Source organism: Salvelinus alpinus, chromosome 5 (genome assembly GCF_045679555.1).
Source record: "Salvelinus alpinus chromosome 5, SLU_Salpinus.1, whole genome shotgun sequence".
Taxonomy (NCBI): domain Eukaryota; kingdom Metazoa; phylum Chordata; class Actinopteri; order Salmoniformes; family Salmonidae; genus Salvelinus; species Salvelinus alpinus.
In genome coordinates, this window is record NC_092090.1 from 77,174,028 (window position 1) to 77,318,206 (window position 144,179).

Here is a 144,179-nt window from a genome sequence, read left to right on the forward strand (position 1 = left end):
GTGAATGTGATGTGATTGCATCCACTAATGTGTAAATATCCCTGGGTTTAGAAATGTAATGTCATTGCAATGCATTCATTAGCATGTTTATGTGTTTACACATCTATTGAGGTGACATTCTCAAGTAATTTTACCAACCAGTGTTTTAGTACAAGCTTTATAACATAATGCAAGTCATGTACATAGGGGGTCTAAAGGGTTAACTCTATATGCTAGGCATTGACATAAGACTTTTGAGTACATTTTTAGTGACTTTGCAGCATCATATTCAAAATTAAAGAATGAAACTCTAAATGCTAAGTTGTACTTGCCACAAGTGATCAACTTGACAAGACATGGGCTTAATGGCGTACATGTCAAGTTTAGTACTGTTTGAATTATCTGATGCGGAATTGTAAAACCTTCTACTCCACGTAATTGCCACGTCGGAGGTGTTGTCAGATCAATCGTTCCTCTGCTACATTTTCTCGAATTAAGCTCAAAATATTATCTTAGAGATCAACAAAACATTACTTCTGTGGTAATTATCAAGTTTCTGCTGTCAGAGAAGTTGATTATCTCTCCCTCTTTCAGAAAACATGACCCAAAGCTCAAAAGGCCAGTCATACTTATGATGTTCCCACAGACTCACCCTAAAACTGCTACAGAGCTAAATATTTCCATGTGTTTCTAATTTAAATGTTTTAATCTGGGTTTTTAAAATGTTCAATATTAGCAGCTTGTGTCTGAACTTGCTAATTGATTTAAATGTCCCATATATTGTAACCTTTAGGTAATACTAATGCCCACAAATAATTTGTTATTCAGTACTGATAACCCCAAGTGGGTCTTTATCTGTGATAACTTTAAGTGAACATTTCTTATCCGTACCCAATGTTCTGACCCATCTGGAGAAAAAAATGGACACAATCCAAGCATACAAATTGTAGCTCGGAGTAAGCAGTTGCTGTCTGTGCTAACTCTGACAGGTAAGATGTTGTTTCCCTAATGAAGGAGAGTTGTTAATTAAGAGCACCATACAGGGTTGTGGCATTGATGGCTGGCAGACACACACCTGTGTCAGGACAGACTTGGCAGGAAGCAGCTGTACACAGGCAGCCCAAATAACAAACCAAATAAACAAACCAATAAGGCTCTCAGATTGAAGTCAAAAGTGTGTATTTCATTTTACTGAAGACATCACATGTCCTGTTGGTACCCATAGGTTAATCTGCTTTATATGCTGAGATTGAGTGCACTGTGTGTGCCAGCTATGTGCCCTTTGACCCCTGGCACATTAAAACAGGAGTGACAAATGTACTATAGTTTGTTTTTCAATCACCCATGAAGTACAGGCATCAAGAGACCATTGAGTTCATAAATAATTCACTCTGCAAGGTGATCTATATTGTTAATGCCAAATTCTATACTAATGATGCAACATAAATGCCACTTGATTTCAGTTGAGCATTTTTATTGTTCAGATGCACTTTTAAGGACCTGTCTCCTTAAATCATATTTGTATTATAAAATAAATGCAGTTAAAATGTTCCGGAAGGATTTCAACACCGTAAGGATAAATTACACATACGGAAACTCTATTAATTTCAGCGGTACATGGCGTCATATTTAGATTTAATACAACGTTTTTAATGAAGCAGATTGGAAAAGGGATCCTCTCCTCCATTATCAGATGATGGATAACTGGGAAAGGTTAGCAGCCACTCATTAACACTCTTAAATTACAAAAGTACTTGCAGCCTTAAATAAGATAAAATAATATTGCGGGGAGGGGCGTTGAATCTAGTCCAGGCATAATTAAATACACTGATGTGGTGAAAGTGTTCTCTAGCAAAGCTGGTTGGAAATGTTGCCATGAATCAAACTCAGGTGGCACACTTATCTATCAAACCATGTCAAAATCATGGAAGTTCAAAACTATCGGAGAATCTGTTGTAGTTAGTACAGGTGACTAGCTGTTCAAGAGATTCAAATTCCAGTGTAATTTTTGTTGTTATGAACAGCATTAAAGCTTACCCTGTTTTTTCCTTTTTCATACTTATTTAATATTTAATTAGAACAAAGCAATCCGAACATTACAAAATGGTTGGAATTTGACCATGTCTCTCAAAATGTGTGTGTGTCTAGGAAGATAGAAAATGTCACAATGCCCTTTCCAAGTCAGCCATGCTAATCATCATACTAGGATGAAGTAATGCACACGGTATGTATACAAAAATATAGTCAATTTGTGTCCGGCCTTGTGTGCATATTTTTTCATTAATTATAGCCTGACAGCTACATACTGTACTTGCAAAGGGGTTAAGAACTCGAAAAAGAAAAGGGAGACAGGTAACAGAGTATCTGATAAAAATAGAGGTCATGGTAAGGTATTCTTCATTTTGCTGAGTCCTACAGAAATGGGCCCACTTGGGATGTTGCTATATAGGACATACGCTGCTAAAACACTGGCGTACAACCCAATGATTACTACTTGATCCGTCCTCAGTTGAAGGATCATGCTTGTGGCAATCAACTTCCCTGAAGCTTACAGTGCTCAACCCTAGGCTTAAAAGGTAATGGCCTAAAATATAGATAGAGAGGAGTCAGATGTTTACGTAGTGAGCCGGCATTAAGACAACATGGTGCCCCCCTCCACTGCAGAGGAGCCCGATTAGTAACGTTGGGAGGAACGAGGGTGAAATAAGAGGGCCTCTGGTTGTGTCTGCGAATAGAGCATTAGGACACCTCTTTAGCTTCCCCGTGTGACGCTTTATTGCTCTCCTCTCCTGTCAGAGAATCATTAGGCCTGATCATTAGTGACATCGGCACATGCCCATCACTCAAAGCAGTGCAATATTGGCAGATGAACTGCCCCTGGACCACAAATCTGAAGGAATGTTCACGTGGCATCACAATGACAGAGGAGTGACGCTGCCTGCCTCAGACCAGATGGACAGACTGCAGCTCTTATTTGACATGGTCGGGGTGTGCTGCTCCCCTCACTCAGCCAAAGGACATGTGGATTTATATCTTCTCAGAGTTTAGGTTTAATTAAATGTAAGGTAGGGAGATACATCTATGGAGAAACCGTTCATCACATTAGTAGTTAACACCTAGGCAAATTGTTTGTTCTATGACCAGGAAGTGTAAGACAATATTGCTGCCCTACTGTACAGTCAGATCAAGCAGGTGAACTGTAGAACTTTGACATCAATTGTGAGGCCAATGACTCGTGGTTATTTACATATGTACCTCAAAACGGAATACAGAATTGAATCACTATGCGTGCCATATTAAGTAAAATCAAGTACAAATAAATTATAATTGAAAATTATTAATCAAAATACATAAATTCCTTTAGCTGTCTTGCATTACAGATATTGTTGGAGCTTTGAGTATTATCTGTAAATATATTTTCATTCTTTAGTGACCAAGAACAATTGTTTCCCCTTTTCTGTGACCCATAAACAATGATAATTCAATTGTCTCATGTGACTGGAACACCAAATAATGCAATTTTATCAATTACATTTTGTCTTAATTGTTGACTTCACTTAGCAGAAGTACCAACACAGCAGAGCACCATGCCATTTTTCAATTAAAAGGTCCAGATGTTTTTGGAGGCTTCAGTAGACACAAGCAGTTATGAGAAATGCGTTATCTGCATTGTAATAATCACTACAACATCAGCTCCAGGCTGCATTTACATACTCATGTTTTATTCCAGGCCTTTTTCTAATGTACCGTTTAATTATACTGAGCGCAACACAATGCCAGACCCCCATAGCCCAAAATGTATTATTTTACAGTTGTGTGGAGAGGCTACAATCAAGTCTGCAACTGAATACACATGACAACATACAGTAACATCTCCCCTACCACATACATTCGATACTGTATGCATATACATGTATCCTATACAGTACATCATATATACTATGCATGACATATACTTGTCTCCTATACAGTACATCATATATACTATGCATGACATATGCATGTATCCTATACAGTACTTCACATATACTATGCATGACTATTGTAATAGTGGCAGACAACTATGTGTTTTGCAACTAGCTATACTATCTGATATTAGAGTGGCAACACATGTTAAGTTAAAAGGAGACTGCCATTCTGAGTGCACAATGAATACATGGAAAAAACATTTGTCATACAAATAAGCAGACATCTATCATGTAAAGGTCACAAGTTCCGTTACGATGAGAAGGTAAGGAGTGAATACCCCTGTGCAAAGCAAACAACCGGAACCAATTCAGTGTGCATTCTATTTCCCCCTCTGAAACAGCCAAGCATGAAAGAACCATTCCAATTCAGATGGAGGGTCTGTGAGAGGTATATAGAGATACAGTGAGTAGTGTGGCACGCATTGAGGTCTAATCCAAACACACTTCTCTACAGAAGGCAATCAAATCTGGCGTTCATGTGTAAAGACACTTATCTGCTTGGGGAGTATTTCAACATCATATTTTCCAAGGGAAGTAAGTATCAGTACTGACAGCAGTTTGCCACTGTGAATCATTCAGAGCATCTCAATAGGAATGCCACCTAGGAAAGAAGAAATAACAGTGATATTTTCTCAGTGAGAGGTCAATCCTGCAATCACAAAAACAACTAACATATTTGCTTCTTAGTATTTCATTTATCCATTTATTGAAGTCATGGTGGATGAGATCATAGGGAGATAATGATACCGATTTTAATCAGAAAATCTCATTTCGCTAACATGCTTTACCCTACTTTCCATGTTTGCTGCAGGCATGTTTTTGTCATTTGTTTGAAAACAATTTTGCTCTATCATCGCCACGCAGGTAATATATGGCACATTATACTGCTCGAAGGAAGGGAGACTTAATGCGTTTCTAAATTCAAAAACAAATAGCTCACTTTTGATATTGTTGTTCAGATGGTGTATATTTCTGTTAGCTCATGCCATGCACCCCACACTTACCTGTTTAGTCAACTTCCATAAACAGCACATCATTCATTCTCTACTGTCATTGGTCGCTTTCAGTGTAGCATGACAAAACTCCTGCTGAAGAGAGAGACTGATGTTGACAAAAGAGCTGTAATATGTTCCTGCAAGTGTGGACTTACTTTCCCAACCTCCAGTGAAATGAGTTACTGTTTTAGAGAGGGGTGATAATCACATTTTCCCACTCTTACTTTATATCTTTAGTTCATTGTCATGGCTAATGGAAACTCCCCCACAGACTGTCACTCCTTCTGTAAATTAGTGAACAAGTCCTCTTCCAAAACAATGACTAATACTGCACTTAATCTTGGAAACGCTCAACTTCCATGAAAAATCTTAGAGAAGCGGCTGGAATGACACTGATGCATCGGAGTATTGTCTGCCATTGCATTCATCATGTTCCTGACTTAATTAATCTTGATAGACTAGAAACTAAATTACTTTAGCTCACACATTGTTAATCAAAAGTGCTGAACAAATGTTTATTGTACATTTCTGGTACTTATGGTATTTATGGATGTGTGATAAGACATGTTACATAAAAATGACAGTTGAGAGTCACTAGTAGTTTTAAATGTTACACAGACACAGCAGAGACGAGTGCTATGCATTGTAGCTGGAAGTCTACAACTCGTCGTTTCACTGACCAGTACCTCGGTAGACACATCACAGTAATGATAACATTAATAACATGAATTACCTTTCTCTTCACATACTCCCTGATTGTAGACATCCCCCATGTGTCGTCTCCATATTCACATGCTTTATTTCAACTCTTAATTGTCAGATGGTAGATGATTGTTCACTAAAAGGCAACCAATCAGTTTATCATGTTAATACACTTTTTCATTGAAACAATGAACAAACACTTAATCAGAATACAGATTGTGGTAACACTTTACTTTACAGTCCTGTTTCAGCTAATATTTTCCCGCTATTTATTAAGGAAGTTTGTGGTAACCATGGGTAACTTACCTGGTACCAAATGGTAGGTAATGGTGTTTGTTAGAATGAACAGAGAAATAAGGGAGTAAGTATAGGTCATTACTAAATTATTACATTTCTGAATACCAGGTAAATAACAGACTGTAAAATAGAGCCTAACGGAAACTTCATGAGGTATATGCAAATTAAGTCTCTCAATTATTTTCCTGAAAAGGCCCATGCAGAGAAAAACACCCCTGAGATGTACACATCTTTAGCTCTGCCATAAAAAAACAGACATGCATAGCTCATGTTATTTATCTCCCAAATGAACTCATTTTTCATGACTAATTAATATATGTCGAGGGGACTCCTGGGCACACACTGGTTGAAATTACGTTGAACCAACGTGGAATAGATGTTGAATTGACGTCTTTTCCCAGTGGGGAAGAGGAACATTGAAGGAGGAAAGCATTGTTTGCAAATTGCATAGTCATTCATTTAGATGTATGATCGTCTTCTGTAACTTCTAGAGAAATAAAAGTGATGTTCTTAACACAGAGCACGCAGTCGTCACTAATAGGTAGACCGAAGCATTTGTATTGTTTCGCTAATGCTGACACACCAAACGGATTGACAGTGCCTAAAAATATTGGGAAGTTTGCCAACCTTTTCAGGAGCCACATTTTAAAATACATCATCATGTCACATCTTTAATGTACCATCATCTATTAGGCACATGGCAACCTAAGAAGAATATTTTTAAATGATGAGTTTTATGGCTTTGTGTTGGTGATTAATTCAATAAAAAAGGTGTTTCACAAATCATCCCTTTAATTAGTCTGTGAACGTCACATAGGGGAGCTGGAGGGGGGGGGGGGGGGGGGGGTCCTTCACCAGCTCCAAGCAGCCTGAGCTGCACACCCAGGTGCTGGTGTCAGGAATCCAGCTGCTCACACAGATTCATTTAATTATTTCCGTTATTTCTGTCCTCTCCTTATTTTCCTTAATTCTTTGTCTACTTTCTGTCAGTCTTTCTTTTGCTCTCTCTTTCTGTCTATTGTTTGTCTACTTCGATACTTTCCCTGGGTCTTCAAAACACCTGTATCGAAATCACTGTAATGTATGCATAGTTACGGAATATTGTGCATGTTGTAGAACTGTAGTAATTACGGTGATATAACACAGGTATAGATCAACTGAATGTAAAGTGTAACCAAACAGTCAGCATGTCAATGCATGCAGTATGTATTTTCTTTATCATAATGTATTTAAAGTGTGTATCCCTATACCTTTATACACGTTACATTCGCTAAGTACGCTGTCACGCCCTGGTTAGGGCAGGGTGTGACTAGGGTGGGTACTCTAGTTTTAGTATATCTATGTTTTCTTTTTTCTTTGTTGGCCTAGAATGGTTCCCAATCAGAGGCAGTTGTATATCGTTGTCTCTGATTGGGGATCATACTTAGGCAGCCCTTTTTCCCACCTTCAGTTGTGGGATCTTGTCTTTGTTTGGTTGCATGTATTTTGCACGACAAAGCTTTTCGTTCGTTATGTTGTTTATTGATTTTTTTCGCTGGTTCACATTTAAATAAAGTATGATGAACCCAAATTACGCTGCGCCTTGGTCTACCCTTAACGACGGACGTTACAGAAGTTCCCACCACCAACGGACCAAGCAGCGTGGTCAGGAGGACTGGACCTGGGAGAAAATCCTGGAGGGAGAAGGACCCTGGACAAGGGCCGGGGAGTATCGCCGTCCGAAGGAGCAGATGGAGGCAGCGAGAGCGGAATGGCGACTATACGAAGAGTTAGCTCAACGACGGAAGCACGAGAGGCAGTCCCCCAATTTTTGGGGGGGGGGTGGGGGGGGGCTCAGGTGGAGATTGGCGGAGTCAGGGTTTAGACCTGAGCCAACTCCCCGTCGTTACCGTGGGGAGCGAGTGACTGGTCAAGCACCGTGTTATCCGGTTCTGTGCACCATGCCTTCAGTGCGCATCCACAGCCCGGTGCGCTCTGTGCAAGCTCCCCGCAGTTGCCGTGCTAGAGTGGGCATTCAGCCAGGACAGATTGTGCCGGCTCAGCGCTCCTGGCCTCCGGTGCGTCTCTTCGGTCCAGGATATCCTGCGCCAGCTCTACACACGGTATCCCCAGTTCGCCAGCACAACCCAGTGCGGCCTGTTCCAGCTCCCCGCACTTGCCGTGCTACAGGGGGATTCAGCCAGGATGCGTTGTGCCAGCTCTATGCTCCAGACCTCCAGTGCGCCTCCACGGCCCAGCATATCCTGTGCCGGCTCTACGCACTATGCCTCCAGTGCGCCTTCATAGCCCAGTGCATCCTGTGCCAGCTCTCCACACTCACCAAGCTAAAGTGGGTATCCAACCAGGACATGTTGTGGCAGCTCCCCGCACCAGGATTCCAGTACGTCTCCTCAGTCCGGTGAGACCTGTTCCGGCTCCACGTACGAAGCCTCCAGTGATGATCCATGGTCCGAAGCCTCCAGTGATGATCCATAGCACGAAGCCTCCAGTGATAATCCATGGCCCGGAGCCTCTAGTGATAATCCATGGCACGAAGCCTCCAGTGATGATCCATGGCCCGGAGCCTGTAGTGGTAATCCATGGCACGAGGGTCCCAAGTCCGGAGCCTCCAGCGACGGTCCCCAGTCCGGAGCCTCCAGCGACGGTCCCCAGTCCGGCGCCTCCAGCGACGGTCCGCAGTCCGGATCCTTCAGCGACGATCTGCAGTCCAGAGTCTTCAGCAACGAGCTGCAGTCCAGAGCCTCCAGCGGGGGTTCCCAGTCCAGAGCCTCCGGTGACGATCTGCAGTCCGGAGCCTCCAGCGGTGGTTCCCAGTTCAGAGCCTCTGGCGATGATCCACGGTCCGGTTCTTCCGGCAACGATTCACGGTCCGGAGTCTCCGGCGACGATCCACGGTCCGGTTCCACAGAAGCGGAGGGATATCAGCGTAGGGAGCGGGGGCTACGTCCTGAACCGGAGCCGCCACCGAGAGTAGATGCCCACCCGGACCTTCCCCTATAGGTTCAGGTTTGCGGCCGGAGTCCACACCTTTTGGGGGGGGGGGGGTACTGTCACGCCCTGACCTTAGAGATCCCTGTTTATTCTCTATATTTTGGTTAGGTCAGGGTGTGACTAGGGTGGGTACTCTAGTTTTTGTATCTATGCTTCCTTTTTTTTTGTTGGCCTAGAATGGTTCCCAATCAGAGGCAGCTGTCTATCGTTGTCTCTGATTGGGGATTATACTTAGCCAGCCCTTTTTCCCACCTTCAGTTGTGGGATCTTGTCTTTGTTTGGTTACATGTATTTTGTACGACGAATCTTTTCTTTCGTAGTTTTTTTTTCTTCCGCTGGTTCACATTTAAATAAAGTATGATGAACCCAAATCTACCCTTAACGACGTCTACCCTTAACGACGGACGTTACATACGCAGTATTACAACAATATTGTATAATGCTATACAAAATGTAAATGATTTCATTGTTCAATCCAGATTTGAATAAATAGTTTATAGAATTAACCATGCACATTGACTGTATAGATTTCCTGTAGAATAAATCATAGCAGCAAATGACATATGTGTGAGATCCAAGATCTAATTCAACTTCCTTAAACCTTAATAGGAAACCCTTTGATGCACTTGCTTAATCCACTTCTCTTTACCTGGAAAATATTCGAAATAATGAAAAATATTCATTTTATAATGATACCATTTACATAAGTAGTGTATTGTGACAGTCCATGTAACTTCTGAAAGAGATTTTTGTTAAACTACTAGTTCTAGGTCATGTGAGTTGTGTTATCAGTCCTCGGCCATTTTCACGTAGATTCATCCTCAATCACGGTTAATGTTAACTTCATGTACACATAAGAGGGCTGATAAAGAATCATTAGTCTCCTTAATGAAATCATGGGTTCTATCCCTCCATCCTTTTCTATTGAAAACTGCTCTTCATTTCAAAGTTGTTCTGCTTTATTAAAGCTCATTACCATTTCACTTTTAATATACGCTCTTTAGAGTCATTACCTGCAGTAGAGTTAAAGGCTCAGCTATTAAAAGGTTACTTTAGTGTGAATAATGGCCTCCTGATATACTCAAGTTAATTACTATTGGAAACTGGTACTATTCTAATTTAATGCTGAACGCCTAGTGAAGGATATGCCAGAGTAACAAAATTGTCAAAAAAATCCTTTTGACAAGGATAATGTCCTCCTCTAACACTAAAGAAACTCATCTTGAAGGAATTCAGTTACATCCCCCCCCAATATCAAAAATGGGAAACGATGAACATTATTTTTTTAAGAATGGAATTGAGTCTCAGATGTTCTGTCTGAATCAGTCAAAGCCTACTTCATAAACGACACTCCCCATAAATGAGAAAGAGAAAAAATCATTATTTTACTTCCTAACTTTAAAAACCTCAATGTCAATTACGTAGACATAATTTAAATTCAATAGCATTCATCATTATATCCTATCTGAAGAAGATTATTTAAAGCTATGAATGAGTGCCGTCAGCCTGTTCAACAAAGTCGTGGGCAACTTTAAATAGTAATGGTCAAATTGGGCAGCAGGTAGCCTAGCGGTTAGAGCGTTGGGCTAGTAACCAAAACATTTCTGGTTTGAATACCGGAGGTAAAAAATATGTTAATGTGCCATTGAGCAAGGCACTTGAACCTAATTTGCTTCAGGGGCGCCATACTACTATGGCTGACCCTGTAAAACAACACATTTCACTACACCTATCCGGTGCATGTGACAATAAAATATATTTTTATTGATTTTCTACAGAGCTTCAATAATTCCTACAGTACAGTTACGACCTGTGCCCCAGGTCTCTATACCACATATGCAGCACATGTATGCGGAGCACTGGAATTACAGGGGGCACCCATCAAACTGTTATCAGCCTGCTTGATTCAACTCTCCAAAGTATTTATCTGGTCAATATGTCAGTGTATTATGTCTGTTTGTAACAGTGTGTTGTTATATGTGAAAATTTGATCGTATTATAAATTGTATTTTTATTTTCAAGGACTCTTGGAAGAATAGTCCAAATGAGGACTAAAATATATAATAATAATAATAATAATAAATAATTATTATAATTATAATTATTTTCCTAATAAAATAAATCCAATGACCATTACTGTAATCACCATACTACTGTATTATCTATCTGTTGAACTCTATGTTATCTTCTTCTCACATACTTTAAGAGCACTTAAAGCTGGCATCTTCATCTCCGGCACTATTTCAAGAGGTAAAAGCCTAATTCCAAGAATGGCTGTATAAAAGGCCAGCACAAGGGCTTTTACATCACATTGGTATTCAAGGTTTGCTTGGCAACAAATCAAATGTTTGTGTTTTTTAACAAGAAGCTGCAGAACACTTTACATATTCTTATGGAATGTGTTATGGATTTCTTCGACTTTAGGGACAGAGAGGCTAAAAACACCCACTAGAACCGATAGTGAAACCAGGAAGTGATATACAGTAGTGGTGGCTAAGAGTCACTTCCTGGTTTGACTGAAATAGGGAGTGGGTTTGACAGGAAGGGGAGAAGCCATTTAGGGAATTTGATTAAGCTGTCCCGGGGTGCCTGGGTTGGGCGGAACCGGGCTGCGTTCCGGGTGTGAGCCATGCGCCCCGTTCTGGCTGACGTCGAAGTCGGCTTAAAACAAAAGTGACGTTAAGTACTGTATGTGGAGTAATGCGTAGGATTCTATGTTTTTATATGCAAAAATGATTGCTTTGATAAAACCTAGTTTGAAAATGTGAACATATATTTTATGGAAAGAGATGTATGCATCATGCTGCCTTGTTGACCAAATGACAGAGCGGTTCAGATTACTGTTCGATTTGAGCAGGGCGTGCCTCCCTCACCAGCTTCGCCCTGCCCAGTTTATTCAAATCCCCTCATTTTAACTGCCATATTGTGGTCAGACATGTTTGGCAACTAGGAAACTGTACATAGTTTAAAAGGCTAGTTTTCTCACTCTAAGTGAGAACTTTCTCAAAGTCTTGTAAGAGATATTAAAACCAGGTCTGCCCAGAGTCGCCACCCCCTATCCCATCCCTAGCCCCACTTTACTCCCTCCACCCCTCCGTTTCCTCCAGAGACTGTCAGCTGGGCTTAGTTACGGCATTTAAAGATGCTCTCACTGGCAGACCACAAAGCTTTCAAATAATCAATTTTCTCTCAATCACATAATACAGGAAGAAAACTAATAATAGCATGATGATATCACCACCTAACAAATTACACATATTCCACAAGCTAAAGGAAAATTACCTTAATGTTCAAGATATAGTGAAAAGAATCAATCTAAACTTCCATTTTTATTTGTCTACTTAAAAAATGTACTGTAATTGCCTTATTAATTAATCTAGGCAGAATGCACTGTGTGAACTTTTTTTTCGAGCAATCTGTTTCGCTCGCTCTCAAGGTTGTGTGACTTTAACTCGACGCCTAAGTAAGACTTATGGGTGTCATTATGAACCCTTTCATAAATCCCCTGGCCCTTTTTGCTGGACACTAATAAGTACAGGTCAGGAGATCATCTGATCACTTTTTCACACAGATTGCATTAAAACAAAGTCAAAGATTAACCAGGTTATAGAGCATGCAGGAGGAATAGGGAGAGGCAAGTTGAAAATGTAGTCATGATGAAAATCTGAATTAATTTTGCCAACAGTAGACAGGTCATTGGGATGTTTTGGATAAATCGTGTGATCATTGCCAGTCTCCATGATAGACAGATTATTTGCTGAACAATGTGTCTTTGAAGCCCACAGGTCAGCCACTGTCAGCCGAGCAGATACTGCACATTATATATGAGAGAATGGACAGCCGACTTCCATCAAAGACATGATGAAGAGACGTTATGCAGACATTTTTCTTCATCAAAAAAATGCAACCGCTATTGAGCAATGGCATTGTTTTACGATAAATTATTTCATTTTTTCAAACAAACTATTGCATGGGCTGAATGGCTTTAGAGTAGCACTAGTATTGTTCACGTTTCACATGAACGAGTAGCCAACAGAGAAACCAGTCACAATGATGATACTGACAGACATGCTCAACAAAGGAGTTTGAAGTATAGAAACAATAGAAAGCATTTTCAATTGTTTGATTCTGTTGATGGGAACAAAAAAATAAGGGGATTGCTTTTAACATGTATGATACTGTAAGTGTACCTGAATGCACAGACACCTCATTTGGACAAGCTGTTTCTTTTTCAGTCACTGTTACCTTTCTATTGCCTGCCTTTTTGCTTTTTATGTCTTTGAGCCTTTAGACGAGGACACAAAAGAAAGACTAGTAACCAAAGTGATGGAAATTATCACACAGTGCTGTCCAACATTAATCAACTATTTTTCATCAATTGTGAAATATAAAGTGTGCTTTTGTGGCATCTGTGGCATTTCTCATGAAAGATGACTGGTGATATGGGTAAAATGAAGTGAATCTGTCTACTGCTTAACAGTGCCAGTCCAGCGAGAGAAACAGTCTTACAATAACAACCAAATCCAAGTCCTAGACCTAGACCTAGAGTATACAGTATAGTAAAAGTCCTGAAGAATACATTAGAAGTGATGATTCGCCACATAGCATAATAAAAACAACAACAGGGAAAAATATGTCATCAAATTTGTCTTTATACGCTGAAGTACTAAAAAAAGACAAATCATAATTAACAAAAAAACAGGTTTCTTGTATTCCTCTGTTCTACTGTTCTACCCCCAAAAACTAAAATGCTAATTAACTGCTAATGTGGCTATCATAAAGAACTACAAATGCCATGATGATCTGGACGAGACTGCCGAATCGAAGCAAAGGTAAGAATCTATACTATCTAATGTAAGCAAAATGTTGTAATTAATAAATTGCATACATTTCTTTAAATTGACAATTCTGTGAACTGTCTTGTGCAAGTTTTAAATTGACACAATACCTGTTAGCAAAGGTGTCAGCTAGAGATGACGTGCAGGAGTTGCAGGGAGTTGTAGTCTTGCATGATATCTACTTTGAGGCTAATTAGCATTTTCGAATCTGAGAGTAAATAGAGCGAAATATATTGATAAAAGTCACCTTGTCCGAGGTAGATTAACATGCTTATCGAAATGTCACGCTAGGGTAAGCCTACACGAGACACAGACCTTATTTTAAGTGTTTCTAATATTCCCTATGGGGAAAATTAATGGTGGGAAAATTATTGTAACCATTTCCCTGTTTGACCGCTAGGTTTATGGGTATTATGACAATTTCACTGTAGGGCTTTATGTCCACTGGACAGGAAAGTTGTCTCTATCCCACCCAAACAAGTGCTTGCATTACACTGATGAATGGAGCACCCTGCCAGATTACTTGATTTGATAAGCAGTACAAATCATCAGTAACATAATACATCACAAATTGTTTTGTCAGAAATTTATGGTACAATTTATCAAATGACCATCGCAGTGGGCTGAGTTATGGTGTCATATCTGGCATGATGTCAATACTCAAGTAGAGTTGAGGGCAGCCTGGCTACAGTGATTTAGACACACTGTGCTATGACCTTTGCACAATGTTTAATTCATGTAGCAGGAAAAAAATTGCTGTAGCATTTTAAATCAAATCAAATCGTATTTGTCACATGTGCCGAATACAACAGGTGTAGACCTTACAGTGAAATGCTTACTTACAAGCCCTAACCAGCAATGCAGTTACTTTTTTATACTAAAATAAATACCTACAAAGAATAAGAAATAAAAGTAACAAATAATTAAAGAGCAGCAGTAAAATAACAATAGCAAGGCTATATACAGGGGGTACCGGTAACAGAGTAAATGTGCGGGGGCACCGGTTAGTTGAGGTAATATGTACATATAGGCAGAGTTATTAAAGTGACTATGCATAGATAATAACAAAGAGTAGCAGCAGCGTAAAAGAGGCAGTGATCCCACCAGTCAGGATGCTCTCAATGGTGCAGCTGTAGATCCCATGCCAAATCTTTTCAGTCTCCTGAGGTGGAATAGATTTTGTCGTGCCCTCTTCATGACTGTCTTGGTGTGCTTGGACCAGTTTGTTGGTGATGTGGACACCAAGGAACTTGAAGCTCTCAACCTGTTCCAGTACAGCCCAGTTGATGAGAATGGGGGCATGCTCGGTCCTCCTTTTTCTGTAGTCCACAATCATCTCCTTTGTCTTGATCACGTTGAGGGAGAGGTTGTTGTCCTTGCATCACATCACATGTTGTTACCTACCCTTACCACCTGGGGGCGGCCCGTCAGGAAGTCCAGGATCCAGTTGCAGAGGGAGGTGTTTAGTCCCAGGGTCCCTAGCTTAGTGATGAGCTTTGAGGGCACTATGGTGTTGAACGCTGAGCTGTAGTCAATGAACAGCATTCTCACATAGGTGTTCCTTTTGTCCGGGTGTGAAAGGGCAGTGTGGAGTGCAATAGAGATTGCATCATCTGTGGATCTGTTAGGGTGGTATGCAAATTGGAGTGGGTCTAGGGTTTCTGGGATAATAGTGTTGATGTGAGCCATGACCAGCCTTTCAAAGCACTTCATGGCTATAGACGTGAGTGCTACTGGTCGGTAGTCATTTAGGCAGGTTACCTTAGTGTTCTTGGGAACAGGGACTATGGTGGTCTGCTTGAAACATGTTGGTAATACAGACTCAGACAGGGAGGGGTAGAAAATGTCAGTGAAGACACTTGCCAGTTGGTCAGCACATGCACGGAGTACACGTCCTGGTAATCCGTCTGGCGCTGCATCCTTGTGAATGCAAGACCTGTTTAAAGGTCTTACTCACATCGGCTGCGGAGAGCGTGATCACACTTTTTATATGAATTGTGGGTGTATCATTCAGGTAACACAATTTATCATAGTCATCCAAATGTTCTAATCTTTTAGATATCTGTCTGATGATATTTGAATAAGATGATTGATATTCAAAGTTTACATTCCAAGCTGTTAACAGAGTATATTGAATAATACACTGTTATCAGAATGTTTCACATAATTATAGGCTACAGCACATCACTGACTAGGCATATTCTTGACGGGAAGATACTTTAGGCCTAATCAAAATCTATCATATCACCCGAACACACATACCAAACAATTAAAACAACTGACTAACTAGAACTCACACCCTTCTCGCGATTATCATTATTGCTAGTTAGCATCCTCACAGCTTCTTCTATGATAAATACACAACAATGATCTCACAAAACTTGCTTGTGAATCATATCTGGCATATTGATTACTCATTGATTTATAATGCATTGTTTGATGGAAAATACTGTCATGTTAGGCTAATTCTATGCATAATTACTTCATCAACAATGCAATCCAATTTCCTCCAATATTTCATGATCGGTTTTACAATGCCAGACATTTTTTATTTGCTCTCCAGTGCAGCCTTGAAATAAAGGCCTGAGTCCAATGTAGTCATAAGATAATCAATGAAACTGCAGTAAACAGTCAGCGCATGGCAATTAAAGGGAAAGACCTTAGAAGTCAAACCTTGATCCTGTATTGGACGGGAAATATTGCCTGTGTCCATCCCACCACTGGCCAATCTTAAAGCTTACTGCGACGACTACATGGACTCCTCACTCTCAGGGTTTATGGTCTGTGTAATAATTTTAAGCAAAGAAACCAGTGCATTCAGTGGAGACAGTGTAACAGCTGGAGTCTAGGGAGGACAAGTAGAGTATGATTGATCATTGGGAGCAGTATAGCTGTGTACCTCTCACCTTCCCCTCGTGCTTATTGCCTGCTTCTGATCTCTCACATCTGTCTTGACTTCCAAAAGAAACAGTCCCCCAGGATACCTCTCACAGTTACATTCCTAACTCTGTTTTTATGGGTGAGAGGAACTTTGGGGTTAGGGACAAGACATTCAAACCATAGTTTTGTGATTTCCAGTATTTTAAATTGTACATGTTGTTGTATTGTTTAGCGTTAGTTTTAGGGTTACAGTAGGTTAAGGTAAGGGTAAGGATTAGGGTCAGGTTCACGGTTAGGGTTAGGGTTAGCGTTATGGTAACCAGTTTGCAAGAGTTTGCCCAAAAACATAAAACATCAAATTGTCATGCACCTCAAGCTGAATGTTCAAATTCTCAAGCTTCATTTTGTATTGAGTACAATTCTCTTTTTTGCTTCAATTGTAAAACCTGTCATAAAACCCAGCAACCATGTCAAATCACAAAAACCATAGCGCCCTCATCTTATTATTTTAAAATTACAGTGGTTGCCAATATACAGTATCATAGAGGAGTCTACGGAGGAGCGGTGTAAACAGCCATGGTCTACAAAGCAGGAATGACCAAAGATAAAGAAATGAGGGGTGAAATGCACATGCTCGAACCCAAATCTATTGGGTAGTTACTCATTTCTAATGACCCATTAAATCAGGGCACATCTTGAGACCTCTTTTTCAAACAGACTGCAAACTAGATGGTGTTAGAAAAGGGTTTGGAAATTCCCTATCAAAAATTACTGCTGTCTTATGAATATGTCGTATAAATGTCGGTATGCTAATTGTGCATTTATAACATTCTTCATGGTTTGTTAATTTACCTCCTACACTAAGATTGCACTTGAAATGAGTTAATGACTACAGTGGGAGTTAACAACAGACAATGGCAGATGCAGTATTTTAAACATATTTATCTACCTTTGCAAAGAGCATACATTAAAGTAGGCACCATGGAATATTTTCTTTGCAGGTTACCCCTTTACATGAATAAGACCATTTCATAGATTCATTTTGGATTTCAATACACAATCCCATATTGAATGTTTAATTTCATAAAAATGTACAGGTAACTGCCAAAATAAAGGAAACATCAACATAAAGTGCCCAGAACTGCATGGCCAGCCACGACACCATCATTAAGTTTGCAGACAACACAACAGTGGTAGGCCTGATCACCGACAACGACGAGACAGCCTATAGGGAGGTCAGAGACCTGGACGGGTGGTGCCAGAATAACCTATCCCTCAACGTAACCAAGACTAAGGAGATGATTGTGGACTACAGGAAAAGGTGGACCGAGCACGCCCCCATTCTCATCGACAGGGCTGTAGTGGAGCAGGTTGAGAGCTTCAAGTTCCAAGTTCTACATTAAGAACAAATTAGAATGCTCCAAGCACACCAAGACAGTCGTGAAGAGGGCACGACAAAGCCTATTCCCCCTCAGGAAACTAAAAAGATTTGGCATGGGTCCTGAGATCCTCAAAAGGTTCTACAGCTGCAACATCAAGAGAATCCTGACTGGTTGCATCACTGCCTGGTACGGCAATTGCTTGGCCTCTGACCGCAAGGCACTACAAAGGGTAATGCGTACGGCCCAGTACATAAGTGGGGCTAAGCTGCCTGCCATCCAGGACCTCTACACCAGGCGGTGTCAGAGGAAGGCCCTAAAAATTGTCAAAGACCCCAGCCACCCCAGTCATAGACTGTTCTCTTTACTACCACATGGCAAGCGGTACCGGAGTGCCAAGTCTAGGACAAAAAGGCTTCTCAACAGTTTTTACCCCCAAGCCATAAGACTCCCGAACAGGTATAATCAAATGGCTACCTGGACTATTTGCATTGTGTGCCCCCCACCCCAACCCCCCCACCAACCCCTCTTTTCACGCTGCTGCTACTCTCTGTTTATCATATATGCATAGTCACTTTAACTATACATTCATGGACATACTACCTCAATAGTACTCAATTGTACTCAATTGTACATACTATCTCAATAGGAACCAATATACACACATCCTGTAGCACAAACTCAAAAACAGTTCTGGGACACTGTAAAGTCCATGGAGAATAAGAGCACCTCCTCCCAGCTGCCCACTGCACTGAGGCTAGGAAACACTGTCACCACCGATAAATCCACTATAATTGAGAATTTCAATAAGCATTTTTCTACGGCTGGCCATGCTTTCCACCTGGCTACCCTTACCCCGATCAACAGCCCTGCACCACCCACAGCAACTCGCCCAAGCCTCCCCCATTTCTCCTTCACCCAAATCCAGATAGCTGATGTTCTGAAAGAGATGCAAAATCTGGACCCCTACAAATCAGCCGGGCTAAACAATCTGGACCCTCTCTTTCTAAAATGATCTGCCGAAATTGTTGCAACCCCTATTACTAACCTGTTCAACCTCTCCTTCGTATCGTCTGAGATTCCCAAAGATTGGAAAGCTGCTGCGGTCATCCCCCTCTTCAAAGGGGGAGACACTCTAGATCCAAACTGCTATAGACCTATATCTATCCTACCCTGCCTTTCTAAGGTCTTCGATAGCCAAGTTAACAAACAGATTACCGACCATTTCGAATCCCACCGTACCTTCTCCGCTATGCAATCTGGTTTAAGAGCTGGTCATGGGTGCATCTCAGCCACGCTCAAAGTCCTAAACGATATCATAACCGCCATCGATAAGAGACATTACTGTGCAGCCGTATTCATCGACCTGGCCAAGGCTTTTGACTCTGTCAATTACCGCATTCTTATCGGCAGCCTCAACAGTCTTGGTTTCTTAAATGATTGCCTCGCCTGGTTCACCAACTACTTCTCTGATAGAGTTCAGTGTGTCAAATTGGAGGGCCTGTTGTCCGGGCCTCTGGCAGTCTCTATGGGGGTGCCACAGGGTTCAATTCTCGGGCCGACTCGCTTCTCTGTATACATCAATGATGTCGCTCTTGCTGCTGGTGATTCTCTGATCCACCTCTACGCAGACGACACCATTCTGTATACTTCTGGCCCTTCTTTGGACACTGTGTTAACTAACCTACAGACGAGCTTCAATGCCATTCAACTCTCCTTCCGTGGCCTCCAACTGCTCTTAAATGCAAGTAAAACTAAATGCATGCTATTCAACCGATCGCTGCCCGCACCTGCCCGCCCGTCCAGCATCACTACTCTGGACGGTTCTGACTTAGAATATGTGGACAACTACAAATACCTAGGTGTCTGATTAGACTGTAAACTCTCCTTCCAGACACACATTAAGCATCTCCAATCCAAAATTAAATCTAGAATCGGCTTCCTATTTCGCAACAAAGCATCCTTCACTCATGCTGCCAAACATACCCTCGTAAAACTGACCATCCTATCGATCCTCGACTTTGGCGATGTCATTTTCGAAATAGCCTCCAACACTCTACTCAACAAATTGGATAGAGTCTATCACAGTGCCATCCGTTTTGTCACCAAAGCCCCATATACTACCCACCACTGCGACCTGTACGCTCTCGTTGGCTGGCCCTCGCTTCATACTCGCCGCCAAACCCACTGGCTCCAGGTCATCTACAAGTCTCTGGAAAAGCCCCGCCTTTTCTCAGCTCACTGGTCACCATAGCAGCACCCACCCGTAGCACTCGCTCCAGCAGGTATATCTCTCTGGTCACCCCCAAAGCCAATTCTTCCTTTGGCCGCCTTTCCTTCCAGTTCTCTGCTGCCAATGACTGGAACGAACTGCAAAAATCACTGAAGCTGGAGACTCATATCTCCCTCACTAGCTTTAAGCACCAGCTGTCAGAGCAGCTCACAGATCACTGCACCTGTACATAGCCCATCTGTAAATATCCCATCCAACTACCTCATCCCTATACTCTATTTATTTATTTATCTTGCTCCTTTGCACCCCAGAATCTCTACTTGCACATTCATCTTCTGCACATCTACCATTTTTTCAAACAAGAAATAAGACAAATAAACGGAAAACTTAAGCGTGCATAACTGTTCACCCCCCCCAAGTCAATACTTTGTAGAGCCACCTTTTGCAGCAACTACAGCTGCAAGTCTCTTGGGGTATGTCTCTATAAGCTTGGCACATCTAGCCAGTGGGAGTTTTCGCCCATTCTTCAATGCAAAACTGCTCCAGCTCCTTCAAGTTCTTTAAGTCATACCACAGATTCTCAATTGGATTGAGGTCTGGGCTTTGACTAGGCCACTCCAAGACGTTTAAATGTTTCCCCTTAAACCACTCGAGTGTTGCTTTAGCAGTGTGCTTAGGGTCATTTTCCTGCTGGAAGGTGAACCTCCGTCCCAGTCTCAAATCTCTGGAAGACTGAAACAGGTTTCCCTCAAGAATTTCCCTGTATTTAGCGCCATCCATCATTTCTTCAAATCTGACCAGTTTCCCAGTCCCTGCCGATGAAAAACATCCCCACAGCATGATGCTGCCACCACCATGCTTCACTGTGGGGATGATGTTCTTTGGGTGATGGGAAGTGTTGGGTTTGCGCAAGAGCTTTTTCCTTGATGGCCAGAAACCTAAATTTTTGTCTCATCTGACCAGAGTACCTTCTTCCATATGTTTGGGGGGTCTCCCTCGTGCCTTTTGGTGAACACCAAACGTGTTTGTTTATTAATTTTTACTTTTTTTCTGACCACTCTTCTGTAAAGCCCAGCTCTGTGGCGTGTACAGCTTAAAGTGGGTCTATGGACAGATACTCCAATCTCCGCTGTGGAGCTTTGCAGCTCCTTCAGGGTTATCTTTGGTCTCTTTGTTGCCTCTCTGATTAATACCCTCCTTGCCTGGCCCATGAGTTTTGGTGGGCGGCCCTCTCTTGGCAGGTTTGTTGTGGTGCCATATTCTTTCCATTTTTTAATAATGGATTTAATGGTGCTCTGTGGAATGTTCAAAGTTTCGCATATTTTTTTATAACCCAACCCTGATCTGTACTTCTCAACAACTTTGTCCCTGACCTGTTTGGAGAGCTCCTTGGTCTTCATAGTGCCGCTTGCTTGGTGGTGCCCCTTGCTTAGTGGTGTTGCAGACTCTGGGGCCTTTCAGAACAGGTGTATATACTGAGATCATGAGACAGATCATGTGACACTTAGATTGCACACAGGTGGACTTTATTTAACTAATTGTGTGACTTCTGAAAGTAATTGGTTGCACCAGATCTGATTTAGGGGCTTCATAGCAAAGGGGGTGAATACATATGCACACACCACTTTTCCGTTTTTTTGTGATTTTTTTGCAACAAGTTATTTTTTAAATTTCACTTCACCAATTTTGACATTTTTGTGTATGTCCATTACATGAAATCCAAATAAAAATCAATTTAAATTACAGGTTGTAATGCAACAAAATAGGAAAAGCGTCAAGGGGGATGAATACTTTTGCAAGCCACTGTAGTGTGTTTACACAGACAGTGGTGCAACAGCACCTCTTCAGCCACCCGAGCCACGGCCTCTAGAAAGCGAAGACAGTACAGGTGCATCAAAGCTGGGACCAAGAGACTGATAAACAGCTTCTATCTCCAGGCCATCAGACTGTTAAACAGTCACCACTAGCCAGGCTCCACCCAGTACACTGCCCTGAACTTTAGCTAATGTTACTAGCAGGCTACAACCTGGTACTTAGAGACTGCTGACCTATGTACATAGAATCATTGAACACTGGTCACTTTAATAATGTTTACATACTGCTTTGCCCACTTTATTTGTATACTGAACAAAAGTATCAACACAACATGTAAAGTGTTGGTCCCATGGTTCATGAGCAGGTTCAAAGATCCCAGAAATGTTCTTCTACAATTTGTGCACAAATTAGTTTACATCCCTGTTAATGAGCATTTCTCCTTTGCCGAGCAGTATTTCTGTTTGTAATAAAGCCCCTTTGTGGGAAAAACGTTTTCTGATTGGCTGGGCCTAGCTCTCCAGTGGGATAAATAACATGAAATGAATGAACAATGTACACAAACCAAAGAAAATGCTGTTCATAATTTGGTTAGTAATTTCTCTGGTCATTTGGTCATTTACTCAAATCTCCCTCAGCAAGGGGATCACAGAGCCACCACTCAGACCAGGATCCACCTCACAGTCTCCTTACGACCGTCGGTCAGAGGTGGACACATAACCAGTACTTCTAGTTCCTTTTGAATCTACAAAGATTGAGTCATAATAACAAATTATACATTGTTAATTCCTATCATTTTGACATATTAAAGCAAAAACATTTGGATGTTCAATTAATTTGGAAATGTTGAATTCATTCGTTTTGTGTTCAACAAGATTTACAGAATTGTCATGTTTCTTTTTTTAACTCTTTAGTATTCCCTGACCCCTTGCAGACACCAGGCTTCTAAAATCATACACCCATAACATCCTCACTTAAACGTTATCCTCCCATCACAACAGAGCAAGCCATTATATCAGTGCATGCTAATCTCCTAATTAACAAGCTAATTAGGCAATTACAGCTTTGCAGAAGGATGCCTAAATGAAATATGTCAACACAGTCACTGCTTTCTATGGCACCTGTGGGTCTTTTCAGATGTCACATTGAAAAGCATAATATACATTTGAACAGATGAAGCATAATATAAATTTGAACAGATGACGAAGTGTTGTATATGCACACTCATGTGTAGTTCAAACAGACTAGCATTCTCTGTGTTAAAAGTCCTCATTTCATTAGTAGTGATGAGTTAATTTGGCTCAGTAATTTAAAGTCCTTAAACATTTTATACCACACATCCTTTCCAACTATACCATGCCCATTCCCAACAAAGTCCACAGAAGGTAAATCATAGATCATCAGAATATTTCATTATGCAATGTGATGCGTAGATTTCTTGCCCTGGACTCAAGTGGTGTAGCTGTAACAGGAATAATTTATTTCAAATGTTAATCTTTTCTTTATAGAAGTGGGGCTTGTTTCAATGAATCCAGATCAACCAAAAGCAGGTATACAGTATAATAAACTTTCAGTTATGACTAACTCCTCTTTAAACCAACTGAAGTGGAATTACAAATGCATTAAAAGGTGCTTTTTTGTATCCCTCAGAAGCAGTGGTTTCCTGCTGCAGATGATTAGGGAAATGAATAGAAGAAGAATAAATTATTCGTTTTAGATTAATAATATGGTTTCAGAATTGAAATCATAGTTTTATGACAATAATGCGCTCCTGGTTATATAAACTGTGCGGTGAACTTACTGTGTCTTTTTGCAGGGGGCTGTCATAGTACGGAAATGAATTATGTTGACATATGGCTGAGAACAATGGTGAAAAGTCATGCTATGCAATGCAATGAAGAATCATGCACTGCAACAGAGGAGAGGAGCTCGAGCTGTACCTTTGAGCCCTCCTTGACAGGTATGCAGTCTGACTTGACAGCTCAGTATTTCAATGATAAATGCAGTAGTCCTGGGACTCCCTATTCACTAAACTCAAGAGTGTGTTGAGCTGATACTTCAAGGTCAAGTGAATAAGAAAGAGCGGAACCACACAGTTCGCTAAAGAAGAGAATCTCATTTGCTTTTTGACTTGGTAGAAGCTGCTTGCCGCGATCTCAACCCTCAGACCTTTTAGGTTCTTGACTGAGTCTAGAACCAAATCTCTCTTAAATGTATTTCATGATTTCTTTCAAAAGAAATGTACCTGCACGGTGTTCAATGAAGTGATGCAAAAATAATTGGTGTTCCATTCTGATAACACTAAACCACTTTTGTCCATGTCCAATGATGGTCGTTTGATCCAAGAACAGTTTACAACATTTTGTAACTTATCTCAAGAGTTTTGAATGCCTCTGGGAATGCGCTTGAGTCAAAAGTTGTGCCCTTCAGTTTTCATTAAAGAGGCTGTAAGTTTAGTTACTGTTTTACCTCAAAACTAATGAAACCATACAATCTTGTCTTTTAGGATAACAGGGCTTTTGCTCATTGGCATGGATGAGCCCCTTCCTGTCTAATGAGGTAATTTCTGGCGAATATCTGTCTATTTATGGGACCCCTTTTACCTCAAGAGCACCTCCAGAGGCAAAATTTCTGTATGGCCTCTTTAATTCAGTCTTACAATGAATTAAGATAATATAACATGTTATGTGATGGGTCGTATGGTACCACCAGGACAGAGTTTGTGTGAACTTCACTATCACCAACATGTTGAGCTCTCTGTCTAGTTTACACCAAAGTAGGGTGTGGTCCTTTGTAGTTCAGAATGGGGCTTGTAACACCAGAGTAGTGGCTTGGATTCCTGGGACCACCCATACGTAAAATCTATGCATGCATGACTGTAAGTAGCTTTGGATATAAGTGTCTGCTAATGGCATACTCTGCGTCGCTGCAGAGCTATTTTCAGGTCTCTCCAGAGATGTTCGATCGGGTTCAAGTTCGGGCTCTGGCTGGGCCACTCAAGGACATTCAACGACTTGTCCCAAAGCCACTCCTGCGTTGTCTTGGCTTTGTGCTTAGGGTCGGTGTCCTGTTGGAAGGTGAACCTTCGTTCCAGCGCTCTGGAACAGGTTTTCATCAAAGATCACTCTGTACTTTGCGCTGTTCATCTTTCCCTCGATCCTGACTAGTCTCCCAGTCCCTACTGCTGAAAAACATCCCCACACCATGATTCTGCCACCACCATGCTTCACCGTAGGGATGGTGACACGTTTCCTCCAGACCTGACGCTTGGCATTCAGGCCAAAGAGTTCAATCTTGGTTTCATCAGACCAGAGAATCTTGAACATAGGCCACTGTGTTATTGGGGACCTTCAATGCTGCAGACATTTTTTGGTACCCTTCCTCAGATCTGTGCCTCGACACAATCTTTTCTAGGAGCTCTACGGACAATTCCTTTGACCTCATGGCTTGGTTTTTTGCTTTGACCTGCACTGTCAACTGTGGGACCTTATATAGACAGGTGTGTGCCTTTCCAAATGATGTCCAATCAATTGCATTTACCACAGGTGGACTCCAATAAAGTTGATCAATGGAAATAGTACGCACCTGAGCTCAATTTGGAGTCTCATAGCAAAGTGTCTGAATACTTATTTTTTTTTATACATTTGCAAAAATGTCTAAAAACCTGTTTTCGCTTTGTCATTATGGGGTATTGTGTGTAGATTGATGAGGGGAAAAAATGATGTATTCCATTTTAGAATTAGGCTGTAACTTAACAAACTGTGGAAAAGGTCAAGGGGTCTGAATATTTTCCATATGCACTGTATATTATATACTCATCCCACACTTGCTATTCTGGGGTGTTTGCGTGATTTCAATGAAACAGTCTTATTTGAATGGTGTGTAGGTATATGAAGCTTAAATGTTGTAGCCTTGCATCCAGCTCAACAACTTGTCTGCTGCCATAGCAACTGCAGGGGAGCGCTGAGCAGCGCTGCCTGCCTGTGCAATGCATGTCACCCATAGCAACGACCAATCAGAAGTTTCTATCCTTTTGTTCAAGCACAGTGACGATAGAGGATATGGTGGGTGGGCTTTCAGGACCATTTATCTGCCAGCAATAGGACACTCTGGTCGTCAGTCGCATTCAAACACAGCATTGATTGGTCGAAGTGGTTTATTTCCAATATTATAAACAAGTTTACTGCTTGCCTACCCTATGAGCCTCGGCTTGGTAGAGATGACTATACCATAGCCCTGAAAAGCAAAAAGTCTGTGCAATTCATTATCAGTTCTGTATTAAACTATATAAACATCTGATTAGGCCTATGCATTTTATTTTGTTTGTAACATGCACATTTTTATAATGTGTGGACTGACAGTATTTTGGTGCACGTGCACTCGTGAGGCATACGACAAGTGGAACTACACCGTTATTTCGTCATTATAATCACCATCTCAAGCAATGCACTAGAATTTTAGCTTTCGGGGTTCCAGAGAAGTGACAAGAATATAGACCCCTCCTCTGATGGGCGGAGCATGCATTTGTATTTCGATGTTGTCTTTTTTTTCTCCAGCTCTTGTTCTGACACGTTTGCACTGAGTGAGTGGCATTGGCACACTTTCAATCGCTCACTACCTCTGCCATCAAACAACATAAAGCACACAGAGGCAGAGGCTCGCGCTCATAAATTTCAGCAGGCAGATATTTTTGCGCATCGCTTTACAGCGTGTAGCCTAATTAATTTCTCGCTGTTCTTTTTTTCTATAATTTTTCCACTAATGCAAAACATTTTTTTAAATAATTGCAATACATTTACAGGTAGCAGGTAGGCCTACTAATTTCCTGTCTAAGTGTTATATTTTTTATATTTTCATTCACATGTTTATTGTTAATTTTCACTGGATATTTTGTTTCCTGCTGACAATAATGGGGATTTGAACATTTTCAAGAGGATTTGTACGAGGAAACATAATCAAAAGAAGACGACTAATAAATGACAGATCAGCAAGGAGCAATCATACACAACTCGTCAACTCAAAAGAGAAAGACGAATTGACAAGAGGACTCCTGCAGGATACGAGGGACAGCGGCTGTCATTTTGACAAATAAGTTTGAACAATTATAGCTTATGCATTTTCGGACAAAAACATTTATAGATACTCACACTTCGGACCGTGCATAAAGAAGGAAGATTGCAAGAAAGTGATTACTTGGACACGCGATATTGATACCATTACTGGTACTCAGCTAACGTTATCCTATTTATTTTTTCTTATAGGCTACGCGTAAACGCAATATCACCAATATACAGCTCTAACGCAACACATGTTGTAGTTGTTTTTTTGTATGTGAGTTTTTCAAGCCAAGTTTCCATTTGTGTGGCTTCGTGATTCTGTTTCGGCTGACTATGGACGAACAAGCCCGGATCATGCAGGCTCTCGGCGGTGTCAGCTTGGCTGGCCACTCGATACAAGGAGGCATGGCACTGCCGCCTCCACATGGACACGATGGGATAGATGATGGGAGAAAACAAGATATCGGTGACATTCTGCATCAAATAATGACCATTACTGACCAAAGTCTGGACGAGGCGCAAGCAAAGTTGGTTCATTTATATGTTTTCTTTACAAAACACTTTACGCACCATTACTCACTATAGCTAATTAACATTCATGTAATAAAAGGCTGGCTATAAAATGCTGATCCATATGGCAATCCCATGGTCAAAATTATTTGCAGCGGCCAATGTAGATTAAAAAGTTAACAGCTGTCATCCAGTAATTCTAATAGTTTTGAAACTTGCTTCTGTCTGTGTGGAGGCAAAAAAAATAATTATGTGCAAAGTGCAGGCTTTACATTGCATTTACATATAATGTTGCGAATTGGTAGGTTGGGGCTCCTGTAAACATTGATGCGTATTTGTAAAGTACTGTTTCACAGTAACTCCTGATATTTAAAAATAACGTTGGCTAATGTCCAAATGTAATTCCATGGTAAGTTATTTACCAATAGCAACAATTTTGAATGTAGGCCTACACTCGTAGTTTCAATTGTGAATGTTCTACAAATAAACTTTTTTTAAACAAACTTTGAAGTCTTACAAAATAGTTAGCATTTCAACAAACAATGCATCCATCGTCATTCGTGTTGACAAATCACTGTTTATGCTACAACTTTGCGATGCATGTCAACATGTGCAAAATTAGCAAGACCTCGAAGTTATTGTAAAGAACAAAGACACATTATTATCTTAAAAGTTTTAACAACTGAGGTGTTATAGTGACTATATTTCAATGTTGGTTCTTGTCTCAAACTGAAACAGGAAACATGGACTGAACTGCCACAGAATGAAACCTGCACTCTTCAGCGTCCTCTGCGAGATCAAAGAGAAAACAGGTAAGACTTCACATGAATTAAAGTGGAAGATTTAACATCAGGAGGACTGTATCAATAGGCAACATTGCTGAGCCCCAACGCATTTGCACACCGCCATCTTTACTCTCCCGGTTGGCAGCCTTATCCGAAGTTATCAAGCGGGAGACAGAATCAGCTCCCGTCGGTCATGACATTTTAAATGGGAAAATTCAGGTTATGGTTAACGTTACAGCCTTTGAGAAGCATCTGCAGATCTCCGCAAAAAGGTATCGGTGCTCTCATGTAGAAATTGATATAGGGTTGTTATCCGATGGTTACATAGGGATGGAATGGACAATGAGGTGCGTAACAATCCTCCATATTTGATCATAAATAAAGGAAATTCACTTGCTTTGGTTTTATTAGGCTACACCACACCATGCGCATTATATGAGCCGTTTCAGCGCCATGCATCTCGTTTTTTATTAAAATGGAAAGTATAGCCAACAGTGATGGTAATTATTAATCCTATATTTAGTCAGTTAGATTATAATCTCGTGCTTAATGAGGTTTGCTGTCCACAGGATGGATCACTATTGGCATTATTGGCACGAGTCTAACCATTGTTGCCTTCTGTAACGCACATAAAGCATTCAGACGATCAATAGAGCCAGCCGTTTCTAACGTGACAAGCTAAGTGCAATGAAACTGTGGAAAGTATATATAAGAGCATTGTAGAGCCTAATAGAAAACATAATATTCAAATATCTGCCCAGCATGTGGGGACACAAATTTTAGAACAAGTCTCTTGCCCACATTAATATTAATTTCCTAATACAAATGGGTAGCCTACGAAGGAGTAACTGTATGAGGGTTAATATATTGTTAGAAAATAGGACATGATTTAAGATTGGTATATTTTTTTAAACAGGAAATTGGTTTGGTCTTCCTACTACTAGCCTTCTACAAGATGATGAGTTAAACTCAAAAAGTTAAATAGGCTTCCCCAAAACAACACTATTGTGTGTGTGTATAGGCTGTGTGAGTGAGTTTGTGCATGCCAGTCTGTGCGAGCGCATGAGTGAACAATTGTGGAACCATGCTACTTTAAGATAACCTTTTTCAAATTCTAACCATGATAAATCCACAAGCTACTAAGGTTAGCATACTAATTGTGCAACCTGTCTTATGCATCGTTCTTGTGCGTCGCAATGCCATGCAATCCTGACATCACAGCAAATCAAACACCATATATCGATAGAACACTATTTTATTATAATGCACATTTTCATTTCTGTTTTTTGCCCAAAGTCTTTCTAGTGGGCCTGAGGGTTTTGCCGAAAGGAGATTGCTCATAAGAAGACAGGAACCACATGCTACAGTCAGTGATGTGATGGTGTGCATCTTGAATACGCTTTTGTTAGGGTAGGTAGCTTAGACCAGTCGTTGCAAGGCCAGATGCATATCATATGGTCTTAATAAATATAATATCACTTTTGGATATGACAACAAATACTATGATTTTACGCCCACGCTATTGGAGAAGGTATTTTTTGTGGAAGGATACTTCTGAAAATGTTGATGAGCCAAAAGGAGGTTAGTGCTAGTCAACTTCTCACATATAAACCTATTACAAAGATGTGTTTGGACTGCAATCCAATATACAAAATTAACATTTTCAGTATTGTAAGTGTATATATTTGTAATATTTAATTTAACCTTTATTTAACTATGCAAGTCAGTTAAGAACAAATTCTTATTTACAATGACGGCCTATATGAAAGCATATAAAAAATATTGCTGTTGATTCATTACTAAAGGGTGTGTGGCTGATTTTCTGGGGGATACTTTATACAGTGTAATAGGCAGAGGCTCTTTCTTTTTATCCACAATATTTAACTATTTCTTTAAGACTTTATTTTATGGATTTAACATTTAAATCATTTAAGTTATTGAAATGTTTTATTCTATATCAAGCTGTTGCAGAAGCATTATAAGCTGTCTACTTTACTCTCGCTAGTGAATAGTGATCTTCGATACCAATGGTAAATCATATTATGTCAAGTTCCAGTCGTTTATGACTACAAAAGACAGTATCACAACAGTGGTGCAAGCGTATGGCATTTTTCCCTACATGTTGGTCAAGGCCACGTTTGGCATTTTTCCCTACATGTTGGTCAAGGCCACGTTTGGCATTTTTCCCTACATGTTGGTCAAGGCCACGTTTGGCATTTTGGTATCCTTTAAAAGAGTGAGAGAGAGAGAGGGATGACAGTTGTCAAATACCGGTAAACTCTTAAACCCAGTTGAAAGTTGCCTATCATACAGAAACCCCTTAAATGACATTCATTTGCTACTGCTTTAAAATAGTGACGAGGTGTCAGATTCATGGCCTTTGTGTGGCTTATAAGCAGAAGTGACTTGGGTGAGATCATAAAACTTAATGAACTTCTCGGCCACAGGAGGTGTCCGCAGGGGCATGAGAAGGGCCCTCTTGGCTGCCTAGCCTACTTGAGGTATTCTTTATGCCTGTCGAGAAGAAAGTGGGAAAGTGAGAGAGTGATTGTGTAAGAAAAAGGGGGAACATGATCACTGGATGTTTTAGCTCTATATAACGATGTGGGAGCGACTGTGAGTATACTGTATGTTTGATACTGTATGAGTGTGCATCATAGATTAATCCATGCATTAGTATCAACACACACGATATGCATGTACCCCTACACGCTTTCAGATCTTAACCCCACCTGTAGAACTTATCTCCGTGGGCACATATTGGATTACTTTTGACATTTTTATATTTTATATTACATTAAATATCTATTTAATTATGCATGAGAAATAGAGTCTCTAAGTATGCTAATTATTTAAATGAGCTTGTTTACTATTCCAGTTGTTGTAATCTTCTTTAATCCCTTTGATGGTCTTTGTTTCAATGTCATTTTCCACAAGAACTAAACCAGTAAATAATATACTGTACTTCTGTGCTACTTTGTTTGAGCACTCAATTTGGAAAAGCCTGTGTGTAGCAATGCTTCTGGTTGTACATTTTCTCTATCCCAGTCCCTCTGATCAGTATGTGTTTTGTGTGCTGTGTGAAGTATGGGAGTAGCTGTAAAGTCTTTGTTTTTACTATTGAGAATTTAAATCCAGTTTTAGTTCGGAATTGAGATGTGTGTGTGTGTGTGTGTGTTTTGACATATGGACATTATTGATCTCATTTTAATCAGATCATCCAGTGCTTTATTTGATTATACTGTATCAATAGATACATAATACAACTGTATCAGTAGTTTCATAATACAATTAAATGCAATTAGTACAATGTACATGTAAGGAGAGAGAAATCTTTGAAAATTTAAAATGCTTATTATTATTCTTGGATCACATTGTACCAGGTGTAAATAGAAACAGGCTAAATCAAACCTGAAGTGTTTGTATTGTAGCCATGTAAACAATGACAGCAAACATACTTGGATTTACATCTGTTTGAAGAGGTAATGGATGATGTGTGTCTGTCTATGTGTGTGTATGTGTATATATCTCTGTGTGTGTGAGAGAGTGTGTCTGTGTGCGTGTGTCTGTATCTGTGTGAGTGTGTGTGTGGTTAATCTGCGGTTTGGAGTCACAGTCTTCCCCCTCTTAGCCATTGACAGATCTCAGCTGGTCTGGTGGCCTTCTTAACCAAACAGTTTTTCTCTCCCACTGTGGGTCATTCACATGCTCCCGTGGCATCATACAGAGGGATTGTTTGCTCCTTTCATGTCTGTTCACTGGCACATAATCTCAATGTCATTTAGCCACCCAATGATCCCATCCGGGGAAAACCAGATCCAAACATGAATTTGACAGCAGTGCAGCAAACAAATATGGCTGTAAGTACTTTATGTTTACAGGATATGCTTCAATACTGTGCAGAACGTTCCGTTTTTTTACATTCATATGTATGTTAGAAGTAAGAAGGACATTTTAACCCACCTAGAATCTCAGAAACGCACTAGGGAACTTGGTGCATGGCGGTGGGTGTTGTGTGGTTGGGAAAGAAAGTGGGATGCACTTGACTGGTAAACAGACTATTTGTAGTGTTCAGAGGATTTTTGGCACTCTTCTTACTCTTATTGTAGACCCAGAGCAGATTTCCTCATCGCTAATGCCCTAGAAATATTAATGCACTTTGATATGCTAATTAGGGGGCATTATGCAAGAAATTAGATTAAGTGGCAGCATGAAGTCATTTGCCTGTCAGTAAATTGAGTGTTTTTAGCAGGAGGGGTTTGTTTTTTCACTTTCTCTTGTTTTTGCATTTCAATGAGCTGAATGTGAGATATTGCTGAAACTGCTACAATTTTTTACCTTTTTTATTGTCCATTGTTTATTTTCTCTCTCACTCATCATGTTTGATACCAGCAATCTGCAAATGATGACACGTGTTTGTTCTTTGATACATTCCTTTTGTCCACACCTCTTCTGAATTGTGCCCAGCATGTCAGGGGTAGATAAAGAAAAGTAAACTCTAAAAAGATACGTTTGCTGATTTTTTTTTTTTTTACTGTAGCTTGAGGAAGACATACAGTGCATTGGGCATGAGATCTCAGTGCTAATCAGATGGGTTTTGCAGTAGTTTCTCTGTGCTGGGTTTGTTTTCTCTCCTCTCGTCTCTCTCTTGCCCTGGAAGCGAGGCTCGCATCAGCAGCGGGAGCAGCAAGAATAACAAAGGTGAAAGATTACCTCCATATGGTATTTCTGACCAGGAAAAGGAAAGGTTCTGCAAAAGCACTCCTCTTTGATGTGAGGTTTAATCAATAGAAAGAGATTACAGAAAACTATTACAGGCTAAATCACAGCGCGCCACAGAGGCTTAGTCCTCTCCACAGCTCTCTCAGCTGCACTGCACTCCTCCTGGCTGTGTATTGACTTGTTGTTTTCCTGACCTTTGACTCATCAAGTTCAGAAATGGGAGGTCTGGTCTGGAGAGGTAGGAGATTGCAGGAGGCTCAGGCTGATAAATGCCCAGATCCAGTGTGTAGAGCAGTGGATTAGAGAGACTAGTTACAGTATCTGACTAGGGGGGTAGGGTTAGCCTACATGTTAGCCTCCTCATACTGCTGATACCACTGCTGAACATGCCACAGTATTTGTCTGTTAGTTCATCTATGTGCACGCTGTGGTTATGAACAGTGGACTGACTGGCTGAGTAACTTTCAGATTGAGGTTGTAATTAACCACGTGCAAGGCTGACTAAATGCATTACCCTGAGTAAATATAGTTAGGATTGAGGGTGTAAACATTTGTCAAACCTTTAGGGAACATTCATTTTAAGGCTCCCTGACAAAGAGTTAATGAGACCCCTAAATCTAGTTTGTTGTTAATTTGACATGCCATTATGATTATTATGAATATTATGATTATAGTTATATTAAATTGAGAAAACAATGAAGTTAACAGTGTTACAATCCTTACCATGGCCCAAGATCAAAAGCCAATATTTTTGAAGACTGCCTTGTTCTTTACCCTTTGCTTTTTATAGTGTTGATTTGTGCAAAATACCACAGTCAATGTATGCCGTCGAACAGAAATCCATTCAACAGACAGACAATTGACTTTGGATGCTTTTTGTTCGAGAGTGCCTCAGTGATGCGGCTGCTGCGACTAGATAGCGCTCGGCAGAATGGCTCGCTCACAGCTGGGTTCCTGGCCGTCTCAATGGCAGGGCTACTTGTGCTTCCTCTGCAGCGGGTAGGGGATTGGGAAGATGGGGAGGTTATCTAAGCAGCTCCCAAATCCCCTGCTTTCTCCTAACAGCAGAGAAAAAAAGCATATGATAAAGAGAGAAAATAGAAAAAGTGGGGTGCGTATCAGTATCGATGGGGAGGGAAATCTGGAATGTCATATGTTCACATTCTCCCAGTATTTGTCGTATTTTGTTTTCCCGACTGCTACAGTATAGCAGCACCTGAATCTGATTCTGATCTGAATGAGGTGCTTTGGTAGGATAACCTGCTGGTGCTGATGACCCTCCATCTGTACTCACACACACCCCATCTTATGCTTGCCTCTCTCGCTACCTCTTCTATAGCTGTAAGCGTTTTCTGTGGACTCCTGTGCGAACAGCAGCCCATAATTGTATTTTTGCCAATACATTATACAAATTAGTCTTTATGGCAACTGGCATAAAAATGTGCATCCTCCAACAATATTTTAGTAGGTTAATTGCAACATTTCTCAATTGTACATCTGAGTTGTTGTTAATTAGGCATGACAAAGTTGGTGAAATAGTTATCTTCAGGCGGTGGCAGCCAGGAGAGGCTGCTTGGGATGCAAAAGGGAAAGCTTGATTGAAACGTTTGACATCGGTAAAGCTTGGAGCAGCATTGCTTGCTTTCTGTGCACTCCATTATCCTCAGTGTTCTGGTCCCTCTCTCAGCTAACCAAACAGAGTATCCCACCTGAACCAACATGCTGCTGAAGCGTGATGAATAATAGAAAAGAAAATTAGAATAAATCTCTCAGATCCTCCTCAGCATTGTTCAGCCTCATCCATCAGGAAGAAAGGCTCCTCCCACATTGACCCAGTCTGGGTATCAATGACATTGTCTTATATTTGCTAATCTCATTTAATAAATGTGGTCCCTGCACCCCCACCCCCAACTCTGGAGATGAGCTCATGTTTCATTTAATTACCTTCTACCTCAGATCGTTCGGTTTGCTCCATTCTTTGTTATTCAAGAAAATACAGTGAATATGAACATGTAGAATATTACCTCATAGACAGAATTCTGTTATTGGAATTTCATTGGAGTTTATTAATTCAGTTGGCTTCAAAACTTTTTTTTGTCAATGGGAATAAGTTTGTCTGTCGTGTTAGTTAATTCAAGATGTTCAACCCCTGTATAACTGATCATAATAAATGTTTTAACACATTTATTTCACTGTGATCGTTGCATATAGCTAGGCCCTCCTCTCCAGCGGTCAGATGTCATAATGTTTCCCCCGTGGGCCACCTGGTGCTTTATGTTCATGTTGGAGACATTTTTGCAACATGGAGGTAGCTTGTTCTCCATCAGGGCCCTGGCATCTGTTAGCGAGGCGTCTCCTCTAATATATTACTGGAGTTGTGCGCCCTTCAGACCAGAAAGAGACCAGCTGATGAATTCGATATCACCTTTGACTTGTCAGCTATTCTTTGCAGGTTAACCAAATTGCGCTCAGTATGAAACATTACATTTTCATTCAAAGAAGTGAATGTTAAGCCAGCCACAGCTGTTTTCAATATTTTATGCTTTTCTCCTGACATGTATATGACATAAGTACAATTTGTGATGTGTTGTCATCAATAATTTTGTCAGAAAGCATAAAAGCTTGAAAAGCCATCCAACCACCAATGGTGTTTATGTCCCGTATGTACTACAGCAAAATATAAAATTACCATTTACCCATGCTCACCTCGCTGGACGGTTCCTGTCAGATATAGATTTGACAGCGAGTAATTCTGTTAAATCAATGCGTTTTATGTTTATTTATTGATGTTTTCATAAGTATACATTAGTATGCTAGATTTGTGTAGGTACTATTCAGTTCAAGCCCATTGAGGAATAGTCTGAATGTATCTTATGGAGCGATAAGTGATATTGATTGAGTAAGAGCTAATCACAGATCAGGTCAGGTAACAGAGACACTGCACCAATGCAATGGGCAGACTGTTACACAGTAATAAGAATGATACAACTAGAAACAGAGCAAAGGTTTGGTTACCGGATGTTTCCTATAGAGTTTCTTTATCTGAGTCCAATCCTGATCTTAATGTTTTAACGCAGTATCATTAGATGGTGAAACAATATTTCTATAGAGCGTTATTAGTGTAAAGAGTGTCAGATGGAGAGACGGGTACAAAGCAAGTCCTCTCTCGGTAATGATACTGCTATTTATAGGTCCCCATTTCATTAGCTCCAGTGTTTCAGAGAAGATATTTTCTCATGGGGCAATAGATGCCTGATGATCATTTACTCCCCATACACATTAAATGTGGACAACCAACATACCAGAATGTTTTTAGTAAAGAGGGGCCCCCCCCTCTGTTTACAGGAAATATATTTTGATGTTATTTGTTTTTGTGTTGATCCATTCTATAATTGACTGAGTCATCTTTCGAGGTTTGATGATACATATCATATTATCCATGTAATACAGTAACAGGGTATAGTGAAGGGAACTCTTACAGGCGATCATTTGTCCTTCAGAGAGGTGTTGGCATTTTCAATTTCATCTAGATGATTAGATTTACAGATTTTATTTGAACAGTTCTAACATTTGAACATTGCAAGGCTTCAAATCGTTATCCATGTTACCACACACATACTATACAATGTTGCATAACGTTATGTAGCTATTATAGAAAACAGAACAATGTGTTATTGTTGTCTATTTCTGCCCTTATCACATGTATTGTTTTCACAAAAGGTGTTTTCTAAAGTTCTCTCCTTATTTGTTCATCTGAAATTAAGTCCCTTTTTCTATTGTTCCGCAAGCCATTGTTCCACACGGTTCATACATTAGAATGATATATTGAAGGCAGAAATGGGAAAAAGACTGCAATGCAATGAAAATTTAATCAGCGTCTTCTGCTGCTTTAATAAGGCAAATAATTCTTATTGGCTGCTGTGTTAAGATTTCTAATATTTAATTCATACCAAACCTTGCACTATTCTGCCCCTGCCCTGACAAGCCCCACTCTGCTGCCTGCCAAAAGGCAACATTAAAAACTTAAAAGCAGAGATAAATGTCTGAAAGCATCTGGATGGCCAGTTTTGAAGTCATCACTAAATGGTACTACCTTGCATTATTAACTATTATTAGGGACGGAGATTGTTTATCAATTGATAGTCTTTTTTACTTAACATTAAAATGAGAATAGAACATTTTGAATATTTGCCAGGTCAGATGGAACATAGTATCAATCATTTCACTGAAACTCCTTGATAGCCTCGTATTTGTGTTTTTAAAGGCAACTTATTGGCTCCTGGTGTTGAACACAGAGAAACCTTATATTATTAAGTGATTCAGATTTACTATCTTTACTCCTAAAACAATATACAAGGGACTGAAAACCCCTTCCCCTTCTATCGTCATATTTTCTTATGGGTTGGTGAATGTTTCAGACTACTCGAAATGTACCTTTCCTTTTCTTCCTTGAAGTTCATTTTTGTGGGCTGAAGCAACGGAAAGATGGCAAGTGGCCAAAGGCTAGGTGATGGCTCATGTTAAAGTGAAACGGCAGGTCCTGTTTTCCTCTCTTGGTGAAATGGCTTAATTGGTGTCAGAGCCCCAGGGATAAAGGCCTCTTGCTCTGAACATAGCCACACCGTCATAGTCTCCCCTCAGCCAGGACAAGCGGGTAACGTCTGGTGGTGAATGAGGACTAAGCCGTGCCATAACAATATGCAGTGATGTTTGGGATGACAGAAATTAATACGCGCTTGCTCCCAGAAAGTCATGATTAATGACGGCGAGTAGGGGAACGCTGTCCCTCCTCTTACTCCACTTTGATGGGGATTGAAAAGCGAAAGAGGCTGGTTTCTCTTCTCTTTAGAAAGTGGATGTCACCCAGAGTACATTACTGCTGTTTTTCTTTCCTGTTTTTCCTCAAGAGGAAGGCGGTGGGGGATTGGATGGTCCCTCCTAATGAATTTAGGATGGGTCCGCTCCCCTGATTTGGAAGTGGACCCATCCTGTCCAGTAGCAAGCTGGTGGGAGTACTCAGTCTTCCTTGGAGTTATCGCTGTTAGGAAGTACATGGGAAAGTAAAAGCACCTACTGATATAGATAATTACTAATATTACAACCTAACAGTTATTCACAAATGTATGTTTCATTTGATTATCAGATTCGCTTAACATCTTTACTATATGTCGATAGATATTATAAACCAGTTAATGACATGCTGGCAACCTATATCCATATATCAAAATTATTTATGATGTCTGTGAAAACTAAAATAAGATATATTCAATGTTGTAAAAAAAGAATGATGACAATGTGCTTTTTCATAGTATCTGTGTTTTTGAAATTACCAACATAAATCTTATTTAAAGGTCCGATGCAGCCATTTTTATCTCAAATAATTTCTGGGAAACAATTATGTATCTTACTGTGATTGTTTTCAATTAAAATGGTTTTTAAAAATTGCTTCTTAGCAAAGAACATTTTCTCAAACAAGAATGTAGCTAGTACTGTTGCGGATAGGTCTGAGTGGGTAGGAAAAAACAGAAAACTGGCTGTTATTGGCAAAGAGTATGAACTGTCTTTCTTGTTGGTCTATTCACTTTTTTACTGCCAAAACTCCATCCCACCAAAACAGGCTGAAATTTCAAGCGGTCTTTTCAAACAGCTCTTACACTAAAATGACATTATCAACACTTTCACAATTGGACAGTATCATTCCAACCTGTGGAAATATATATAAAACACAGGAAATCACGTTTTTGACTGCACTGGGTTTTAACATCTTCAACATTGAGGCTTTTCTGAAAGTGAACAATTCAGGGCCCAATGTGTGAACACAATGAACTGATGCGCAGTAGCCATGATATGAGTATCTGTTGTGTCCTAGCAGGAGACACATTAATATTTAATCCTGTCTGCCATAGAGATCCCCAGACCCTTCTTTTCAGGCCTTACTTTCACTAATGTATTTTCCACCTTCCCAGGTGTTTCATTTCTACGTAATGTGGAATTAAAGCATGCATTAGGATGATACCAGGCACCTTGTAACCGATTTCTAAGGACATGTGTCTCTGCACATTGCAGTGAAAATTCAAAAAGCAAGTTTTGACAACAGACATTTTGCTGACACAGAGTATTTCTCACACTTCTTCTCAAATAAACACTAGCTCTTTCAGAATGATTGATACATATTTAGATAGCCTTTTCCCCCCTCATACTACTGTGGAAGGTAGGACTTTATGCAAGCAGCAGAAATATCAACGTTTTAAACAGTCAATCACTAAGCCTCATAAGGGTCTGTCTCTGCTCTCAGATGGGTGTGTAGGAAGTCAATGTCAGCTTTTATTTTGGTTCTCAGTGATCTGAACAGTTACTGTCTCACCATTCATCATTTCAGTTGTTTCCTGTTGATGATTTGTACTGCAGTGTACTAAGACTCAAAGCCCACATCAACAAGATCTCATAAAGTCAATGAATCAGCATAGTTGCAGGGGTTTGTTGACTATTTCAACCTTGGCACAGTAACTACAAGGTTGTTGGATCGAATCCCCGAGCAGACAAGGAAAAAATCTGTCGTTCTGCCCCTGAGCAAGGCAGTTAACCCACTGTTCCCCGGGCGCCGAAGACGTGGATGTCGATTAAGGCAGCCCCCCGCACCTCTCTGATTCAGAGGGGTTGGGTTAAATGCGGAAGACACATTTCAGTTGAATGCATTCAGTTGTACAACTGACAGGTATCCCCCTTTACCTTTCTATATAGTAAGTTGCTGCACATGTCAGTCTGTATTTTGTACTGTTATGTCCTCAATTTGCTTTTGGACTTTGAAGATAATTATGTAAATTGAGAGGCCTCCCATGCAAGGGTAAACATAGCTGTGTTAGGACAGAAGGCGTGGTTCCCCTCTTTCTCTAAATAATGAAAAATAAACCCTAACATCATGTGTGCATGTGCGCAAGTCAGCCAGCCTGTCAGGTCCCGGTGTGAAGGCTTGGTTCGAGGGTGCTTGGTGCCTCTGTCTGTAAGTATGCCGAGCATTGCCTGGCCTCCCGGGTGCTGAAGGAGAGCATGGAGTGGCAGAGTTAATTTATTTAATGACTGAGCGTCTTATATCTCCCGAGCGCTGATTAGAATCCTTGCTTGATGAGAGAAGCGATAGAGTGCTGTGCACCAGCCTCATGCACGTAGACCCACAGGCTCCGATTACTCCATCCTCTCTCCTCCCCACCCCCACTCTGTCTCCGCCGCTTTCCCCAAACCTTCAGTAAAGATCAGAAACAAGGCTTAGGGAAAACCATGCCATAGAGTGAGGTGTTTTACAATTATTGGCTGTACACCTGTGATCATTTTGTAGTGTACCTCATCTATAATTTAGTATGGTGAGCTAAAGCGAGCGATGCTGGGAAATCCGAGTGAGGAGTAATTGTGATTAGTTGTGTGATCAAGATGAAGATCTGTATGAACGTGGGAAAGCCAAACAGTGTGTGTCACTTTGGCAGCAGTGGCTGTCAGCAGTGGGGGAGCTGCGGTTGTAAAAACCATGCCCTCGCTCTCTGCCAGCATGTCTCTTGTGGAGCCAAAGCACTGCCCTGTAGATCTGGACTGGCTGTGGGAGGGAATGCAAAAACACTGAGGACTGTGGAAATAAGTGCTAAGAGCCCTAATTGTGAACGGGTTGAAGTAATGACATACTTCTCCGAGCTATCATGACTAAAGAGGTGAGAGAGAGGGGGAGAGGTGGCGTAGAGGGAGAAAATACTCCCTGCTTCTAACATTTTCATAAGCCATCATCAGTAATGCAGCAGCAGCCTCACAAACCAGAAATGATTTCTTCAGACATTGCTGTCAAGTCTTATTCAAATAGCAACCTCACATTTGAATAACAGCCGACATTTTGAATGAATTAATCAGACAAGATAGTCTAGGCCTTTTCTCATTACTCTACGGGTCAGGCTGGGGAAGATATATGCGGTGGTGATGATATACTTGTCTTTAATAGTGATTTATGGAGATTTTGGATTGTACTCGATTTGTCAAAGGGCCTGGTAGCAGACAAAAATAGGGCAGTACATATTTCATTACCTAATCTTTGATTGATTCCATGATGCTAAAATATATAATCTTGTTGTTTAGGTGCATGGAAATCGCTTGTTAAGGCTGCAGCCTGGCGTCAAGAACAGAAATACACACGCTTGCACACACACACACCATTTTAATCTCCTCATAGACCTTTCCCATTTTACTTTTCCTATGCAATTAAGCGAGGGCTGTAAATTACAACTGTGCAGTACTTTAATTATCACAGTGTTAAAATAGAGATCCTGTCTTTGAGAGGATTTCATTAACTTACTGACTATCCTGTGTGTGCTCATTTTTTATTCCATAATCATAAGATTCATTTGATTTACATGATGTAGTTGTAGGTACATGTATGTAATGACACAGCCAGCCCATGACACAGGGCTATTCTGGCAAGTGAAAGATAAGTACCTATCCTAAAATAGAGACAACATATTCATGTCAGTTTCCAAAGTCAACAACGATCTTGACATTTGCTGACAGTCTTGTGTTAAACTATTTTGGCTTCCAAGTTGTAATGTAAAGTAAGTTAAATATTTCATTTAGGTGTGAATCCAATACATAATAGTTTTATGACATGCATCCTTTCTTGTTTTTTACTAGCCACAACAACTTCATCTCCACATATATTTTTTCTAATTCCTGAAATTATAATTATTTTCTATTTACATAAAGCCACCGTGTTTGACCAGGCTATAAGCCAAGAACAGTTCACATAGTGGAACGAAATGCCAATTACATTCAACCTACTCTGTTTATTGCTCTTAGAGACTTGAGTTTGTGGTTTCAGATTGATGTACAGCAATGTTCAAGCTGGCTGTGTGTGTGTGTGTGTGTGTGTGTGTGTGTGTGTGTGTGTGTGTGTGTGTGTGTGTGTGTGTGTGTGTGTGTGTGTGTGTGTGTGTGTGTGTGTGTGTGTGTGTGTGTGTGTGTGTGTGTGTGTGTGTGTGTGTGCATGCATACATGTGTGTGCCAGCTACCTTGCTTTGGGCATGTGTTGTTAAGAGTGTGTGAGGGTGAGACTGCAGTATGTTCTGTTTATAATTCTCTACATGGGTATGACTTTACAGACATGTAATTGAGCATGGGCCTATACTTATGAGGGTAAAGGTGTTTGTACAACCCAGAGGTGCAGAGAGACTGATGATCTTCACCTACTAGAGCTGCTCAATACTACTATTCAACAATGACTGAGGCTATATAACACACAAACATTCTTGTGTTGATTATTGTTTCATAGCCAATGTTTCATATACATTGGTGGAACATGTCAATGTGTCTTTGACTCAATTTATTTTGCACAAATCTGTCATTTTTGTGGTTTTGATGGTTGGATATAAGACATACCGGGGTGTGGGTTGTGGATAAGTCATTAAAAACTGTGTCACCTCCTCACTGGCCATTTGGCTCATTTGACAGGACGTGTGAGAGCACTACAGTGTACATGTGTGTGTGTGGTGCACACGGGCATGTGTGTGTCAGAATGGTATGAGCTGTTGCCATTCTAGTGTGCAGGCAGCCCATCACAAAATGCACCACCGACCATTGTGACAAAACATTCAAATAAATTGCTGTCAGGCTGCCGAAACACCAAGTGCAGCGATTTTTATCTGACGTGTAGAAGACCCAGACATGTAGTCGTGACAAGTAATGCTGGTGCACCTGTGAGAGACTGACGATAAAAATCAGGATATGCCTGATCCTCGGCATAACAATACCTATCATTACTTGATATTATTACTCTTCCTGAAGAGAGAGCTCAAGATGGAGAGATATGTGAAATGTGGCAGCGTTTTTAAAGCCTGGCTAATGAATGCACTGCAGGTTTTTTTACTGCACAATTCATTATACAGTAAAATGCCGGACTACTGATATTGAGCTGTCAATTCTTTTTGCATTATAAATATATGTAATTAGTTTCAACTCCCCTTTCTTTGAATTGCAAAATTGGGAACATTGGGTTTACTTTTTGGACAATTCTGATAGTGATTTATAAACATGATGTTTTACTCATAGGTCTCCAGTGCTTTAAATCTACGCTATAACATTTGAGTTAACTTTAGAATGAGAAAAAGCTCTCCAGAAAACCAGAGATGGAGGACACATTGTTGAATCTGACATCCATCCTACACAGCATTGTTATGTTCTACCTTATATGTTGTTAATGAGGAATAGGCCCTCATTATGATTTTAAGGATGAGAGAGGAAAGCTTTTAATTAATGATATGTAAATGGTTCTGAATTGATTATGTTAGAATATCAAGAGAGATGAGTAGAAGCTGTGGTGTAATATATTTTAATTAAGAATTAATTAAAAATGATGGCAATTTTAAAGAGCCTCACAGAAAATAGTGGAATTTACTCTCTGTCAGAAGTAAATTAGCCTTTGATTAAATAAACGAGCACATACTGTATTTATAGAAGAGTTATTTTTAAACTTTGCCAGGAAGAATTACACCGATTTCAAAAATAATTAGCATTATGTCAGTGGTGGACCAGTAACTGAGTTTGCCGTGGGTTAATTGTGATTTATCCCAATTATAATTTATTAGATTTCCTTGATTTGTGTCAGTTTATAGATCAATAGAACTGTATTTCATTTCATGTATTCAGTGCCTGAAATTACATTGTGCATAATACAAGAAATTACAGTGCATACAATGGCATCACACAAAAACATTGTATATGTATTACATACTGTATATACACATTATTATCATATATGACAAGTCAAAATATCACTCTTTTTGGGGGGGGGGGGTCATACAATTTCTGTAAAAAATTAGTTGTGACTAGTGTGAAAACATAGGTAACCTCTTTAATAGTCATCTGCTTTCTTTTATTCTTTGGAGAAGAGATAAACATTTGAGAACTTAGATGCACTTATCGTGTGCAGTAGTTTAACAAGGCAGCACAGGCCTTTGTTCTCTGCTAATACTAGCATGCATGCTCTTTGCGATACTCTGCGATCAATGGCAGAGAGGCTGGTATCACAGCAGTTGGAGCAGGCATAGCTCGGGGGGGAGGGGAGGGGGGTCCCTGGTGGTTCATTTTGATTGGAGCACAGAGTTTTGTGTTGAAAGGCCAGGGAGAGACAGGCTGTTGGAACCAAATCCCCCTGGATCAGTTAGAGCTTTGCAACAAAAACACCTTGATATTCCGAGGGAACATTTTGCTAAGGAAAAGAATGAAATTAAATGAGCTATTTGAAAACAGAAACAATGAAATGGATATAAATGACTTGTGAATGTTTGTGTGTTTACACTGTATGAATGTGTGTGCTGTGTAGTGTATTGGGTGGATTGGTTGAGTATACTTATGTAGAACTTCACCACAATATGTTATAGTGTATACGCAGGGGTGTCAAACTCATTCCACGGAGGGCCTAGTGTCTGCAGGTTTTTGGTTTTTCCTTTCAATAAAGCCCTAGACAACCAGGTGTGGGGAGTTCCTAACTAATAAGTGATGTTAATTCATCAATCAAGTACAAGGGAGGAGCGAAAACCCGCAGACACTCGGCCCCCCGTGGAATGAGTTTGACACCTGTGGTATAGCCTCTACAGTGAGGCTATATTGCTTTTTGCAACAGTCCTGAAGTATTTATTTGTCATTCTCAGTTTTCAGTATTCAAAAGGCAAATATATGGATATTGAGGTGAAATAGGCTGTTAGCTTAGTAGTGCTGTTAACAAGCATAGTGAGACAGCAGGTAACAGTACAGTATCTTTCCACAGAGAGAGAGAGAGCATAGGAGAGAGGGGTTTGTGATGGGAGGAGAGGAGGGCTGTGATGGGGTAATGAACCAGTTATGGGAGGCAGTATGGACATGGTGGCTAAGAGGGAAGGGGATGGTAAATAGGGTATCAGTCCTACTCCACCATAACCCCCTACACACACACACACACACACACACACACACACACACACACACACACACACACACACACACACACACACACACACACACACACACACACACACACACACACACACACACACACACACACACACACACACAGCCAATGGCTGGCAAAGCCTCTCTCTTTTTTTGACACCTGCAACCAGTTGCAATACATCACTGTCAGGATCGCTTTCACCACCCATCTGCATTTGCACGTTAGTTACCCATGGAGGCCCTCGTCAAAAAAGTTGAACAGTCCTGACACAAGCTCCCTGGTGGGAACATGAAAGGTGATGCGATGTTGGGAGGTGCCATGGCGGGTGTCACTGCTGGCTGCACTCTCTCCCAACACAAACCTGATTAATACTGAAGGCAAAAATGGATTGTTAGCTCATTGGCTGTTAATGCACAAATAGCACACCATTCACCTTCTATGTTTAATACTGAACGCATCGCATGAATATCTGGGCTTTGTTTCTTGATTTCCATCTTCCATATAGCTGATATAGGCACAGATGTAACGTTGTACCCCTGCAAATCGACTCGGTACTGGTACACCGTGTATATTGCCAAGTTATCGTTACTCATTGTGTATTTATTATTACTTTTGTTATACTTTTCTATTATTTCTCCATGTTCTTTGTCTCTGCATTGTTGGGAGAGGCCATCAGTAAGCATTTCGCTGTCTATACCTGTTGTTTACGAAGCATGTGACAAATACAATTTGATTTGATTTGGAAAGAGATTACATCACACTTCCATAGCATATTTCCATTGCCAGGTATCATAAATGGAGTATAATACTGAAATAGTTAATGAGTATGAGGTAGTCTAAGTTGAAGTTCAGATTCATTGGCCCTGTATTAGTGGCTCCTGTATTGTCTGCAAGGTTGTGAAATTGGCTGTGAGTCTGGTCATTGAGGAGGAAGTGACTGCATGGCGCCTCCAGTGTGAGTGAGCTCACTGTGGCGTGGTGGGGGTAGTAGTAGTCGTCTGACAGTGCCACTGTTAGCTAGCGGTCGGTGAGTGGAGCGGCGGCTCCGGCCCCGATGGAGGGGGGTCAGGGGCTGAACTCGCTGATGGGAGCCAGAACATGAAACAATGCCTGGGCAACGTCTGGTGGGTGAGCTGCACAGAATTACAAGCGAGGGAGCAGGCCTGCTGAGGCAATTACAGCCTAATGGGGTCATTTGGAAGGCAATTGCCAGGGGTTAATGTAGTATGGAGAGATGAGGTGAGATTGAAGTGAAATTTGGGGCTAGATAATGTGTTCAAATGAAAAGGGAGCGATCAGACAAGTTGTGCATTGATGAGGTGGGAGGTTGAATTGGGGAACGAGAGCATGGGCACTCGCAGCGACACAGATGGACACAGGGCTCTATCTTTCACACTAATGCACACACACACACACACACACACATTGTATGCCCTGGAAGCACTACCTCTCTCCCTACTGGAGGTCTTCTTCTCTTTCTCCTCTGTCTCTTCTGTCTGCCCCTCTGCTCTCTCCATGGCCTCTCCTTGTTGGCTGCTCTCTGAACAAGGGCTGCTGTATTTCACCCCTGCTGATGAACACAGTCTACAAGGAAGTGTTATTTTACAGATGCTCACGCTGGACAATGTTTGTGTTTCAGCACTTGTGATATAATTCTGTGTATCATAAGTGAGAATACCAGTTAAGATGATCATAGTTTGATGAATACTGTGTAATACAGGATAGGGAAGTCCTTAGAGACATGTCAAGCCCTCCTAGTATCAGTTGTGATAGAGTGGTAAACGTGTTGGAAGAAGTAGGAGAGGCACCGCAATGGATTGGGATAAAGAGGATCATTATGCGCTCTTACGTTATCCAGTTCATTACCTTAATTGCCAAACATAATCCTATTTTGGAAGGGCGCACTGGAGCTTTGGGAACAGATCTTAGCCCAGGCTTCATCCCCTGATCCCCTGGCCGGATCTGCAGGAGGCAGCCCAATCATGCTAACGCTAAACTTTGATCAAAGCCAAACTTCCTTAAAGGTCAGCCATGTGAATTCCCCTGGAGCTACTGTGTGCGCTGAAGCGAACTGCAGTATAGGAGGTTGTAGAGCACTGGGTGCCTTGCTGCTGCTGCCTGTGACCGTGCTGGATCACCGGCCAGCAATAGCATTATCATCACCTTTCAAGTCTTCAGCGTTTTTACACGATTATGCTCAACACTGGAACTTAACATCATCCATGGGTGAAGATTCTTTAGAACAGTCTCTCTCTCTCTCTCTCTCTCTCTCTCTCTCTCTCTCTCTCTCTCTCTCTCTCTCTCTCTCTCTCTCTCTCTCTCTCCTCTCTCTCTCTCTCTCGATCTCTCTCTCTCTCTCTCCATCCCCAGTCCCCCTTTTTTCTCTCACACTCTCCTGCCATCTCTGTGAAATCTGCTCCTCCCCTTCCACTCTACACAGAGTTTTGGCCTGGAGCCGGCCACTTCACTGAGGCATATTTTCCCAGACACCTTGAAGGCTATTTTACCAGGATTCCCATTAGGTCTTAACCCATTACCAATGTTCCAAATAATTTACGGAATCATCTATTTACTTTATATGGTAATTCATTCATTTGACATGGCTTGCTCAATGCTCATGAAAGTCAGCATTTCATACCTATATCACCCATTTCTTCTCTATGTACTTCATGCTTTTCTGTTGAATTTTATAACATTTTATATACAGTACCAGTCAAAAGTTTGGACACACCTAATCATTCCAGGGTTTTTATTTATTACATTTTTTACAATGTAGAATAATAGTGAAGACATGGAAACTATGAAATAACACATACAGTTGAAGTCGGAAGTTTAACATACACCTTAGCCAAATATATTCAAACTCAGTTTTTCCCAATTCCTGACATTTATTCAGAGTAAAAGTTCCCTGTCTTAGGTCAGTTAGGATCACCACTATATTTTAAGAACGTGAAATGTCAGAATAATAGTAGAGAGAGTGATTTATTTCAGCTTTTATTTCTTTCATCACATTCCTAGTGGGTCAGAAGTTTACATACACTCAATTAGTATTCGGTAGCATTGCTTTTAAATTGTTTAACTTGGGTCAAACTTTTTGGGTAGCCTTCCACAAGCTTCCCACAACAAGTTGGGTGAATTTTGGCCCATTCCTCCTGACAGAGCTGGTGTAATTGAGTCAGGTTTGTAGGCCTCCTTGCTCGCACACGCTTTTTCAGTTCTACCCACAAATTTTCTATGGGATTGAGGTCAGGGCTTTGTGATGGCCACTCCAATACCTTGACTTTGTTGTCCTTAAGCCATTTTACCACAACTTTGGAAGTATGCTTGGGGTCATTGTCCATTTGGAAGACCCATTTGCGACCAAGCTTTAACTTCCTGACTGATGCTTTGAGATGTTGCTTCAATATATCCACATCATTTTCCTTTCTCAAGATGCCACCTATTTTGTGAAGTGCACCAGTCCCTACTGCAGCAAAGCACCCCACACAACATGATGCTGCCACACATGTGCTTCACGGTTGGGATGGTGTTCAGCGGCTTGCAAGCCTCCCCCTTTTTCCTCCAAACATAACGATGGTCATTATGGCCAAACAGTTCTATTTTTGTTTCATCAGACCAGAGGACAGGTCTCCAAAAAGTACGATCTTTGTCCCCATGTGCAGTTGCAAACCGTAGTCTGGCTTTTTTATGGCGGTTTTGGAGCAGTGGATTCCTCCTTGCTGTCGATATAGGAGTCGTTTCACTGTGGAAATAGATTCTTTTGTACCTGTTTCCTCCAGCATCTTCACAGGGTCCTTTGCTGTTGTTCTGGGATTTATTTGCACTTTTTGCACCAAAATATATTCAACTCTAGGAGACAGAACGTGTCTCCTTCCTGAGCGGTTAACGGCTGCGTGGTCCCATGGTGTTTATACTTGCGTACTACTGTTTGTACAGATGAACGTGGTACCTTCAGGTGTTTGGAAATTGCTCCCAAGGATGAACCAGACTTGTGGAGGTCTACAGTTTTTTGTGTCAAGCACAAAGTAGATGTCCTAACTGACTTCCAAAAACTATAGTTTGTTCACCTCTCTGGGATATGTGGGACGCTAGCTTCCCAACTGGCCAACATCCAGTGAAAATGCAGAGCGACAAATTCAAATAAATTACTATAAAAATTTAACTTTCATGAAATCACACATGCAATACACCAAATTAAAGCTACACTTGTTGTGAATCCAGCCAATGTGTCAGATTTCAAAAAGGCTTTACGGCGAAAGCAAACGATGCTATTATCTGAGGACAGCACCCCAGCAAACAAACACAGACCATCATATTTCAACCCTCCAGGCGCGACACAAAACGCAGAAATAAAGATATAAATCATGCCTTACCTTTGACAAGCTTCCTCTGTTGGCACTCCAATATGTCCCATAAACATCACAAATGGTCCTTTTGTTCGATTAATTCCGTCAATATATATCCAAAATGTCAATTTATTTGGCGCGTTTGATCCAGAAAAACACCGGTTCCAACTCGCGCAACATGACTACAAAAGTTACCTGTAAGCTTTGTCCAAACATTTCAAACTACTTCCTAATACAACTTTAGGTATTTTTTTATGTAAATAATCGATCAAATTTAAGACGGGATATACTGTGTTCAATACCGGAGGAAAACAATGTGTAGCGAGCCTCTGTGTAACGCGCCTCTAACAAAGATTACACTTCCCTCTAGCCTTGTTCTGAACAGTGCTACTTCTTCATTTCTCAAAGGAAAAACCTCAACCAATTTCTAAAGACTGTTGACATCCAGTGGAAGCGATAGGAACTGCAAGAAAGTCGATTCGAAATCTGGATTCCCAATGAAAACCCATTGAAAAGAGAGTGACCTCTAAACAAAAAGAATTCGGAATGGTTTGTCCTCGGGGTTTTGCCTGCCAAATAAGTTATGTTATACTCACAGACATCATTCAAACAGTTTTAGAAACTTCAGAGTGTTTCTATCCAAATCTACTAATAATATGCATATCTTAGCTTCTGGGCCTGAGTAGCAGGCAGTTTAATTTGAGTACGCTTTTCATCCAAAATTCCAAATGCTGCCCCCTATCCTTGAGAATGGTAGCATGGCTACCACAGCATTCTGCAATGATACGCCATCCCATCTGGTTTGCGCTTAGTGGGACTATCATTTGTTTTTCAACAGGACAATGACTCAAAACACACCTCCAGGCTGTGTAAGGGCTATTGGACCAAGAAGAAGAGTGATGGCATGCTGCATCAGATGAGCTGGCCTCTACAATCACCCGACTTCAACCCACCGGACCGCAGAGTGAAACAAAAGCAGCCAATAAGTGCTCAGCATATGTGGGAACTCCTTCAAGACTGTTGGAAAAGCATTCCTCATGAAGCTGGTTGAGAGAATGACAAAAGTGTGCAATGCTGTCATCAAGGAAAAGGTGGCTACTTTGAAGAATATAAAATATATTTTGATATGTTTAACACTTTTTTGGTTACTACATGATTCCATATGTGTTATTTCATTGTTTTGATCGCTTCACTATTATTCTACAATGTAGAAAATAGTAAATATAAAGAAAAACCCTTTAATGAGTAAGTGTGTCCAAACCTTTGTCTGGTACTGTACATTTACATTATGTATGACAGAAGATTCAGTCATTCATAATTTGCACTCAAATGCCTGCAGCAGCCTGCAGCCTTTATTTGTTTAGTTTTTATTGGAATACATTAGGCTCTCTTGTCTGGTCTGTTCACAGTGTAGCCTCTCAACCATAGCACAGCCCCATGTTGAGGAGGGATTGTGTCAGTGCCATGGGGAAAACTAGTATGATGCAGCTATGTTGTCATTTCATAGTGACAAATAATCACTGGCAGACAATCAGGATGGGGGAGAGGATGGAATGGTGCCACTGACAAAGTGCCCTGACCTCTAGGGCCCCTGGCATCCAGAGAACCAGGCACAGATTCACCTCAGGTCAGCAGTGGTGTGAACATGGTGCTCCCTCATGGAGAGTAGCTCATCTCATCGCAGGCAGACTCGGCTGGTGGAGAAGGTAGCCATCAAACCCTTTGCCTATAGAGTAGGACAGAAATCAGGTATATATTTTGTTTGAGATTTTCAAATGGTAAACGTGTAACCGTTCTGTACCTTTATGATTGCCACCCTGTTGCATTTTAAAAGACCATCACTGGTCCCTATGAAACCTTTGTACCTAGTTTGTGAACAGGCCATGAAGTAAAGCCTTTACAACTGCAACAGAAAAGAAGATGTAGAAAGCCCATGTCAACAAAGCATCCCATCAATGCCAGGCTCTTTCCTGTTGTAAGGTAGGGGAAAAAATCAATGCTGCAATCTTTTTCTTTTTGCCTTCTCCAATCCGTAATTGAAATGGAAAATCAAATGATAATTGTTTTATCAATATTCCCTTCCTGCCCTACAAGGGTCAGCGCAGAATGATCATGAGTCGGGGATATGACGAGGACAAAATGTGAAATTGAATAGCTAGGAGGCAATAAATCAGCTTTGACAACTAAGAGTGACCAGCATGTATCTGGAGCAGGCAGCTCTCCCCTCGGAATTTGTCCTAATGCTGTCCACGCTAAATAGGGAATATTCATCTCATTATGGCTGCAGTTAATATTGTTATCAAATAGTACTCTTAGAATTCATGCTGAAAGTCAAGGTCAGTTTTGTTATTATTGTTGTCATTTTGACTCTGGTATCAATACTAGAATAGAGGACAAAGCAATATGGCATACGCTGAGATGAGGGAGAAAAACTGAAGATGAAAATCAATTCCTACAATGTAAAGCATACAACATAAGTGCATTCTCGTCATAATACAAGTATTTATTACCTGCAGCTAGTTTGTTAATTAGCATTTTGGTTCAAATCGAGGACTATTTGTTTTTTAAATGATTAAATAAATAAAAATTTCGTGCTCCACATACATTATTTGTGTATCTCTTGTCTCATAGAATTGACATGTTTTTATCACCTTTTTCCATTAACCATTTCTTTAGAGAGGTGGTTTAGAGGACTATGGGTAGCTTGTGGCAAACGACAGTACATTTTTCCTCCTCTCTATTATATGTCCTTAAATGAACACGTCGTGCCAGCTTTATAAGTCTTGTAAAAACTGCAGATAAAACTGTTGTAGAAAATCGAAATGCTAAATCATGTGAAGTCCCTTTCCATTGGGCTCATCCTCTTGCAAGGCATTGACAAAAATATGAAATTGATTTGGTTGAAGGGTGTTAAAGAGGCGACAGGAGAATGTCACAAACAATGAATGGTCGCAGCTTGGAGGAAAATCAATGGAGGAGGTTGACGCCGGTCTTGAGAGCAACTTGGCAGGCGCACACTGTTCCAAGAACAGATCTGTCTTCTGGCCTTGGTTGCATGATCAAAGGGAACACTTGATAGGTTTAATGAAGGGAGATACTTTTCAATTAACAACAGAAATATAGATATTGCAGCACAGTGCATTTCTACTTCTGTGCAAGCCCCACCAATGCAGTAGGCCTGATTGATAATACTTCTTAATTGGCTGCTTAGGGGAAGTTAAGAGACAGCTTTTGCTCTGCGTAAACATACAGTACTGTAGCTTGTCAGTGCAGGGACTCACAAGGCAACAGCCATCACTGCAATATTGAGGTATTATACTTTTCTATATCATTTTTATCTATCAAACGATTTATTTTACTGATACATTGTGACAAGTTGTATTACATGGTAGGATGGGTAACATGGATACTTCCCCACTTGTGCCAGTTGTAATCTATTAACCATATGGTGCCATGGTGCATTATAGTGCTTATGTTGCAGTATTACACTCTTGTGATGTATATTGACGTGATCTTTATGGGTTTTATTATCCCAGATTCAAATCAGAACAAAAAAAAGATCCTCAGTACCTGTACATTCCCATTAGTCAGGTTAATCTCTTGACAGTGTTGATGATAACCTGTGCAATTAAAAAAATAGTATTGGCTGCATATCGTTCAAGTGGACGTTGTGATACCCCCCCCCCCCACACACACACTTAGATGGAATTGCAGTTGTAAGCCCGATGCCATATGCTACTTTCCTCTTTAGCTGGGATTATGCCATCATTATTGCTGATAAAAGCTGTTTACTGCCTTGGCTCTAAATCGATGCTCGGGGCGCTCTGAAACTGGCATTCCCTCTCCAGAATAGTTCATTTCATGCCAGCTGCTCAGGATTCAAACCTTTTGTTCAAGATTTCACAGGTTTTTACAATGTTTATTTTCTGATTAGATTTTTTTTCTTCTAACAATAGACGTGCTTTCTCTTCCAATAGGACAGATGTTTTGACAATATTCCCTTTCCATTTCTGTTTAAGCTATATTTAAGGAGGCAATACTGTATGTTTAGTTCTGGCAGTTTGCCATCCAGCAGACTGAATAAACATTTGTTTTCAGTATTAAAAAAATGACTTTTTAGTTTTTAGACCAAAATGTCTGGCATTTACATTTCAGAGATCACCAAAGATTATCCAGAAGCGCTGCACAGCCCTGTGTTATCAATCAGTGTCATATCAGTCAATGCAGGTTGACAACTGTGTTAAGATAACAACCAGTTCCCAGGACTATCAGGCCCCAATGACCTTGTGTGTCTCAAATGAATAATGAAAAACCAACATGAAATCACAACCCACTGGTTCCCAGGCAGTGATGCATGCCCTATACCTGACCAGCTAAAGCCCCTCCACTCTCTTTCAGACAAGAAAAACAGGCAACTCAAACAGAATTGCAATGATTGATTTCTAAAACAGGATCACATGCTTTGATCTAGTGCAAATAATGGCAGATTCCTCTCCACAGGTTAGAAGGAAGAAGTAAATAGCTTTATCTATTGCATCCATTAGATGTTGAGCTAGAGACAGTGTAGCCAACAGTCCCTGTTGCCTGTTGCAAATTCACAACACATACAGCACATATAGTATGAGGCAATTATGCTTGTCACTGTCGTCTTGTTGACAGGAGTGTTGGGATGTATAAATCGTCTGCACAAACATCCCCTCTACTACTCTACGTTTTGGCTCCATGTCCCTTAAATAATGTATCTCACTCGCTCTGCCTGGCTCTGGCTCCTGGGGTACCCAGGGAAATCACGTTGATCAATATTGACTATTTGAGAGGAATTGCGGCAAACATTAAAGGAGAGTAGGATTTACAGTAGCCTTCTACTAGGCTCTAATCTAACCATAATTTAAATCCATTGAGCGAATGGTTAGAATTCTAATTCAAATGTAATGTAACACAAGTCCTTATGAAGGTTGATTTTAACATTTCAGTCCTTTGTTTTCCTTCTTATGAACTTCTAACCATTTTAGTGTGTTATAACGAGGCTTTTGGAGCAAAGTGTTTGTTTGTGTTTGTATACATGCATAGGCATGTGTTCACAGGGCATAAATCAGGACATGCAATCCAGTATTTCTTTATTGGTCAAGGGCCATTGAGCAAAATGGCTTAATGCTCTCTTAACCATTTCAGCGCTGGCAGCAACTAGAGGAACTGCTGCTTATTGTTGGCCAACTGGCACTTGAACCAAGGAACAGTACACACACACTGTGATTCTCAGTGTGTTCATCTACAGTATGCAATCTCAACAGCATTGCAACTCTCCTTTGGGCTAGTCGTACTTCTTCCTCCCTTGCATAGGCCTCTGTGTTAGCTAGCTAACTCGGGTTAATAGATTTGTCAGGAATGCGTGAAACCCATATTGCTGTGAAGTAATGCCATTAAGTATCTGCACATTTGACAATGCTTTCTTATTTAACATCAGATAATGGCTTCTGGCTGTTATTATGTATGTGTTTTTGAATCATAGGGTTAAATGTCTTGCTATGGTGTCCTGGCTCACTGAAGATCCCCTAATGTCAAGGTTTTGGTCGAGGATATTATTTTCATAGCTCTTGGGTATTGTGTAGCACTTTCTCACTCATGCATGAATGTCTGCACACCAAGTCACGCTTTAACCTCATCCAGGAAACCCCATCCCAAGGGTCCTGCAAGCTCCAGCAAGATCTGTGTGAGTGAGTCATTGCCAGGATTAAGGTATGCTACACTCATAGAAAAAAGGGTTCCAAAAGGGTTGTTCGGCTGTCCCCATAGGATCATCCTTTTTGGTTTCAGGTAGAACCATTTTTGGTTCCAGGTAGGACCCTTTTGAGTTCCATGTAGAAATCTCTGTGGAAACCAAAAAGTGTTCTTCAAAGTGCTCTCCTATGGGGTCAGCCGAAGAACCCTTTTAGGTTCTGGATAGCACCTTTTTTTCTAAGAGTGTAGTCATAACCATGCTCACTATGACATAGGACATAACTTTGCCCTATTGTATTCTTGCTCAACATTGAAGGCCAGGGCACTAGTTTTCATACTGGCATACTGGCATACTGGCACAGGAGAGCTGCAGTTGGGAAAGTCAGAATCAGGGGACACAGGACTGATGTTGAGAGTTTTGGAGTGGGCCTGTAGGTTGGGTATGGAGTAAGAGGGACATACATCTGCTTTCATAGGACTCCATTATAGACGTTGAGAATTGGAGCTGGGGTTGGGGCTGGGTGGCAGGACTTTGATAGTGAGGGGATTACAGCGTGCACTCAGCCTGCTCCCTATGGCAGGTGGTGACAGGGCATGTGTGGTCCCCGACACAGGTGTGTGCAATTAGCCTGACAGCTAATCCTGGACAGCCATGAAATGGGACCTCTTCTAGAATGCCTGTGTGTGCATGCATGTGCACATGCAATAAACATCTGGCTTTTGATAAACTATACAAATTATAGTTAATATTACACAATATGAGCTACTTGTTCTTAAGAACTAATGTACTTACTATAGCATTTCAGGAGGGTATTCATACCCTGTTTCCTTCCACTATGTTGGAAAATGCGTATTCCATTTATTCAGCTCGTAGTAATGGGGAATGGACTTGGAAGGGAAGAGAAGGTAATGTATTGGAAAATATTGCATTACTTGTCATAGGTCAGGTTTAAAATGCAGCTTGATACAGTTATTACCTGTAATCCGGGCATAAACACAAATCCTCAAGCACCAGCCCAATTAATAATTTGCATAATTAACATGCATTTTTAACAGAGGCTGGCCCTGTGGTTGCCAAGGCAGGACTGTGGGTAATTAGGGCTAACGAAGCAGTGCCTTGGGCCCTTACCCGCGGACGTACTGCACTCATTCTCAGTACAGGGATTGACAAGTGCAAGAAAAGCTCTTCCAGTTTAGAGCGAAACCCCATTTGACAGAATTAATAGTTGACAAACTGCTCCTAAAGCCCTGGCATTGTTTCTGTCAGTTGTTTGGTTTGATGTCACTGTTAGACATTATAAATCAATAGTGTCAGGATTTGGTAATGTTTATAGCAAGACAAGGTTTATTATTTCATGTGACTGTCATGGACAAATAGTATTTATCATAGCTGTCTATAAATTACTGGAGACAGACTGTTGGTTTACCCAAACCCACTACGCTCTTGCAGGGGTAATTCCAATGTCCACTTACATATTTAAAGTAATTTATTTTCTCAGCCGTGGGTCCACGTTAACTGTGTGCTTTCTCATTCTCCTGTGGGACTCTGTCTCTGTGTTAATTACCAGGGTGCTGCTGCCACATTAACACATACCAAAAGATGATCAAAGCTAATTCAAAAGAGACCCTGTCAAATATATTTCAGACACTCACTATCTCGATTTTTTTGAGACGGTCTGTTGTGAAGATGGAGAAATACTGGTGTAATCCTCCTCCTTTAACAGTATAAATAGTCTTTTATGTTTTTCTTGATAACAATGTCTGTCTGAGTGATCTGAGAAAGGGAGTGCAAACTTATCAAGGAAATGCCAAACTGACTAAGGTCAGGGAGTGGTCATGGTCATGTCAGAACAAAGCATAGCCTACCAGGTCAGACGCTGAGGAACATCTACTCCCCCTCCATCAGTAAAGCACAAATGTACGTGTCAAATTCCGACATACTGTAGCACATCAGCCACTCTGGGCTGAGCACAAAGAAAGGGCCTTAACCTTTGTTTCCGGGCTGCGCTAATCAAAGCAATTAGAGCCATCACTTTTAATAAGATGATAAATTACTCATCTCAGACTACAACTTTGTCAATGCAGTACATAAATTGTTGCTGTATTCGGTGATTGATGTCTTGTACTCTATTAGCCATGCTATCTAATTTGTATTCATTATTACAGGAAAATAAACTCACAACACGATCATTATTTACAAGTTAATGGCGAGCTAATTACAGAAAAATAGCTTACGGTTGTGAATATGACGAAATAAAAGCAGGGCATTCTACTGGAGAATTGTAAAACTTGGACACTGTCTTGTTGGCCTAGCGTTATATCCTAATTTGACTTTGGTGCAGGTCATGTTGTTCTTTGTGTTACCATCTCTGGTAAACACACACTATATCAAATAAAATCGAAGTTTATTTGTCACATGCACAGGATACAGAAGGTGTACAGTGAAATCCTTACAGTAGAGTGAATTGGTTACTTGCATAAGGGAGTCTTTTGTTTAGACATGTAGCTAGCTAAACAATGAATCATAATCCCTACTCATAACGTTACTACCCTGCATGAATCTACATGTAGCTAAAGCTAACCAAGTAGGTTCAATGTTAGCTACCTAGATAATATTAGGTTATAACTAGCAATGCAAATGGCTCCAAGATACGAATAATATTACTACACAGATCATACATGTAACATTATCTAGCGAGCCAGCCAGCTAATGTTAGCTAGTTAGCTAACAGTATGCTTTAACTTGCAATGAAAACAACATTCTGACAAAATTAGAAACATATAATATCTGAAAATGTAGCTAGCTAGACTCTCTTACCCGTTTACATGGATGAAAACTTCTCCCTCTCTGTCACGGATGCCATGGTTGCCCTTAGTTTGAAGATATAATCCGGAGACAGGTGTTTTATACAACAGCCTGTGTTCTCTTTCCAGTCAAACACTTGAATTTTCTCCATCTCCTTAGCTATCATACTCTGCTTCCACTGGGCATTCCACTGATTTCAAAACTCGGTCCTCCAGAAAGTAGAGAGCCTTAGCAACACTTTTGCAGTTCTTCATGATATCTTTCAAAAATGGCGTGGTAGAAAGCACTATTAACACATACTGAGCAGCTCACATTACAGACAGAAGCATGGCTACATGGCAGACCAATTCAAACTCATCTCCTGGCATGTCCAACCCATCCATTATCTCAGCCAATCATGGCTAGCTGGAAGGTTCCTGACTTTTTCCGTGGCTAAACCAACTAGGCTCGTAATTTAACAATTTTATTCGTATTTACGGATGGAATAAAAGTTTGATATTAAAGCACATGAAAATTCACATTCCAGAAGGCATTTCTTCCAAAACACGCATTTTGATAAAAATAATTCAAATGCCTCTCCTGTAAAACGCAGGATATACGCTAGTTTCCTGAAACAAGTCACAAATAGTTTCTATAGTTTTCTTGATTACACAGCCCTGATCATCTTCAATTTCTCTCCCTCTTGTTTCATGCTTATGACTCCCATGATAACAAAGGATTTTATCTTTGTATTGAAGATGCATCTACTGTGTCTTATGAGGCTGGGAATTCAACAAAAAGATTAACAAGAAAGGGAGAGCTGAGGATTGGGTATTGATCAGCAGTGCCATTGACTATCAGTTCCACTTTCAGCAGGGAGGTCATTAGTTAGCCCAGTGCGCTAATTCATCCCTGGATTGCAGTGCATCCGTTAGAATGCTAATTCTCTACTATGATCTGACAGCTGGGCCAGAGAAAGGAGCAGAAAGGGGGTGGCTCAGAGAGGGGGAACGATGGGAGGTGTAGGATTTTGGTGTGGTTCTGGTGTAAGATGAGGACTGTGGTATATGGGATGTGTCTGGGTAGGGGTGCACAACTGTCCCCTTCTGTCTTTGCCCCCTAGCACTAATGATTTAAATGAAATATGACATTTGGTGTCTACATTTAACTTGCATTTGCAGTCCACTTGAGAGGGCCAGTATGCATGACCTACCTTGATTAAGCCCAGGGCTGCCTAGGACTGTACCCTTTAAACTGCAAGAAAAAGTGAGAGCGCAGAGGAGAAAGCTGAGCCTGTATAATTGGGCCAAGTAGAGCGGCGGGAGGCAGCCAGTCTCCGCTTTGCCTTTTGTATATTCATGACCCCCCCGACTTGATTGATGGAAGGATAGCATTTGGTGACACTGTCATTTGCAAGTTGAAAGGTAGTGCAGTGGCTGGAGTGGTGCTGTGGCTGTGCCTTAGAGGGGGCAGTAAGAGGAGCCTGAATATATCCAGCCCCTTCTCATTTGCTTTGTCTCCGTTAGAAGAACATCTGCTGACAACACAGAGTTTAAAATGAACCAAGTTGAGAATGAAAAGGGGGTGAAAAGAAACATCCATTTGTGTGTTTGCATGTGAAAAGCACAGGCATGGGCCACATTACCTGGGCCACCTTTGTAGCAGGTTAGTGTTTTTTGTCATTAATCTTTTTCTGGAGGGAGCTCTGCAGTGGTCACTAGCTGGCACTGCCACAAAGTCATAAAATCTGATTTTAAACCTAACCCTAACCTTAACCCTAACCTTAACCACACTGCTAACCCTAATGCCTAACCCTAACCTTAAATTAAGACCAAAAAACAAATGTTTTGTTTTCATTCTTTTTTTTACAACATAGCCCATTTTTAAGGGATAATCGCTCAGTTCTGCCTCCAGGACAAGACTCAAGACAATTAAGGTCAACCTGCATGTTTGTAATCAGCTCCAAGTTGTGTGATAGATCTGTATATTATGTTTGATCGTGTTATTATTATTATTTTTCTTATTTAATTGATAGTTTTCAAACATTTTATGGTGTTTGCATTTCCCCCGTTGTTATTTGTTTTATTTGCTTCTCTGCTAATCATTATCCATTTTCTTGTACAGAAATACAAAAAATCATATATTACATTTACAATATATGATGCTTTTATTAAGAAGGTAATGTAGATATTAATCACCACTCACCATGTGTTCATACGTATGGATTGTTAGAAACACTTTGTGACAATCACATCATCATGTTTGTTGCTGCAGTTGGAAGGAGAAGATCTAAAACCTGCGACAGAAATCTCACTCTGTTCCTTTGTAAACACTTCTGCTGTCCCTCCAAAAAGACAGCCCACACTTATCAGAGCCACAATTTATAGCTGGCAATGTGAAATGTTCGCCTGCTGCAACTCCCATCTTTGTATTTACACCAATTAACACATAAACTCTAATTACCCAGATCACGGCAGTTGGGAGTCCATAAATGCAAAGCGACATGGAGAACCTAGCCAGCTGACAAAGAAGGAAGGTGACATAAATAGGGAACTATCAATTAAGTAGAGGCAGTGACGGTGATGCATGTGCGTGCTGGGAGGTGTCATGCATGGGGTGGAGGTAGGAGTGAGGAGTGTTCCGTGCGGGGGCAGAGGGGTCTACAGATAGCTAGCTATAGACAGAGGCTGTGGGGTTCCCCCAGCTCACACATTGACATACTGTGTAGTGGTGATGACACACTGGCTGCACATCCCTTTGCTGCTTTAACAGCACGTTACCCCAGACACTTTTTTAAAGGTGTTGTTTTAGGTGATTGTGTCTATGTGTGTAAGGATTAGCACCCGATTAACTTTTTATTACGATTATCTTGGATTTATTTTATTTGTTCAAAATGTACAGTAATAGCCTTATGGGGAGGTTTTCATAGTGGCTTGACAGACAACCTGACAGTTTATGTTTCTATATAATAACTGTGCTTTGCAGACTCAATCATAGAGAGGAAAAAATAGTGGCTTCTTATAATGATTTTGAATGGATCACAGAACAAGCTTGAACTGCATGTTAATCCCAATAAATTGAACTTGATCAAAGACCACAGCAGTAAAAAAGTATGGCTCTGTACATTAATCTAGTAAACGCATGAAACAGGCCCGGGTCCGCTCTAAAAATGAAACACTGGCTGCAATAATGCTGATCTTATGAAATTCTGCAAGTGTTGGCTCCAGTCAGCTCTGTTAGGACGTCTTGTTATCCACGTTTCTCAATCTCAAATGCTGTTCTATCTGCCCTCTTTTCTCTACAATACCCGGGTTTAGCAGGATAGCATGGAAAGGATGGCTAAATGATGGATCTGCTAAGGAGTTGTTTACAAGAGTGTGTAAAGCATTAAAGAGCTGCCAGAAGGCCATTAACATAAATGTTTAAATCAGACAAACAAACTTATATACCCAAATGAAAATGTTCCCTGCATTAATCTGGCACAGACGGCACCAGCCTAACAATTAGTGCCCCCTCTGCCACCCCTCCCACACTCACCCCACCCAGTGCTCATTCAGTAGTACCAGTAGTGTTTATGTAAAACAGGAATGGGCTACTTTGATGGGGGTGGGGGCCATAGAAAATATGTACTCATCATGAGGGGCTGCAGTGGCTCGCGGTACTGCGTACCTACGTCCATACCCACATAGCCCTAACCTTTTGGGGGCCCTAAGTGAAATGTGGTCCCCCCCACCTTGTGATCAAAACATTTTAGAGTTAATTTCCTGCAATTCTACAAATTTTGCCATGGGGAGAGAGAAAAATGTGCAGTTTTACAGCTAATTTCCTACAATTCTACATATTTTGTGATAGGTTGAGGAGAAATGTTTGCAGTTTTAATACGATATCTGAGTGAGACTGACTAACAAAATCAATGGGGGCCCCCCGGTCGATAAATTGACCATGATTAGATAGCTGGCTAGACTAATGTACCTATCTGAAACATTTCAGCTGACATGGGCTAATTGAGTGACGGTCAGTGACTGACAAAACAAGCGAAAAACTGCTGATGCACTACCAAATTTCAAAATTGCACCTCGTGTGTTCTACTATTCTAACTCACAACAGGAAGTTGATACCCTGAGTGAGTCCCCCCAGAAAAAACAACAACAAAAGGAGGTGGTCTCCTGATGTAGAAACTACCTGGGGCAGCAGATCTGGAGTGCCATGTCACTGCTGAAGCAGCATCTTTGCCAGACACCACTCCAGGAATCTGAAAATAATTGTCAGACTTGTATATTATGACTGAGTTTGTCGTGTTGCTGTGAGGTTGTGCAGAGCTGCTGTAAAGGACTAGAGAGTTTTTCTTTATTTCTCTCTCTCAACACACAGAAGGCTTGCCACATAGCTAGTTGGGCCAAACTGGAACGACTGATTTAAGTGCTAGTAAAAGTGTCTTATTTTAAATACTGTTTGCATGCCACCCCCTGGAAGACATTTCATATTCAGCAGATTTACATTATGGCCATTATTATGATTTTATGAACCATGAGCGTTTAAAACTATTGCTTTAAAAGTGCATGGGGATATCTCAGGCTCCGCACAGACCGGTGTAAATCTTTGTCTATGTCTGTGTAGCTCTGACCAAAGCCAAACAGACACCCCACTGAAGAGGAGCTCATGACTAAAAGCCATCTCAGTAAAAGAGTGAGAGAGGTTGTTGCTGCATGACCCCCATCTCTTTCTCCTAGCGGACTCCCTGAAACCTCCGGGAAAAAATGAAACTGATTTAATTCTCCCCATGTGCCACACAAAGATAAATTCTGCCAGTTTTCAGGGAATAACCTTGAACATGACAGAATGGTGTAAATTCTCCCAGTGTTTCATGCATCTCTCTTTTTTTGATAGCCGTGAATAAACCATCCTCATGCTGTTGACCTGGAGGGAGAGGATGAGAAGCAGAGTTTGAAGCTAAATTAGCCCTTTCATATGCTCATGTTTATTCTCACACATTGACTTTATTTCTCTCCTCTTGGTTTCTCTAATCTGTGCTTTCTGCAGACGTGGCTTTCCTGTGTTTAGTACCATCATGCATCATCTCTGACCACGACTCACTAGTTAACCAAAGCGTTGTTACACCAACGTTTACCGTTGTGTTTAAGTAACACTTTCTGGAATATATATCTGTTGGATGTTTTAGGTGTTTGGATGCACCATTGGAAATAAATGAATTGAAACAGAGACAAATAAAGCATTTGGATTGATTCCTCCATTACCTGGATAGGCTGTTGACTTTGGGGAGAGTTATCGCTGTTTTCTTAAGTGTGGCGTGGATATTTGCTGGAGGGCTGAGTGATCGAGTCAGAAGCCTGGAGCATCCTAGTGTGTTTATACATTGCTTGTATGGCAGCTTTCATAAGACATTTACCCCATGATTTGCGATGAGCTTATGTGTGAATAATTAATGGCAATTAATCCTTAATTACAGTAATTAGGCAAGTCACAGGAAATTAAGCTGCAGCTGGAGAAGCCTGTGCCTTGGAAAAGGGAGGACTGGGGCTGAGCGAACGTGCCATTTAGTGACAGTGGAGCCGTGGCACATTGAGCTTGCACCAGTGTGCCTGTTTGGCAGCAGGAGCAGGGCGTGTGGAGACACAGATGCTCCTAGGCAGTGGGCCTCTGTCACCGGGCAGCCAGTCCTACTCTGCAAGCACAAGTAAAGGGCTCATTGGCTGTGTGTGTCTATGTGTGTGTGTATGTCCACCACCGCACTCACCCCATAAAACCCACCTACCTACAAAACACCCTGGAACATCACATAGCATTTTCAGTTTTTACAAAATGATTTTGCCCTATTTGGAGGGAGAGATGCTGAGAGCTGCTCCAATCAGGATCAGACAGTCATTAGATTAATTTACTCCCTTTTATCTTATATTTTTTAATAAAAACTGAATTTACAACTTGGTGGAGCACCTGAGCTATAAAACTTGAATGCCAAGTTTGCTATTAAGACCCAGTTTAATCTCAGTTGATGTGGCTTGAAGGACCAAGGGTTCTGAAATAATTCACCAATATTTGCTGCAAAACCATTAACTCTCCAGGGAAGGAAACAGCTAAACAAGACCGGTTTCTGGTTGCTGATTTAATTGTTTGGTAAGCATTGGAGATAGTAGGGGATTTTATTATTGGCAAAGACTGAGTAGGGGAGTGGAGTAGCGGCTCTCTACGTTTTGTTCAGAACCCATTTGTGCTTTTCCATGCTTGCCTTGATGAATTTCCGCTTCTTTCTGCTCCTGTTGCTTGCAATTACACTCTTATTCAGAATCCTAATTGATATGCCAGTCCCACTAGATGAACCATGGCTTTTTTACACTCCATTTTTCCATTGGCTACTTTGTTTAACTTCCTCCTATGACCAAAATTGGGTTTATGAATATCTCAGTTAGTAAAGAATAAAGCTAGAACTTTAGTGTATATGTAAATGGATTCTTTTTTACAAACTGTTTTACCAACCTCAGTATTATTACATTCATTGTACATTTGTTTTTTCATATAATGTTTGTTACAATCGAAACTGAGTGTGCATTGTTTCTCCCTTATCTACTCCCTATATGTCTACTCCCTGAAGTAGCCTAGACAATGTTACTGCTCTCGTTTTTTGTGCATAGAAGGACTGTTTTACTAATAGGGAGTTTAAGTGGCATGGGGAGGTATCCAACTGTGATATTACATTAACCCATAGTACTTGGCTGTGTCTGTCAGTGACTGCCTTCAAAAATGCTATTTGAAATAATAAGGATGTATGGGGCGCTAAGAGATGCTCTCCTTGCTCCTGACTTACAGCCACACATCCTCCTCTCTCCTTAAGGCTCATTGGCATCATTTTAAAGCACCTTTAAGACTAATGTAATGTATGCTTAGGTTCTCTTATACTCAGCATATGTATAAGGAAATATTTATCTTCTTTCAAAACCAGATATACCCCATTATGTCCTAGTCATCCGATATAATGATAATACCAACATGTTATCTTACTATACAACAATAGTTAGATAGTTATGCCTAACCCTACAACAGTCATCTTTTCTGCTGTTACACAAAAACCCTGTCTCCTTTTTGTTGTGTTGTGATGGACCAGAGGGGAGATGGGTAGCAGTACCTTAGCACCAACAGCCTCCTGCAGCCTAGGGAGATAGCCAGCCTACCCCCAGAACGACAAGGTCAGCATGTTCTACAGAACATGCCCAGGGTCCTCTCTATAAATCAAATAAATTAGGCTGTGTTAGCTGTAAACTCACAGCGTGTCGCCCGTAAGCTACAGGGTAACTGCACAGGAGCAATGCTTCCAAGTCTCCTCCTGAGCAGGTCAGGCTATGCAGGGGTCCTGAGAACAGCTTTGTGAATCAGAGATGGCCCTCGCGGCCTGAACTGCATTTCTCCATGCTGGCATGTTTTCACCCATAAGCTTTGCCACAGAGCCAATCACGAGCAATGTAAATGCCCCAAAACAAGCAAGCTAAATAGCGTACCTAAATTGCTTACCACAATATATGAAAAATTTGCTTGGTACAATTAGTCTAGGTATATCTCTCTGGTCACCCCCAAAACCAATTCTTCCTTTGGGCGCCTCTCCTTCAGTTCTCTGCTGCCAATGACTGGAACGAACTACAAAAATCTCTGAAACTGGAAACACTTATCTCCCTCACTAGCTTTAAGCACCAGCTGTCAGAGCAGCTCACAGATTACTGCACCTGTACATAGCCCATTTATAATTTAGCCCAAACAACTACCTCTTTCCCCACTGTATTTATTTATTTTGCTCCTTTGCACCCCATTATTTATATCTCTACTTTGCGCATTCTTCCACTGCAAATCAACCATTGCAGTGTTTTACTTGCTATATTGTATTTACTTCGCCACCATGGACTTTTTTTTGCCTTCACCTCCCTTATCTCACCTCACTTGCTCACATTGTATATAGACTTATTTTTCTACTGTATTATTGACTGTATGTTTGTTTTACTCCACGTGTAACTCTGTGTTGTTGTATGTGTCGAACTGCTTTGCTTTATTTTGGCCAGGTCGCAATTGTAAATGAGAACGTGTTCTCAACTTGCCTACCTGGTTAAATAAAGGTGAAATAAAAAAGTCTGTACACAGTATCTTTGCAACATTGGCATGTATGCACAGGCATAACCAAATTTGTTGAGTCTATCACTTTAAGAGGGTGTGTGTGCGTGCGTGCATGCCCGCGGGCTTGTGTGTGTGTGTGGCTAGGGGCATTCTTGTATCTACAGTGGTGTTTACTCACATTGCCAATCAAATATGAATTCAGTAACAGTGAGAGGTTACAGCGATATGGCGCTCAGGCTTTCCAAGAGCCGTCTATGAATGAACAGTCAACACAGTGAGAGCTTCAAAGAATCTCTCTGAAGCGTTTGAGCCTCTCATGGAGAAAGCTTATTATGGTTGAAATGTTTTTCTCGGAGGCCCAGATATTCTTTGTGAACGTTATTACCCAGAAATATAGGGTATTTCTATGTGTTTATATCAAGAAGCACCTACAAAGAACCAGTTAGCAGCCTAGTGAGTTTGAGTTTTGCAGTTCAAAAATAAGAACTCCATTGAAAAATATTGCAATATTTCATTGTTCACTTTTCAAAACTATGTCATTTCAATTACTAATGTATTATCTCCAAAGGTATGCTTCTTAAATACAACAGATAAAGCTACACACGTGTCACAGAAGAAACAACTATTGTGTGGATCTAATTCATTTCCTCTTCAATCTGTGTGATCATGTGTGTGAGCACGCTGAAGTTATGGTTGTAATGATAATGAGTGTTGTTGAATGGTAGCCTGTAAGAGGCCTACTTCCTGCCCTGCCGGTAGAGTCGTGCAGATGACACCTCTGCTGATCTGCTAATGGACCAGGATCTGTAAGGCTATCCCCTGGCCTCGCTCTGACCCCTTTGTGCAACTGAATTCCTCAGATGTTTGCAGGATCAAGTCACTTAATCTGTAGCACAGGCCAGGGCCAGAAACAGAGGACAAGGGAGAGAAAGAGAAAGAGAGAGAAAGGGGGAGGCAGGAGCAGACGAGCACGGCACTCTGCTGAAGGTCGGAGGGAGCAGCCCAATGTGCAGACTAGAGAACTGCAAATGTCTGGCTCTCAGCTATCCTTCCTAACCAGTTTTAAGCTGCTACATTTTTTACATGCACATAAGAATATATGGAATCTCAATACTGGTAATTGCATAAATGAAAACAATGTATACCCCATTACAAAAAGGCTTGAATACAATATTCCTCCAACGTTGTTCTGTGAAATGGAACTCGGTTTGTGTCTCTGACTGCATCCCTGTCGCTCACCAATCATGAGAGACTTCCCATCAAGCCCCAACTGCTCCCACATGAAAGCAGCAATTCATAATTCCAGGTCTGTGTCACACACAAAAAGCAGGCTGTCTGTGCCTAATGGTTTGGCGGGTCTGATGTGAAAAGAATATAGCTTAAATAGGATGGAACCTGGAGAACTATTTGACAATCAGACAGTGATGTATTCTGAAGGTGGAGAGGCTAGGGTGGGCCAGTGTAATGTATGTGCTGAGGCTCCTAAACATAAGCTGGAATTTGCTTCAGTACTTTTTTGTTCTCAATCACCTTGATGAAACAATCCTGAAGGAGCCTCTTGAATGGCTGTTTGAATGAGACCCCTGACAAGCTGATTTTCCACCCCTGGCGCCAGACTGCTTTCTCTAGTTAATATTCCTAGATAAAGTGTTGCACAGAAGTAAACCAGAAGAACCTCCACTCTCGACACAAGTGACAGCATTTGCATCAATTATGTAGTCTGTGGCGGCAGAGAGGAAAGAGAGAGGAAAGGAGAAAGAGGGATAGGAAAAGGGTCTGTGACAGAATGAAGAGGCAAAATGAGCATTTCTACTAAAAAAGCATTCCTAAAAAATAGCATTCAAGATCATTTACATGAAAGCAGCAGAGGCATTACAATTGGTAAAGGAGCGAGTGAGTCTATGCAGCATTTACTGTAGACACTAAACCCCAGGCAAAAGAGAGGGGAGCGGGTGTTTCTTTGTCTGCTTTTCATTGACTGTAAGTTGAATATCTTGTGGCAGAAGCAGGGCAAAGGAGAGAGAGAAAGAGAATCCCTGCTCTGAGTGAACCTCCAGCCCTCTGATTGCTTTGTCAAACAGAGCAGGCCTCAGCTGCTCCATAGACTCACCAAAGAGACCGTCTCTCACAGCCCAGCGTAAGAAGCCAAATAAACTGCATTAATGAGGAGTGCACTAGAAAAGCTGCACTTTGTTCACAGGCTTACTGAAAGTGATGGGGCACTCTGTGCTGGCATTAGAGTAACGGTAGAGTAACGTTGCCTTCTCCAATCGATGTCTTATGTTATAAATGTGATAGAGTTTGAATTATATTACCATGTGTTTAGACAATGCACTTCCTTCATCGGAGTGTGAGCAGTAGCTCTAGTCCAGCATCATCAGAGGTGTTGTGGTTGCCTAAGAGACGGTGCCAGTGGTGCCTGGGTCCTGCCACCTGTGTGGAGGGAGATGCCCAGCTGCTGTACTGAGCCAGTGGCAGTGGCGTGACCAAGCTGCACTGGCAGCACTGTGGCCACACTCCCTGGCAGAGGTGCTAATTTTAAACCATGTCCCAGATTTAATATACCCCAGTGCAGCACTTCTTTACTGTGTGTCCAACCTCATCTCATGTGCCACTGAAAAACACACTCAAAGCTGTGGGCCATGGTCCACACACACACACACACACACACACACACACACACACACACACACTCACTCATAAATGCAGTGTACATAAACTCCCACACACACAATCACACACACAGCACCTGTCACTGCCTTTTATTCAACGTCAACCTTCAACTGTCTCGCATATCCGTAGTGACACTGGCAAAGTGCTTGACTGCTTTTTGCCAACAGACTGCAACACTTTAACTGTAGTTAGTCATGCATCATTATGGCAGATTCAAAGCAGTGTTTCTGGGAATGCCTGCAGATGGTGGAGGCAGAGCCATTTGGAAGGGAAGGAACTGTGACAATGATGCTTATTGCATGAGGAAGTGTGTATGGAAATGAGAGTGAGTCTGAGTAACAGTTACTGAAAGGAAAAGCTTGTGATAGACAAGACAAAACAAACAAATAACAACTAAAGATGACCATAGGTCAGAAGAAAACAGTATTGTGCTACTGTTGAATAATAGCACCCAGAAGAGTTACAGTGGAGAGTTACAGAGTTACAGTGGGTACAGTATGTGCTATTGCAGTATGCTTGTGGAATGAGTCTTACTGTATTTATCCAGAACTATCTGTTTTTGAGATATGATACTGTACATGAAATCTGCATGCAGGTCTTTGTTAGGAGGAGGCTTGTATTGTAATGAACGTCGTCGGGAGAAGGAGAAGAGGACCAAGGTGGAGCGTGGTAAGTATTCATACTACGTTATTTTAATAAATATGAACACTCTAACAAAACAACACGACAAACGAACAGTTCTGTAAGGTGACGAAAAACACTAAACAGAAAATAATCACCCACAACTCCAAGTGGGAAAACAGGCTACCTAAATATGGTTCTCAATCAGAGACAACGATAGACAGCTGCCTCTGATTGAGAACCACACACGGCCAAACACAAAGAAATAGACAACATAGACATACAAACATAGAATGCCCACCCACATCACACCCTGACCAAACAAAAAATAGAAACATACAAAGCAATCTATGGTCAGGGCGTGACAGTACCCCCCCCCCCCCCCCCCCCCCAAAGGTGCGGACTCCGGCCGCAAAACCTGAACCTATAGGGGAGGGTCTGGGTGGGCATTTCACCGTGGTGGCGGCTCTGGTGCGGGACGTAGACCCCACTCCACCTTAGTCCTGGCTCACTTATGTGGCGCCTCTGGAGTGGCGACCCTCGCCGCCGACCCCGGACTGGGAACCCTTACAGCGGGCCCCGAATAGGAGGGAGGCTCTGGCAGCGCCGGACAGGAGGGAGGCTCTGGCAGCGCCGGACAGGCGGGAGGCTCTGGCAGCGCCGGACAGGCGGGAGGCTCTGGCAGCGCCGGACAGGCGGGAGAACCTGGAGGGAGAAGACGGAGAGACAACATAGACATACAAACATAGAATGCCCACCCACATCACACCCTGACCAAACAAAAAATAGACACATACAAAGCAATCTATGGTCAGGGCGTGACATGTATGTGGGTATTGATCAGGCATTGTTTCCTAGAATCAATGATGTTGGCTGTGTAACATAGGACCACCCTGCCATCTATATAAAGACTTAACCCTCTTTCATCCAGGCTTTGTACTTCTACAAAAACTCATCTCGCAAAAATTGCCATACCATAACTGTCACTTGTCAGTTACTCTTTTGTTAAATTTATAAGAAAGCTGTTACATTTTCAACTGAATATCCCTGTTGAAAAATAAAATGCTTTTAACCACTTTCAATAGAAGCTGATTCAAGGTTCATAAAAAGGACTGGTTTCTTTATTCTTAAAGGGAATAATGAACCCATTAACAAAATACTCACTCATGGAGAAAAAAATCTTATCTTTATTCCACATGATCATACAGTGACATATTCCTTTTGACATCATTGTGTGAAAGCAATTTCTCTCCCATATTAATTCTGCTCAGCGACATTAGCACATCTATAGACTCCCAGTCCTTTATTACAAAGTAGGTGGCCTGGAGGAAAATATATGTATTCGTTCCCTATGGCATAAAATATGGATTAGTTCCCTATGGCATAAAATATGCATATAGGTTTCTTCTCCAATCTGTGTTATTCCTTAAAAAATTCACAACTGCCTGCAGTACTCTTAAATATTTAATTAGACAACTTTTGAATCTGTCATTACTCTGTGATGAAGTAATCATCAACTGTCACAATTTTCCTTTAAAATTATACTTGGAAATAGGAATTGAATGATTCAACGGGTGTGGGCTGTATAGTGCCTTCAAAATGTATTCACACCCCATGACTTTTTCCAAATTGTGTTGTGTTACAGCCTGAATTTAAAATGGATTAAATTGCGATTTGTTTGTCATCATACCCCATAATATCAATGGAATTATGTTTTTTGAAATGTTTACAAATTAATAAAAAATGAAAAGCTGAAATGTCTTGAGTGAATAAGTATTAAACCTCTTAGTTATGGCAAGCCAAGTAAGTTCAGGAGTAAAAATGCACTTAACTAGTCACATAATAAATTGCATGGACTGTGTGTGCAATAAGTGTTTAACATGATTTTTGAATGACTACCTCATCTCTGTACCTCACACATACAATTATCTGTAAGGTGAATTTCAAACACAGATTCAACCACAAAGACCAGGGAGGTTTTCCAATGACTCGCAAAGAAGGGCACCTATTGGTAGATGAGTAAAAATACATAAAAAACAGACTTTGAATATCCCTTTGAGTATGGTAAAGTTATTAATTACACTTTGGATGGTGTATGAATACATCCAGTAACTACAAAGATACCAGTTGACGGAGAGGAAGGAAACTGCTCAGGGATTTCACCAAGAGGCAATAATGAATTTAGTGACTTTCAGTTACAGAGTTTAATGGCTGTGATAGTTGAAAACTGAGGATGGATCAACAACATTGTAGTTACTCCACAATGCTATCCTAATTGACAGCGTGAAAAGAAGAAAGCCTGTACAGATTAATAATATTTCAAAACATGCATCCTGTTTGTGTAACAGTATAACTTTAGACCGTCCCCTCGTCCCGACACGGGCGCGAACCAGGGACCCTCTGCACACATCAACAACAGTCACCCACGAAGCATCGTTACCCATCGCTCCACAAAAGCCGCGGCCCTTGCAGAGCAAGGGGAACCACTACTTCAAGGCCTCAAAGCGAGTGACGTAACCGATTGAAACGCTATTAGCGCGCACCACTGCTAACTAGCTAGCCATTTCACATCCGTTACACTCACCCCCCTTTCGACCTCCTTTTCCGCAGCAACCAGTGATCCGGGTCACGGCACCAATGTAACAGTATAACTTTAGACCGTCCCCTCGCCCCGACACGGGCGCAAACCAGGGACCCTCTGCACACTTCAACAACGGTCGCCCACGAAGCATCATTACCCATCGCTCCACAAAGGCCCTTGCAGAGCATGGGGAACCACTACTTCAAGGCCTCAAAGCGAGTGACGTAACCGATTGAAACGCTATTAGCGCGCACCACTGCTAACTAGCTAGCCATTTCACATCCGTTACATTTGCAACAAGGCACTAAAGTAAAACTGCAAAAAATGTGGCAAATAAATGAACTTTATGTCCTGAATACAAAGCGTTATGTTTGGGGCAAATCCAACACAAAACATCAATGAGTACCACCATGCTTCATATTTTCAAGCATGGTGGTGGCTGCGTCATGTTATGGGTATTCTTGTCATCTGCAAGGGAGTTTTTTTATGATAAAAATAAACCAAATATATCTAAGCACAGGCAAGATCCTGGAGAAAAACTGCTTTTCAACAGACAGTGTGAGGCAAATTCACCTTTCAGCAGGACAATAACCTAAAACACAAGGCCAAATATGCACTGGAGTTGCTTACCAAGATGACATTGAATGTTCCTGAGTGGCCTAGTTACAGTTTTGACTTAAATTGGCTTGAAAATCTATGGCTTGAAAATGGCTGTCTAGCAATGATCAACAACCAACTTGACAGAGCTTGAGGAATTAAAAAAATAATAATGTCCAAATATTGTACAATCCTGGTGTGTAAAGCTCTTAGAGACTTACCCAGAAAGACTCACAGCTGTGATCGCTGTCTAAGGTGATTCTAAAATGTATTGACTCGATACTGGGGGTTGATTACTTATCTATTTGTTTACAAATGTTAGAATTTTTCATCCACTTTGTCACGTTTCCTGACCTGTTTTCTGTTGTGTTTGTATTATTTAGTTGGTCAGGGCGTAAGTTGGGGTGGGTTGTCTGTGTCATTTTCTATGTGGGGATGTTTGTGTTCGGCCGGGTATGATTCTCAATCAGAGGCAGCTGTAGATCGTTGTCCCTGATTGAGAATCATACTTAGGCAGCCGGGGTTCACGTGTGTGTTTGTGGGTGTTTGTATCTTGTGTATCTCGTGTCAGTGTTCGTGCCTCACGGGACTGTTTGACGGTAGTTTCATTTTGTATTTTGTATCGTATATGGTTTATTTTTTGTTATTAAATTACCATGGAAACCAACCACTCCGCATTTTGGTCTGATCCGTCTCGCCTCTCCTCGTCCGAGGAGGAGGATTACGACTACCGTAACAGAAACACCCACCACCAACAGACCAAGCGGAGTGGAGAAGGACGGCAAGAACAACAGCAATGGTACAAAGAGGAATGGACATGGGAGGAAATCCTAGACGGGAGAGGACCCTGGGCAGAGCCAGAGGAGTGTCGCCTGCCCAGCGCTGTCCGTCTGTCCCGAGCCGTCAGAGCTGCCCGTCTGTCCCGAGCCTTCAGAGCCGTCCAGCCAGGACCAGCCAGAGCCGTCCAGCCAGGACCAGCCAGAGCCGTCCAGCCAGGACCAGCCAGAGCCGTCCAGCCAGGACCAGCCAGGACCAGCCAGAGCCGTCCAGCCAGAGCCTTCCGCCAGCCAGGATCAGCCAGAGCCTTCCGCCAGCCAGGACCAGCCAGAGCCGGCCAGCCAGGATCCGCCAGACCCGGCCAGCCAGGATCCGCCAGAGCCGGCCAGCCAGGATCCGCCAGAGCCGGCCAGCCAGGATCCGCCAGAGCCAGCCAGCCAGGATCCGCCAGCCAGCCAGGATCCGCCAGAGCCAGCCAGCCAGGATCCGCCCCTCAGTCTGGTGCTGCCCCTCAGTCCGGTGCTGCCCCTCAGTCCGGTGCTGCCCCTCAGTCCGGTGCTACCCCTCAGTCCGTTGCTGCCCTTTGGTATATCAATCAATCAATCAATCAATTTTATTTTATATAGCCCTTCGTACATCAGCTAATATCTCGAAGTGCTGTACAGACACCCAGCCTAAAACCCCAAACAGCTAGTAATGCAGGTGTAGAAGCAGTGGGATTGACATGGAGGGTGGCCATTGGGAGGAAGCCACGGAAGCGGGGGTTGACTATGGTGGGGTGGGGACCACGACCAGCGCCAGAGCCGCCACCGTGGACAGACGCCCACCCAGACCCTCCCCTAGACTTTGTGCTGGTGCGCCCGGAGTTAGCACCTTAAGGGGGGGGGGTTCTGTCACGTTTCTTGACCTGTTTTCTGTTGTGTTTGTATTATTTAGTTGGTCAGGGCGTAAGTTGGGGTGGGTTGTCTGTGTCATTTTCTATGTGGGGATGTTTGTGTTCGGCCGGGTATGATTCTCAATCAGAGGCAGCTGTAGATCGTTGTCCCTGATTGAGAATCATACTTAGGCAGCCGGGGTTCACGTGTGTGTTTGTGGGTGTTTGTATCTTGTGTATCTCGTGTCAGTGTTCGTGCCTCACGGGACTGTTTGACGGTAGTTTCATTTTGTATTTTGTATCGTATATGGTTTATTTTTTGTTATTAAATTACCATGGAAACCAACCACTCCGCATTTTGGTCTGATCCGTCTCGCCTCTCCTCAGCCGAGGAGGAGGATTACGACTACCGTAACACACTTTGACATTACAGAGTATTTTATGTAGACCGTTGACAAAAAATGACAATTCAATTGGTTTTAATCCCACTTTGTAACACAACAAAATGTGTAAAAAGTCAAGGGGTGTGGATACTTTCTGAAGGCACTGTATTTGTTTTTGCACAACTAATAATATGAGCTTGAGTGAAAAAAATATCTACTTGGTTCAAATACAAATGTATTATGAGAAGGGCTTACTAAGAAAAACGTCCTAAATAACTAATTTGAGGTAGGAACTCCTAAAACACTGTGGCTCCTAAGGGGCTAAACAATGATTTTTCACTGTCCTCGTTTCTATAATGTTGTTGCTTAGATTTCTGGGGTCGCTGTGTTTCCGGATTCACAGACAACCAACTATCATCTATGTATATTTTGACATGGCCTATTGATTAACGAGACACATTATTTATCTTATTATTAGTAGTATTTTGTGCTACAATTTGCCATTTACCTTGAAACATATAATAATAATTATTTTATTACATTGTTGTGTCTCAATGGGCCACTAGGCTATACATAGGAGCTAAGTGCAATGGTCAAATCAAATTTAATGGTCACATACACATGTTTAGCAGATGTTAATGCGGGTGTAGTGAAATGCTTGTGTTTCTAGCTCGGACAGTGCAGTAATATCTAACAAGTAATATCTAACAATTTCATAACATATACTCAATACACAACCCAATGGGCAGGTCACTCTGAGGAAGATATCAGCTTGACGTCAAAATGGCAGTCACCTATTCACATCCTGTACAAAGGATTAAAGTGAGCTAAAATAAATCAATCTGTGTTTTTTTTGTTGAGTGCTCCAACTACTTTCTGCCTTGAATTAGTCCTTTTGGAAGTTTTTCTTGGTAAGCACTTCTAATGATTTTTGTCATTGTTGTTGAGCACCCCTCATTTCCTTTGTTTGCTGAAGCACGAAGGCCCACCTGAACTCCGACTAGTTTATTATATTCACTCTGCCCACATGTACAGTCTGCTTCCAAATTACGGTCATACACTCTGGCTGTGCTAGGAATCTCAGTGTGCTCTAAGGACAGCCTGGTAGGGAGGGACACAGGAAATCAAAGTAATGGAGTTCATAGGACTACTGTACTGGGCATCTATTAGCCCACTGCACTTCTGCCCTAACCTACAGTTTTTCCACACATTCCTTATTGTTTCCTTTCTTTTCCCTACTTTGACACAAATGCTATTGGCTTGCAATTTTAGCAAAGAACATGCTAGCTACTGATGGCATGTACATGGCAGTCTAGTCACTGATGTGACATTTGTGGTATATACTACTATGTCCCTTTTTGTTATGAACCCCCCTTATAGATAGCATCTGTTTCAAAAATGTCTTTAAAGTATTCCGATCTGAGTTGTAGTCAACATGGCAGATGCCATGTCTCCAATAAGAGATTTTAGTAGGAAATACTTTGCATTTGTTAGTGTGAGCTTGTTGCCAAGGATCTGACTGAATCTGAAGATTTCTGTGTTTGTTTCCTTATTAAAACAAGTTGTACAGTTGACTTACGAGATACTCAAAAGTCATTCAACTATCAGGGAGAGTCACAGAACAATGACAATTTCTGTCTGTCTTTTCTTAGCTCGTTCTGATCTTTAGTGATCACAGATTATCCATCAAGCTAGAGAAATAATTACCCTAAATGTCTTGTGAACAGACTGGGGGCAGATGCTCAAATAGCACCACTGTTTCTGCCAAGGTGAATGTGTTTGCAATTTCCTCCTGTATCCCTGCTTAGTGAGATGGCCAGACAATAAATAATGAAAAAACTCAAATGAATGTAGTACCACTGGTCCAGATGAATGGGTTTGGTGCCCCCACCTCCCACCTAGCCCCCACCTCCTCCCTGTTCAGCCCTATTACAGCCCTATTACCACAAGGCCTCTCTACCAATCTGGCTATGTTGGGCCCCACTGTGGAGCACCATGGCACTGGGAGTTGTGGAACTCAGTCCCCCCATAGCCCCAGGCTGCCTCTACCTTTGGTATGCTGCTCAAGGTTAAAAGGATCCCAGTTGGTGTTTAACACTGCATATGGCTTGGACCCGGGACAACACTAATACTAGCTATCTTGAACAAGAAGAGCAATGCTGCCGGGTGCTGGACCTTGAGGAATATCTCCCTCCTATTTCCGGGTGAACTATTTGTCTTTGGATCTGAATTAAATGCTTTTTATGCAGATTTCTCATCAACCATCAATATGGGAGCTAGAATAGAGCAAACAACATCATTACTGCCATTCCCAGCGCAAAACGGGCAGGTTACAGCTACTGCTCTAGAGTCACTACCATTGGAACCTATAATAGTTACCCTGTAACATCCTACTAAGTCAATGTAGCCTGTTTGTAAGACAACAACTCCTGGACTGAGATGCATGATTTATAGGCTTCTCCTGATTGTCATACACTTGCTGCTTTTGCTGGTGTTCAGTTTAATAGCTGACAGAGCACTTCTGACTTTGAGTAACAGAGCTCAGAGAAACTGCATGCTGGGCTCTATAGTGACTCTACCTCTGACCCAAAGCGAGGGAGGCTAGATTTATGAAATCCACATGTTTAATACATTTAATTTTGTCCAGGGGATTTGTATCGCTTACCGCAGGATTGTAGGCTTGCAACATTTGGTGTATAGTACCGGTGGTGGTATTGTCTGATTGGAAAAAATGCCTCATATTTGTTCCTGTAGATTTGTCTTATGGCATCTCCCACTCCATACATTTCCATAGAGATAGATCTACTACTGTATGTTGCGTTGTTGTGCAGACGTGTGCAGTACATGCAGCCATGATACTTCATACATAATCCCCCCTAAAAACCTGCAAAAGAAATGGAATTGGGTAAACACATACAGTGATTGAATATCAGGTGGGTTTTTAAAGGACTGAGGTTGGCCTCAATGTCATATACGACCTGTGTGTATTCATACATAATGTCAGAAATATGAAACATACAATCCTGTAGCCTGTTTGCAGCGGAACTCTTCCCATTGGTAAACATATCCTGTGTGGTTTGCAGCTATGGAGACAAGGGAAAGAACACCAAATGGACTAGACCTAAGAAAATTTGCTTTTCTGAAGTGTTGGCATAATGTAAAAAATAGAAAGCCATGGTTTGTTCTCACCTGTAATCAGATAACAGTTTTCATAGTGTAGTGTTTGCCTTCATAATGGTTTTTCGATTTAGGTGAGTCTGTGTCATCTCCCTCCCATTTGGAGAGCAAACAGGAAGGGAACTATACCTTCCTACCTGTACTGTCTCATGCTGCTGAGCCTTATGAGAGAATAAATAAAAAATTGTAGGGAGAGAGAGATGTAGAGAAAGTTCACGGCCTGGGTCAGTAACTAGGCAGCGTCACTGCCCAACACAACCAGCTGTGGACTGACAGTCCTCTCTGTGGAAGTGGATGCTTTGTTTACTCCTAGGATGCAGGCTAGTGTACTGTTGACAGATACAGTACCAGTCAAAAGTTTGGACACAACTATTCATTCAAGGGTTTTTCTTTATTTTTACTATTTTCTACATTGTAGAATAAGAGTGAAGACATCAAAACTATGAAATAACATATATGGAATCATGCAGTAACCAAAACACTTCACCTGGAATTCTTTTCCAACAGTCTTGAAGGAGTTCCCACATATGCTGAGCACTTGTTGGCTGCTTTTCCTTCACTCTGCGGTCCAACTCATCCCAAACCATCTCAATTTGGTTGAGGTCAGGTGATTGTGGAGGCCAGGTCATCAGATGCAGCACTCCATCACTCTCCTTATTGGTCGAATAGCCCTTACACAGCCCGGAGGTGTGTTGGGTCATTGTCCTGTTGAAAAACAAATGATAGTCCCACTAAGCGCAAACCAGATTGGATGGCGTATCGCTGCAGAATGCTGTGGTAGCCATGCTGATTAAGTGTGCCTTGAATTCTAAATAAATCACAGACAGTGTCACCAGCAAAGCACCCCCACAGCATCACACCTCCTCCTCCATGCTTCACTGTGGGAACCACACATGCAGAGATCATCCGTTCACCTACTCTGTGTCTCACAAAGACACGGTGGTTGGAACCAAACATCTCAAATTTGGACTCATCAGACCAAAGGACAGATTTCCACCAGTCTAATGTCCATTACTCGTGTTTCTTGGCCCAAGCAAGTCTCTTCTTCTTATTGGTGTCCTTTAGTAGTGTTTCTTTGCAGCAATTCGACCATGAAGGCCTGATTCATGCAGTCTCCTCTGAACAGTTGATGTTGAGAAGTGTCTGTTACTTGAACACTGTGAAGCATGTATTTGGGCTGCAATCTTGGGTGCAGTTAACTCTAATGAACTTATCCTCTACAGCCGAGCTAACTCTGGGTCTACCTTTCCTGTGGCGGTCCTCATGAGAGCCAGTTTCTTCATAGCGCTTGGTGGTTTTTGCGACTGCACTTGAAGAAACTTTCAAAGTTCTTGACATTTTCTGGATTGAGAGACCTTCATGTCTTAAAGTAATGATGGACTGTCATTTCTCTTTGCTTATTTGAGCTGTTCTTGCCGTAATATGGACTTGGTCTTTAGCCAATTAGGGCTATCTTCTATATACCACCCTTACCTTGTCAAAACACAACTAATTGGCTCAAACACATTAAGAAGAAAATAATTCCACAAATTAACTTTTAAGAAGTTAATTGAAATGCATTCCAGGTGACTACCTCATGAAGCTGGTTGAGAGAATGCAAAGCTGTCATCAAGGCAAAGGTTGACTACTTTGAAGAATCTAGAATATATTTACATTTGTTTAACACATTTTTGGTTACTACATGATTCCATATGTATTATTGTATAGTTTTGATGTCTTCAATATTATTCTATAATGTAGAAAATAGTACAAATTAAGAAAAACCCTTGAATGAGTAGGTGTGTCCAAACTTTTGACTGGTACTGTATGTGTAGCTAGTGGCGAGAGATAGTCAGAATGTATGAGGGCTCATAATGCTGCTGTCATCCAGTGGTGCCATGTTGAAATTAAGCAGTTCACCTGTTTTCGTTCAGGAGAGTCGCAGCAGACAGCTCGGGCTTCCTGTATTTATTGACTTGTTTTACTAGCCTTAAACAGGGCGCTTTTATACGGGCCTGCTCAGTCTTAAGACTCTCTAGACATTTACATTATTCCTGGCTGAGTTACACACGCATATACAAGGGCACGTCCGCAGGCCAGAGCGGGTGTGCGCACTTCACACATATATGGGAGCCCGGCAAATATTCTCAGAAGCACTTTATCATATCGCCATGCACTGTGCAGTATTTTACAGGCTACACATTACCCATACAGGAATGCTACATAGCTACATATTCTATACTACTATAGTAGTTTGTAGTTTTTTTTATATGATTTATATTTATTTTAATCCATAATTTTGCCCATGCATTAAATATGCACAAATAAGGAAATATTTGAAGCTCTTTACATAATTTTTTGTAGGATTGTACATTGTAGTTGAATATATATTATTTGTACATGCGTCTGAGTAATAGAAGTAAAGATTTGGAAAAACTCTAAACATCATCTCTTCCTGGCTAATCTGCAGAACTAAGATGTCCAATATGTTGGGCAATAAAGGATAATGAATATGAACACCAGTCACAGTGGAAGTGATGATCCCTATCCCAGCATAAACCCTCAGACAGTATTTACATGATTTTTTATTTCTGAATAAACCCCTTTTATTTCCTGCTGTGAGGATATTGAAACCTTTTGTAGTGGGGTAATATTTGATATGTGTATATTATACTGTATATACCTCACATGCGACCCGTAATAAGACTATATGCCTATTAAATGAATTATTTGACTCCATAAAGATAATTTAGCAATATGGAGAGACTATAGTTGAGTTACAGGAATTGGAAGGTCGAGAAAGGTCTAAGAATTGTCTATATCAAAGGCAGATATTGAATTACATTGTAAAATGGATGGAATCACATACAAGCCATAAAGCTTAAGTTACAAGGCAATACTAGCATCACAAGGCATTCACAATCTAGGCATGAAGATCCCAGAGTTACAAAGCAAAGCATAAAAAACATTACAGGCCTACAAGAGAAAAATGTTCATACAACCTTTCTGCAGAGTGGATAACAGGAGCAAGAGGCAGAACAAAGGCATTTCATTCCATTTATAACATCTGAATGTGTGACTCTTTAAAACCGAAACCAACCACCATTGACCAATCAAACTAAACCAAGTTATAGTAACCTAATCTGTCAATCTCCACAGGATGTCACAGCATCTAAAGGCTTGTGTGGGGGAGTGAGACCAGTGCAGAATTCCTAAAGACACTAAAACCCCTTTGCATAGAGTGGTTTAGAATTACCCTGTACAGTTACAAGTTACCACAGAGATTATACATCCATGTAGATAGCGCCAGAGTTCTCCTCAGGGGACAAGTTTCAGATATACAGTGCATTCGGAAAGTATTCAGACCCCTTTACCTTTTCCACATTTTGTTATGTTACTACCTCATTCTAAAATTGATTAAATAAAACATTTTCATCATCAATCAATCAATCAATCAATCAATCAGATGTATTTATAAAGCCCTTTTTACATCAGCCGATGTCACAAAGTGCTATACAGAAACCCAGCCTAAAACTCCAAACAGCAAGCAATGCAGATGTAGAAGCACGGTGGCTAGGAAAAACTCCCTAGAAAGGCAGGAACCTAAGAAGAAACCTAGAGAGGAAACAGGCTCTGAGGGGTGGCCAGTCCTCTTCTGGCTGTGCCGGGTGGAGATTATAACAGTACATGGCCAAGATGATCAAACGTTCATAGATGACCAGCAGGGTCAAATAATAATAATCACAGTGGTTGTAGAGGGTGCAAAAGGTCAGCACCTCCGGAGTAAATGTCAGTTGGATTTTCATAGCCGATCATTCAGAGTTAGAGACAACAGGTGCGGTAGAGAGAGAGAGTCGAAAACAGCAGGTCCGGGACAAGGTAGCACGTCCGATGAACAGGTCAGGGTAGGCAGAACAGTTGAAACTGGAGCAGCAGCAGGTGGACTGGGGTGGACTGGGGACAGCAAGGAGTCATCAGGCCAGGTAGTCCTGAAGCATGGTCCTAGGGCTCAGGTCCTCCGAGAGAAAAGAGAGAAAGAGAGAGTTAGAGGGAGCATACTTAAATTCACACAGGACACCGGATAAGGCAGGAGAAATATAACAGACTGATCCTAGCCCCCGACACATAAACTATTGCAGCATAAATACTGGAGGCTGAGACAGGAAGGGTGTATTAAAAATAAAAACAGAAATACCTTATTTACATACGTTTTCAGACTCTGCTATGAAACTCAAAATTGAGCTCAGGTGCATCCTGTTTCTATTGATCATCCTTGAGATGTTTCTCCAACTTGATTGGAGTCCACCTGTGGTAAATATAATTGATTGGTCATGATTTGGAAAGGCACACCCCTTACTATATAAGGTCCCACAGTTGACAGTGCATGCCAGAGCAAAAACAAAGCCAAAGGTTGAAGGAAATGTCCGTAGAGCTCAGAGACAGGATTGTGTCGAGCCATAGATCTGCGGAAGGTTACCAAAACATTTCTGCAGCATTGAAACTCCCCAAGAACACAGTGGCCTCCATCATTTTTAAATGGAAGAAGAACCCAATTGTCATTCTGACAGAGCTCAAGAGTTGCTCTATGGAGATGGGAGAAACTTCCAGAAGGACAACCATCTCTACAGTACTCCACCAATCTGGCCTTTATGGTAGAGTGGCCAGACAGAAACCACTCCTCAGTAAAAGGCACGACAGCCCGCTTGGAGTTTGACAAAAGGCACCTAAAGACTCTCAGACCATGAGAAACAAGATTCTCTGGTCTGATAAAACCAAGATTGAACTCTTTGGCCTGAATGCCAAGCGTCACATCTGTAGGAAATATGGTACCATCCTTTCAGTGAAGTATGGTGGTGACAGCGTCATGCTGTGGGGATGTTTTTCAGGGCAGGGACTAGGAGACTAGTCAGGATCGAGGGAAAGATTAAGGGAGCAAAGTACAGAGAGATCATTGATGAAAACCTGCTCCATAGCGCTCAGGACCTTAGACTGGGGCAAAGGTTCACCTTCCAACAGGACAACGACCCTAAGCACATAGCCAAGACAACGCAGGAGTGGCTTCGGGACAAGTCTCTGAATGTCCTTGAGTGGCCCAGCCAGAGCTCAGACTTGAACCCGATCGAACATCTCTGGAGAGATCTGAAAATAGCTGTGCAGCGACACTCCCCATCCAACCTGACAGAGCTTGAGAGGATCTGCAGAGAACAATGGGAGAAACTCCCAAATACAGGTGTGCCAAGCTTGTAGTGTCATACCCAAGAAGACTCAAGGCTGTACTCACTGCCAAGGGTGCTTCAACAAAGTACTGAGTAAAGGGTTGCAATACTTATGTAAATGTGATATTTCTGGGGGGTTTTGTTTGTTTTTTTAAACCTGTTTTGGGTTTGTCATAATGGGGTATTGTTTTTAGATTGATGAGGGGAAAAAACTATTAAATCCACTTTAGAGTAAGGTTGTAAAAGTCAAGGAGCCTGAATACTTTCTGAATGCACTTCATATCAAACATGGATGCATTAGCCTCACTAACACACGTTCCAATAGCCAATCCTCTGGATACTGTTGAGAGAGAAATATATTTTGGCCCCTTCACGGGGGAAGGGCTGACTGGTCCTTGGACATTGTCTTGTGTTTTGTCAAGTCATTTGCCATGCGGCCGGTGAGAGAGAGCACATAAATTAGGGCCGAGCCTACACTTTCACACAGATGCCATCTTAACCAAAGCTTATAGGTGCCCATTTATCGAATACCACTAATTAGCCACCACAGGCAAGACAACAACACACTCCAAAATAGAAGGTGTTGAGCCGTTTGCCTGAGAAAGAGGGTGTCTTAAGGTCTCTCTGTGGATTTATTGCCAATTAATCCTATGGAATGCAAAAGCAGTGCTTTTCAAAGGGGTATGGGATTTCACAAACACATTATGAAAGTCGATACCATATATTAACACTTGGGGTTTCTTTGTGCCCAGTTTCTTTGTTCTTGTGTGTGCATGGCAATATACTGTATTTGACCTGGAACCTCATGGTCTGCTTGATGTCTATAGGGAGTTTGTACATAGAAAGCGGTGACATAGGGCAATACAGTCTGAAAAGGTCAGCTGGTTGCTTCAAGGAAATTGAGATTAAATGTATGTTTCCACACATCTGTTATAAAATTCTAGGTTGTCTGGAGGTATTCAACGTTAGCCATTTTAAAAAGGCTCATAGCTACAGCCCTTTGCCACTCCATCACTACATTCAACTCAGAGGCCGAGGTGAGTAATGGGCTATATTTTCCACACAAGTGGGCAACAAAAAACAAAAAACACAAAAACAAAATCGTTAATTGCCCACATACAGTAACCAAATGCCATCAAGAGCCCATGCTCTCATTAACCTGGCACCTAATTATCTGCCTCCAGTCTGAGTCGTGACAAGCCCCGGCGTCTGAACCCAACGCTTGTTGTGTCAGCAGTGGGATGCAGCGCTACCGCAGCCCAGCCAGCCAGCCAGCCAGCCAGGGCTCCATTAGGTGTGTACCAGACAAAAGCCCCGTGCCGCAAAGGTTCCCTCTGCACGCGCCGCTGCAATGTTCCTTCCGTTAATGCCTTCCCTTCCAATTAAATCTGCAACTGTTAATTACTGTAATTATGGGAGCGAGCCCCTCGCTCTGTCACCCCCCACCTCCCTCTCTCCCGGTACGTGGAGACAAAATGGCACGGTAGCTGTTGTGCTGCTTCAGTTGTGCATCTTCTCTGCTCCGGTGAAGCCCTTTGTAGGGAATTGAGTGGGGATAGGGACTTGATTCACTTGATGGGGGTGACGTGGTGGAGACTGCACAGTTCATCATGGATAACTGGGGAAGGAAGTCACAGCCCATGGCCATGTCTCCAGACGAACTAATTAAATGGTGTAAAATACACTCTGAGAATAATTAGAAACAAATCATATTTTTTACCTTGTCCTTTGACAACAAGGAGTAGCACCATCATAACACAAACTTCAAAGGGTTTTTCCCTATAGCAATGTTTTGTTGAAATTATTATTTCAAATGTTTTTTTTATTGTGAATCGCTAATATAATAGTTTGTATTAAACCGCAGTACCACTTTAGTACTGTCACAGTTCTTGCGATGGATATGATGTGATGCGTTGAGTAAAAGGGGAGCTAATTAAGAGTAGATTGTCAGCCTTCCTGGTAGTATTTGCTCTAATGTCCATCCTCTCTGTCCTGTACATTGACCTGACTAGCTCCTCCTCATTGTCACTCTACAAACCACAGCAACCTGCGGCATCAGGCACAACAATACACCAGCAGCCATGATGCTCCTTTTCAGGTACATGAGACTTTGGCTGAACATTCTGTCCCTCCAAATCACAGCCACTATTTACCTTAGGTTATAAACACTGTAAAAAACAAATGTATATGTGTTCTCATTGGTGAGCATCTCAACATGTCTCACCGCTCAGCAGTATGATGGCTGTCAAAGACACCCATTTCCAACGGTACAGCCTCTGCCTCCACCTGCAATTGGGGCTATATATGTTAGCTCGTCTGGGAAGAGAATGTTAATCTATAATTTGGAGTCATATTCTTCCCTATAAAATGCACTCTTCAGAGGGAAACAGCTCCCTCTTTTTCAGGCAGTGCAGTCTCTCCCGTGGATTCACTGAAACAAATCTAAATGATGGACTGTCATCTCTCGTGTAGAAATGCCATTGCAAAGAATATTGTGTCTGGCACTGGATCATGGTCTGCTGTATGTTCCCAATGCTGCTTTATGGTTCATGAGTACACACACACACACACACACACACACACACACACAAGCTTGCACGCATTCATGCGTGGACTCATGCACACAAACACACACCACACACACACAAATGCCTCAAGCCGAAACCATTTATTTAGAGGAATACAGTAAAAACATGGGATTAATGACAGAAGTAGTATTATTTGTTTCACCCTTAGCCTTTAGAGTAATGTATGCATGGCTTCATGCACATTATATTTAGATGAAGTGGTATCTATATGTGCCTGGTTGTCTGTGTGTACAGGACCTGCTGTGTGACCTGGTTTCGTGCAATCTCCATCTTCTAATTAGGGAGCTGCAGAGAAGGCTGCAAAGGAAGGAGAGATTAGTTGCCTTTGGGTATTTCATAACTGGCTTTCAGTGCCACATTTGCATTATGTGCTTGGGGTCTGAATAAAGAATTAGGGTACATTTGCAGTAAATTGAGGCTAGTAGCTAAAAACCAAAAGTACATCAGATATGAAATGAAATAAGAGAGGAAAAAGCAGCAAATGCTGTTAGTTATCTTGAAATGCTATAATACTACTTTACTGTAAATCTCATTTTCTTTGTTACTAAATAATTACATGAAGGTACCATTTTCTTAAAAAACAAGGTATTTTTGTATTCTAGGTTTATGTGAGTATTGATGGTAAATGCTTTAACAGGCCGTTAATGATTGGTGCTGATTCTGGGCTGCTAGTCCAGCCCTGTGCTTGAGCCCCATGCTGTATGTGTTCTGTAGGGTCAGTCAGTGTGATGATCTGTAGAGGAGGTCCTGTCCACTGATTTGGCCAGTCTCCCTGACCACTGCGTGCGGCTGCCACAGCCAGGCCTGGTCAGCCATCACTGCGCCACTTGGCCACCTGCCCACTCAAAGTCTGTGAGGGCAACATCCAGAGTGGACAAACACACACACACACACACACACACACACACACACACACACACACACACACACACACACACACACACACACACACACACACACACACACACACACACACACACACACACACACACACACACACACGGACACAGCAAGTGACAGTAGGCCTTGTTTACCCAGTGTCCCTCCCTCAGTTGTCTCCCATCCTCTCCCTGTGGTCTGTCATGCCATGTGTCACTTTCCACAAAGGGACAGTGATTAATTTTGGTGTGTTCGGCAAAATGTCTTCAAGATGTTTGTTTGGGTTACTTTTCCCACCCCCTAACCCATCCCCTCTCCCATCTCTCTGATTCGGTGAAGCCCGATCCCCCGCCTTTCTCTTGTCAAGGGCTTTGGGAGAGGAGAGCATCATCATCGAAGGACAAAGGCTACCTGAACTGACAGGGATCTTCTTATTTGACCGGAGCCACTTTTTGTCACGTTTTCTTCCCCGCCCCCTGTGCTGTCCGTTTAGAGTGTGCTGGTGGTGTATGATAGGAGAAGTCTTGACCCAGCACCGGGGGGCTGTAACACTTCACTGTCAATGGGCCTTATCACTCACCGCACTGGGAGGAAATACATCATCATGCTAGACAGGGATTCCCCAGTTTAGGGTCCCTTCCCTGCCCTCTATTACTCTGTATTTAATCTATCTGCATGCTCACTTGTTCATCCCCACAGTATCTCTGCCTGCCTCAACTCTAAAGTCAAACCCTCTGCGGTTTACAGTGGATACAACAAGAACTCACATGCTTTGAAGTCTCTTTTTATAGAGATGGAATAGTAATGTAAAGTGCGTATCTTTTCCTATTGATGCAGTTTGAAAGAGGGAGCGGGAGCGCGCATTGACAGATGTACAGGGAACTGTCAAATTCACCGTTTCTGTCTGTGGGGAAATATTATGATTTAGCCCCTGAATTAGACAGGATCCTTTTCAGCTTTTTTATGGCAAGAAAGAAAGTGAAACAAAATGTGGCTAATGCGTGCTAGCTTTCCCTCAGTGTGGTATCAGGTATGGTAATTACCCTACCATTAACATTGGGAATAGCTAATGTGTATTAATGTGTTAATTACTGTACATGCTTGAGAGAGCCCGAAGGCATTCTCCCAGATTCTCTGTGCCATGTGGATGTAGGCCAAGCTTAAAAAAGACTTTAAGGACATCAATGAAAGAGAATCTTTATGTTTTATTGGCCAGAACAAAAGATTTCCAATGGTAATTTGATGCACTTCTCTGCTTCTAAAGTGAGAGCCACTAATCTGGAGGCTTTGAAAACGAGATGATATTAAGTCAAAAGAGACATGGAAACAAGTCTGTAGTGACACAGTGTTCTTTGTGTTCTGTTGTCTCTTGTGTGTTGCTTTGACATTGTGTTCTAATCACATGGTGGGTTAAGATTCAGGGATCCTCACTAATACTCACCCAGAGAGGGGCCACCTCGGTGGGATCTGTTCAGCAGGCTGAGAGGAGAGCCACGGCCTGCCTGTCTCTGTATTGCTTGGGATTGGATCCTGCTCTAAGAGAGATGACCTTTGCAAATATTGACAGAAAATAAATTTGGTTTCGATTAGTTAGCTTTAGGAGACCTTTGTGGATCAATGCAATTAGATGCACAGTGTGTCGATATGCGCTGGGCCTTTTCGTTGGATGCATTGAGTAGGAGAGGAACTGCATGGGGTCAGGGTTAGGTGTATCGAACAGGATATTTTGAAAGCAGTGGAAGTAACAGAGATACAATGTGTTCTTTCAAATACAACAAGGCAAACAGTTCACAATCAATTTGCAACACACTATTGTGCAGTTTTGTATTTTTTCATGTTTTTATCCCTCTATATAACCAAATGCGGTAGAGAGAAAATAATTAGGTATATAATTAAATCTGTGGAACAAATATTCAAACAAAGTAAATGTAAAAAGGGAAAATCATCTCACTAAATAAAAATATCTCTCTCTTTTCCTCTGTGATGTACTGAGGTGTTATGGTCTTCTCTCTGTGACAGTGTAGTACTGCAGTACGATCTGGTGGATAACCCTCCTCCAGCCCCTGATCCTGCTCCTCTCCTCAGCAGCTCACATTAACCCAGCAGGGCTCTGCCTTTATGACTCTCCTGCTCACACTTCAGTGATGAGAGTAAACAAACGCTGGGCCAAAGGTCAGCTAAGCCCCCGGAATAAAAGAAGGCACAAGGGGAAAGAGGTGGGAGGAAAGGAGAGTGGCCAGAGGCATTGCTCAGATCACTGTCAGAACTTCAAGCAGGGGTGATAAACGAGACAATGGCACTAAACCGGAAATAATTCTAAACAGTGGAGGGGAGAGAAAGGCCTGCTTTGTCTTCATCTGTCAGTTGTGTTATTTTATCGGATCAGATATGACATTGAAACATGTAAAAATAATAAGTAAAACCACACCTCACTGATATGAATGTATTAATCACAATGTCGACTTCCTTTCAACCCTAGAGTAGAAATTAGGTAAACAATATGAACACAGATTTCAATGAGAGAAAAACAAAAATCCAAGGAGAGAGAAATCCAGTAGAAGATGGAAATTCACAGCACTTGGTCTTTTGGCTGGGAGCTGCTCCCTGCTGTATGTTGAGGCAGGTGGAGGGGGGAAGTGTTTCCAAACCTGTTTGTTATGGATGGGCCTCGATAGCTGCTCTGGCACAAACACACGCTAGTGGGCTGCTGGAGGGGCGGAACAATCTCAGACCAGTGGAGTAATCATTTTTATCCCGCTGATTTCCCAAATAGAAATGGACATGTATGATAAAAATGTCATGGCCACTCCACACGTTAGCTTCCTAATAGGATTGCACGTCACTTCCTAATGTCTCGCTCTGTTTGCCCATGCTCTGAATGGACACATTATTGCTCACAGGAACTTTACTGTAATATATGTTGAGACAAGTAGCTCTTTATGCCCTGTGATTATTTGGTTTGAATGAAACCCTGTAAATTCCCCCAGCTGTGCTTCCCCTGGATAAAGAGTGAGTGGAGTAAAAGTGACAACATGGGTTTGGTGTGGAAATGTGCACTGCTGCTCTCAGAGTTATAGTTAATATACCTGACATGAAAAACATGCTTAACTACTTACTATCACCTCCATCACAAAGGAAAGTGCGGACTTGAGCTTGTGTCTGCAGCAAAGGGTAGGCAAAAGTACTGCACTGAGCAAACCTGTTTTCTCAATCAACTTCCAGATATTACCACCACCAGAGGTACTATACTAATAGCTCAGCATCTTTACAGATATGATGGTGATGGGTTAAAGATATGATGGTTATGGGGTTAACCCCATCACCATCATCTCTTTAAACCCATCACCATCATATATTTAACCCCATCACCATCATATCTTTAACCCATCACCATCATATCTTTAAAGATATGGGGTTAACCCCATCACATCTTTAACCCATCACCATCATATCTTTAACCCATCACCATCATATCTTTAACCCCATCACCATCATATCTTTAACCCATCACATCTTTAACCCATCACCATCATATCTTTAACCCCATCACCATCATATCTTTAACCCCATCACCATCATATCTTTAACCCATCACCATCATATATTTAACCCCATCACCATCATATCTTTAACCCCATCACCATCATATCTTTAACCCATCACCATCATATCTTTAACCCATCACATCTTTAACCCATCACCATCATATCTTTATCACCATCATATCTTTAACCCCATCACCATCATATCTTTAAAGATATGATGGTGATGGGTTAAAGATGTGATGGGTTAAAGATATGATGGTGATGGGGTTAAAGATATGATGGTGATGGGTTAAAGATGTGATGGGTTAAAGATATGATGGTGATGGGGTTAAAGATATGATGGTGATGGGTTAAAGATAGGATGGTGATGGGTTAAAGATGTGATGGGGTTAAATATATGATGGTGATGGGGTTAAAGATAGTGGAGTAATGGCATATTGTTCACATGGGTGATTTGGCTTGGCATGCCTGATGCTACAACTCTTCCAGCATCAATGGCCACATGCATCCTCTACTTTAACACCATTACAACTACAAGACAAACATTCAGCCAATAGATCCACAGATAGACACAAATTTGCCTTGCAGTAGCATCTCCAAATCTGAGACACACACCAATGTCGATGGGGATTGTTAATGGGGTATGTGATGAGAGAGGTGACAGTATGTTACTTTAAATAGCCATATAGTATGGTGTTCTGGGTCACAGTCGGTGCCTGGTAGAGCCCCTCCTCTCTGATTGCTAGGCTACTGCCTCACACAATAGAACGACTAATCTTCTTATTTAAAATTCAAGGGCTCACCATATCTTAATGAAGCCTTAAGAAACTGTTAAATCCCTACATCTCTGGCAGATTATTGAATAGAGATAACCCTGGTAATCATAACATCTAAGTGGGCACTCAGTGTTTACTGCAGATTGGGTGCCCTTTTTATTAATTTATTGGACTGAATAATGCAGATTTATTTGGCTGGTAATTCTGACCGGCTGCAGTCTTTTTTTCATTGCAGGCGTCATGACAACATTCTCTATGCATGCAGGTGTACTCCTATGCTGACTGATGGCTAATTAGGATTGAAATATATAGGAAAGAATGAAAAGAGAAAAGGAAACAGCAGGTCCCGATAACAATAGCAAAAGTCAGCACTCAATGATTTGTTTGTGTGTGTATGTGCGTGCGTGAGCGCGCGTGTTTGTGCATGCGTGGTTGCGTGCGAGCCCTGAGGTATCTTAGAGCTGCACAGTAATCAAGTGCACAATTAGAAGAGAAAAAGGGAAAATATTGTCTATGAGTAGTTGTAAATGAAGTAGAATAATGCTAAATATGGTAACGTTAAGAGTGTGGAAGAACCCTGGCTCTGTTTTTAATCACAGAAAACCAACAGACAGTGGTGATTTCAGGCTTTGCATCATGCAGAAAAGGCAGACATGCTTGAGGTTTATTCCTCTGTTTAGCATCCTTTCGGAGAATAGAAGTGCCACCTCGCAGTTGAGCATTTGTCAGTTTATGGATGTTGCTGTCATGTAAGCCTCCCTGTACACACAGTGTGCAGTGCAGTGTGTAGATAAAAAAGGCAGGCCCGGGCTTTAGGCGACAGAAACACAGCACGTACACAGGAGGTACCCAATCCATTCCCACAGGGGATTACCCGCACTGCACTTTGGCTATATGACAGACATCCAGGGAAAGGTACCTATAGAAAATAATTTTGGCTTTAGCGGCTCACTGCTCAGGATACTGTACAAGACAATACTTGTGAGGCTGGCACTGCATAATCTGGGCTGTTGTATGTTTTTTACCCTTATGGAAATCAGCCAGTCAGCCATGGAGGAGTCAGTTTAAGAGTGTGTCTAGATGTGGTTCTTGGTGAGTCCATGAAACCCACCCTCTAGTATAGAATGAACACTAAACAAATTACAAATTATTATTCAGTTACCATGGAGGTTCTGCCCTATCAAAAAAAGAACAGTATCAAAACTCCTTTGTGTCTGTGTCATGTCTGGAGGTCTGGACGTCCTCATGTCTAACTGTCACTCTCTCTCTCTGATGTCTCTCAGGCCTCAGCATCCGTGGTGCCCAAGAGGAGGACCCTCCCGACCCCCAGCTCATGCGTCTGGACAACATGCTGCTGGCGGAGGGTGTGTCAGGACCAGAGAAAGGGGGTGGATCCGCCGCTGCCGCCGCTGCAGCCGCAGCTTCGGGAGGGGCCTCAGACAACTCCATCGAACACTCAGACTACAGAGCCAAACTCACCCAGATCAGACAGATCTACCACACAGAGCTGGAGAAATACGAACAGGTTGGTGTGAGTCACACCTTTAACCACCTTCACATCACACCTTTAAGCTTCATAGACGTATTATTAGAGTACAAAACCAGGAACAAAATATTTGTTGTAATATTGGAAACGTACATATTTTGTGGTTCGTTAACTAAGTCTAAGTTAACTAAGTTTCAGGAGTAGTGTAGTCTAAGTTAACTAAGTCTCGGGAGTTATGTAGTCTAAGTCTAAGTTAACTACATCTGGGGAGTAGTGTCATCTAAGTCTTAAGTTAACTAAGTCTGGGGAGTAGTGTCATCTAAGTTAACTAAGTCTGGGGAGTTATGTAGTCTAAAAAGTCTGGGGTGTAGTGTCATCTAAGTCTAAGTTAACTAACTCTGGGGTGTAGTGTCATCTAAATCTAAGTTAACTAACTCTTTGGAGTAGTGTAGTCTAAGTCTAAGTTAACTTACTTAGACTACTCCCAGAGTTAGTTAACTAATTCTGGGGAGTAGTGTCTAAGTTTTTTTCTTTTTTTATAATTTATTATATATTTTTTTACTTTATTCTCATGGTATCCAATTGGTAGTTACAGTCTTGTCCCATCGCTGCAACTCCCGTACGGACTCGGGAGAGGCAAAGGTCAAAAGCCGTGTGTCCTCTGAAACACAACCCAACCGAGCCGCACTGCTTCTCGACACAATGCTCGCTTAACCTGGAAGCCAACCGCACCAATGTGTTGGAGGAAACACCGTACACCTGGTGACCGTGTCAGCGTGCATTGCGCCCGGCCTGCCACAGGAGTAACTAGAGCACGATGGTACAAGAACATCCCTGCCGGCCAAACCCTCTCCTAACCCGGACGACGCTGGGCCAATTGGGCACCCATGGGTTTCCCGGTCGCAGCCGGCTACGACAGAGCCTGGACTTGAACCAGGATCTCTAGTGGCACAGCTAGGACTGCGATGCAGTGCCTTAGACCACTGCGTCACTCGGGAGGCCCAGTGTAGTCTAAGTTAACTAAGTCTGGGGAGTAGTGTAGTCTAAGTAAGTTAACTAAGTCTGGGGAGTAGTGTCATCTAAGTCTAAGGTAACTAGGTTAACTAAGTCTGGGGAGTTATGTAGTCTAAGTCTAAGTTAACTAAGTCTGGGAAGTAGTGTAGTCTAAGTAATGTAGTCGTCTCAGTAAAATGAGAATATGATCAACTCATTCAGGTGCCATGTTGAGCTTCAGCAATAAAACAGACACATTATAAGAGAAAATGAAAGGTGGAACACTGATGCCTCAGCAGTGCAGCGAGGTGAATTAGACTAATTTACTCCCGGCACTCTGAGAGGAGAGGAGTGAGGGAGGAGAGGAGAGTAGAGGAGGGAGGGGAGAAGAGGACACACAACACTTTGCCTGGAGTGAATGCATCTTTCTTAGGGGTGTTTCCAGGTTTTAATTATCTAAATGTAAATACTTAACGAATTTTACTCAGAGTAATGAGCTAAAGTGTGCACTACGTAAATGAGTTATTCTAATTAATCATGTATGAACTACTGGTTTAACGAAAAGCTGTTTAAATTCTCTCTGTGCTGGGCCAAAGCCAAATTGCAAATCGGCATTTGCATTTATAGATGACTTCACCAACTAAGTAATTGAAGTGCTCAGCAGTCGTATAAATACTGGGCTGTGTTTTTCAAAAGCACGATCAGTGAAGATACTTTTAACTAAGGGAGTAGGCTAATAAACACATTCAGCTACTGAAAGTTGTTCCTAACCAAAGGATACTCGCCAGGAGGGTACTAACAGGGCTGGGTTGGGCTCTGTGATTTCTCTTCAGGCGTGTAACGAGTTCACCACCCATGTGATGAACCTGCTGAGGGAGCAGTCCCGCACGCGACCCATCTCTCCCAAAGAGATAGAACGCATGGTGGGCATCATCCACCGCAAGTTCAGCTCCATCCAGATGCAGCTCAAGCAGAGCACCTGTGAGGCCGTCATGATCCTGCGCTCCAGATTCCTTGATGCCAGGTCAGTGTGTATATATGACGTGCATGTGTGTTACTGTGTGTCTCTGTGTTCCAAAACGTTTCTTAGACCGTGACCCACAAAATCAATGTTTCTAGACCCACAAAACCAATGCTTCTAGACCCACAAAACCAATGTTTCTAGACCCACAAAATCAATTTTTCTAGACCCACAAAATCAATGTTTCTAGACCCACAAAACCAATGCTTCTAGACCCACAAAACCAATGTTTCTAGACCCACAAAACCAATGTTTCTAGACCCACAAAACCAATGTTTCTATTTTGGAGCATACAGTAGGCAGGCATGATCGTAATAACAACACTTCCTAGAAAATGTACTTCTATATCTGCGAAACACGAATCAACAACATACAGCGCCAAACAGTACACTGCAAATATTCATAGATGATCTTGCCATAAAGCGCACGTATTATGTGTTATAGCCATCTTTCAAGATAATCATCCGCTATCACCTGAAAGAATTTTAGATTAAATGAAGTGGGAACAAAGTCATATGTAATCAGCAGGTGTTCTGGATTACTGTAATCACAAACCGTTTGTGGAGTGGAGCTCTAAGGAGAGTGGGAGGAAGCAGAAGCACATTTGCTGCCCATTGCTTGTGTGAAGTGCAGTAAACAAGGCAAAATAAGCAGCAAATGCTAAATAACATGATAAGTAGTTCCCTGGGGGGGTAAAGGAGACCCAGATCTAGTTAGAGGGGATTTGTTCCCACTGGAGTTCCTAGTTGTGGAGTGGAGCTCTAAGGAGAGTGGGAGGAAGCAGATGCACATTTGCTGCCCATTGCTTGTGTGAAGTGCAGTAAACAAGGCAAAATAAGCAGCAAATGCTAAATAACATGATAAGTAATGCCCTGGGGGGGTAAAGGAGACCCAGATCTAGTTAGAGGGGATTTGTTCCCACTGGACTTTCCTGAGGCCGTGGCATTCCAGGAACAATGCTCGCTGGGCATGTCTTGATTTCTATAATGTACTGAGTTGCAACTGGGCCTAGCACTCCATCACCAAGCCTGCCCATCTGCTGTGCTAAACACTACACATTACATGCTTGGCCTGGAGATCAGAGCCCAACAGACCAAATTAAGCAATGTATGTGTTTGTGTGTTTCTGTGTGTGTTGTGTGGGTTTAGCGGTTGGAGGATGGCTTGGTGTGTGTTGATGAGGATGGTGCTGAAAGGAGGACACAATATTCCGCTCCTGAGACCCCCATTCCTCATTATTTTCACCATTTATGTGTGAGATTGATTGTGCTATTTGTCCGATCCAAATGGACGAGTTAATGCTGGTTTGGCTAATGAGCTTCCTTGGCCTTTCTCTCATTTTGTTCACTATTCAGGCGGAAAAGGAGAAACTTCAGCAAGCAGGCGACGGAGATCTTGAACGAGTATTTCTACTCGCACCTCAGCAACCCATATCCCAGTGAAGAAGCCAAAGAGGAGTTGGCCAAAAAGTGCAGCATTACAGTATCCCAGGTGGGTGCAGCTTCCTTATCTCAGACGCAGTGGCTGGTGGGTATTCAGGGGAGAAAAGGCAGTATACGAGGTCCCTGGCTGCAACTCAAGACCATTCTGGAAGGACGGCTAGGCCACACTATCAGAGAACAATGTCCTTATCTTACCTTGACATTGAGCCTAATGACACCTCAGCTAGGGCAGGTTCAGCCTATCACAGCAGTGGCCACGGGGAGGGGAGGTCAGTGTCCTAATATTGGCCGCAATCAGAGGCCTACAGTGGGTAAGCCCTCCATATACTGTATGTCCACTCTGGGCCTGTTAGTCCTCCATATATGTCCTCTCTGGGCCTGTTAGTCCTCCATAGATGTCCACTCTGGGTCTCCTGCCATTTTCTTTGTCATTGTCTCTGCGCGCTCGATCAGTCCAGGTGGCTGGATGTCAACCTGTATAGGTTATCCAGTTAATCCATATGATGTTTAAGGTACATGTGAAGTCACAGTGCTCAGGCTTAGGCTTGTACATGCAGACGACACTGCTTCACCCAATAAATATTTTGTTTTTACAAACAATTTATGTGACTTTCCCACTTTACCTTTTATCTAATAGATGGGTTAACCTGAAGGCAATATAATCTCTCACACCCAACCCCCACACCCAAACCAAGTCAGCGTTGTTATCCTCCTTCACTCTGTTCTGCTACTATTGTTAAAAGTTGGATCATTTAGATTTGTGTAACAAGTTCAGATGTTAATCCATGGTTGTTCCAATTTGAGAATTACCTATACAATAAACACTGATTTGCAATGTTCTCTCTTGTCTGTGGGGAGGGGGTGTGGAGGGGTATATTGAGTGTAGTCATGCAGAGTCAGATACTGTAAAAGCCCATTCTTTTTTGCCTTCAGGGGGTGGGAAGCACCATCACAGTATCACAGGTATGTCATGACTTCTCCTGATCCACAGTTGTTGTTTTCATTCTTTTGTATATTTTCTTGTTTTCTGTATGTGCACCTTCACAGTCTACCACTGCACACAGATCCCCTTCCTCACACAAATGGACTGATATCCTGGCATTCAAAATCAGTCTGATGCTATTTTAATGTAGGCGTACCATGCTTACAGCTTTACTGTAAGTTTGGCACCAAGCAAGTTCCACTGTGATACATAGAATGTGTGTTATTTTGCTGTTGAATATCACACAATATTGGGTGAGCAAATCATACGCCAAGACTAGGTATCATACAACATTTTCATTGTATTTTCAGCGCACTTTTGATCATTATTTATGATTGCTAAATACCATTTAAAGACAACAACCATACCACCACATTATATGTTGGTTTTGATGTCTCATGTCATATCATTTAACTTTTTTTGTTATTTCTATAACACAAATCATTTGTTTTCTACACAGTATGCATTTTTGTTAGTTGTAGATCGTCTGCTAGTTATGTCCTTCTTGGTTTTAGAACATGCAGCGTGTGTCTAATGTTCTGCTTTCTGCCAGTGTGGTTCATGTTAGTTGAAGGAGTGGGCATTGACCCTCACAAGTGGAACAATTCTCTGTTCTGAGTGCTTGACTTAACAGGGCACTGTAGGAGTTCCCAGGAGGACAAATCAGTCCAGAAATAAGAGGCCTTTTAAGAATTCACTTGAACTCATCTCAAGCCCCATTAGCAGGGTTCTCCTTGACAAGCCTAGTCCACTGCAGCCACTCCTATTGACTACTTTGTAGTGCTTTGGCTCAGTCTTAGTGAGTTAGACTATGTCAAGTCCTCTCTGGGTTTGATGTCTTACCCAAGCATAGGAGAGCCTGGTGAAGTCAGAAGAGTTACTCCAGAGAATGGGCAGTAATGGCATGTTTGGGTATTTCCAGATACTCTCAAACTCAATGGTGAGGTTTGTTCATTAAGGAAGGCATTATGTACAGTATTACAGTACCTTTGTATACTTCATTATAGAACTTTCTTTCATATACACTACAGTGACTGTAGTATAAATATGTGAATCAATAAGCATTAGATATCAGTCTGATGGTTATCACAGATGTCTAGGTGGAATCTATTGCTTTGATTTATGGATTGACTAAGTAGGTTTAGGTGGACATTACACAATGCCAATGTTGTTCTCTGACTAGAGGGAACTGAGTGTGTGTTTCATTGCATGAGCATATACTGAACAAAACTATAAATGCAACATGTAAAGTGTTGGTCCCATGTTTCATGAGCTGAAATAATAGATCCCAGAAATGTTCCATACTCACAAAAAGGTTATTGCTCAAAAATGTTGTGCTCAAATGTGTTTACATCCCTGTTAGTGAGCCTTTCTACTTTGTCAAGATAATCCATCCACCTGACAGGTGTAGCATATCAAGAAGCTGATTAAACAGAGTGATCATTATACAGATGCATCTTGACAGTACGTGTTCCGTTTGTATTTTTGTTCAGTATAATTTGAGCCAGTTTGCTACAGCAGGAAAATAATCCTGCATCAACAGGAAATGTGAATTATTATTTGTATTTTTTGTAGTGGTTGATAAATCTTTCAAGTCTGACATTTTAAAGTGGATATTACAAACTTTAGAAGCATTTTTAAACCTTGAATACTCTACAAGTTTGCATTTCCTGCTATGCAGGAAAATCCTCAGCACCAAAAGAGTGTTAAAGTTAAGATCCTACATCTGTAATTCTGTTGTTCAAGATATTACCTCACTTCATGAAGCAATGGCCCTCTACATTCAGGAGTCAGTCTTACTGTATTATTTCACTCTGTCAGTATGCATGTGTGACAATAAAGGTGTGGGATTGGACGGCAGTGGTTTCTGTCAGTGTTTATGGATGTGTCAGGGGCCATAATTGATATAATCTCCAGGCAGTGCTGCTGTGAGGGGGCACTCTGCTCCCAGGGCACAGACAGGGACAGGCAGCCCTCTAAACGGACAAAAGACAGAGAGCTCAGAACACAGGGCCGATTCAGCACCACAATCTGTGTTTACCCATTTCAGAGCTCACAGTTTTCACACTTATCAATATTTCAGGTCATTATATATTAAGGCGAGGGATGCCTTGGGTTAAGGTGTTAAGTATTCATGTTCTCTGTTCTATTATTGATAATATTAGCAGCAGGATGGCCACTGAAACCACCTTTGTCTGTATAATTAAGACCCGTGTTTTAGGTTTCGTTAAAGAGTCTCCCGAAGAAGACCTTATAAATCCAGTGGTATTGAGATCTTGGAAAGATCCTCTATTCCCTTTCAATGACAAGAGCAGTGTATTGACCCGGAGTGGGGTAGAAATGTTAGTGAATTATTAACTACTATTACATGCCCCCTCTAGTGGGTCACTGAGAACAAACCCGGTGTCGTGTTCTTGCAAGGAGTCTGCATGACCATTATACAATCGCTCCTTTTGATGCAGCTGCTGAGGTCAGGTAATTCAGTCTTTCAACTTGGCTCCCACTACACAGGGAAGTCAATTGAATGCACAGTCTGCCACAAGATAAAAGGGAATTAGTTCTGTGGATTGGGTTGTGGTCCCTACCTTACGGTGCCTGCATTTACACAATGTTTAGCTCAACTGTGAATCACCAAAGCCAGAGTTGAGTGAGCAGGAGAAAAATGTGTGTGACCAGGGGAAGTGGCCCCTTAATACCCAGGGTAGAGGATGCTAACACTGCTGAGGCTGTGCAATCTAACAACACCGTACAGTGGTTAAACACAGTCATAACAACCTGTCCTGAATAATAGAATAACACTGACCAGGTCTTCACAAACTGATATATTCAATAGAATTTCCCCATGATCTGTCAAAAGCAATTCTGTTTTTGAATTGATTGTAATACTTTTCTATTTCAAGCATTCATGTAACACAATGTTGAATACTGGCGAGTTCATTATTTCTATCAATAATCAGAAGCAAATATATATGAGAACTACTGTTTCCAGTAGAACTATAGTCCCAGTAGAACTATAGCCCCAGTAGAACTATAGCCCCAGTAGAACTATAGCCCCAGTAGAACTATAACCCCAGTAGAACTATAGCCCCAGTAGACCTACAGCCCCAGTAGACCTACAGCCCCAGTAGAACTACAGCCCCAGTAGAACTACGGCCCCAGTAGAACTATAGCCCCAGTAGAACTATAACCCCAGTAGAACTATAGCCCCAGTAGAACTACAGCCCCAGCAGAACTATAGCCCCAGTAGAACTATAACCCCAGTAGAACTATAGCCCCAGTAGAACTATAACCCCAGTAGAACTATAACCCCAGTAGAACTATAGCCCCAGTAGAACTATAACCCCAGTAGAACTATAGCCCCAGTAGAACTATAACCCCAGTAGAACTATAACCCCAGTAGAACTATAACCCCAGTAGAACTATAACCCCAGTAGAACTATAGCCCCAGTATAACTATAACCCCAGTAGAACTATAGCCCCAGTAGAACTATAACCCCAGTAGAACTATAACCCCAGTAGAACTATAGCCCCAGTAGAACTATAACCCCAGTAGAACTATAACCCCAGTAGAACTATAACCCCAGTAGAACTATAACCCCAGTAGAACTATAACCCCAGTAGAACTATAGCCCCAGTAGAACTATAACCCCAGTAGAACTATAGCCCCAGTAGAACTATAACCCCAGTAGAACTATAACCCCAGTAGAACTATAACCCCAGTAGAACTATAGCCCCAGTAGAACTATAACCCCAGTATAACTATAACCCCAGTAGAACTATAGCCCCAGTATAACTATAACCCCAGTAGAACTATAACCCCAGTAGAACTATAGCCCCAGTAGAACTATAACCCCAGTATAACTATAACCCCAGTAGAACTATAACCCCAGTAGAACTATAGCCCCAGTATAACTATAACCCCAGTAGAACTATAACCCCAGTAGAACTATAGCCCCAGTAGAACTATAACCCCAGTAGAACTATAACCCCAGTAGAACTATAACCCCAGTAGAACTATAACCCCAGTAGAACTATATCCCCAGTAGAACTATAACCCCAGTATAACTATAACCCCAGTAGAACTATAGCCCCAGTAGAACTATAACCCCAGTAGAACTATAACCCCAGTAGAACTATAACCCCAGTAGAACTATAACCCCAGTAGAACTATAACCCCAGTAGAACTATAACCCCAGTAGAACTATAGCAAAACCAAAAACCAGCGATAGTCACCATGGTGATTACCATTATAACCATTTTTCAAAGGCCTCTCATATATTGCTAATCCAAGCTCATTGTCATTATCATTGTGTTTATTATGCACTATAATGCCATGTAGATGGGATTCATAAAAGTGTCTGGCTGTGGTGGGCTAGGTAGTTTTCATTATGTTGTGGCCCTTGTGTTAAAACAGCGCTGCTGATAAGTGACTTCTTTATGATGCGCTGTGAGGCCTATAGATGCCATTGAAGCAGACAGGTACGGCCTCGGTCCTCCATGTGATTTCATAAAGAATCGATTAAAGGTAGCTACAGCCATTACCCAGCAGCACACACACACACACACATAGACAGACAGACAGGCAGCTCAGCTCAGCCGTTACTATTAGATGAAACAGGCCAGAGGCTTTAGAGAGCTGTCTGGAGGCTTCTTTTTACCTATGCTTTGTTTTAGCTCTCTTAAATGTTAGCCCAAGTACTGTACCGCAGAATCATTACTGATATTAAAGGCATTATAGTACTGCATTTTCTGAAATATAACAATGCCATTGTATTTGTCTTAAAGTGATTTCTCAAAGCATGGTAATGTGTTTCTATTTCCTGTTAAATATATACAGTAATATATATATATATATATATATATATATAAATAAAAACCTATATATATAAATGCATAAAAGTGCATAAAAACCTCTCTCTGAGTGGTATCATTATTGGGATATTACTGTGAATATATACAGTGGGGAGAACAAGTAGTTGATACACTGCCGATTTTGCAGGTTTTCCAACTTACAAAGCATGTAGAGGTCTGTAATTTTTATCATAGGTACACTTCAACTGTGAGAGACGGAATCTAAAACAAAAATCCAGAAAATCACATTGTATGATTTTTAAGTAATTAATTTGCATTTTATTGCATGACATAAGTATTTGATACATCAGAAAAGCAGAACTTAATATTTGGTACAGAAACCTTTGTTTGCAATTACAAAGATCATACGTTTCCTGTAGTTATTGACCAGGTTTGCACACACTGCAGCAGGGATTTTGGCCCACTCCTCCATACAGACCTTCTCCAGATCCTTCAGGTTTCGGGGCTGTCGCTGGGCAATACGGACTTTCAGCTCCCTCCAAAGATTTTCTATTGGGTTCAGGTCTGGAGACTGGCTAGGCCACTCCAGGACCTTGAGATGCTTCTTACGGAGCCACTCCTTAGTTGCCCTGGCTGTGTGTTTCGGGTCGTTGTCATGCTGGAAGATCCAGCCACGACCCATCTTCAATGCTCTTACTGAGGGAAGGAGGTTTTTGGCCAAGATCTTGCGATACATGGCCCCATCCATCCTCCCCTCAATATGGTGCAGTCGTCCTGTCCCCTTTGCAGAAAAGCATCCCCAAAGAATGATGTTTCCACCTCCATGCTTCACGGTTGGGAGGGTGTTCTTGGGGTTGTACTCAACCTTCTTCTTCCTCCAAACACGGCGAGTGGAGTTTAGACCAAAAAGCTCTATTTTTGTCTCATCAGACCACATGACCTTCTCCCATTCCTCCTCTGGATCATCCAGATGGTCATTGGCAAACTTCAGACGGGCCTGGAAATGCGCTGGCTTGAGCAGGGGGACCTTGCATGCGCTGCAGGATTTCAATCCATGACGGTGTAGTGTGTTACTAATGGTTTTCTTTGAGACTGTGGTCCCAGCTCTCTTCAGGTCATTGACCAGGTCCTGCCGTGTAGTTATGGGCTGATCCCTCACCTTTCTCATGATCATTGATGCCCCACGAGGTGAGATCTTGCATGGAGCCCCAGACCGAGGGTGGTTGACCGTCATCTTCAACTTCTTCCATTTTCTAATAATTGCGCCAACAGTTGTTGCCTTCTCACCAAGCTGCTTGCCTATTGTCCTGTAGCCCATCCCAGCCTTGTGCAGGTCTACAATTTTATCCCTGATGTCCTTACACAGCTCTCTGGTCTTGGCCATTGTGGAGAGATTGGAGTCTGTTTGATTGAGTGTGTGTACAGGTGTCTTTTATACAGGTAACAAGTTCAAACAGGTGCAGTTAATACAGGTAATGAGTGGAGAACAGGAGGGCTTCTTAAAGAAAAACTAACAGGTCTGTGAGAGCCGGAATTCTTACTGGTTGGTAGGTGATCAAATACTTATGTCATGCAATAAAATGCAAATTAATTACTTAAAAATCATACAATGTGATTTTTTGGATTTTTGTTTTAGATTCCGTCTCTCACAGTTGAAGTGTACCTATGATAAAAATTACAGACCTCTACATGCTTTGTAAGTAGGAAAACCTTCAAAATCGGCAGTGTATCAAATACTTGTTCTCCCCACTGTATATATATGTTGGTGATCTGGCTCAAAGGTTGAGACTGCCTACATCCTCACTGCCCTTAACATCCACTGTAAGCAGGTTAAGTAAAAAGGATGATGGCTAGGGCTTTCATTGCTTCCAATTAAACATTGCTTGTTAGTTTAACCTCTAGGTAAACACATTAAACAATTGATGTCAAGGAAACCCTGCCAACAGTGGCTTCGCCTGAATGGTCATTCATTTTAATTGCCTAGATATTAAAGATTTAGAAGCACAGAGACATGCAGGATAGAAACGATCTGATGTCATGCAAATCCAGTTGGTTTGCGCATGCTGCAGCATTGGCGGGTTGCTGGAGATATTAAAATGTAAGCGCAGGGGTGGAAATTAAATAAAGCTTCATTAGGGGCAGCTGCTCTTTGGCTGGTCCGGCAGCATGCTGCAGGAGCTGAGGGGAGCCATAGCACGGCGACAGGCCACTCTAATTTATAGGCCTATTAAAACACAACCCTAATCTCTTTATTATTCCACTCTTATTGCAGAGCCAACCCTCACAACCTGGAACATGTATTTATTTATTTCCTTCTTTCTTTCTTTCTTTCTTTCTTTCTTTCTTTCTTTCTTTCTTTCTTTCTTTCTTTCTTGCTTTCTTGCTTTCTTTCTTTCTTTCTTGCTTTCTTTCTTGCTTTCTTGCTTTCTTTCTTGCTTTCTTTCTTTCTTTCTTTCTTGCTTTCTTTCTTTCTTTCTTGCTTTCTTTCTTTCTTGCTTTCTTGCTTTCTTTCTTGCTTTCTTTCTTGCTTTCTTTCTTGCTTTCTTTCTTTCTTTCTACCATGAGGTTGGAAGGATTTATTTCTGTCACTGTGCTGTAATACTGTAGTATTAGTTATAATGATATAATACAAATATAAGCATTTAGAAGTAGAAATATAGAAACTGCACTTTTTAATTACAGAAGCTACACTTTTTACAGTTTTTAATGCTAGCATTTATTATTGTTAAAGTGATAGCTAAACTGTGATGATAGAGTTGTTATTAATAGAGACACAGCAAACATTTTGCCCATAGATTGTATTTCATATGGACACAAAAGTTCCTCATGAACGTTGTGTTGTAGGCCTCACTGTTACTCGTTGACCTCACCATAGCACCACAATGCCTGCGTCCTGTATTGTGCAGCCTGGCTGACTGAATGTGCAGTGGCCAGACATGGGTTTGATGCTCTGCACTGGTGGACTAAGAAATCATCTTCATTAATATTCATCTGTGTATCTGTTAAGCAAGTTCTACCACCAGTGCAGTAGCAAACAAGTCTACACATAAAATGTCAGAACTTATTTCCTTAGGCCTGGCAATGTAATACAATCTGAGAAATGTTCAGTGTGTGTTGTGGGAGAGAAGCAGCCCCTTGTGTGTTGGTTTTGTCAAGAGACAAACAGAGAGCATGTCATGCTCCTTTCTATGATAACGCACAAGTGATTCCTGATTATTGCTTAATTAGCCTGCATACCCAGTGGACATTACTGCAGGGGCTGGGAATTGAGTACTTGATGGACCCAAACGTGACATCTTGAAACAATCCCACTGCTCAGTGCACAGTGCCTTGGCTGCTTGACGTCTGACACCTCGGCTCTCCCTCTGCTCTCTCCCCCAGGTATCCAACTGGTTCGGCAACAAGAGAATCCGGTACAAGAAGAACATAGGCAAGTTCCAGGAAGAAGCTAACCTGTACGCTGCTAAGACTGCAGTAACAGCAGCGCATGCAGTGGCCGCCGCAGTGCAGAACAGCCAGACCAACTCCCCTACCACACCCAACTCCGGTAGGCACCCCTGTGCAGGCCCTAACTCTGCCATCCACCCCCAGCCCTCAGCCCCCAGCCCCCCATGCTTAACCCCCACTCACGCACCATTCACACAGGCAGGAGTGACAGGCACTGCTCCCAGCCTTGGGATCACAGAGTCTCCTGTCTTTGATACAGTCGATGCCAAATAAGACAAGCAAACTCATGCATAAAGAGTGCATTCTTGGTTTGTGAACCGAGAACAGATGTATATCTGACAAAAAGACAGTTCAAAATGATGTCACTGAGGTTTTGTTTTCCCTTGACTTTTCCTCAGCCCCCCCTCTAATTTGTCAAACTGTAGCTCCACTGTATGGTAGTGCATTTTATTCTAAGAGAGATTGAAAATAATAGCTGGGAGCAGTTAGAGTAGACTGTATAGGTTACACCAATGTGAAATAACAACAGCAATGCACACAATTGTTAATGAATAATGGGACTCACAAATGACAGTACAAAGACATCCAACACAATGTATAGTACAGGAGAATGACTGTGATTTTGGACTTGGCTGACCTGACAAGGGGATGTGATCTGGTAAGCGATAGCTATTTGAAGTGGTCCCCTTTTTCTTGCACCCAGGATTCCAGATGAAAGATGAAGAATTTCAGCTGGACTCTGCAGAGAGCAAAAACACTCTTTTAACCAACATGTTTACTGGTACTGCTCTTTTCATAAGCTTCTTATTGTCCTTGTTATTGGTATATGATATTTCCCCACTAACAGTAGATAGGAAGTTAGGGATGTGGAACAAATTGGGAGCTTAAAGCGATCAGCCACATGTTGGATCACTGTTTGTTTCATGTGATTTTTATTAAATTTGTTTTGCCTCCTTTTTTGTGGACAATCTGAATACCCTCCTCAGAATTATGACATGACCACTATCCTCTCCTTTATCATGTGTTTCCTTGCTTCCCTTCCTTTTGTAGTTGCTTGCTTTTTGGGAATCTAGTAACTGAGTGTAGTAGTGGGTGTTGTGTATGTACAGTAGAGTGTGTTTGTATCTCTCTGTGTGCCTGTGTGTGTGTGTGTTTAGTTAGTATGTACTCTTTCCTCGTAGCCCTCTATATAGTTATTCAGCTACTTACATCTTCCCTTTCCAGGTTCTTCAGGTTCTTTTAACCTCCCAAACTCTGGGGACATGTTCTTGAGCATGCAGTCTCTGAATGGGGATTCTTACCAAGGGGCACAAGTCGGAGCCAATGTGCAGTCACAGGTAGGAGCCACAAACAGGGACAGGTCTTATGTGCAAATGCACAGAGCCGTCCCAGTTTTGCCTGTGCGCTGAGCCATCCACAGTGCAGTCTTGAAGTACAGTAACTAAGACATGCTTCCCACATTGGGCCAGCTCAGATTCCCACAGTGTCATAGTCTCTACTGTAAAAGTAACAAAGTGGGCTCCATTGTCTATTTTGAGAACATTGAAAGTGTTTACTGACTGTAATTCGCTTTGGATGGAATATTCTGGCCTAACTAAAAATATCCCACCCCATTGCTATCAACAATTATTTCTAAAAGACTCCAGAAAATGTATTTATTTAATCTCTGTAACTGACTCGATTGAAGATTCCCATTTTGTGAATGCATTTGGCTTTGACTTGAGCTCTTGGGTTGGTGTTGGGTTTTATGGTATTGTATTCTCCCTACAGTTCTGTCTTGTATTCTTTCCTGTCTTTGTCTCATTTTGGTTGTGTTGCATTTTGTTGTTGTTGTCATCCGTTATGTTATTTCTTCAGGTTCAGAGACAGACATAGAGAAACATTGCCAGAAGTTACTGACCCTACCGTTACACTTGTTTACACTGAACTGCACTGGGGTCGGAACGCAATCATGGTGACATTAAGACACCGTGGAGCCGTCGTGAGATATGAGTTGGAAAACGTACCTCAATGCAGGGATGGGATATTCCACTGTACTAAAAATGTTACCTTTATCCACACTGCTCCATATAGAAGATTGGAATACTACCAGTTTTCCCGGAAACCTGCCCTTTTTGTTCTCATGCTAGCTAGCATTAGCCACATCAGCCATTATTGAATGGCATGTGACGTTGAACAACAAACGAGCTGATTGGCTGACACTGCCAATCCAAAATGCCTGCGGTGGCTAATGCTAGCCAACATTGAGGATGAAAAGGGCAGTTTTCCCTTAAAATTAGAAGTATTTCATTCTTGTCGGTGTATCAGTGTGGATAAAGATTACATTTGGAGTACAGTGGCATATCCCATCCCTGCATTGAGGTACGTTTTCTGACCAGTATCTTGCGCCGGTTCCATGGTGTCTTAATGTTACCATGATTGTGTTCCGAACCCAATGCAGCTCAGTGTAAACAAGTGTAACGGTAGGGTCAGTATCTTCTGGCAAAGAGAAACATATCCATAAACATGTCAGATGCCCCCATTAGAACTAGAGATGAATGGTTTTGGACATAGTCGCAGGAAGTAGGGGTGCTGAGGGTGCCCCCCCTCCCAACAACAGCACCACCAACCCATCTTCCAGCTGCCATGGTTTCATAAAGTGCACACACCAATCATAACATCATGGAGAGATTAGTCTGGTTAACGTGTTGTCTGTGTCTCATAGTCCCTTCCCACATGGAGTAAGTTTTGTATGTTTTGAAACATGGCATTGAGCATGTGTGTTAATGTAAAACCCCATGCCATAGTGAGTTGACAGCCATGCCCACCCTCTCTCTCCCATCAGGTGGATACCCTGCGCCATGTTATCAGTCAGACGGCAGGATACAGTGAAGCTCTAGGAGTGAACACTATGTACAGTCCACACGGCTTGAATGTAAGTGTCTCTGCTTCCTCTTTGTAGGTACCATTCTGGAGACAGTGGTTATACCTTGAGCAGACCTTGTCCAACCTGGATCCATTCTACTGCAAACATTAGTCACAGTATGTTAGTAGTAAGCTCGGATACAGTTCACCTTGCCTTGCTTCCCACTGTGATAAAAGTGAAAGCTTAGGCAAATTAATTGCACTCATTTATTTTCTTTCTTGACCCGTTAAACATTTCCTTTTCTCAGAACAAAGTTTTGAATGTTACTAGAACAGGTTTTATTGAAATCTAGGCTGTCAGGAACAGTAAGGAATAGTAAGGAATAGGAATAGTAAGAATAGATGGCTAATCTGAGCTCAGTGAGCCAGGGAAGTGAGAAACTCCAGGGAAGTGAGAAACTCCATTCAGCACTGCCATATCAAATGATTGAGCTTCTTAAAGGATGAAGAGAACATGTGACATAGGAGATTAGAGATTGTAGGTATGGTGGTACATTTTCTTTGCAGGAGGATAAATGCATAGTTTAATAAAGCACACATAGATCATAGTGCAGGTGTAATTAAATCCCCCTGTTTTTGCTTTTATAAACATCTTATAATACCTTATGTGACTGAAACCACAATGAAATGAGTAGGCTTTTAGTTGTGTATCTATGTTTGATTTAGCTTTTTTTAAATGCTTCAGAGACGTTGCCATATCCTTATCATCATGATAAAATATGAAAGTGAGATCGCCTGCAGCCTTTTACAGACGTGACTTCCATCTTCCTTGATGAGGCCTGATATGGTGCTTTTTTGTAATACAGTGCATAATCTGAAGCCATCAGAGTAAAGATTCATTTATTTGATGAGAGAGAGCAAGAAAAGAGAGCAGCAGAGGGAGGATGAGAAATGGCTACTGACATATTTCCCTTAGCAATATCAGAGAGAAAATATTACCATTTGTTGTCTTTATGTTGCCATGGTTGGGATAGTGAAGGCTCAGTTATCTTCAGCTTCCCATCATGACAGCTATTGTTATTGAGAGGCATTTGAATATCATGAGCTTATATGTACAGTCTAAAATAATCATATAAAAGTTATACATTTTCAGTAATACAACGAGATAAACTGAATACTTTCGACATTATGAACCTTGGTCAACAGTTTCGATTATTATTTTTTTCTTCAAACTTGACAATCACTCCAGTCCCAATTCATTGTATAAAAGTTGGATACATGCAGTTGAAGTCAGAAGTTTACATACACTTACGTTGGAGTCATTAAAACTCATTTTTCAACCACTCCACACATTTCTTGTTAACAAACTATAGTTTTGGCAAGTTGGTTAGGACATCTACTTTGTGCATGACACAAGTAATTTTTCCAATAATTGTTTACAGACAGATTATTTCACTTATAATTCACTGTATCATAATTCCAGTGGGTCAGAAGTTTAATACACTAAGTTGACTGTGCCTTTAAACAGCTTAGAAAATTTCAGAAAATTATGTCATGGCTTTAGAAGCTTCTGCTAGGCTAATTGACATAATTTGAGTCAATTGGAGGTGTACCTGTGGATGTATTTCAAGGCCTACCTTCAAACTCAGTGCCTCTTTGCTTGACATCATGGGAAAATCAAAAGAAATCAGTCAAGACCTCCACAAGTCAGTCAAGAAAATTGTCAAGAAAATTGTACACCTCCACAAGTCTGGTTCATCCTTGGGAGCAATTTCCAAACGCCTGATGGTACCACGTTCATCTGTACAAACAATAGTACGCAGGTATAAACACCATGGGACCACGCAGCCGTCATACCGCTCAGGAAGGAGACGCGTTCTGTCTCCTAGAGTTGAACATATTTTGGTGCGAAAAGTGCAAATAAATCGCAGAACAACAGCAAAGGACCCAGTGAAGATGCTGGAGGAAACAGGTACAAAAGTATCTATATCCACAGTAAAACGAGTCCTATATCGACAGCAAGGAAGAAGCCACTGCTACAACACCGACATAAAAAAGCCAGACTATGGTTTGCAACTGCACATGGGGACAAAGATCGTACTTTTTGGAGAAATGTCCTTTGGTCTGATGAAACAAAAATAGAACTGTTTGGCCATAATGACCATCGTTATGTTTGGAGGAAAAAGGGGGAGGATTGCAAGCCGAAGAACACCATCCCAACCGTGAAGCACGGGGGTGGCAGCATCATGTTGTGGGGGTGCTTTGCTGCAGGAGGGACTGGTGCACTTCACAAAATAGATGGCATCATGAGGCAGGAAAATTATGTGGATATATTGAAGCAACATCTCAAGACATCAGTCAGGAAGTTAAAGCTTGGTTGCAAATGGTTCTTCCAAATGGACAATGACCCCATGCATACTTCCAAAGTTGTTGCAAAATGGCATAAGGACAATGTAGTCAAGGTATTGGAGTGGCCATCACAAAGCCCTGACTTCAATCCCATAGAATATTTGTGGGCAGAACTGAAAAACCTTGTGCGAGCAAGGAGGCCTACAAACCTGACTCAGTTACACCAGCTCTGTCAGGAGGAAAGGAACAAAATTCACCCAACTTATTGTGGGAAGCTTATGGAAGGCTACCCGAAACGTTTGAACCAACTTAAACAATTTAAAGGCAATGCTACCAAATACTAATTGAGTGTATATAAACTTCTGACCCACTGGGAATGCGATGAAAGAAATAAAAGCTGAAATTAATCATTCTCTCTGCTATTATTCTGACATTTCACCTTCTTAAAATGAAGTGGTGATCCTAACTGACCTAAGACATGGCATTTTTACTAGGATTAAATGTCAGGAATTGTGAAAAACTGAGTTTAAATGTATTTGGCTAAGGTGTATGTAAACTTCCGACTTCAACTGTATTTGGAAGAACATTAAATAACCACACCGTTTTTTTGTGGTGTTTACAATGTAAGCAAGCACTCTCTTGCTAAACTATAACACAGGCCGCCATTAGTGTTCTCAGACAGAGCTTGCTGTCATTTTGGTTTTGTTGAGCACCCTTTAGCCTGCAGGCCTTTAGAAGAAGTGTCAACCTCTAGCAGGCTCAACTGAAGTGTTTCACACTCTCCCACAAGGTTTCTCACTTTCCTTCACTGTTTATGCCAGAGCTCACTTAATCACCACATGAGAATATGCTCTGAAATCCAACATTAATGACAAGTCAACACATCCAATAAGGGCACCTGTGAAAAGAGGAAAAATATCCAGGCAACAAAAAAACATGCTTTGGATAATTAATTTCAAGAGATGGGGAGGCCTTCTCATCCAGCAATACTCTTATTTCAATGCAGTACCGACATTGTGACAAAGCTGACCAGCTATAGCTATTTATTGACCTATTCCAGGCGATCTAAATCATCAAAATACTAATTCCACCAATGAGCCACATGAGTACTAGAGCTCCCAGTTTACAGTAATGCAGACAAATTGTTTTGATAATGAAGTGCATCATAGGTAAATGAGCATACGCTAACCTTTTGTTTTGTTGATGTGACGGAGGTGATCCAGCAAAGGCTAGTCCCTGCCGCGAGCCAAGCCAAGTAAGGCTGGCTCAGACTGGTTCTCTTGGAAATGGCCTGCCCTGTCACTTCCACCTCACCCAGCCTCAGCCTTCCCTCTTCCTGACTGACAGAAGAATATGTAGCGACAAGCTGCTGAAATCTGATTGGACATTGATTTCAGAGTTCGCTCCCATTGGCTGAGACATAAGGCCAATTTGTTTCAAGGAGTCTCATTGCTAATGCTAATATAACGCAGAGAATGCCCATTTGCTTGGCAGTTATACTATATCAAAGGAGACTATGGATGGGAGATATCAAATTAAGTCAATGAATTCTAATGTATCTTTTTGCGCAATATTCCAAATACCTATATGGCAATAATCGTTTTTTTAAATTATTTTTATGAACGTTTATGTCCGCTTGTTCTCATAATATATTTTTGGTCTTGTGTCTTTTGCTCCTCTGTGCTGTGTGCACCTTCCCATTTACATCTGAGATCTGTATCTAATGACGAGACGCTCATGTCTCCACCCTAAAAATGGGAGTCGTTGTGCCAAAGGCTGGAAGGCAGGTGACAAGCTTAGGTCCAAAATAAGCACATAGAAACGCATTGGGCTTATTTTGGACAGATTTTAGTGAGAGTGAAACCTCTTGCTTCGCCTTTTCCTCTCTGTTTACACACACACGCCAAGCCCCTCCCCCTGCCACTCACAACAACAAAGATGAGAGAGCACTTCTTCCTCTCTGACAAGCGGTTTCAACTCGCCATTTGCATTTGAGGTTTGGTCCAACAGAATCAGTCATATGGACACAGAAACACATTGATACATTTTACTGTAATAGAGAAGTTAACCTTTCTAACGATACACTTTTTGTGTCTCAACTCTTCAAATTGTGCGCAGAGCAGACGCTACTAAAACAGGAGGATCAATTAACATGATTGTGGAAAATGTATGCTCAGTTTGTCCCACTATCAGCAGTTATACTAGCTGTCTAATTTGTGTTTTATAGATATGCAATAAACATAAAACACAATTATATAAAGAATTGGCAACTCGTTCTCATTCTGAGAAATAAGGTAGGCCACTTGATTTCAACATGTGAACAAAGTGGACAGGCTCAGCTGTTCAAACAGTTGGAGATGGACAGAAGGGTGTGTTCATAACAAGTCAACTGTTCAACCTTGTTAACTAGCAAATAGATAAAATTTTGCTAAACTTTACATATCAAGATTATCTGGCTACTCACTGAAATGTAGGCTTGTGCTTGACAGATTGTTTATGAGACATGTGTTCATTTTCTATCATGCCTGCTGCAAGAAGTTAGTCAAATCAAAATCAAATGAAATTGTATTTGTCACATGCACCGAATACAACTGGTGTTGACTTTACTGTGAAATGCTTGCTTACGAGGAATTCCAAACTGTTTAAAATAATTATACTAAAAAATATGTAACACGAGTAATACAAGTGCATTTTCATAAACAGACTTGAAAGCCAGATCACTGATTATTGAAGAAAAAAAATCCCAGGTTAAACTATTTTGATGAAATAATACAATTATTACTGTCTCTCTTGGTTTTTGCAAGGCTTATATTTAGCCTATTGTAGGTATAATTTCACAAGCCCTGAATTCATTAGTTTATTGCTGACTGTTTAAAATGTTAGTGTACTGACCTTTAATTGTACAACAGAGCTTATTTAGAAAATTGCCCATATACAGTGGGGAGAACAAGTAGTTGATACACTGCCGATTTTGCAGGTTTTCCTACTTACAAAGCATGTAGAGGTCTGTAATTTTTATCATAGGTACACTTCAACTGTGAGAGACGGAATCTAAAACAAAAATCCAGAAAATCACATTGTATAATTTTTAAGTAATTAATTAGCATTTTATTGCATGACATAAGTATTTGATCACCTACCAACCAGTAAGAATTCCGGCTCTCACAGACCTGTTAGTTTTTCTTTAAGAAGCCCTCCTGTTCTCCACTCATTACCTGTATTAACTGCACCTGTTTGAACTCGTTACCTGTATAAAAGTCACCTGTCCACACACTCAATCAAACAGACTCCAACCTCTCCAAAATGGCCAAGACCAGAGAGCTGTGTAAGGACATCAGGGATAAAATGGTAGACCTGCACAAGGCTGGGATGGGCTACAGGACAATAGGCAAGCAGCTTGGTGAGAAGGCAACAACTGTTGGTGCAATTATTAGAAAATGGAAGAAGTTCAAGATGAGGGTCAATCACCCTCAGTCTGGGGCTCCATGCAAGATCTCACCTCGTGGGGCATCAATGATCATGAGGAAGGTGAGGGATCAGCCCAGAACTACACGGCAGGACCTGGTCAATGACCTGAAGAGAGCTGGGACCACAGTCTCAAAGAAAACCATTAGTAACACACTACGCCGTCATGGATTAATATCCTGCAGCGCACGCAAGGTCCCCCTGCTCAAGCCAGCGCATGTCCAGGCCCGTCTGACGTTTGCCAATGACCATCTGGATGATCCAGGGGAGGAATGGGAGAAGGTAATGTGGTCGGATGAGACAAAAATAGAGCTTTTTGGTCTTAACTCCACTCGCCGTGTTTGGAGGAAGAAGAAGGATGAGTACAACCCCAAGAACACCATCCGTGAAGCATGGCGGTGGAAACATCATTCTTTGGGGATGCTTTTCTGCAAAGGGGACAGGACGACTGCACCGTATTGAGGGGAGGATGGATGGGGCCATGTATCGCGAGATCTTGGCCTACAACCTCCTTCCCTCAGTAAGAGCATTGAAGATGGGTCGTGGCTGGGTCTTCCAGCATGACAACGACCCAAAAAACACAGCCAGGGCAACTAAGGAGTGGCTCCGTAAGAAGCATCTCAAGGTCCTGGAGTGGCCTAGCCAGTCTCCAGACCTGAACCCAATAGAAAATCTTTGGAGGGAGCTGAAAGTCCGTATTGCCCAGCGACAGCCCCGAAACCTGAAGGATCTGGAGAAGGTCTGTATGGAGGAGTGGGCCAAAATCCCTGCTGCAGTGTGTGCAAACCTGGTCAAGAACTACAGGAAACATATGATCTCTGTAATTGCAAACAAAGGTTTCTGTACCAAATATTAAGTTCTGCTTTTCTGATGAATCAAATACTTATGTCATGCAATAAAATGCAAATGAATTACTTAAAAATCATACAATGTGATTTTCTGGATTTTTGATTCCGTCTCTCACAGTTGAAGTGTAGCTATGATAAAACATTACAGACCTCTACATGCTTTGTAAGTAGGAAAACCTGCAAAATTGGCAGTGTATCAAATAGTTGTTCTCCCCACTGTATATCGTGAATCGCCCAAGTGTGTAAAAATGTAGCTATGATTTTTAAGCCATATCGCCCAGCCCTAAAGGTGACACCTATTTGTATTAATTAATTAGTAAATGAGCATACATACACACACATACTGTGTACACAATGAGAATGACTATTATACCTTATGTTTTGGTTATCTGTATTCTACTAAATATATTTTATTGTACAGAGATATCTTATTCTCCCTCACATGAAAATGTCTTTTGGGGAATAATAACTGGTCTTGATTACAAATAGAGGCTCCTTACAAAAGCATTAGGTTGTTAACATGGACTTCTTCATTTGTAGTGAGATATTATATTACTAAGTATTTAATTGTGATCCCTTCTCTTCTGCTTCCTTCCTAGGCTAATGGGGGATGGCACGATACAACTACTCCATCTGCTGTAATCTCCCCAACAGAAGGACCTGGAAGTGTGCACTCTGATACCTCAAATTGATCTCTGTTATCGATGCATCTGATCCCCAAGCTGTAAAGCCTGAACTTTCACTGACTGACCAACCAGAGAGGATAAACAAAACTTTTTTTTCAGAACTAATTGTCTGCTGCATCTACCAGAGTCCTCAACTCCCCTCGCAATGACTTTCTACAATATGGACACCTGATGTTTTCTTGGTAGTTCAGTGAAGTCGTCACTCAAACTTCATCAGTCTCATGATTATAATTCACCATTGCTATAGTTATGTTTGTCATTTGAAGGGGTAAGCACGTACTGTACAAATCAAACAAGACCCAGATCTTTATTGTGCAACATTCATTTCAATTGACAATTGATTTAAGAAATGATTTTTCCCAAGCTGAAATTATTCCCAGTGCTGAGTGTATGACATTATGTGTTTTCATATTCTAAAACGTTTTGGTTTTGAAATGCAATATATATACAGTACGAGTCAAATGTTTGGACACACCCACTCATTCCAGGGTTTTTCTTCATTTTTACTATTTTCTACATTGTAGAATAATAGTAATGACATGAAAACTATGAAATAACACATGGTATCATGTAGTAACATAAAAGCATTAAACAAATATATATATATATATATATATATATATATATATATAATATATATATAAGTAGCCACCCTTTGCCTTGATGACAGCTTTACCCACTCTTGGCATTCTCTCAACCAGCTTCATGAGGTTGTCACCTGGAATGCATTTCAATTAACACGTGTACCTTGATTAGTGGAATTTATTTCCCTCTTAATGCGTCTGAGCCAATCAGTTGTGTTGTGTCCAAACTTTTGACTGGTACTGTATATATTTCCTATATAATTTTTGGTTTGTTGATCAATCAATTACCTTGTTTCTTGGTCTCTTTCCGTATATTGACTAACAACGTAGCGGTTCTATCACTGAATGCCAGGAGTGATGTTTGACTCTAATGTTGTACAGCAACTAAATAAGGCTCCCATTGTAAACTCTATGGCAGCTTGGGAGAGTTACTTTCAATATTAGTTTTGCTTTACAACCACCAGTTTGAAATGCTTTAGAAGTAATTGACAGAAGAAGTTCATTGACAATGCTAATGGGATAACTCTGTATTTTACAAACTTGCAACATATTTGCCAGTTATCAACAAAAAAAGCATAAAAAGACTGGAGTGATTGTCAAACATAGAAAAGCATGAAAGTCATGTGATATTTAAATATGTTTTTGTTTTTGCTATGGGTTGAAATAGTCATGGGTCTAACCTTAAATCCAACCAGTTATAGCACTTCCTTTTGGCATGTGACAAGATACCAGTCACACAAAATATGTTGTATATAATATAGCTTAAGAGTATTTATACATCCCACGAAATCAATACACAGCTTTATTACCTCATTCAAAATCATAGAAACCAATAGATTTTCAACATTTCTATAGCTTAGAGTGCTCACTTACTACCTCTAAACAATATCACGACCATAGTTTTTGTCTTTTTATTTAACATTTTTATTTAGTTGTTTTGATTATATCTTGTAATTAGCTCTTTGTTTTTGTTCATGTAATCTAATGTATATTTTAATCTTTTAAGAAAACAAAGTTGCTTTGTTGCAACTGTAAAAAAACACAAAAACAAGAACATTGATGATGTTAACAATAATATTAATACTAAGAATAGTGAAAAAATTCAATTAAAAAAATAAGAGGGAGAGGTGCAAAATTGTTCGTTGGTGGATTTTGAGGGAGGGTTGGGAGAATGTTGGTCATAAATTAACACCAAACAGTAAAACTGTTGTAAATACTGAAGAACATTTTGAATGTTTCTCATCTTGTTACTAATTCACACAAAAAAACATTATAAAAACTGTAATGCATAGAGGTTTCAGTATTCTGAACTGTACATTTCAAGCTCTGTTTGACAGGGTTCAAACTTTCTTTGTCTTTTTTGTATTGTATGTGATTCTGAAACAGATAAAGTCATGACAAATGATTTGTGGCAGTGATTCTAATGTATTACAAATGTTTAGTGTTTCTTTCTAACCAGACTACACCCTGGACTGAAAAGTCTTCCTTGTGGTAGTTATGTGTAATTTCAAACATGAATAAACCTTTTGCTTTCAAGACAGAAATTCCTCTTATTATTATTCATTTGTACATTGTACATTTATACATTACTAACAGTCTGTCCCCATGTACACTGAGTATAACAAACATTAGGAACACCTTCCTAATATTGTTGCACACACACCCCCCCACCCTCTGAATGGCACACATACTGTACACAATCCATGTCTCAATCCTTCTTTATTCTGTCTCATCATCTACACTGATTGAGGTGGATTTAACAAGTGACATCAGTAAGGGATCATAGAGTTCACCTGGATTCACCTGGTCAGTGTATGTCATGGAAAAATCTGGTTTTCTTAATGTTTTGTACTCTTAGTGTAGATAATTTCAGTTTCTTTGACTTTGACATGACCAGAATGCATTTCATAAACTAAAACAGTGAAAAGTAATAACATGACTGTATATGGCTCATTAGACCCCTCCAGTCATTGCATAAATTATGACCAATCTAGGTACTTCATTCTATTGTGACATACTAAATAAATATCAACCAACCAATCATTTAACGGAATCCATCTTTATAAAAATTATCTCACGAAGAATTACTATGCTGAAATATCACACTGGACCATGGTAGGATTTCTGAGTGAATTCAGCCCTTCCCTTAAAGAAAGCATGGTTTATCCACAGGGCCAGGCCTGCGTCAAAGACTTTAAGACTTCAGGGCCCATTTCAGGCATTTGCTTTGATAGAAATACGAGGAACAGCTTGCCGTTACATGTGGTAGGCTGACATGTGACAAGATCATATTAATAGTGCTAATTGTTGCCTGAGCCCTCTGACAAATGCAACTAAATTAATTACCTCAAGTAATTAGGCTGTTTGGAGATCTGGGATTATCCCAAATCCTGGATTATCCTAAATAAACAACATGTAAACCATTGGACAATGAAGTAAGCTTTTCATGAAGGTCTGCATGGAAATGCATTTAGATGCAATGAGTTGAGTATTGTAGAGCCTGCCAATTATGAAGATTAGTGTGAAGATTAGAGTGAATAAATAGACACAATCACCTGTCTAATAGAAAATCAGAAAATTGATGATCAGAGACAGAATTGAGTGTACAAAATCCAATGACCCAATGTGGTTTTCCTACAGGAACTTGTCTCAAAAGACTGCTACCCAATATCATACAGTACACCTCTTATTTCATAGGACTGTTTAAGTGGCCTTTGCTCTCATTTGAAACTGTGGCTGGAAGGTGAAGACTTCATTGAACCTGGTTCTGAGGTTAATGCTTAGCCAGCATGCTTTCTGCAATTAACTGAAATGTCAGGCACTTCTAATTCCAGTTATTCTTTCTGTCTGTGGTAGGAAGGCTATCTCAATGGGTCCTTGGTTACCAATATAAAATGGAAATTGACACCCATGTATTCCTATTTTTGTAGCAGACTCCTTGAAAATGAACCATGCATTAACTGTGACTGAAAAGGGAAGCATGCAGCTATGTAAGGCCTGTGTTTATAGTATGGACCCCTGAAGCAATGTGTTCCATTTTAGTAACACTAGCTAAGAGCTAACCCAACATGTGCTGTTAAGGAGTGTATGCTACTCCTTTAACGCCCAAGGACCTTACATGTTATGTTCAGAGGTAAACTGGCTCTGGCAGCCAAAACAGCCAAATACTCAATTGCGATACGGTTCTAGAAACATAGCCCTTTACTTTAATTTCACATCAAAATATTTTTACAAATGGCAAATTTACACTTACTGTACATGGTTTTAACACAGTTGCAGCCAACAGTATTTCTCACTTACAACAGTTTTCTCGTGTCCTTCTTATACACAGGTGTTTGGAAACGCTAGATTGCTAATTAGAACAGGTGGTTGCCTCTCTCTTCCGTAAGCAAGCAGTAACATGGAAATATGGCCGGGGGGGGGGGGGGGGGGTTTAGTAATTGTACCTTTTGATTTATGAAAATTCTTTCTCGATTATATGAAAGTAAAGTCCAAAGGTTTCCTCGCCTAGCTCTCATTCTTGTCCACCAAGAAATCTATTTACTATGAAATCTCAGTTTCAGCGGAATTTGATGGATTAAATACCACAAATTTAAAACATATGCATTATTTAATTTAGGCTAGCACCTGACAAGCTAGCTACTATAGCCACACCTGCACTGTACATCAGGCAGTAGGACCCAAGCGTGACAATAGATAATTTACTACTGTTGTATTGATATTATTTAGCTCAATAGTAATGTTACAAAACTCTGAATGAGTACTGCACATACCGTAGGAACCCTATGTGGTATGTAACATAAATAAATAACACACATTTAAGTCTGTCTTTATTGTTCAAATATTATTCATTGGGCTTTTGTATTAAAATAATCAAAATGACCAAAACACCTTTAGAAATAATATTTGTCACAGAAATGCCTACTAGTTTTCTCTAAGGTTCATTAAAGACAACATTTTCCAAGTAAAATTTACAATGAAAATCATGCATCATTAAATATGGAAATCATGAATTATATTAGCAATCGGCAAGATCTGAGATGGTGCCTATTAAATTAAAGAAAGATATCATTTATTTTATTAAGGTAGAGTTCATATTCTGTTAAATGTAAATGTGAAATGCAACGTTCTACTCTTTTTGATTTATTGCTGCTAGTGCGTTGTTCAAAGACCCATGTTACATTTCAATAGGGGACAATATTTATACGTTAAAATGTAAACTACTCTTGTATGCCTGGCTCTACTCACCAAATTAAATTGGTATGATTTAAAACATAAATTAATAATAAACACATTTGAAAGTGTGCAGAGAAAGGCAATCTTCCTATTTTTCATTAAGATCCTTTAATATTTCATTGAAGTACCACACTCCCATTACAACACAGGGCCTGCCTCTCCCTGCTTGGTGGGTGATGTATAGACAAATGCATTGCTTTTCCACCACACATTTTATTAACAATGTGCACAGACATCTCCATTGCAGGAAAATAGCGATGAAGATGAAAAAGTATTGCTGTTTTTTGTTTGGTTCTGTGTATATGTAAATTACCTAGGTTGAGTATGTTAGCATTGTGTAGGCTTATTCTGTTGTTTAAAATTGCCATCTGTCACCTAATAATCCACAGTAGGCTTACCCACCACCCTTACTAGTAGGTAAAGACTTCTGAAAGAATTGTCATAATATTATTTGAAAAGCATGTATTTTGCAATATTCTTGCATTTTGATAATGGGATTGTTATACAGAAGTCAGTTAATATGTATAGAGCAAATGTAGCCAGTCTGGATGTAGTCAACACTCATTACACAAAACAGCAGTTTGCCTTCAGTGGATATGGTTTTATTATAATACACTCCTCTTACTTTGTCAGAACTTGTTTTGTCATACATAGCGCACAAGCTATAGACTAGTTTGATTTATTGAGTGTGAGCATAATGGGGCATGGACTTGCTATACTGAGTAGATCTGGAGTGCTGATTTCTATAAAGAGATGAGTCCTGAGTGGCCTTTGAGCTTTAAACAGTTCAGTTAATTAACATTTGATCCCACCTATCCTTGCATCTATGATGTTCATTCTCAATTCCATTTCAAAGCCCACTGAACCCATTCAACCATCTTGCCCTCCTAGAGCTAGTACAACATATACTGTTATATGAGGATTGCAACAAGGTTTCAAGTGGCCTCCTCCCGAAATTGATGGTGGCTTATCTTACCTTGTTGGGTAATGGCAGACCTGTGAAGGCTTGTGACAGGAGACAGATGTTCTCTTTACCTCTCAGCAGAGGCATGTCAGCAAGCATGGGATGCCTTTGTGCTGGTAAAGCACACTGACATCAAGTCCCAAAAATAGAAGAGGGAAAAAGGCACATTCTCTCTTTCTCTCTCTCTCTTTCCCCCCCCCCCCCGCCACCACCACCACCATTACGAGCAGGTCATAGACTGTTCTCTTTAAATGCTCTATCTACCTAGAGCACAGTCAGATCAGTAGGTTATATTCTGTAATGGGAAGTCATTAGCTTTGGGTCTGGTGCTGTGTGTTCTCAATCCCTTGCTGTTACATTCATATTTTATATCTCATGTTTCACACAGTATTAACAGCTGCAGCTTGTTTTCACCATCTGTAGACAATTACTTTGAGTTTACTTGGCTTTGTTATAATAGCATGTTTTCATCTAGCATCTCTCTCAATAGGCACCATACCGCAATCTCTGACAGGTGCTGAGGAATTTGCTCAGGAGACACAGTGAGTTGAATTATTATTGCATTATTTAGTCTTGAAATAAACAAACAAGTTCCTTACAAACATTGTGTGCTACCAAGTCTGCATTGTGTAGCTATTACATTTCACGTGTTCAATTGTTCTGTACAGCCAATTATTATTCATATCAACTAGCAAGTACCCCCATTGCCCCTTAACTCCAACAGGCCACCGTTAATATGTAATACTTCCCCGACCGTACGCTCTCATTTGTTCCTCACTATCTCTTTGTTCTGTGACCTTTCTACATTCACCTTGCCTTGTTTCACCTATTTTCTATCACCAGAATAGCTCAGATTCCTCAGTCTAGTTTCAGTATAATAATTTGACACTTCACATTGCATTAGTCTTAGACCCGACAACAAGGTTATGTGACCTATAGTGTCAGAGAGCATACTCCATACTTGCCTGGAGTAGCTATTTATCAAGACAGCTTTGGGCCACCTATGATTCATAGCAGAACAAATACAAATATGAGGCTGTGGCTAGTGGCGATGGCTAGAGGCAATGTTTGTGTGACAACAACACCTTTAGTGACCACCATAAAGGCTATACAGTAGCTCTCTCTAGGAAGGATAACCATGGCACAGGACTTGTGAAAATACATATTTTATTTTATTTACCCTTTATTTTATCAAGGATTGATACCCTAGACCAAGGTCTCTCTTTTACAGATGAGCCCTGAATTCCAGAAAGAAATTCAGGATGTCATTTTGATTTTTTAAAAATCAATAAATACCTTCTACTCCTCAGTTTATTCAGGAGTCATAAACAATTGATGGTGTTTTTTCAAATTCTGAATTGTTATTTACTTCCTGAGTTTACTTCCTGATTTGACTGCCTTCACTTCGATTTGACCCCATCCTTGAAGTCCAGGAGTTTTTTGTGACCTGACCGGGTAAAGCTCAGGTGCCTAAATATATACATTATTCCCAATAGTATGAGGTAGCAGGAAATATGTTATGCTATCACAAAGTCAGATCCACAGTATCAACTTTGACAATGAGCGTAGAAGCTAGCCAAGCGTTGTACTGGCCACGGTGGGGTGGATAAGGGGAGACCCAGGGCCGGACAGAAGGAGGTTGTGTTGTGAACCCTGAGGAGGTTGTTAGGAGACCAGTGACCACTGGAATGATGTCATACTTCACATGTCATCACTCATCCCAGCACCGCTGGCACTAACAATGACGAGCATAGATACTGACCATTCATACTATCATGACAAACATTTTCCAAATGCAAAAAAATATTGTTTCTCTCAAATATTGTGCACAAATTTGTTTACATCCTTGTTAGTAAGCATTCCTTCTTTTCCAAGATAAGCCCTCCACCTGACAGGTGTGGCATATCAAGAGCAGCATGATCATTATACATATGCACCTTGTGCTGGGGACAACAAAAAGGGACTCTAAAATGTGCAGTTTTGTCACACAACACAATACCACAGATTTCTCATGTTTTGAGGGAGCGTGCAATTGGCATGCTAAAATGGCGCCGGAAGAAATTGCAGCAGTTTTACTTGCGCCCAACCTATTGTGCTATTATGTGTTTTTTTCGTGTTATTTGTAACTTATTTTGTACATAATGTTTCTGCAACCGTAACTTACGGCAGAAAAGAGCTTCTGGATATCAGGACAGCGATCACTCACCTCGGATTAGACAAAGATATTTTCAACAACCAAGACTCACATGATATCCTCCAAACACCCGGCAGGGCCGACATCCCAGTTATTAGCAAGAGGAAGCGACGCAGGTACAGAGGATGAAGAGCCGGATGCATCGTCAGGACCCGCAGAAGGCGAGTAGGAAAGCTGCCGTTACCGTCAATATTACTCGCCAACGTGCAATCATTGGACAATGAATTAGTTAATTAGATATCACGAATATCCTACCAACGGGACATCAAAAACTGTAATATCCTATGTTTCACGGAATCGTGGCTGAATGACGACATGGATATTCAGCTAGCGGGATATACGCTGAACCGGCAGGATAGAACAGCACACTCCGGTAAGACAAGGGGGGGGCGGTCTGTGCATATTTGTAAACAACAGCTGGTGCACGAAATCTAAGGAAGTCTCAAAAGTTTGCTCGCCTGAAGTAAAGTATATTGTGATAAATTGCAGGCCAGACTACTTGCCTGGAGAGTTCTCAGCTATACTTTTTGTGGCTGTTTATTTACCACCACAAACAGATGCTGGCACTAAGACCGCACTCAGTCAGCTGTATAAGGAAATAAGCAAAAAGGAACCACTCACCCAGAGGCGTCGCTCCTAGTGGCCGGAGACTTTAATGCAGGGAAACTTAAATCAGTTCTACCAAATCTCTATCAACATGTTAAATGTGCAACCAGAGGGAAAACAATTCTAGATCACCAGTACTCCACACACAGAGATGCGTACAAAGCTCTCCCTCGCCTTCCATTTGGTAAATCCGACCACAACTCTATCCTCCTGATTCCTGCTTACAAGCAAAAATTAAAGCAGGAAGCACCAGTAACTCGGTCTATAAAAAAGTGGTCAGATGAAGCAGATGCTAAACTACAGGTCTGTTTTGCTATCACAGACTGGAACATGTTCCGGGATTCTTCCGATGACATTGAGGAATACACCACATAAGTCACTGGCTTTATCAATAAGTGCATCGAGGATGTCGTCCCCACAGTAACTGTACGTACATATCCCAACCAGAAGCCATGGATTACAGGCAACATTCGCACTGAGTTAAAGGGTAGAGCTGCCGCTTTCAAGGTGCGGGACTCTAACCTGGAAGCTTACAAGAAATCCTGCTATGCCCTGCGACGAACCATAAACAAGCAAAACGTCAATACAGGGCTAAGATTGAATCATTCTACACCGGCTCCGACACTCGTCGGATGTGGCAGGGCTTGCAAACTATTACAGACTACAAAGGGAAGCACAACCGCGAGCTGCCCAGTGACACGAGCCTACCAGACGAGCTAAATCACTTCTATTCTCGCTTCGAGGCAAGCAACACTAAGGCATGCATGAGAGCAGCAGCTGTTCCGGACGACTGTGTGATCATGCTCTCCGTAGCCGACGTGAGTAAGACCTTTAAACAGGTCAACATACACAAGGCTGAGGGGCCAGACGGATTACCAGGACGTGTGCTCCGGGCATGTGCTGACCAACTGGCAGGTGTCTTCACTGACATTTTCAACATGTCCCTGATTGAGTCTGTAATACCAACAATGCTTCAAGCAGACCACCATAGTCCCTGTGCCCAAGAACACAAAGGCAACCTGCCTAAATGACTACAGACCCGTAGCACTCACGTCCGTAGCCATGAAGTGCTTTGAAAGGCTGGTAATGGCTCACATCAACACAATTTTCCCAGAAACCCTAGACCCACTTCAATTTGCATACCGCCCAAACAGATCCACAGATGATGCAATCTCTATTGCACTCCACACTGCCCTTTCCCACCAGGACAAAAGGAACACCTATGTGAGAATGCTATTCATTGACTACAGCTCAGCGTTCAACACCATAGTGCCCTCAAAGCTCATCACTAAGCTAAGGATCCTGGGACTAAACACCTTCCTCTGCAACTGGATCCTGGACTTCCTGACGGGCCGCCCCCAGGTGGTGAGGGTAGGTAGCAACACATCTGCCACGCTGATCCTCAACACTGCAGCTCCCCAGGGTGGCGTGCTCATTCCCGTCCTGTACTCCCTGTTCACCCACGACTGCATGGCCAGGCACGACTCCAACACCATTATTAAGTTTGCAGACGACACAACAGTGGTAGGCCTGATCACCGACAACAACGAGACAGCCTATAGGGAAGAGGTCAGAGACCTGGACAGGTGGTGCCAGAATAACAACCTATCCCTCAACGTAACCAAAACAAAGGAGATGATTGTGGACGACAGGAAAAGGAGCACCGAGCACGCCCCCATTCTCATCGACGGGGCTGTAGTGGAGAAGGTTGAGAGCTTCAAGTTCCTTGGTGTCCACATCAACAACAAACTAGAATGGTTCAAACACACCAAGACAGTCGTGAAGAGGGCACGACAAAGCCAATTCCCCCTCAGGAAACCAAAAATATTTGGTATGGGTCCTGAGATCCTCAAAAGGTTCTACAGCTGTAACATCAAGAGCATCCTGACCGGTTGCATCACTGCCTGGTACGGCAATTGCTTGTTCTCCGACCGCAAGGCACTACAGAGGGTAATGCGTACGGCCCAGTACATCACTTGGGCAAAGCTTCCTGCTATCCAGGACCTCTACACCAGACAGTGTCAGAGGGAGGCCCTAAAAATTGTCAAAGACCTCAGCCACCCCAGTCATAGACAGTTCTCTATACTACCTCATGGCAAGCGGTACCAGAGTGCCAAGTCTAGGACAAAAAGACTTCTCAACAGTTTTTACCCCCAAGCCATAAGACTCCTGAACAGGTAATCAAATGGTTACCCGGACTATTTGCATTGTGTGCCCCTCCCCCCAACCCCTCTTTTTATGCTGCTGCTACTCTCTGTTTATCATATATGCATAGTCACTTTAACTATACATTCATGTACATACTACCTCAGTTGGCCCGACCAACCAGTGCTCCCGCACATTGGCTAACCGGGCTATCTGCATTGTGTCCCACCACCCGCCAACCCCTCGTTTTATGCTACTGCTACTCTCTGTTCATCATATATGCATAGTCACTTTAACCATACCCACATGTACATACTACCTCAATAAACCTGACTAACCGGTGTCTGTATATAGCCGTGCTACTGTTATTTTCAAATGTCTTTTAACTGTTGTTTTATTTCTTTACTTACCTACACACACACACACACACACATACCTTTTTTCACACTATTGGTTAGAGCCTGTAAGCAATCATTTCACTGTTGTATTTGGCGCACGTGACAAATAAACTTTGATTTGATTTGATTTGACTGCAGGAATGTCCACCAGAGCATTTGCCAGAGAATTTTTCAGAATTTGGCAGTACGTCCAACCGGCCTCACAACTGCAATTTGGCAGTACGTCCAACCAGCCTCAAAACCGAGAGCCACGTGTATAGTGTTGTATGGGTGAGCGGTTTGATGATGTCAACGTTGTGAACAGAGTGCCCCATGGTCTTAGTGGGGTTATGACATGGGCAGGCATAAGCTACAGACAACGAACACAATTGCATTTTATCGATGGCAATTTGAATGCACGGAGATACTGTTAACAAGATCCCGAGGCACATTGTCATGTCATTTGTCCGCCGCCATCACCTCAACGTTTCAGCACGATAATGCACGGCATGTCGCAAAGATCTGAATACAATTCCTGGAAGCTGAAAATGTCCCAGTTCTTCCATGGTCTGCATACTCACAAGATGTGTCACCCATTGAGCACGCTTGGGATGCTCTAGAATGATGTGTATGACAGCGTGTTCCAGTTCCCGCCAATATCCAACAACTTCGCACAGCCATTGAAGAGGAGTGGGACAACATTCCACAGGCCACAATCAACAGCCTGATCAACTCTATGCGAAGGAGATGTGTCGTGCTGCATGAAGCAAATGGTAGTCACACCAGATACTGACTGGTTTTCTGATCTAAGCTCTTACCTTTTTTTTAAGTATCTGTGACCAACAGATGAATATCTGTTTTCCCAGTCATGTGAAATCCATAGATTAGGGCCTAATGAATTTACTTCAATTGACTGATTTCTTTATATGAACAGTAACTAATTGTTGCATGTTGTGTTTATATTTTTATTCGGTATAGTATGCTTTTTTTCTTTGTGTTCATTGTTTCATTTGTCAAAGTACCAAAGTGAACACTTTTCATATGGTGTATGAAAAGTAATACTGGAAGTTCCTGCAAGTATTACTGCAAAAATAAATATATAATTTTCTATTGTATTCAATTTCTCAGATTTTTCATTGCATGTAGGCACTTTTCTTTTCTGTGCCAACTATGTTTCTGTGTGTGCGTGCATGTGTGTGTGTGTCCACTGGGTCTCAGCGGTCTGCCTGGCCCTTTGTCTGCTTCCTGGTGGTGTCTGGGAGCTCAGGTCTTCAAGGCACCAGGATCATTTTCCCTCTGTAGCTGTTGTCACTAGTATGGACCCAACTAATTCATCTTGCTAATGGCAGGCGGCTCAGTTGAGCGCTATTATTGTTTTTATTATTTCATTTGTTTAATGCTGGCTGCAGTTCCTCTTTTTCCTTGATGTAATACAATTATACAAAAGTACACTTAAGAGAAACAGCTATTTTTGTCCTCAGCTCCCTCAACCATGTTAATTTGTATTTATTTTATACAAAAGTACAGAAGAAATGAGTCAAATACAGGAGTGAAGATACTACTGTTCAGTCACAGAATAAAACAATTACTAAAAGGCATCTAATCATTTAAAAATGAATATGATTTTTATTTTCAAAACACAAAAAAAATATTTGGCTAATTGTCTTGATATGAATGTATATTTTTTTACTGGGGAACAATGTGAATTTAAAATGGAATAAATACAGTCAGTAGGTTAGAGAATCACTGTTGCATGACTCTCAGGAGACCGGTCGACATGAAATCACACCAGCCTGATTTCATTCATGACTGGAGGAAGGTCGTCGCCACACAAATGAAGAAAATGTAAAGTAGTTGGATGTCTAAAAAGTCCTCAGACAGAACTCTCTGGGCGCAATTAAGCCCAGCATCGGTAACCAGATCTCCTCATCTACATTCTCAATAAAAGGATATTTACAGAATCTATAAAATACTCAGGCCCACAGCCTTATAGACGTCTGTGGCGCTTTACTACATGAAGAATGAAATGAATTTGCACTTTGTGGTTTTAAGACGTGGTTCAAATGCTATTGTTTGTTGTGTGCAAAAATTGGTCTGGTCTTAAAATCGAAGGTCTCATCCACATGTATGGATATGAGGAGAATACATTTAGGAAGTGATGCAACTAGAAATGACAGCATGGCCTGTCCAGAATCTGTGTCTCATATCTTCATGCCATGAATATCAAAACCTGGCACAGTGTCCGGCCCAACCACAGGAATTCATTACCATCATTGCTAGTCTGACACAAATGAAGTCCTGGCACTTGCAGTCTACCCTCTCAGACCACAATACTTCATCATAAGCCATCCTTAATTTGTTTGGTTGTCAGAGACTGCTGTTGTCAAGTCTGTAGCGAGGGGCAGCCTGTTCGTTTACAGCTCTCTTTGTCACAGTATGTCAGGGCAGCAGGGGCTGGTTGGAAGTGGGTGGATGGTTACTCACACACTGATCCTTCGCTTGACTTTTTCAACCTCAAAACGCCTCCAGGACAGTTCTCTAATTAGCACCTACAGCTATGAATTAAATATACAATCCCACTAGTAGTACTGTCTGTCACCCTTGACCTTTGCAGTCCCTGTGGGAAACATGACCAAAGAGGGAGGTAGGCATACAGACTGAGGCACATCAAACCAAATTAGCACAGCCAGGTTTTTAACCAATGAGAATTCATAGCTCAGAGAGGAGCTGGGGCAATGGAGGGTTTTGCATTCCAACTCCATTTCCAAACGATGTCTAGCTAGGGGTATGGAACACATTTTCGCTTTTCCTCTCTTTCCCTCTAGAGAAATCAGCCTGTCTCTGTGTCCTCTCAGAGCAGCTGCTTTTCACATCTACGCATCTCTGTTCACTCTCCATCCTCCTATTGATTTCTTATGAGAAAATAACCAGCATGTCTGAATGAGAGAGTCAGGATGTTGTTTGAAAATGGGATTGTTCAGCTTATCTGTATTTAGTGTGAAACTTCAAACCCGTAAAACACACACACAAAGGAATGTTCATGTATTTTCAGTTTATTAGCTGTGTAAGCGAGGAATTTTCTTTTTGCAATAAAGGTAATGATCAGACACCCCATATCTCTTCAACCCCATCTCTCTTCAGATTGCCAAAATCACCTTAAAATCTAACACGGAGAAGCTGAGCAATATGGATGACAGCATTTGTCGTAGCACCAGACCCTCATTAACAGAAAGAGCTGACTGCTCTGGAGGGTTCGTGGCCTTATATCCCCAGGCAAGCACAATGAATGGAAATGGGATGAGAGGGTGGGGAATACAAGTCCTTCTCCATCCCCACCACAGAGGGAGCTGGTACAGGGACAGTGATGCTAGAGCTATCCAAATAACATATATATTATATTATTATTATATTAAGACCTTCACAATTAAAATCTGGTAATGTTAAAACTTTTTATTTTACAATTAATGCATTGTAGCTGAATTAAACACACTATTTATTCAGGTTAATGGAGTGAAGGTAATATCCTGCATTGATTAATGATATCACACATTCATTATTAGTACGTTTTCAGAAGACTGAACTGTTGAATTTATAAACACAAATTGGTCCTCTGATCAGTTTAACACGACTCAGGATAAGACCCAGATGCAGACATTTCGATTCTCAGGAGACAAAGGGCTGTGATAGAGAGGTTTGATCCTAGACACATGAAAAGTGGAATGTATACGGAGGGTGCGGGGCAACAGAAGACGAACAGCAGAGGGGCTAAGAATCTTAGAGAAGGGGAAAGATGGGGATCTGCCTCTCTCCACCCGGAGGGGCAGATCCCGAGTGGACAGCCATACCCTCTGCACGAGACGATAGCGGGGAGCAGGGGTCCGGTGGAGGTCCGCCTGTCTCCGATACCTGGAGGTGGTCTTGAGAAGAGCGGACCGGGCTCTACCCTATGCTGACCTCTTCCTCTAGCTCAGGGAATTGTGGGGGCTGATATCCCATGGAACACTCTTTCGAGAGTGTTCCATAGTCTCTCTAGGCGAGAGTCTCTCTAGGCGAGAGACTAGTGGCCGAGCAGGGAAGGGTGTTTTGCGGGCGTATTCCATCCACACGAGTTTCTGGCTCCTGTTGGTGGGGTTGGCAGAGAAGAGGCAACGAAGAGCCATCTCCAGGTCCTGATTGGCTCACTCTGACTGGCTGTTGGACTGGGGGTGGAAACCGGAGGATAGGCTAGCCGACGAGCCAACTGAGGACCACAATCGGAGACTGTGTCCACCGGAAGTGCATGGATCCGGAAGACCTACTGCACCAGGAGCTGGCCCGTCTCCTTGGCTAAGGGTAACTTTGGAAGGGGAATGAAATGGCCGGCCTTGGAAATCCACCACCATAAGGATAGTGGTGTTGCCATCTGATCGAGGGAAACCAGTGACGAAGTCCAGGGATATATGGGACCTAGTGCGGTGAGGAACAGGGAGTGGTTGAAGGAGGCCACCTGGAGCTTGCCGCAGGGTCTTATTCTGAGCACACACAGTGCAGGTAGCGACTAACGTGGAGACATCAGGAACCATGGTGGTCCACCAAAAACATTGTCGTACAAAGGCCAGGGTGCGATGGGAGCCTGGATGGCAGGCAAGTCTGGAGGAAGGAGCCCATTCCAGGACCGCGGAACGGGCAGAGTCCGGGACAATAATCCGATCCCCCCCCCCCTTCCTGCAGCCAGGGAGTCCTCAATGTACCTTTCCAAAGACTTGGTCTCCAGACCCGACAGGGAATAAAGCCGCTCCTGAAGTGGTGTAGTGCCCGGGAGTAGGTCGATAATGCAGTCGTAGGGCCAATGCGGGGGGAGTGATGAGGCACGGGCCTTGTTGAAAACCTCCAGGAGGTCCTGGTACTCTGCGAGAACGGAGGAGAGGTACGAGGCTTTTCCCAAACCTGCAGGAAGACGTCCTGGGGCAGGCTGCACCGACTTCAGGCAATGAGCGTGGCAGAACGGGCTCCAACCCTTGATAGACCTTACAGTCCAGTCGATAAGGGGATTGTGCCTCTGGAGCCGTGAAAAACCCAAAACCACGGGTACCTGGGAAGATTCGATTAGCAGAAATTGCATGGACTCACTGTGGTTACCTGACACTCGCAGGTTGATACGAACCATATTGTGGGTGACTCTGCCAGTAGAGCGCCCATCAAGCGCTCTGAAGTCTATGGGAATGGAGAGGGGTTGAGTAGGGATTCCCAGCTCTGACACCAGGGTAGTGTCCATAAAACTCTCGACGGCCCCAGAGTCAATGAGTACCCGGAGAGATTTTGACTGGTTACCCCATAGCAGGATGGCATGGAGAATGGTACAAGTACTGGGAGATTGTACATTTGCCGTATGGCCCACCAGTGTACTCTTACCTACTGATTAGCCTGGTCTTTTAATGGACCGGAGAAATGAAATGACCACAATACAGATAGCTCTAGGTGTTCAGTCTGCGTAAACGTTCGGCAGGAGACAATCTAGCTCTGCCAAGTTGCATAGGCTCCGGAGGAGGCGAGTCGGCAGACCTCAGTGATTCCTTCGGATTCTTTCTGGTAATGTAGATCCCGGGGACTTCCGGGATTCCTCGGAGGCGAGGTGGGATCCTTGGCCGAGCAAGTGTGACTGGGAACAGACCTCCTCTCCTTCCTACGTTCCCGTAACCACCCATTGATTCGTATGGTCAAGGCGATGAGAGAGTTGAGATCCATGGGCTGCTCCCGGGCTGCGAGCTCTCTAACATCCCAATAATTCATGAAGGAATGTGTCAAACAGGGATTCCGGGTTCCAGGCACGGCAGGCAGGCTTAGGGTCAGGGCAGGCAGAATGGTCAGAACCTGGAGGACTAGAAAACAGAAACCAGAGATACTGGAAAACAAGAGAACATGCTGTTAAAGACTTGACAAGACAAGACCAACAGAAAACGCAGGTATAAGTACACAGGGGATAATGGGGGGAAATGGGAGATGGCTGGTGGGGTGTGGAGACAAGCACAAGACAGGTGAAACAGATCAGGGTGTGACAAGTTTACACTTCATGCCAAAGGCAAGGGCATCTCTGAGAGTGTGTCCAGCGATAGTATCTTATAGAGAAGTAAATGTCGTGTCTTAGATGGGGTTATCATTTAGAGAGATAGGCCATCATTAAGGCTGCATTTAGACAGGCAGCCCAATTCTGATATTTTTTTCACTAGTTGGTATTTTGACCAATCAGCTCCGAAAAAGATTGGTAAAAAAAACAATTAGTGAAAAAATATCATAATTGGGCTGCCTGTGTAAACTCACACAGTCAGGGGCAGACTGGCTATCTGGCTTTTGGGCAAATGTCAGATGGGCTGGTCAATTTTAGCCTTGTGAAGGGAGATACATAGTCAGTTGTATAACTGAATGCCTTCAACTGAAATGTGTCTTCTGCATTTAACCCAACCCCTCTGATTCAGAGAGGTGTGCAGGGCTGCCTTAATTGACATCCATGTCTTCAGTGCCCTGGAACAGTTAAGAGTTAACTGCCTTGCTCAGGGACAGAATGACAGATTTTTACCTTGTCAGGTCGGGGATTTGATTCAGCACCCTTCCAGTTACTGGCCCAACACTCTAACCACTCTGCTACCAGAGGCCTGTCTAAATTATTATTTTTCGCGAATTGATCATTATCTGGCAAAAAAATAGGGCTTCATTGAACAAAATGAGGGCCTCGAGAAAAAATGGGTTGTGTGTTAGAAATGCCAGGGACGATTTATGGTCCCAGTCCGCCCCTGCCCGCAGTTGTTTCCCGCCACCCCTCCATGTTTGTTAATCACCCCCACTAGGACACACAAACTCCCCTAGGCCCTTTACTAAAAAGCAATAAACACTGTATCACACTGACTTACCAACTGGCAAATTCCTGCAACAGAGGAACAAGAAAACGTCAGACAGCAAAGTGTAGTGGATTCTCTTCACATGGGGCACCGTTTATGTATTATTCACTATTTACATCAAGGTTATAGTAGGGTCATTTCACCAATTAGGTGCCTTTTGAGTAGTGTAACTTGTTAAAAAAATTGATGTTCAACTTAATAATTTTAAAAAGTGACAAATAAAGTAACAGCGTTGACTATAACAGGGTTGACGACTTCATCTTAAATTGGTCGGATGAGCTATGGGAGGATGGGCTTACTGTAATGGCTGGAAGGGAATAAATGGAACGGTATCAAACACATCAAGCATATGGAAACCACATGTTTGAGCCTATCCTCTTATAGCTCCTCCTACCAGCCTCCTCTGGTGACTATACAGATAACATGCAGCAAAAATTACTGCGTAATAAAGCAAAACAAAAGGGCCTTAAAATGGACATTGTGACAGGTAAGAGCAATCTTGGCCTCCGTTAGCCACAAATGACTCTTTTGAAACAGCACATTTCAGCAGAGGTGTCACAACAATACATGTTTGTGTTGTAATACTGCCAACTCGCAAAATGCCATTCTTATTCATGTCTGTCATGGGCATGTTGTGAACAGAATGCCACAGAGCCTTCATAACAAGTGAGTACAGCTCTGAGTTGCTGCCATGAGAATGCGAGAGTGAAAGGGATGTGTGAACGTGTTGACATGTCAGAGCCATCAAAATCTATGATCTAGCTTTGCTGCTCATCAGCATTGTTACAAAGATTGCATTGTACAGGTGTCCGCACGTTACACTTCAAAGTTTGGCATGTATGAAAAAGTGCATGTGTCAGGAACTTAACTTGGCTTGTTTGTTTATCTTAATCGTACATGGTAATAACAATACATTTGAGGCATAAACAGAAAGGTAACTTATAATCGTCTAATATTTGATCTGTCATTCTCACTTTTATGCAAGCTTTGTGGCTTCTCTCCCACTGCAAATTAGTGATGTAAAATCTTATTGAGGCAATGAAGGTCAAATCACTTCTTGTAGTCAGCGGTAATATAAAAGGCATGTTTAATTTACCTGAAAAGATTATCCGAGCAATGAAATAAGTTGTGGCTGTGGTGTTTTGAGGCACTCTTTGAAAAATGTGTTTAACACTTAAACGTGACGAGAAAGAAATGAACGGGTGGAGAGTGCAAGAGAGGAAAATAAGTGAAATGTAACTCATACTGTAGGTAGCGATATTTTGATGAAGTAATCATGGTTCCAGGAACAAGCTCGAGACCTTCATATCAGCCTTTGGTGATTCTGCGGAGCACTTCAGAACATGGCAGCATCAGATTTACAAATTGAAAATCATTAATAATTCTAACCAGGATATGATAAATCTGAAATCACTCTCGATGAACCTGGACACATTTTCATAAATCAAAAAGATTACTTAGGGATTTTTAAAAATCTGACATCAAAGTGTCAGGCTTACTAATGGTTTTTGTAGATCCCTTACTGTGGTATATCGTTAATCCCAGATACATTTGTAATATGTCAGCAGTGCAACATGTGATCTCTCTAATATTAGGGAATATCCTGTTTTATGTCAACACCAGGAAACAGGGAAGGCACAAAGAACTAAGTTGTGTCCTACACTGATGAGAATAGTTAAATGATGATTATGATGATGGTGAAGATGACGAAGACAATTATGAGGGTGATTATGATCATTATTATGATGATGAAGATGGCATTCTCTACCAAATGCACGTTTTGGCCGCTACACTGTGGTTCAAATTGCCCATAAACCCACTGTACAGCTGATGTAATACAGAATTGCACAGTACATTAGCGTTTCATGTTTTTAACAATCAAATACACCATGCTTTGCTAAACAACCTTCAAAGTGAGTGCAATGGATTTGAAATAGATAAAAAACATAGATTCCACTGTAATGTATGTTCTTCTCATCCATCCTAAATCCTGATCATGTCCATATATAATGCTTACAGGCTTTATTCTGAGAATGGTGTTGCTGAGTATCAGAACCTCTATTGTGGAGAGGGGGGTATTGACAGTGGTGTGAGCAGGGGTGCCTCTGTAATCTAAATGTCATTCAATGAAAGGCATCTCCCAGAAACCCCACAGATGTCATACATATGAGTCCAAAGGATTCAATTACTCTTTCTCTTTTTATCTCCTTCACCCCTCATTCCCTCCTTCTTTCCTATGCACCAGTTGCTTATCTGCTGTGATTATAGTCATTACGTACCAGCCGTGTCTATGGCAAGATTTCATCTGAACCAGCCATGCTCAGCCACCTGCCTCTGCAACCACCTCCTCGTTAGGCCCAGAAAAGCCGTACAGACTTGTGGTTTGGACCTTATTTCAATCAGAAGCCGACTCTTAAAGGGGTTCAAACTCAATAAGTACAAGTATAACAGTAATTTTACAAATATGTAACACAACTTGCTTCACATAATTACATTAGCACTTTCATCAACACCTATTAAATGTGATGTCCTATCCAGTATAATGATAGTTAGGCTCATATTATCCTATGGTGACTATGTTAGAAGTGACGTCCATTATTTGTATGATTGCCTCTGGATGGAGGGCTGCATCAGACAACACAGCTGCTCTTCTCATGTTCAAAATCTGTTTCTAGCACATCTCTTACCTACATGTCAGATGTACCTCTTCTCCCAGTGGGAGAGGTAGAGTTTAAATGTGATGGAGCAAAACTCATTATTTGACAATGACATCAAAGGAGATGGCTGCTTTTGTGTTTGATGTGAAACATGTTTGAAGTGCTCTCCTCGAGATAGTGGAGTGGTGGGGCGAGTTCATTGTTGCTCAGCTCTGTGGATGATTATCTTCTATCACTACCTATCGCTGAAATGCCTGTCAGATAGTAGAGTGAATAATGATCTACAGTATTCACCTGCATTCTGTATGCTCAGCTTAGGTCTAAACCGAAACTAGTATGCCACTGGGGTATATTTATATGATTGTGGGTTAGGTCATTAACATCAGTGTTCATATTTCTCCTCTTAGTAAAACATTTTTCTTAGGTATTCATTGAATGAACGTTACATGAACGCACCACTAAACAGAAGTTGTGGTTACCAATGCTAACCAGTGCAAGCCAAGAGGTAACTCTTCCAATACTCTCCCTGCATATTCCACATCTAACAGTACCCTTCAAAATAAACTTCACTCACTGGTCATGTTTCATGTTTTAGCGCCTAATATGTACCCATCTGTCCTTAATGGTTACATTACTTTTGCCAAATAGAAGAGTTAACAGTTCCACCAATACGTTTAGCAAGCTATATATTTAGGTAGGCCTTTAAAATCCCCCACCACTAACTATTATTGTACATGGGTTGGCAGTCTATAGTCGGGCCTGTAAAATCTTTCAGGAAGGGTCATTAAGGATATTTCATTATCTCCATATTGCCAAGGTCAGGTTGTCCATATATCCACTTTACGGCTGCTAGGGGAATATGCTGCGACTGTAGTATAATAGACAAGAAAATGTCCACACCAGGAATGATGGGAAATCAATATTGGGCCCAGCTCATCAATACAAACCTCATTTTCACAAGCAGGAAGAAGGTCTTCAAGAAAAAAATGGAGGAAAATAGATTAAATCAGAAAAGGAAAACAAACTATAACAACGCTTCAGTGTTCATAATATGTTATTTATTGCACAGTATGCAGTGAGACTCCTTCGCGAAGGTTGTTCAAACCAGTTTGCTAGATTCTGTTTTAATCTACCACCACTGGATCAAGCAGTCCATAAATGTCCTAGTACAGTCATGTAACTATGTTAAAGCAGAGAGAAACATGGGCTGTGACAATAATTTCCCCCATTTATATTACAGCTGTGAGCCATGCTTTGTTCTGTTACAGAGAATGTTGATTCTCCTGCTCATTTGAAGGCAATTGTGAAGTTTTAGCGACCAAAACAATGACTCAAATGCAGGTATGATAAATTACATTATCTACTTGTTCCTTTGCTCATGTGTTATAGTGCATGGGTGAATTTGATATTACCTCTTGTTAGTACATCTCATCTAATAATTGACATGTAAACTTTACATACATGTTAACTTGACATAGCTGTAGGAAATCGTCCTCACACGAGGCACCATTTATGTATAGGTATTGTCCTATTTGTAAAGATACTCCGCAAGTATGAATTATGAGTGATATCATTAAGAGGCATCAGTTTTACTTTGGCAGTATAAAATGACACATAACATCTGTACCTGTGTATAGGATATAACTCTACAGTATTATGCTGTTAACAATAAATGTAATGGCCTTTCATCTGTCATATCTAGCCTTTTATAAAAACATTTGTTGGGAGGGATCAAACTTTTGTGAAATACATATTTTTATGAGTGTGTTGTTGTTCTACACAGAATGTTCAATGCAATACAGTAAGGGGGAAATAGCCTGTGGTTGTTTAACCAGCCAGTGGTACCTTAGGGCGCTGTTTGTTTATGCAGCATAGCTTCCTCCAAATGAAAATCATACGACAAAACTGGTGCTGAAAAAAAGGCCTCTCAAAGTTCTGCAGCACATATTCGAGTCCAAAAGATGCCTAGGTTTATTTTAGGCCAGCAAGTGAGACTTACCTTCCATATTGTTGTTATGCCTGAATTGAGCTCAAAATATACAATTTCTTTAAGCAGGTTTGTCACTGAATCCAATACTGTTTTTCCAGGTCTTTTTTGCTTCCTCTGCTCTGCATGATTGTTTGATAGGGGCCTGACTGCCTTGGAACCAACACAAACAAAAACAGTCAGAAAGCATGGAAACATTTTCTTAGTCCATGTTAAAATTACACATTGTCTACTTTTTATTTTTATTTCACCTTTATTTAACCAGGTAGGCCAGTTGAGAACAAGTTCTCATTTACAACTGCGACCTGGCCAAGATAAATCAAAGCAGTGCGACAAAAACAACAACACAGAGTTACACATAAACAAACGTAAGGTCATTAAGACAATAGAAAAATCTATGTACAGTGTGTGCAAATGTGGAAGAGTAGGGAGGTAGGCAATAAATAGGCCACTGAGGTGAAAAAATTCTAAATTTAGCATTAACACTGGAGTGATAGATGTGCAGATGATGATGTGCAAGTAGAGATACTGGGGTGCAAAAGAGCAAGAGGATAAATAACAATATGGGGACGAGGTAGTTGGGTGTGCTATTTACAGATTGGCTGTGTACAGGTACAGTGATTTGTAAGCTGCTCTGACAGCTGATGCTTACAGTTAGAGAGGGAGATAAGTCTCCAGCTTCAGAGATTTTTGTAATTTGTTCCAGTCATTGGCAGCAGAGAACTGGAAGGAAAGGCGGCCAAAGTAAGTGTTGGCTTTGGGGATGACCAGTGAAATATACCTGCTGGAGTGCGTGCTATGGGTGGGTGTTGCTATGGTGACCAGTGAGCTGAGATAATGCGGGGCTTTACCTAGCAAAGACTTATAGAGGACCTGGAGCCAGTGGGCTTGGTGACGAATATGTAGTGAGGGCCAGCCAACGAGAGCATACAGGTCGCAGTGGTGGGTAGTATATTGGGCTTTGGTGACAAAACGGATGGCACTGTGATAGACTACATCCAATTTATTGAGTAGAGTGTTGGAGGCTATTTTGTAAATGACATCGCCGAAGTCGAGGATCGGTAGGATTTTCAGTTTTACAAGGGTATGTTTGGCAGCATGAGTGAAGGATGCTTTGTTGCGAAATAGGAAGCCAATTCTAGATTTAACTTTTGATTGGAGATGTTTGATGTGAGTCTGGAATGAGAGTTTACAGTCTTACCAGACACCTAGGTATTTGTAGTTGTCCACATATTCTAAGTCAGAACCGTCCAGAGTAGTGATGTTGGACGGGCGGGCAGGTGCAGGCAGCGATCTGTTGAAGAGCATGCATTTAGTTTTACTTGTATTTAAGAGCAATTGGAGGCCACGGAAGGAGAGTTGTATGGCATTGAAACTCGTCTGCAGGGTTGTTAACCTGATGAGGACAGGGGGTGCTGTTTTCACTTTGGGGGAAAATCGTACCCAATTTAAACGGCCTCGTACTCTATTCTTGCTCGTACAATATGCATATTATTATTACTATTGGATAGAAAACAATCTCTAGTTTCTAAAACCGTTTGAATTATGTCTGTGGGTGAAACACAACTCATTCTGGAGCGAAATTCATGACAGGAACTGCGAAGGTCTGAAAACAAGGCTCTGTTCTCAGATCAGTTTAAAGCTCTGTATGTATCCTATGGGTCGACATGAACTGCACCCGCCTTCCCCTGGATGTCAGTAACCAATGAGAATTGGAATGGAGTTTCTACGTTGATCTCAGACCTTATAAAAGGCCAAGGAACGAAGGGAGCTCTCTTTTCGACGCTCGTCATTACGCAAAGCAAGACCTCAGGATGGCATTTTGAAACGCTCAGTTATCGGCCTTAGATATATCCGTCTGTAATTTAATTCGATATAGGGTTTAGAAACATCATAACGAAGTTATTTTAAACCGAGTTATATCAGTTTATGCGAGTATATTGCTATTTTCGGAATTTCCTTAGTATTGTGTTTTGAACATTTGGGCATGTTGTGGCCACATAGCTATTGTTAGCTGCTAATTCCGAAGTTGAAGACGACGTTTTACAACCAAGCAACGATTCTTTTGGACAAAGGACAACTTGCCCAAGATTCTGATGGAAGCTCGTCCAAAAGTAAGAGCTATTTATGATGTTATTCCGTATTTATGTGGAAAAATGTAAACGGATTTGTCCGCCATTATTGCGGCACTGGTCTGGCTGTAACGCACACTGTATGTCTAGTAACGTTAATTTAAAAAATCTAACACAGCGGTTGCATTAATAACTAATGCATCTTTCATTTGCTGTCCAACCAGTATTTTTTAGTCAAGTTTACAATTATTTATTGATTAGATTGGGTGCCTCTCCAAGATGGCGCCGGCCAGAATGCATGAAATGTTGCTAGTGATCATATTGTATAACCACGATTTGTGCTGCTAAATATGCACATTTTCGAACAAAACCTATATGCATTGTGTAATATGATGTTACAGGACTGTCATCTGATGAAGTATATCAAGGTTCGTCAAAAATTATATATCTTTTGCTGGATTGTCACAATCGCTAACATTTGCTGCTGGTAAATGCGGTTGTGTTTCTGGCTATTGTGGTAAGCTAATATAATGCTATATTGTGTTTTCGCTGTAAAACACTTAAAAAATCTGACATATTGGCTGGATTCACAAGATGTTGGGCTTTCATTTGCTGTACGCTGTGTATTTTTCAGAAATGTTTTATGATGAGTAATTAGGTATTTGACGTTGGTCTCTGTAATTATTCTGCCTGCATCGACGCTATTTCAGATTGCAGCTGCAATGTAGAACTGTGATTTATACCTGAAATATGCACATTTTTCTAACAAAACATATGCTATACAATAAATATGTTATCAGACTGTTATCAGTTTTTTCTTGGTTAGTGGCTATTTATATCTTTATTTGGTCGAATTAGTGATGGCTACCCATGCAGAAAAAAAAATGGTGGAAAAAAAAAAGTTGTGTCTTTTGCTATGGTGGTTAGCTAATAGAAATACATATTTTGTCTTCCCTGTAAAACATTTAAAAAATCGGAAATGATGGCTGGATTCACAAGATCTGTATCTTTCATTTGGTGTATTGGACTTGTTAATGTGTGAAAGTAAAAAAATATTTTTTAGAAATATTTTGAATTTCGCGCTCTGCCTTTTCAGTGGAATGTGGGAAGCTAGCGGAACCCCTATCCTCGACAGGTTAACATAGTGTCCAAAGAAGGGCCAGAGGTATACAGAATGGTGTCGTCTGCGTAGAGGTGGATCAGAGACTCAGCAAGAGCGACATCATTGATGTATACAGAGAAGAGAGTCGGTCCAAGAATTGAACCCTGTGGCACCCCCATAGAGATTGCCAGAGGCCCGGACAACAGGCCCTCCGATTTGACACACTGAACTCTATCAGAGAAGTAGTTGGTGAACCAGGCGAGGCAATCATTTCAGAAACCAAGGCTATCGAGTCTGCCGATGAGGATGTGGTGATTGACAGAGTTGAAAGCCTTGGCCATGTCAATGAATACGGCTGCAAAGTATTGTTTCTTATCGATGGCGGTTAGGATATTGTTTAGGACCTTGAGCGTTGCTGAGGTGCACCCATGACCAGCTCTGAAACCAGATTGCATAGCGGAGAAGGTATGGTGGGATTCGAAATGGTCGGTAATCTGTTTGTTGATAAACAGAGAGTAGCAGCAGCGTAAAAAGAGGGGTTGGGGGGGGGGGGGGGGGTGGCACACAATTCAAATAGTCCGGGGAGCCTTTTGATTACCTGTTCAGGAGTCTTATGGCTTGGGGGTAAAAACTGTTGAGAAGTCTTTTGTCCTAGACTTGGCACTCTGGTACCGCTTGCCATGAGGTAGTAGAGAGAACAGTCTATGACTGGGGTGGCTGAGGTCTTTGACAATTTTTAGGGCCTCCCTCTGACACTGCCTGGTGTAGAGGTCCTGGATGGCAGGCAGCTTTGCCCCAGTGATGTACTGGGCCGTACGCACTATCCTCTGTAGTGCCTTGCGGTCGGAGGCCGAGCAATTGCCGTACCAGGCAGTGATGCAACCAGTCAGGATGCTCTCGATGTTGCAGCTGTAGAACCTTTTGAGGATCTCAGGACCCATGCCAAATATTTTTTAGTTTCCTGAGGGGGAATTGGCTTTGTCGTGCCCTCTTCACGACTGTCTTGGTGTGTTTGGACCATTCTAGTTTGTTGTTGATGTTGACACCAAGGAACTTGAAGCTCTCAACCTTCTCCACTACAGCCCCGTCGATGAGAATGGGGGCGTGCTCGGTCCACCTTTTCCTATAGTCCACAATCATCTCCTTTGTCTTGGTTACATTGAGGGATAGGTTGTTATTCTGGCACCACCTGTCCAGGTTTCTGACCTCCTCACTATAGGCTGTCTTGTCGTTGTCGGTGATCAGGCCTACCACTGTTGTGTCGTCTGCAAACTTAATGATGGTGTTGGAGTCGTGCCTGGCCATGCAGTCGTGGGTGAACAGGGAGTACAGGACGGGAATGAGCACTCACCCCTGTGGAGCTCCAGTGTTGAAGATCAGCCTGGCAGATGGGTTGCTACCTACCTTCACCACCTGGGGGCGGCCCGTCAGGAAATCCAGGATCCAGTTGCAGAGGGAGGTGTTTAGTCCCAGGATCCTTAGCTTAGTGATGAGCTTTGAGGGTACTATGGTGTTGAATGCTGAGCTGTAGTCAATGAATAGCATTCTCACATAAGTGTTCCTTTTTCCAGGTGGGAAAGAGCAGTGTGGACTGCAATAGAGAATGCATCGTCTGTGGATCCGTTTGGTCGGTATGCAAATTGGAGTGGGTCTAGGGTTTCTGGGAAAATGGTGTTGATGTGAGCCATTATCAACCTTTCAAAGCACCTCATGGCTACGGACGTGAGTGCTACGGGTCTGTAGTCATTTTAGGCAGGTTGCCTTTGTGTTCTTGGGCACAGGGACTATGGTGGTCTGCTTGAAACATGTTGGTATTACAGACTCAATCAGGGACATGTTGAAAATGTCAGTGAAGACACCTGCCAGTTGGTCAGCACAAGCCCGGAGCACACGTCCTGGTAACAGGAAACAGGATAGAGTTGTGGTCGGATTTATCAAATGGAGGGCGAGGGAGAGCTTTGTACGCATCTCTGTGTGTGGAGTACAGGTGATCTAGAATTTGTTTTCCTCTGGTTGCACATTTAACATGTTGATAGATAGGTCTATAACAGTTTGGGTCTAGAGTGTCTCCCCATTTGAAGAGGGGGATGACCGCGGCAGTTTTCCAATCTTTGGGGATCTCAGACGATACGAAAGAGAGGTTGAACCGGCTAGTAATAGGGGTTGCAACAATTTCTGCAGATAATTTTAGAAAGAGAGGGTCCAGATTGTCTTGCCCAGCTGATTTATAGGGAACCAAATTTTGCATTTCTCTTTCAGAACATCAGCTGTCTGGATTTGGGTGAAGGAGAAGTGAGGGGGCTTTGGCAATTAGCTGCAGGGGGTTCTAAGCTGTTGGCCGGGAGGGGTAGCCAGGTGGAAAGCATGGCCAGCCGTAGAAAAAATGCTTATTGAAATTTTCGATTTGTTGATTATCGGTGTTGACAGTGTTTCCTAGCCTAAGTGCAGTGGGCAGCTGGGAGGATGTGCTCTTAATTTCCATGGACTTTACAGTGTCCCAAAACCTTTTGGAATTAGTGCAACAGGATGCAAATTTCTGGTTCCTGACTAACCCTGAAAAGTTGCATATCGCGGGGGCTATTCGATGCTAAACGCCACAGGATGTTTTTGTGCTGGTCAAGGGCAGTCAAGTCTGGGGTGAACCAAGGACTATATCTGTTCTTAGTTCTACATTTTTTGAATGGGGCATGCTTATTTAAGATGGTGAGCAAAGCACTTTTAAATAGCAACCAGGCATCCTCTACCAACGGGATGAGGTCAATATCCTTCCTGGTGGGTCGATTAGAAAGGCCTTCTCGCGGAAGTGTTTTAGGGAGCGTTTGACAGTGATGATGGGTGGTCGTTTGACAGCGGACCCTTTATGCACGCAGACAATGAGGCAGTGATCGCTGAGATCCTGGTTGAAGACAACAGTGGTGTTTTTAGAGGGCAAGTTGGTCAGGATGATATCTAAGAGGGTGCCCATGGTTACGGATTTAGGGTTGTACCTGATAGGTTCCTTGATAATTTGTGTGAGATTGAGGGCATCTAGCTTAGATTGTAGGACGGCCAGGGTGTTAAGCATGTAACAGTTTAGGTCACCTAACAGTACAAATTCTGAAGATAGATGGGGGGCAATCAATTCACATATGGTGTCCAGGGCACAGCTGGGGGCTGAAGGGGGTCTATAACAAGCGGCAACAGTGTTTCTGGAAAGGTGGATATTTAAACGTAGAGCTCAAATTGTTTGGGAACAGACCTGAATAGTATGACAGAACTCTGCAGGCTATCTCTGAGGTAGA

At 41.7% G+C, this 144,179-nt stretch overlaps 1 protein-coding gene across 10 annotated transcripts; it reads left to right on the top strand.

Annotated features, from left to right (window-relative positions):
• The first annotated feature begins 26,371 nt into the window (after positions 1-26,371).
• pbx3b (pre-B-cell leukemia homeobox 3b) lies at positions 26,372-117,222 on the top strand. 10 transcript variants are annotated; one of them, XM_071403388.1, is made up of 11 exons: positions 26,372-27,658; positions 28,380-28,453; positions 92,012-92,259; positions 94,041-94,231; positions 95,583-95,718; positions 96,603-96,632; positions 104,845-104,893; positions 105,614-105,691; positions 106,135-106,247; positions 107,735-107,824; positions 115,016-117,222. In XM_071403388.1, exons 1-11 carry the CDS (start codon positions 27,465-27,467, stop codon positions 115,106-115,108), a joined length of 1,296 nt encoding a protein of 431 aa, XP_071259489.1. In that variant the 5' UTR covers positions 26,372-27,464; the 3' UTR covers positions 115,109-117,222. The 10 variants fall into 10 exon arrangements, with proteins under 10 accessions (XP_071259489.1, XP_071259490.1, XP_071259486.1 ...); XM_071403383.1 differs by having other exon boundaries at positions 26,541-27,658; positions 104,845-105,010; XM_071403384.1 differs by having other exon boundaries at positions 26,547-27,658; positions 92,012-92,253; positions 104,845-105,010.
• The last annotated feature ends 26,957 nt before the right edge of the window (positions 117,223-144,179 follow it).

What these genes read in the sequence shown, in the direction of transcription:
- pbx3b (XM_071403383.1), top strand. Translation starts at nt 27,465, where the DNA reads ATGGACGAACAAGCCCGGATCATGCAGGCTCTCGGCGGTGTCAGCTTG. An exon ending in CGAGATCAAAGAGAAAACAG is followed by an intron (nt 28,454 to 92,011) that starts GTAAGACTTCAC and finishes GATGTCTCTCAG; the next exon opens with GCCTCAGCATCCGTGGTGCC. An exon ending in GAGCCAATGTGCAGTCACAG is followed by an intron (nt 106,248 to 107,734) that starts GTAGGAGCCACA and finishes CTCTCCCATCAG; the next exon opens with GTGGATACCCTGCGCCATGT.